This window comes from Ammodytes marinus (assembly GCF_949987685.1).
Source record: "Ammodytes marinus genome assembly, chromosome: 2".
Classification (NCBI taxonomy): Eukaryota; Metazoa; Chordata; class Actinopteri; order Uranoscopiformes; family Ammodytidae; genus Ammodytes; species Ammodytes marinus.
In genome coordinates, this window is record NC_137231.1 from 11,308,371 (window position 1) to 11,452,549 (window position 144,179).

At 42.0% G+C, this 144,179-nt stretch overlaps 2 protein-coding genes across 2 annotated transcripts; both read right to left on the minus strand.

The window, feature by feature from the left end:
• Positions 1-4,450: 4,450 nt before the first annotated feature.
• On the minus strand, positions 4,451-54,299 carry lmx1bb (LIM homeobox transcription factor 1, beta b; the record flags this gene model as incomplete). The annotated part of the gene is given in 10 exon segments (XM_080044109.1): positions 4,451-4,608; positions 5,771-5,932; positions 6,898-6,964; positions 7,461-7,538; positions 8,091-8,266; positions 10,813-11,045; positions 51,127-51,313; positions 51,850-51,972; positions 54,162-54,177; positions 54,180-54,299. Coding segments are annotated over 10 exon segments (1,239 nt in total). The 5' UTR covers positions 54,219-54,299.
• An 18,167-nt stretch (positions 54,300-72,466) lies between these two features.
• On the minus strand, positions 72,467-99,905 carry mvb12bb (multivesicular body subunit 12Bb; the record flags this gene model as incomplete). Its single annotated transcript, XM_080044729.1, has 8 exons — positions 72,467-72,604; positions 73,384-73,439; positions 84,517-84,578; positions 90,997-91,107; positions 91,271-91,400; positions 92,576-92,666; positions 94,553-94,648; positions 99,813-99,905. 8 exons carry the CDS (start codon positions 99,903-99,905, stop codon positions 72,467-72,469), a joined length of 777 nt encoding a protein of 258 aa, XP_079900855.1.
• Positions 99,906-144,179: the final 44,274 nt, after the last annotated feature.

A 144,179-nucleotide genomic window follows, 5' to 3' on the forward strand; every position in this document is an offset into this window, starting at 1 on the left:
ATTGATTGTGCCTGAACATTCCTTTTGAATTAATTTTTTTTTATTTGTATTTTTTATTTACATGTTTTATATGTTACCATTGCAAATCATTTTATAAGAAGTGTCAGAATGTCACTTGTGGCATTTCAGTGAAATTGTTTCCTACTGTGGGATCCATAAAGCAACAGTAAGCCACTGTTGCTACATCCATGTTGGACCTGTAGCATAAACAAGGCCTCATGCTGTGGCAGCGGTGTTGTGTGCTGCTGACTGACACAATAAAGCAGAGGCACTGCTGTGAGGACATGCGAAGGATGTTTGGCGGCGACCCCTTCTCTCTATGGTCAAAACCGCAGCATAGTCTGTCATTTGATTATGCACAAGCCCTCCAGGCTCAAAGAATATGTGTCAGACGCTGGTTAAAAAGTCTCCCTTAACAATTAACCGCACGCTATGGAAAATGCCCAACGAAAACACCCCAAAGTTCCCCCCTGCTCCCACTGGGGACGCGCCGTGAACTCCTGTGAACTCTGTGAAATCATGAGAAGAAATCTAAGACTGTACTAACTGCTCCCACAAACGTCTGCATGTCTTTGGCCCTGCAAAGCAACAGTTAATTGGGCCGAAAATGTTTAAAATCGGAACTGCTGTTAATGTGATGTTTAGAAATAACGATTGGGAATTACAAGCAGCCTACAATTAACTCAAAATATTCTAAAATTCTAAACTCAAAGTGTGCTTGGTTTGAATGAGTTACTCCCTGACTGATTTAGAGTGATGAAGTGATGTTGGGGTGTGTATCCCTTGATGCTGATATTCTTCACTTCAGCTCCTGTCTTCTTAGGTCATGCTGTGCTTTTATGGGGCAGCTGGTGAGAATGGTGCTTTAAATTACCCCGAATAACAAATGGAGCGCAGTATGTTTTTCATGGGCGTGGGCAAGGAGAACCCAACAGTTGAGCGAGAAAATGAATCACAAACCTCCAATTGTGTCTCAGGTGGAACATTTCAGGATTTTGGTTATCTAGTGAAAATATTGTCACTAGACTCATTTCCTATGTGGTGCCAGAACGGCAGAAGAGTAAATGTGTGAACAGTTCACTGAAGGCCCGACTCTTAACTCTCCGTGAGTTTGTGTGTGTGCGTGTGTGTGTGTGTGTGTGTGTGTCTTGGGCTCAGGTTTCAGCATGACTGTTTTCATATCGAGGCCACGCTTACCTCAACCTCTATGTGTCGTCTTAGGCCGATTCAGGTCCAAGCGCCAGAGAACAAGCAGTGACATAGGGTTATATTCACTCGTGGCCTTTCACCATTGGGCAAATTGGAAGCTTGAACTGAGGAAAGTGGCTACAGGGGGAAAGTATAAAGCACACTGACAAATAGTGTGTGGAGGTATAAATAAAATGGATCCTGGTCCAATCATATTTTGTAACTTGTACTATTTAGAAATTAACACTGGTTAATGTTGAACATACCAAAGTAGCATGACAGGTTTTGAAACTTTTGGTAAATAAATGGTTACTATGGAAAATAGGATCGTAAATCAGTTTTGTCTCTGTTTGTTTTGTTTTTGTTTGTTTTTCAACCCGTTGGCCAACTTCATGATCTGCCATCTAACCATTTCCCCCTGTCTTATGAGGCCACAATAGAGCTTTATGCTTCATTGATTCTATAACTCTAACAATTATGGAATTTAAAGTTTTGATCAGAAATGAGTTCATATTTCAGCAGGAGTATCACATTTCCACTAACATGTCAGCAGCAGGCAACCTTTACACCTAGACACCTCTCTGTAAGCTCACCTGGCCTGCCCTGAAAAGGGAGAGGTTCAAAGTAATTGTACTGTCTGTCCCGTGCAAACACAATGTGTGCGTAGCAGCCCCATCCATGTTTACTGTAAATGGAAGCCTTTGTTGTGTCTGTTTACTCAGTCTTTCATACTTTAAGCCACATATAGATCAGAAAGCAGACGCGGACCTGTTTCATTGTCCTCATGTGTCTTGCTTATAGTTGCACACATGCACACAGACAGACCGACGTACAGAGTGTTTCCTGTTCAACTTGCAATTTCGTCTTGTACCTCACACACATCAACCTCAGGTATTGAGGAAAAGAAGCAGAAAGATGCACACTCCCTTTTCATGTCAGTTTGGTTTGGCCCATGTATGCTTTATTTTGCATATACAAGCAATCCTCATCCAATCAGGTGAAAGCCGAAGATGACGTCACCGCGTGATGCTTCTGGGGATACTCGCCTACATGTGTGACAAGTAATGATAAATGGTACAGTGTAATCGTGCCATCAAGTCCAACACCTGGCTGTCAGATTGAAGACTTGATAGCGAAGATATACCACAGTGCTCTCATTCTTTAAAACCTCACAGATTTGGCAGGGAATGACCAGACACCACTGTAAATCCTATCTGCGAGTATGACATTGGGAATATGACGAGCCATAGTATCATGGAATACCATCGATGCACTGTTTATTTGCGTTGTCACGTGACTAAACAGACAGTGGGTGGAGGCTTGCCTGGCCACATTGAGGAGCTGTCAGAGAGATGAAGGAGTACCCAGATGGTACTTCCAAGCAGCCGCCCAACCAGCCCTGAGGTTATAGGTGGGGTTTGCTCTTGAGTCGTGCAGCTGTAGGCCTACTGGTATGTCACCTGCACTCCTCTCCGACCTCACCCTGACTATACATGTACATGTTTCTGCCTCGGTGCACTCATTCTCCTAGAGACGCATCATAAACTTGGAACACTTACAAATTAGGGATTAACCTAAGTGTCTGCGCTTGACGTCAAATAACAACCTGGATGGGTGAATAAACAGAATGGGCTCATAGTTTAGTTATTTTAGGAGTGTGAGTCTATAGCCACGGAAACGGTTCTGTGACGCCTTACGGGCAAAGCCAAATGCTCACAACCGCAATATTAACATTGCTCATGTTTAGCACGCATTGTTTCCCATTTTCACCATCTCAGTTTGTTAGCAACCGAACATTTGGTTGCTAACAAAACATTACTGGTGCACACAAAACGAATGTCATGATTTTTCCTGTTGTATGTCATAATAAACATAAGAATGTATGCTAGATGGGAAGTCAGGGGATCACCAATGTCATTTGGATTGAGAATTGTGTCTGTATAAAAAGTTTGAACCCAGTAGTAGTCAGTCATATGCCTTCCAACACATCAACCTTGTCATCCCTACAGAAACACTGCTACAGTAGCAATGCTAAAATATGTATATGGCATGATCTGTAACACTTTTATAATACAGAGTACTTCAATGTTCACTGAAGGAGTTGATGGTTGGGACTTGAAATGTTACCATGTGAATGACGACTGAAGGGCATTTATTTAATGTTATCAGGAGAAAGACATTGTTTATTCATCAAACCAGTCAACTTTGGTCAATTAGCAACTTTAACATTTTTTGAGAATGCACATATGACAATGACAACAAAAGGTTTATGGTCTGTACGAAATAAATAGCAACGTTGCTCATTTACAGCTTGGCTGAAGAAAAAAAAAAAAAAAAAAAGTGTTAATCTTCATATTAAAAAGGCATACAGATGAGTCGTGATACTCATGAACTCACTAATTGCTCGACAAAGAAAAAAATGCTCTCCTTTTTAAATAAAGCTTTTCAGTTTTAATATGCACCTTCAAGAGCCTGTTATAGTTAAATAAATAGAATGCTTTCCATTTTTAACATGCACATCCAATTTGCCTGGGGAAAGTATTTACACTTCACTGATCGTACTTGTCCACCAAAATCCTCCACTTTTTTTTCTCTCTCCTCTAAACAATTCTTTCTCACCACAAACTCTCATACATACACCAATGTACAGTCACTCTTGCAGACATGCTGCACCTATTCACTATTAACACAATATCTAGAACCTATTGAAAGTGATCAAAATGCTAACGGTGAACATGGAATACCATGGAGTGTAAAGAAGAAACAGTCCAAAACACCACATCTTAACCATGGCGAGGGGGGGGAGAGGGAGGGCTCACAAAAGGTTTTAGTTTACAATTGATCATGCACTGTATAAATTCACTGTGTTGTTTGGTTTTGGAGAGTGTGTTATAAGTGGCTTTTTCAATATCTACTTGTTTTTCTTTAAGTGAACAAAGAAAAAAAGAGTTACATCTCCCATGACAGTTAAGCAATCCTAGCGAATAATCTCTAAACAATATTTAAGTCCTTTTTCATCCGGGGATTCTTCACTGTCCTACAACAAGTGGTTTTTCACTATCTTTGAAGTAAGCTTCAGCACACAACCAGGAGCCACTGCAAGAAGGCATTTCTTCTGTCTGTCTGTCTGTCGGTCTGTCTTGTCCATGTCGGCGAAGATAGATACCCCCCCGGGCCATCGCGCTTAAGGTTGAGATGGGTAGTTTATTCTGTGCTGATGTTTTAATTTCTTTTTTTTCTCAACTTCTTCTCTCTCTCTCTTTCATGAGGCAAAGTAAGAGTTCTGCATGGAGTAGAGGCGGTCAATGGGGTTTCCCACGCGGGCCTGCATGGAGTTGACGTCCGACGATGCCATGAAGCAGTCACTGAGGCTGGTTAAAGACGTGTCGCTGTCTATGTCATGGAACGCCGAGTCGTTACCTGCAGGGAGAGACGATAGGGGAAAGATTAGGCGTCAGTATTCGGTGGCAGAGGCGTCAATCCAAAAAGCATGCGGCGACGCCCCCCATAGCTCCAACTATGAAATTGATGCAATCTCGTACATGAGATTTACAACAGCGTTGGGAAATTATAATTGCTAATAGTCGCTCTGAGAAATTGCGGTTGCGTGTCATCACAATTGGGAGAAAGTGTTTTGTTAGCTATCATCAAAGCTCACTCTTTGCAGCCCTCCCTGGGACCATTTGCGGGTGTACGAGGGAGCATGTAAACAAGGGGGCATCCTCCTAAAAGATCGGGCTAATAGCGACTGCTACGCCTCTCATAAAACCTCAATGTGTTATTTCTCTGGAGGGAATAGTTAACTTTATTACACTCTGGATCTTAATGATAGTGTTGCACAGAAAACGGGGACAGTGATTTGGAGACATATCTTTTAATGCCTTGCCAATATTGTTCTTTTCTCAGAGAGTGATGAGACCGGGGATTTGGGTTCTTGCTACAGGAGGAGAACTAAATGGAGGCAAATTATAAGGAAGTTATGAACTTGGGGAAATGGTCCCTCTGGGGCTTGTTGAGGACATCACTCAGAAATGTGTTATTCCAGTTACATCCTGTGGACTAACACTTGATTGACTGAATCCTCCCCCTCCTCTTCCCCCTCCTCTCCATCCCCCCCACTTTCTTGTTTTGCATTTTAATCTTTTCCCTGTATCACACAGAAATCAGAGACTTGTTGTTTTGCCATTCCGATTCATTAGCTCACACCAGCCCTCAATCATTTGTTTGGATTGTACTTAATCTGAGGCTGTCCACACTAGCCACATGTTTTTACCACACACTGGAAAACATCACCAGTAACCGGGCATGTCTCGGAGCTGGAGGGAGGCGGAGAGTAAAGAACCATATTAAACAGATTTTTTGAATAGGAACTTCAAAAAAAACCAATAGCATATGAGTGCATTCGCGTTATCTCGTGTGGGGAGAGGAGAAGCTGTGGCCAGAACACATGTCCCACACTGGGGAGCTAGCTATATGAGGTTGATCAAGGGACAGGCATGTGTGCGATTCTTTTTAGAGCAGGAGTGGGTGTGTGTGTGTGTGTGTGTGTTTCTGGTCCAGAGAGTTTGGTTAAGATGCTCACCATATGGGTTCATGTGGTCCCCGGGCATCTGTGGGGGGGTGAGCCCCTGTTGGAACGGGTCTGTGCTGTAGCCGTTCTGATCCATGGCCACCAGCTGCTGCTGCTGTGGAACCAGTGGTGTGAAGGAGTTCATCATCCCCTCCATACGATTGGACATTACCTCTGCAGGTGCCAAAGAAAGCAAAAAAATAAAGTTTTACAATAGGTGTAGAAAAAAAGCTTGAGATGAGTCTGCAGAATGTAAATGTGCCCTCCCCCCCCCCCACACACACACACACACACACAGAGGTGATGTCAACAGCGCAGTCTCGTAGTTTTCCCATTCACTCCTAGTGCCGTAAGAACTACTCAAGCTCACCTTAAATTCTGAGCTCCTGTTTTGAAATTTCCCTAAGACTGCCAGAGCAAAAAACTAATAGTGACATAATACTGATAAAAAAACTAAGGGAGTCTGGTGTTACACTGACCTCCAAATACCTGGAGCTGCTTTCCCGAGTCTGTTAGTATCTCCATGGAAACCTACGGTAGTTAATCCCGTGGCTTCCCCCACAATTCCCCCTTCACAAACACTGCTGCTCTTCAGCTAAACTGACTTGTGAGAGAGGGACACAAAAACTCTTGTGGCTTCATCGCTAGAGCCCCCCCTCCCCTCTACCCCACTCACTGCCCGGCCTTTTCCTTTTGCAGTGAATGACGTCTGACGTTCATTTTCTTTGGCTCCCAGACAATATTTTCTAACTTGCTTCTGATGTGAAGCGCTGCTGTGTGTACACAGTACAGTGACGTACTGGCAGCCTCTTGTTCAATGTAATTATTTAAGTTGTGAACCAATTTATCACATCACACTCGACAATTACTGCATCATAACGTAGAGAAGATTTTCATATACGGCTTATAACTAGCTAGTGAAGCCTAGTGAAGCTCGCACAACCAAATGAAATAGCAACTAGCAAAACAGTTGACGTGAAGACGGGCTTGAAAATTTTGAAAGTGTGAAATACGTCTACTTCTAAGAAATTTCCCAGAGAAAGAGCTGTAAGACATTGAGCTTCAACTGTGTGTGTGTGTGTGTGTGTGTGTGTGTGTGTGTGTGTGTGTGTGTGTGCGGGGTCTGTGCAGTATCGTACCTTGGCCCAGTCTCTGAGAATTCTGTTGTTCTTGTTGTTGCTGCTGTCTTCGTGCCAACTTCTTCATCTGAAACGAAAGGAGTCAAAGTTGTGAGGAGCCCCCAAAACTAACATGCGCTCTTTAATTTAAAAAGGATGCTCCTCGCTGTTCACCCTCGAATGAACCGCACAAAACTGGTGTGTGAGTGCACTTCGTTGTCAGGTATCAAAGGATTTTTAACAAGATAATAATCAGAACAGAGGAGGGCGTAGACATTTAATGCAATGGTGAGCTAGATTTGCAACTCCTTTGACTTTTTTTTCCTTCTTTTTTTACATTTGTGAAAGGAATGCAGTGATAAGTTTTACACACACACACACACACACACACACACACACACACACACACACACACACACACACACACACACACACACACACACACACACACACACACACACACACACACACACACACACACACACACACACACAGTGGTGGTGATTTATTAGCTGGACTCCAAGAAGGAACAAGGCTGTTGTAAATGTAACTCATCCTTGTGTGTGTGTGTGAGCGGCTCTCACCTTAGCTCTCTGGTTCTGAAACCACACCTGCACCACCCGAACACTGAGTCCCGTCTCCGCAGCCAGCGTCTCCCTAACCTGAAACCATCAAGAAAAAAAAAGAAAAGAAAAAAAGATATCAAGCATCCCACAAGAAAAAAAACAAACACTTCATAAGCAAACTGAAATACTTAGCCCTCCTCTAACATATCGAACACATTCTAACCAACAGGCACGTTTGCCTCTTTGATTTTGCTTTGATTTCAGTGAACGTTTGAATGAATGCAGTGGTCTTTTTTGGACCTCTTGGTTATTGCCTCTTCAAAGCCTTGGCCCGGGTTGCAGCAGCCTGTTTTAAGGGTCCGGGCTATGGAGGCAGTTGCTCCCTATCTCAGTATGACATGCACGGTGCAGGCGGACTGCGTTACACCAGCCTGCCTCGGTTAACACAGAACAGAATGCTGCTCGCCCACTTCAAAGCGCAGCTCTGAGGTGGGGGAGATTTTTTTTAATTTGAGAATTTTATTTGTGAAACTACTGTAGGGCTTCGTGGTCGGCATCTAAATAACCAGTACTCCAAATGCAAACCAGGGAATATATAAAAAAAAAAAAAAAAAAAAAGGTTCCTTGTTTAAGCTTTGTCCGGCTTACCTTTCTGCAGGGTTTCGAGGACACCTCAAAGGACGCCTTGAAGGCCCGCCTCTGTTGAGTGGTCAGGATGGTGCGTGGTCTTTTGGGCCTCCTGGGATCCTTGGCATCATCGCCCTTCCCCTGGCCTGCTATGCCTTTCTCCGGCTTGATGTCCAACTCCTCATCGTCACTCTTCTCTGCAGAAAAAGAGTAAAAACATTTTTATGTATCGTCAGCACACGCTTGAACTGGACTACACCCTAGTTATTCTGTGACATGTCTGCTGATGAATATATTCTCCTTCTTTCCCTATGCCGGGAGATTCACACACATACACAGCAAGCTCATAATCAAAGGAGACACATGTGTTTTTGATACTTTGTTATCAATTTGTTACAAAAGGAAGAGGCCACATGTACCATCAGACTTACAGAAGGCTGCGGCGCTGGCTCTCGGAGAGAACAGTGAAATATGCACATTTGTCATAGAGCCGGACACCGCGTCACGCGTTATTTATTGCACTCAGCTTTGTCTGATTTACACTAAATCAATCTCTGATAAGAATACTACATCAAGTGCAACATGAAAAAGGCAACAAGAGTACACATGGTAAAGGCATCTCCCATGACACAGCAAGAAAGACACATTTATTATTTTATATTTTTATTTTGTGCTCTTGCGTTTTGGACCTTAAAATAAAGACAACTTTCACATGGATTGCTAGAGTGTTACTGTCAGCAGCAGTTTATTACACTTTTGCGTAGTAAAGTCTGTGACATGTTTATGCTTCAACCCTACAACATGCCATTATATTAACCAAATAATAACTTGGCTTTATTAGATTTCTGTTACTAAGGAAATGCCTGATAGTTTATTTTTTTACATTAAAATCAGTGCGCTGTGAATGCAGCTATTAGACACAATGACTACGTAGTCAATATTCTTAAATATGAAGTCAAATTAAATGCAATGATCGTGAATTTATTGAAAAGAGCATGAAAACAATGGTAAACGTGAAAACTTCAAAGTTAATCCTCTATTAATGGTAAATGATGAATGCATAATGAATACATAATTACTTTGGCATCTGACTGTAAAATATGGAAAATGATTTGGGCTGAATCATTTTGGCAGAGCGTGGACATAATGTTATCTAAATTCAGCATCAGCAGTGTGGGAGAAACTCTGTAGTGACTCATGGCTTTCATTTTCACCTGCCACAAAGGCCACGGCGCTATGTAAACACAACATGAAAAATAAATGAACGAATAAAAACATAAATGATCCTTCTATGTTGGGTCTGAAAACAAGTGTTTCTGAAATCTAAACCAGCGGTGTTGTTAATGAATCCTCATGAGTCTGGGGGTTCAGTGGCTGTCTCCCGTTATCTGATACGTATCTCCATTTCTCCACTAAAAAGAAAAACTCCCCCCAAAAAAACCTACATTTCATCTGCCGCATGCCGAGGTTAACCTCTGTTCATGTCAACATTTTCCCCCATCTTTGAAATTTGGAGACGCGCAACAAAAGACAAGCCTGGCGCGATACGCTGAGACACAATGGAACGAGGGACGACGCAAAGCAAATATTCCCACAAGTTGACAAAAGTTGACACAGGCACAGATGTATTTGACAAATTCTCTCCCCCCCCCTCCACTTTTGTGCATGTCTAAATGTGAGCCAGATGGTAGTGAACAGTGAGGCTTGGCGAGATGCCTCATTGTGTGTGGAGGCTATAGGCGAGGAACACTCGAGCTGATAAGAGCGGAGGAGCAGGCTTCTCTGCAGCAAGGCCCCCAAATCCCTCTGTCACTCACCATGATACAGTGATTTAATTCTTTCCAGCACCAGACCCTGCCCACGCATGGAGGGCCATTTATACAGGGTGGCTAGGCTCCGTCCTGTTTCCACTTCCTACTGTATCATAAACCTACGCTCCCTGTTTGAATTAGAATGCTACAAAGTCGGCCATTGAAAGGCTGCAGATGGAGCCATGATAGATTTTTTTTTTTTTTTACTGCTTGGGCATTTCTGAAAAATCTCACATGTCCCAGCAAATGATATGGCAACTAGGTTAAAAGACTAATCCCCCCTATTTTAAATGTAATATTACTAACATACCTACTCCTAAGGTCACCTCTTAAGCAATATGTCCCCAGTGTGAATAGAGACACCCAATGTATCTGAAAAAACAACCCTCTCTCCTTCTCTCCACCTCCACCTTTCTAACAAACACGTTATCCAAAAGCCCAGTCAGATTGCTCACCCCTTATGACATCACAAGGGGCAAAGACACGCCCCCTCATTACCAAACTTACAAACTAACTCCACCTGTGATACCCCTCATTCTAACTGCCAGTTAGATTCAGTGGTATCTGGGGGTGTGTCAAACAGAACCGAATAGGCTTTTTAAAAAAAAACAGGCTTAAAGAGACGTGCGTTTCAGACATAGGCTGAAAAGAGTAGATTCAGCAATAGCACTATGAGAAATATAAAGGGCACTACACCATGCAAACAGCTTCTAGTAGAAAACCAAAGTACAATTTTGATCCTGAAAAAGAGCAAGGATATGTGACCTTTAAAAACCGGTATGATTCGGTTCAGCTCCATTGTGGTGGATCATGTCTATGTTGGCTACCAGTGTGATGGAACGGGGCGCACAGAATACAACACCCGGGTGCCATCTGATGATAGCACCACAGTGTTGTTCTCGGCGCGGTGTGAGAGGGTGCAGGGGGCTCACCTGAGTCTGAGTCATCGGGGCTGACTGAGCTGAGTAAGTCCTTCTCCCGCTCGTAGTCGATCTTGCACAGCAGCTGGCCTTCCTTCAGGACAAACTCGTCGCCCTTCCTCAGCTGCCGGTCGCACACGCAGCAGCAGAAGCAGTTGAGGTGGTAGACACACTCCAGGGCGCGCATCACAAATTCCGTGGGGGCGATTTTCTCCAGGCAGCCGCTGCACTTGGTCGCAAACAACCTACAGGACGAGAAAGAGAGGAGGGTTTGGGTTTAGTTGTTGGAAGCAAAATATGTTACGTCTAAAGTAAATATATAATTCAACCTCTGTAAACCAGGTTTAAAATAGAAAAAATCAATATGTGATATCAAAGTTGGGTGTGTATAAAACGTATAAAACCTAATTTAAAAACAGTTTTATAACCATAGCAACAGCCATTGTTTCCATAGAATGTTCGGGCATAGAACTGCCGTGATTGGTTCAAAATACTTATTGTGTAATAAGCACCGGAGCGATAGCCCGCCTCATCAAAACCAAATTTCTGTAAAGTTTATCAAACTTAAATGACAATATCTTTCATTTGGATTGATAAATATGCTCTAACTCTTTTCAGACAATTACTATCATGCAACTAACTCACCAATTAACATAGTTAGAAGGATTTTGTGGATTTGGGTTTACAGGGGCTTTAATTATTTTATGTGCAGTAGTTGCTTTATAGCAGAAGTTACATTGCGTCACTTCGAGTGCTTTTACAGGGTGTGTGGCTTTATTCTGTCCCTTTGCTTTTTCTTGAGCTGCCCATCAAGGTTTTTTTTATTAAGAGTCAAGTTGGCTGGCTGATCCTGTGGGCAGCCAAGGAAGTCACTCCTTTGGCAACAGCTCATCTGTTAAATTTTCTAGGGTGGGTCATTCCAAGTGAGCTCAGCCTTGGGCAACCCAAACCTCCTCCGCGCACACACACACACACACACACTCACTCACACACACACACACACACACACACACACACACACACACACACGCGCACACACATACAGAAAAAGAGGCTGAATCATGTCCTAGTGCAGTGCTCACCAAATCCTCATGAAACCAAATCAAGCCTTATGCTTACATTGTACACACATCTCATTCATATGCACGACCCTCTACCAAGCATCAGATACCATATCAGATTCATTGCGGACTACTGGGCCGCCCTCTAGTATGTTCATATTTCATCTCACTGTCTAATATCATACCTCTGTGGTGCAACACGGCCTCTATCACCATATCCTAGACAACGCCTCCATCTTCTTTGATATCCTTTCAGGAAGTTGTTTGCATTGTTTTATTGGTGACTGAGAGGCATTTAATTCCTCCTTCTGTTGTTCAGAAGAAGCCACATTAAATGGAGCAAGAAGGCAGCGAGTGCGGTTGATCTTGTCCAGCCGTGAAGCTGGATTTATTAGCGGCCTCTTTGTTTGCCCTGGTCTGGAAGACAGCTGGCAGCCGCCTATCTATTTGTGGTTAACATCTATTTCATTGTGCAAGGCGGGGAAGGCAGCAAAGAGGAGCAATTGACATCATCCGCTGGTTTCGGGACAAGGATGAGCGATAGCGATGAATATAATGTGTAAATATGAGCGCAGGCAAACCAAAGGATGGTTTTGTTATGGTAATGCTGTTATAGGTGCTGATTGAGTACTGATATGGTGTATGTGTGTGTGTGTGTTTGTGTGTATGTTTGTGCGTGTGCATGTGTGTTCACACGTGTATGAGCAGCTGTATGCACGCTGGAAACAAGATGGTGTGGTTCCTGCTGTTGTCTATGCGGCTGTCTAAAATAATTGCTTCACTTCGGCTCATCAGATCAGCATCAGGAGAGCAACATTTTATGCTATCTTAATTACATTGTATTAATTGATAGGTTATTGTACTAGTTTCATCCATTATGATCAAAATTACCACCTGCATCTGGTGAGGAATTTAAAAAAAAGCTGCCAGTTACAGCATCTTATTTTCTGTTCAAGCATCGCGCAGCAGCAAAACAACAGAGATATCAGAAACTGGCACCCACAGGGTTCATGAAATCCTTTAATCTTTCATTTATTACAATAAATTAAGCAGATTATTATTCAACTATGGAAAAACCTCAAGGATAATCCCTTGAAAAAGAAATGTTGGCATGTTTCTCAAACAAGCAGGGTTCTAGTTGGAGTGACCTGCCAACCCGGATCTGTCTTCTAAACAAACCTCCGAGTTTGAACGCTAAAAAACAAAAGGCAGGAAAAACACTGCTTATAAAAAAAAAATTAAGAAAATAGGATTTTTTTTATTTTATTACTCTCCCGTGCAGATGAAGTGAATATTCAGGGAGTTTGTTTCTGGTTTTTAGAGGGATTAGTGTGTTAACATGCTGGGATCAGGGGGAAAGAGGTGATGAATCTGTCAAGACAAGTTCCCAGCTCTAACTCTCATGTTTAGCCAATGATTGCCGGCTTAGACTAAAGAAAGAGAGCAAAAAAAAAAGTTGAGGAAATGACTTGTTAGCGCGGTTTTGATACGTCCAGGACTTCGCATTCACCTACGACCGCTCTCTCTCTCTCGCTCTCTCTCAAATCTTCTCATCTAGATGAAAACATTCTCATTCAGCCCTCTCTTCCTTTCTTCTTTCTCCCTCGCCGGGGTCTAATCTTGTAAGCCATTATTTTTCTATTTCCCCTCTCTGTCACTTTGCATTATTTTTGCTGCTGTAATTCCTATTCGTCCCTTCTGGAATCTTCCTGTCCTGCTTTTGTCCGCCGGGTCTAATCCGGACTTTCTGCCTGTTTTCAGTCGCCGGTCCCCATTCTCTTAAGATGGAATAGCCATGCGTGACGCCCCCTTCTATGGCAACCACACCTCCACAGGAAGGCAACGGCGACTTTTCGGATGGGCAGAGACGGCCTTTGAGAAGCTGGCAGCAGAAGTAAATCCTTCTCTAAGGAACAAGGAGAATTAGCAGGGAGCAGTGGACTAGGGATTTAACCCTACCCCTCTCCTTTGAAAAGGCACAGTCGGTCCCACTCCTGCGGCTAGCCACAATCAAACAGAGGAGGAGTGGGGAGGTGGCGGTGGGGCTGGAGCAGAGAACACAAACTCCCCTGAATGACACAAGCAGTGGATTGTGGAGGAGCCCTAATCCCACTTTAATACCTTTCCAAGTTCAGCTGCTAAAGAATGCTCTTTAAAACAACACCACTGTGTGAGCAGTGAAGGTTGACCAGGGGGGGAGGCACGCCATTCAACCTCCCCGACATTACCTGATTAGTGCTTTGAGGGCCAGGGCCAGTGGGCCAGCACGGCCAACAGCAGACAGAGGAGGTGATGTAAATGATGATTTTATATATATATAGAAAAACATATCAACGGGGGAATGTTGATAACGTTAGGAGACTTTACAGCTCTCTGTAAAGCTCTACTGGGATATTAAAAGATATGAAGGTAGGTGTGTGAGTGGAATCAGACTCAAAGTGATTTAGGTGATCATTTACACTGTGCTGTTTCTACTTGATCCCGCTGACCCATCGCACTAAGACTTGCATTCACCTTAAAATCCACTTTCGGGACCCTCCAGTTCGCTCGGGTAACATGACTCCCGGTGTTGCAGAGGCAAGGCCTGTTCAGCACCCTTTAGGTTTAAGCTAGCCTGTGCTTAAAAGACAACACTGAGAAGACCACCAGCATGACAAAAAAAAACCCCACGTCCCCTTCTCTGGCTTTCCTCCCTCCTCCCCCGCACCTGAGCGCGCAGATCAAGCGATGAGACCCTCCTGTGTGGATCAATGGCCCACATCTCAAGCACAGGGAACTATCAATATTTACCCAGGCCCTCCTTGCTCACAACTGGACTCATAATTGAAGAAAAAAAAGAGCCCATCTCAGCACACTGGCTCTCTCTCTCTCTCTCCCGGAGGAATCATTAGGTCCCTCTTTTTAATCCTGTGTCCACATCACCTGTAATCCCTTGTCTGCCCTTTCCTTCACGTTATCTATGCTTTTCTCCTCCTCTCCGTGACAGATTATGGCACTGCAAGGCTTGTATAACGCTACGAGCTGTGTTTTTAGCAAGCTCGAGAAAAAAAACATGGAAGGGAGAAAAAAAGAGAGCCTTCACAAAGTAGACAAAAACCAACGGGGACCGACAGTTATTTTGTCTGATGAACACTTCAGCCGCGCCAAGTGCAGCTGAGAGCCTCTCCGCTACTCTTCCTCTTCTTCTTCTTCTTCTTCTTCTTCTTCTTCTTCTTCTTCTTGTTCTTCTTCTTCCCCCTTTCTTTTTCCAGGCACTTTGGAGAACTATGCACTCTCCCTTTGAACAGATTATAGGCAACTTAAAGTGTGACAACATCTTAAGCTCTCACCACATGTTGCCAATGATTTCCCTTCTACAGACATTACATTTAATGCTTCTGCCGCAGTGATAAGCATCGGGAGGACTGGGGCGGGGATAAAAGAAAAAGACAGCAGAATAAGAGAGAGAGAGAGAAGGTCGGTGGTGGGTGGGGGGGGGGGGTGTTGGCCGCTATGGAGCTGCTCACGGCGCTTGCTCGATAATCATGCTACATTTAGCAACACGTGCAACGGTCTCACCTACTCCCCTTTTCTGCTATTAAACAACAAGCGAGAAACACCATAATAATTTAGGGGGGGAGGGGGGTGAAGAATAGCCAGGGCCATTATGTCACCGCTTCCCCTTCAAAGACAAGAGAGGGATGAGGATTATCCCAGGCAGCAGCTGTAAGCTATTACTTTGAAGATGCAGCTCTCTCTCTCTCTCTCTCTCTCTGGCGTTTTGGAGCAGGAAACCTGTGGCCATGCCAATCACTGCCGAGGTGAGAGACGAGGCCCGGGAGGCAGGTCAGATGAGGGAGCTTCAGGCCGCGGGTTCGACGGAGGGCGTGTGGAGCGAGCGGTCAAACGTTCATGCTTGATATTTCCTGATTTAGTGGCTGAATCTAGAATTAGTCTATTTTTTTTCTCTCTGCAGCTAAGCGTAGCTGACATATTGATATTTGAAGCTTCCAGAGCAGCCGGAGACATCATAGAATAGTTAGAGTTATTTTTACACTTCCGTTTTTTGTACAGATGGAGCAAATAAAATAAAAAACTTCTTAATGACAGAGCTCTAGAGGGCCTGAGCCAGGCTAGTTGATTCCCCTGTTCCATTTGTAATGCTAAGCTAAGCTATCCGACTGCTGGCCATAGTCCTTATAATTTACCAAACAGATGTAAGAGTGGTAATGATCTTCTAATCAAAACATGGCCCAAAAAGCATGTTTCGCAAAGAGCCAAACTATTGCTATACATATTCCAATTACATCATAGAAACACTTAACCAAATTGAATAAATAGCTAATTTCTCATCCAAATTTTCTAGCAGAATCTTGTTTAATTTGTTTATTGGAAAGACAACAAACAAAGTGAAAATTAAAGAGGTGGGCGAGGTCTCCTAACTGTTGAACAACCTCTTTTCTCGGACACGCCTTCGTATGTGAGAATTGGTTCTTAGCAACGGCATCAGGAGCTTAAGCTTAAAGAGGGAACACATTTGATGTCCAGATGTTGAAGGCAAACCTTTTCAACTTTGTCTCAACCTCAGGAAAATTACTTTGCCATGTACGGTCGGCCGTGTTGTCCTCTGGATGCGGCAGCCATTAGCTGTTGACCACATTGGGTTTAAAAATAGCAACACCGAATTCAGCTAATACAAGTGTTTGATTGCTTGCAGAGGGACACATTGTTAAAATTAGGCTCCAGAAGAAAGTTTCACCTTAATGCAACGAGCGTGCACGTGTAAATAAAAGCCGCTGAAGCATATCCTGATTCATTCTAGGTTGGAACAAACTTAAAGTCTGGTTAAGTAGCACCGCACAAAATAGGAAAGATAACACCGTTGTTGACCTTGTTATTTTATAGTATCAGCATTTCTCTTTGGAGCCTTGATTCATGGGGAGTAATGAAGCCAAATAAAAAGTGCCATCCTTCTGCTCCCAAGGGCCAGCTCCAGTCAGCTCTAAAAGCTGCTTAATCACCATCCCGTGCTTACTACATTAGCATAATAATGGCCTTTAAATTGAGGCTCTTTGTTTTTTAATTAAACTCCCAGCAGGTAAAAGTAAAACACATTAACGGGAGATGTGTACACCACTAATGGCCCAAAGGTGCCTTCTTCATCACACAGCTCTGGCCACAGGCTCTCTGCTTGTTCCCCGCGCTGAAGCTCAGCAAAGGCTGCCGGCGAGCACACAGGGGAGGGATGAGAGGAGCTGATTGCACTTGGCATAGCAAAGATAATAGTGCAGACGTGTTGGATGTGTTAGTGTACTATGCATATGCACCTGCCCCTGCATCTCTGAGGGGACCGCTGAACACAACCCTAGTGAATCTGTGAAAAAGACACCGCTTTACAGTGAGTCCGGAGCCAAGTGCCTCCAGGATCGTCTATCCCGCACCTCGGCTATTGTGAAAATAAATACGGCCACTTCATTTCTATGGCAGCATGAGCTGCTCTGTGCAGGAATGTGTGGCTCTACTCGGACGAGTCCCCGGCTAGACAGACATCCCAGGCATATCTGTACATACCGCTATATACCGCACAGCTGCACAAAGAAATCCTAACCCTTAAGTCGTTATTCAAATGATCTCATTCCAAGGGGCTGCGGGTTTCACAGATTACTCAACACATGCAGTACAGTTTGGAGAGGATGGGGTGTTTCTAACTGACTGCAAGAGCCCAAAAAACAACAACATGCAAATAGTGGGCATATATCAAGCTTTATGACTCGTCTACCTTTGTCAATGTCAGGCTATGAGAGATTTGAGGAAAAATATACGATAAGGCAAATACGTGTTCATGCAGAGCTCGGAAGGCAACAGCGGTATGCCGAGAATGGTCTTGCAGCATCAAGCGACCTGCTGCCTCTCCTTCGCATGTATCTGCTAATGAGTCACTAGGAAAACAGCATGGAAATAATCCTTCCCCTAGCCACACAGGTAGAACAAAGCACATGGAGTGAAAAGGACAGTGTATTGGGCAGCGGAGGAGGCTAAGTACACATCTAAATACAAGAGTAAGCAGCCAGGCACACATGATGCTGTTTGGACAGCTGGTGTTGCCGAGTATGTAAAATGAGTGCAACATCGCATTTAAGGCTCAGTTTTTTGGAGCTCGGGGCAAACAATGCTCTGAGAGGAAATGATGACTGTTAAAATGTATGTTTTTTTTTTGCATTTTGGCTTTAATTCCCTATATATTTTCTTTAACTGTAGGCCTACTCAAAGTGGACTTGATCCTTAAAGAAATAAATGAAAAAGACTGCGAATAAAAAGAAAGCAGTGCTCTGCCTTTTGTCACTCTAGTAAGTGAAGTTGTTTGTACTGTAAAAGGCCATCGCTGCCAGAGACTTGACATTTTTATAACACCGTCCCTCTAGGAGAAAGAACCGGGGAAAAATCTCTGGACAGCACCCATTAAAAGCACCTGTAAAATCAGCTGCACCCATTTCATATACACACACACACACACACACACACACACACACACACACACACACACACACACACATATATATATATATATATATATATATATATATATATATATATATATATATATATACTCCTTCCAAGCTAATCTGCGTGAGGTGGAGCAGAGCCCTGCCATTAAGAGCTTGGCCCTCTTGACGAGCTACCGCGAGTGGTTGCCGCTTCTGAAAGAGCTGGGAGAGCGGAGAGAGTGATGGCTACAATAAGTGTAATGGCTATCACATGTTATAGGGCTACGGCTGACTATAACTGCCCGCAGATACACAAGGTTTATTATTATTTTTTATTTGTATTTTTACTTTAATGAGAGGTTGACACAGAAGGTGACTGCAAGTCATGATCGTTTGGGAAAAAAATTAAAACATTTATGATTTTACGTCCAAAAAAGCTTCCCAAAGACTAGATTAAATCCTGAGGTGAAAACGTAAAACGCTAAGAAAACCTTTACTCTCTTCATTGTAGGAAAATAAATGGACTCAATTTACAGAATTCAGCGCCGCAACGGTTAAAAAACAACATTTGGATTGGAAGGGGCTTTATAATTACTATTGACCCAGAGGTTCTGGGTCTAAGAAATAAAACAAACAGTAATATGAGGTGTTCTAAAGCACAAGTCTGCAAATATGCAAAGACAGGCTCTGGTGGAGAGCATCACGCTTTTGCCTTCTTTTTCCTGCGCTCCTAATCTGTGGGCCTACACAATATTAAGACGGCTTTGGAGCCACTTGTGACCCAGCTGTGCACTAATGAAAAATTCCACAGCTCTGTGCAGAGGCCAGCGGAGCTTGACCCCTTTCCACCCTGAACCAAGCAATGTCCATCTTGAGGAGTTTACCCGGGCTGAAAGATAGTGGATTAATAGGTAGCGAAGGAGAAAAGAGAGACAATCTGGGAAAAGAGTGAAAAGCCCTTGTGTTTTCTGTGTGTGTTTCCTCTTCTCCAATCTTTAGTACATCGGTGTGAAAGTAAAGTGTTTGCCCAGGTTTTAATGGGCAGAGATGATCTGGACATCATTGTGATGGAGGCCGCTTGGATGAGGAGGCTCTGTTTACTTAACAGAGATTCAGTCTAAGCCCAAAATTAGTTTGGAGGGGTGTGTGTGTGTGTGTGTGTGTGTGTGTGTGTGAGAGAGAATGTGAGGCAACCAGGAATTAGACATTGTTCACAAGATCCGGATTCACGTGCTTGTGATCCCGCTGCCCCTTGATTCTCTGTCTGTGCGTCTTAACCCAGACAAAAGTCAGCGATTTGAGAAGGAGATATCAAAAGAAACGACGAGCAGCGATGAAGTCCGCCAAACTGGATGAGGATATACAGTCTGCAATTATAAACCAATGTACGCCATGTTAACTGCTCACATAAGACAATAAGCATTAGTAGTTATTGTAAGGATGTATATGTTTTGGTCTGGTCCGTCTTTCATTATCTTCCCCCCTTTTTTCTTTCCTTGGCATTTATTTATCAGAACTAAAACATAATTTAAAGAAAACCCCAAAAGCAGCCACCCACTGATCTCCACTGGTTGCTAACGATGAACCGCACGGATACATAATCACGCAGATAACATCTAAGAAAATAGACAAGGACTGTAATGAAAATGGTGCAGGATAAAAAAAGATAGAAAAAGGCATAGAATTTTGAAGAAGATCAGCAAAAGTTTATCAAATTAGACACAGCTGAGATTAGATTTTAAATCTGAATACGATGGTGTCTGTAAGGTTGGATGCATCAACAAAGCGGGGTCGATTCCAAGCATTTCACCAAGGGCAACCTCGACCGCAAACTTCAAATTCTCACCAAAACTAATGACAACAGTCCATTTCTATGGTAGCATCCAAATTGCTTTGAAATGGCCACATACTTTAAAAGATGAGTCCACCTTTATTATCCTTGAGGGAGTATAGACTACGGAGCTAAATAAGGGGTGGGAGGGCCGGCGCTGTGAGAAAATGAGAAAAAGGAACGGAGGAAAAGCAAATGAAAAATAAACATTGTTGTTGAAAGACAGGATGCTTTAAGGCTTTTAAAAAGGGGCCGGAGGGGGATTAACATTCAGATTAGCATTCAAATAATATATTTGAATTTGTGATCAGCCCGCCCCTTCAAAGAGCTAAATCCCGAGATTAGCAGGTGTTATGCTAAAAAGCTGTGTTTTTTTGTCAGGAGACGTAGCTACACTAGCCAAACAAATATGTCTTTTGAGTGCGAAAGGGGCTTGGCAGTGGCATGGATGTATGGCTGTAACCATGGCGACGGGCTGGTAGTTAGGAGCCCTTGGAGAGGGGTGCAAGTGTTGGAATGTGTCAAACAGACAGAGGGGCGCACAGACACCGCAGAACAAACCCCGAACCTTCTGTTTCACTAAAGAGCAGCAGCAGCGACATTATTGAGACCACCTACAAATGCCAGGGCTCTCTGGGTGCAGAGGGAATGAAAGGTCATTTTGCATCGTCACTATTTCATTTTTTTTTAATACATTCTCAACCCATTGGTTTGATTTAGGAGCGCCTGGCTGAGGGAGTCGAGCATTAAAGTGATGAATGTATATAAGAAGAATAAAGTAAATGATTTAAGGATCTGCTAAAACATCACAATGTGTTCCCTTCTTTCATCTACGGGTCACTCTCAGTTACTTCAGGAAAATTGAAATGAAGGTTGAGAGAGGTTTTAAAAATGTGACAAAGTAATGTTCAGATCAGGTCATGTTGTTCAAAGAAATCCAATTTAATGTACTGCAATTGACTCGCTAATCTATTTTATAGTGTGCTGTGTCTGGCTGTCAAGAGTTAATCTGCAACAATGCACTACTAATTATTTCTGATCAAAATTAGACTTTGATTTATGTTACTGGGAGCTAGGGCTTTTCAATTATTGCACAAATACGGCGTCAGTTTATATATTCACACAGACTCACACATACAAGACCATGCAAATGTTCTGAAATATGTGTTATCTTACCCTTTGTAAAATGTCCACAATGATGGAACAAATCTGAGGTATATACTGTGCTTCGTTAAATTTATTTTTCCTGAATATTAATGTTTATTGCCATTGTTTATGCTCCACCACAGATAAGAGGGGAAATTGCTCTCTTTTCTCCACTACGGCCCGTTACTACACAGATGAAAACTTTACATACAAAATATGTTATAAAATAGGATGCACTGTTGAAACTACCATACAGTTCCATACCATAAAAAATAGCACTGCCTTGACAGCAAGGCAAGTACAGCAAAATGCTACAAATCCAAAAATATAATATATAATTGTGTAACATTGACAGCAACCATTATTGAGTATTTATATATTTTTTAAACCTATTTAAAAAAAGAAACAATATATATTTCTTTATGTTATTATTCAAGGGGCACTTTCACCACAACTTCTACTTGGAGTGCAGTTTCATTATGTTATAGTCTAAATGATAATTGCATAATCAGTTTGAGTATATTGTTTTTTTTTATTTTATTTTATTTTTTTTTTATCGCTATGCATACTCATAGTAAAGCCAATCATTGCTTAATCTGAAGTAGGTAGAACAAGACTGAGTTGTTTTACTCTTCAGAAAAATCACCTGTAGCACATAACATTTCTCTTGATCATTTCATCATTATTATGTAGTTCACAGAAGACACAAATAACCCGAACAGGACAATAAATGAACTGTGTGGACTTGCTGCAACCTGCATTGTGTTGGTGTGTTTTATCTTGAAAGGGAATTTCTCTCTCCATCCTAGAGGCTAATGTTACAGTGAAGATATTTCTGCTCATGTCTTAAAGTATTCAAGCATGCGTTTTGCCCCCAGGAGGTCTAGCAGAAGAGTTGTTGTCTGATGCCCTTGCTGCTCTTTCTCTCTACCTTGCTCTTGTCTTTCCCACACACTTGCACACCAAGCTTTTTGTTGTCTGTCATGCGGTTGGCGGAGTGTAAAATCTCCTCTCTCTCTCCAGCTGGAAGGGAACAGGTTAGACAAAATTCCCTTTTCTCCACGTGGAGCCTCTAAGGCACAGAATGGAATGGTGAAAGCATGGCACGGCACGCCTGGCCTCCTACACACAACCAACCGACAATGTGTTTCTGCCTGGGCCCGCGGCGCTCACCTCCAGTCCACTCCCTTGGCCTTGGCGCCCCCCCGCCCCCTTTGAGTGACTGCATTATGACCCGTAACAGAGCGCGCACAGGGTTTGTTTTGCCCTTTTACTTTGGCTCAGGACTCAATCAAATTGACATTGTATTGTAGTGAAGCTCGCAGAGACACAGGTGCCTCCGCTCGGGGGATGAATCATGCATATAAGGCCCTGGTTAAACAGCCTGATATTATAAATCCTCAAGGGAGTGTGATGCGTGGCGGCAGCTGTAGTTATGCATATTTGACTTTGAACAAGGCCAATCTCAACCGGTGCCCCTCCTGCCCACTCATTGTACACATGATCGGTCCCGATATGGATCCTTATTTGTCTTCAGACGCGACGACAATGTCTCGCGCCGCAGTGACACCCCTCGGTCAGCCCCTCTCAGCCAGCAAAAAGGTTTGTATTCAGCCACCAATTTTACACTTCCTTTAGGTTCCAGGAGTGTCTTTGTGTGGCGGAGGAGCAGCCCCATTCTCTGTGGCCGTCTGAAAAAAGCAGCTGTTTCTATAGCGCCGTGGCAGCACTTTATGTTGCAGAATGATAAATGAAGGGGAAGAGGAGGCAGAGCTGAGGTGCAGCTGAAGAGCACACACACACACACACACACGCAGCAGATGAAACAATGGCATAGGAGGGTCTGCACACGACATGAATATGCTCTTTACGCCTCTCTCTTTCAGCCTCTCTGTTGTACACACATGTGCATGCACACACACATAAACACACACAAACACACACACACACACACACACACACACACACACACACACACACACACACACACACACACACACACACTCTCTCTCTCCCTCTGCAGGTTAGACTCCCGGAGCTCACCCCATAGCCAGAGGTTATGAGAGCGTGTTGAAGCGCGGGTGGTGGTGGGGGCTAACACACTGACACCAGTCCACCAGTCCACCAGCTCAGACCCAGGGGACTGAGAGGTTGTGGCCGCTGTCCCACCGGGACCTGTCGCACCTCTGTCCTCGGGGCAGTCATCTTCCTTTTCCACCAGCGACCCTAATGACAGAGCCCCGAGGCCTCATCACTCCACCACACACCCCCTCCTCTCCAGCTCCACGCCGTTGTCCTACCCAGGTGCCTGTCAGAGGGGTGTCTGTTCCGCGACTGGTGTAGCCGCACACATAAAGGCCCCCCACACACTCCCACCGTGCCTCCCTCCCTCCCTCCTCCATGGCCCCGGGCTCAGCCTTTCATTTTGAAGTGGTTTGCGAGGCCAGCTCTGCACCAGCCCGGGCCCTCTCTCTCGGCTTGCAGCCTGCTCCATTGTTTGGCCTCAGAGAAAGACTATTATTTCAACTCAATTTACTGTGAGTAAACACTGAGTGATAAGGCCCCCTGTCCTATCCCTCACACACACACACACACACACACACACACACACACACACACACACACACACACACACACACACACACACACACACACACACACACACACACGCTAGCGCTCCTCTGATCCCTCCTTCCCATGACCACCGTGGGGCTGTAATATACAATGCCAACAAATCACTGCTCTCAGCCCATTGCCATCACTGCCTTTAGAATGGGAGCTCACTAATTCACTTTCCAACACAGATCCGAGGACAGGCCTCATGTGTTTCAGAATATGGCTGCAGCATTTGGAGGGGCTTGTGGCCCTATGGTGGGCCGTTATAAATTTTAACCAACAGCATTCTCACATCTTCACGGCGCTATTCACATGCTAAACTCAGGCTAATCAGATGTGAATATGCAAAGTTTGAAACCGTGAAACATTGCTGTGTGTGCAGTTGATTAACTGCAGAATTTATAATCATTTTTGGCATCAGTAATATCAAGCCATATGATGAATGACATGGTCCTCTCTGAAAAGATCAGTGGAGATCATTATGGTAGCTTTTTGTGTTTCCTAGACAATGGACACAGAGTGACTTGTGACGCGCAGCTGCAGGAATGACACATTGTGGCCAAGTGTATCGTTCACAGAATTAGGTCTCGCATGCAGCAGCCAAAGCAGGGAGTAAAAATTCTTCTCAGACAAATGTGACGTTAGAGGGATTCTTTCAGTCTGCAGAACCTCTTCAGATTAAAAACATACAACCTGAATACAGAGCTTGTTTGTTCTGTTTTTCATTGTTTCACCTAAGAAAAAAAAGAAGCCCTCCATCCTGTGTGAGCAACTGTACTATGTCTTAATTATACGGAATTATCAGCCAGCTTTAAATAGCAGTCGTTTGCACTGTCTCCGCCTAACGTGGCTAATGTAATTATTTGGGAGCCCTACTTTATCTTAGGCAGAAAGAGGCTGACACAGTAGCACAAACTAATGTGATAAAAGCTTAGCATATCGCGGCGTTGATTCGAGGATTTTAAAGGTAAGTGTTTATGACAAGGTAATAATGCCTCATGCAAAAGGCTGGCCTGTAAATTGGTTAGTTAGGGCTATGATGGATGAGGGGGAGCCTAACCTTATTTTCAATAGAGCCTCTTGATTTCTATAGCTGAGGATAATGAATTTGATTTAATTTGACCGTCCCTCATCTAATTAAGAGTGGAAGAAATCTGACCCCGTGTGTAGTCTTAAAACGGGCACTACCTTTGAAAACATATGTACATGTGTGAATAAAGACGGCTAATTAGGCAATTCGAAAGAAAGGAACGCTACGCTCGCCATGATCACAATTTATCCGAGCCATCCGTCATGAAATAACGAACCAAAACGTAATCAATTACAATAAATATTATTGTGTGAAATGAAAACAAACGGCCAGCCCATTAAGAAAAGAGTTTAGAAAATGGCGATGGGGATTCAGGCAACAGCTATAAAGGTCCAATTGAAGTGATTCATCATCAGATTATTAATGAAGCTTTAGTGAGGGTGCTCTGCAGTATTGGTAATGGGCTACTTGGCCTATTTCCCCCTAAACCCTTCTGGGAAGAGCCGCTCCTTACACTGCCAAGGTAATCACTTTAAAGGCCGAGGAGATACCAGCCCACTAGGTTCCCCAAAGACACACACACCTCTGCAATGCTCCCACCACCGCCTGCTACACGCTCTGAGCTTCACCTCACAGGCTCTGACAACTCTCATTATGGCTACAACTTTTCTAGGCTTCACCTTGGAGGGAAAAAGAGAAAAAAACACAACTCTCTCAACTTGATCATTGTGACAGCCCCCGGGTGTTGTATTTGTCATCTTCTGACTAACTGGAGGAGCTCGCGAGAGCCGGGAGTTTCTGAGGAGAAATGATGGAAAGTCTGCCTCGTCCGGACCTACATATCTGAAGCCAGTTCTGATTTGTTTCGGGTTTTTTTAAGGTGTCTGTTGGTTGCGATAGGATAAAATATCTCTCAAATCAGCCATTAGAACTGCATATCCCAGAAAGCCTTTCAATGCTTATCATTGGCAGTCCAACAGAAACCAGCTCACAATACACAGCCCCCATATATGCTTAGGTATAGCCAACACACCACACAACACAGATCCAATTACCTGTAATACACACCTCAGTTTATCTCACTCCCAGTCATTATCTAAATTGCCAACATATTATTAGGCTACCTGCTTGAAAAGTGTGTGTGTGTGTATCTCCTTTGTCTCCTAATAGGGCCCAAAGGGAGGGTTGTTTTGTTGGCAACCCTCTGTAGGCCGCAAAGGAATGGGCTTTATAACCGTTTTCCAAAACAGAGGCATGCGGGGAAGCACAGAACACTTCCGCCATTATGCGCCAAACACAAACGTATCTGTCACAACACGGTGAGTGGTAGAATCAGGAGATTAATTATGTGATTGCAGAGAAAAAAGGAGCCCGGACCTTTAGTCGGAGTACTCCCTCATTAGATTACCTCAGACTCAAGAGGAACCCAATTGACTTCATAGCCACCACAGCTTTTCCACTGAAGAACTACACAGTGATTGAGGAGTGTGACAACCATTCTGGGTTTTAGTTTTGCATGGCCTCACTAGTAGTAGTACTCTAGTGCAACTCCACCAAGGGGTTAATGCTTCCTAATGCGGTGACATGGGAATCAGTTTCACACTCTACTACATCCCAGTAAAGAAGTCATTCAGAGAAGTTGATGAAAATAGTACGTAGATATTTCATTCAAATTTGTATCTCTTTATTGTAACAACTCAACATCTACCAACTCAACGCTCTCTTTCTTGACTCTAGATTTAGTTTTCCTGCAAATATCCAGTCTTGAGTGCGCTCCGAAAAAAAGGAAATTCCTCAAAAACCATGGATAATCCTGGTGCAATTTATTTGAAATCAAACTGCTTTTAAAAGCAGCAGAGTGCATTACTTTTGGCCGCAAACATTCCTCTTAAGATCATGGATATTAAGAAAAAATAATACTCTTAAGACCAGAGAACCTCAAGCTGCAATCCAATCATTTGAGCGGGTAGGACTGTTTTACCTTTGGCGTCTACAGTTGTTTTTTTGGAAAAATACCCTCCTTCTATATCGTATCGCTCTGTTTTGTTTGACGTTGGCACTTTAATTTAATGAGCGGACCAGGGCTGAGACTGTCACAAGCCCACAAAGGGACCAAACCGAAGGCTGATCGCAACCTCACGTCATTCAAATCAAATGTCCACGCAAGTGAGATGTTTACTCCTGACACTGGCCGCTCCTCGGAGAGCCCCTATATGCAATCGCTGGAATAAGCTGCGGCTGAAAATGTCTCATCCATAGGGACGCTCACAAGCAATAACACGGCGTGTGAGAGACAGACAGCTAGATTGAATAGAGAGACAGCTAGACAGGCAGAGATCAAGTCCAATCCCGCGCCCGTCATCTGGTGGGCTCCGCGTTCACAGGTCAGGCTTAGCTAATCTAATTCCTCGGGCTTTCCCACAAGAAGCCAAGTGCCACTCAGGAGAAGTGGCAGGGAAACGGGGAGAGAGAGAGAGGGGGAGAGAGAGAGAGAGAGAGAGGGGTTAGGAGAAGTGGATGTGGAGTGGAGTGAGCTGCTGCTGCTGCTGCTTGTGGTGCTGCTGGTAGTGGTGGTGGTGGTGGGCTTGAATAATTATGAATCAGGGAGCTTAACCTTCTGGGGAGTTAATTTGAAGAGCACTGGGGATAGGGGAGTGGGACTCTTTATTTCCCTGGGGTGCCCCTAATGCCATTGTGAGGGAATGGAGAGATCAGGATCACGCAGCAATATCGTGTCTGTTAGCCACCATATGACGAGCTGACCCCCGGAGCCGCGCTTCACAATCACACCTGCCGTCATCGGGGCTAATTTGTTAAACATATCAATAGCGCTCTGCTTGCCTTACTCCCCCCCCCCCATGCCACCACAACCGCGGACCATTGATTCAGCCATATACGCGCTGAGTGACAACACCCAACCCAACCCCCCCTCCACTCCAAATCCTCTCCAGCAAACAGACACTTGAGATCCCAAGCGATCTACGGGACTGGACTATTTTTGCAAAGAAATGCAAAAGAAAAAAAAGTTGGACGATAATTAAAGCAGAAAAACGTATAAATCAATGTCATATCTGTTGGCACTCCTTGACATTGTTTCAAATGCTTTCCACCTGCTTAAAGCTGCAAATGCATTCCACCTGCTAAAAAGCCTATTTACATCGCAAACTTACTCAAAGGACCAGGGGAAGACAAAGAGGTGATAGAGACACAAACCGAGGGTTACGATGGATCCCAGAATGCCAAAGAAATGATACTTTACAGCCCCCATTGGCTCTGTGAGGGCCACAAGCTGGAATTCTTTTATCTGGAGCGGTGGGCCTACAGTATGTGTCTCAGGCAGGAAAGTCAACTGTCATGTTTGCAAGCGTGGAGGTTTGAGAGATTGGCTGGCTGGCTGGCTGGCAGAAAGAGCCTGCTATGTGGCAGTGGCAGCAGAAGCAGCAGCAGCAGCAGCAGCCTATGGCATTGCTAGACCCTGACATCTGGATCCAGTTTGCATTGAGCACACTCAGACGGGCCTGCCTCTGCCAAGGAGAACCTCAGCCCTTTGATTCCTATACTCCCATGGTCCGCTCTAATTGTCATCCCTCATTATTTAGTCAAAAGGTGGACGGATGAATCATGAACTATTACAGGGAAATGACACATCCTGCTCCGAGAGAAAGCCTCCTCAGCCTTCGCTCGCCCCTATCATCCCAGCTGATAAGGATAATGAATTTCTATACAAGCGGCCGTAGTGCAAGCATCTCCCATCTCCGCTTATGTCATTAAAGAGGACCTATTATACTACTTTTCTGGTCTTAATTTCTTGTTTTACACTGCTATAGAGCAACCTGACACGAATCACATCACAAAAAACTATGTAGATTTTCGGGAAGCACTTTCTCTTATTTTGGCGATCCAGCACATCCTGTCAACACTTGAGTGTGTGTGCTTCGGCAATCTCCGCTCTCTCCGCCTGTGCATCGGCCATCTCCGCTACCCTCCCCCCCCTCCTGCAAACCCCACTCCGTTGTGATTGGTTACCTTCCTTCCGGAACACTTTCAGTGGCGGGAAGCGCGAGCATGGACCTATAAGGGCGCGAGGCAGACGCGAACAGGGAAGTGACAGCATTACCATACATGGAAACATCCGCGTGGTCACGTCACAAATTTTTATGCGACGTCACAAATTATGAAAGGGTAGACCGCTTTGAAGACGTGACTTCTCGACTGGCTAGAATAGTGTTTAGTGCTCTGCACAGACACCCCAGACGGTCAGCAGGGAATACGTCGAAATGCATGTAAGTCATTATTTGATAATTTAGTATGGTTAAGCATGACTATGAATCATCATAACAACGTTTATAGGTCATAAAAGTCAAAAAGCATCATAGGTCCTCTTTAAGATTTGGCAATGGGGTTTTTTCTGAAACCATGACGACGCATAGGGGGAAAGGCACAATTTGCAGGCAATTTGGTGACAGTCAGTCACAGTTAAGAGAGGGGATCTTGTTTGTCCAGAGAATCTGACTGTGTTCAAACTTGGCCTTTACAGGAGAAGCCATGGCATGGATTACTGCAAATAAAAGCAACATGTTTTGTCTAGCAAAGGCACATATGCTCATACTGTAGAGAGGTTCATGACGATCTTTTTCAAGTGAATCATGAGAAATGGTAATAGTCTGAATTAATATTCTCATAATGTATAGCTAATGGAGACAGGCTCTTCACCGGCCTTTATATTAAGGTATCTTACAGTATAGATGTAATCTTAACCTCAAACGTAACACAGGCTACGACTTTTCAAATACCAGTTTGATCACCTCATTAAGATCTTCCTCAATCAATAAATCATCATGTCTGTCACCTTATACATTCCGAGAATGTATTTGTATTGTAGATCATTTGGAAAAGCATCAGGGTAATTAGTTGACATACTGAAGGGTGATTACAAAAAAAATAAAAAACTCGGCCAAAAACAATAACAACAATGTCTGAATACGTATCTTTATGATGTCGGTCTACCATTAGATCAAGGCACAATGAATGTGATATTACCAACACACAGTAATTGAATTTGCGGTTGCTGCCGTCACAGCATCAGCCGAGTCTAGCCGACAATCTGGCCAGCAATGAAAGCTATGTGTCTGTGCACGGCCCCGGCACAGACACAGAGAACAGGTTTTTGTTGATCTTAAGTGGATCACGGAGGCAGCAGGGCTACAGTATCTCTGCCTTTGATATTTCCCTCTGTTTGTTTTGGAAACTCAACAATGCGTGAATATGTCCCGTGTTATGGTGCTTGAGTGTGAGATCAGCCCTGATCATTGGCCCTGAGGTGGAATGTGTCTTTTGCTTTCTGCAAATGACTCATGACGGTATGTGTCAGTCGCGGAACTTCAATCAAAGAACTGTAGTGATGACAGACCAATCAATCCTTTTTAAAGCACACCGTTTTTAAACAATCACTGTATTTTATTGTGAAAAGGACAGGAAGCAGTTTGGCTTGGACAAAAGCTTGCCACCGAGTTTCAGCGTCTCATAGCTCCTGCTGTACATTTGCTGGAACGCTGAACGAGAAAGATGAGTATCAGTCCCCTTTTCACTCTCTCTAACATTGCTTGTTGACGCTTCTTTTATAATGCCCATCATTCACTCACCACCAGCTAGATGAGCCATTTTTCCTGCCGAATGTTAGGCCTGCCATCAGATTAAGCAGTCTCTGATTTCGGCACTAATTGCGCACGTCCACTTAAGAAGCCTGACAGCCTGGCGAATGAGGAGACTTGCAGGCCTCGGCGGCACGACACTCATCCATCACGGCCTAACCGATTGCATCCCTCTGAAGGCTCAACACGCTAACACCATTAGCTCTACTGCTGGGCATCTAACTAGCACATCACTCACGCCGCTACATGCTAACAGCATTACGGTTAATGCTGCACCTTCTAACTAACACATCCGTCATAGGGGCTGGAAATCCTACGGCTCTACAGAAACACGCTGGAGCCTACGCTGTCTCTCTCTCCCCGAGACAATCACCCGCATTACTCTGCCTCTGTTACTTTTGTTGCTCCGTTGCTAATACCTTCATTTGTCTCCGAAGATGCTGCTGAATGCCACTGAAAGAAAAAGCTGTTTTTGGTTCTGCCAACGGATCTGGGCGTATAGGGTTCGAACACACATGCCTCGGTGAAGGGAGCCATTCAAATCGGATTATGATTTCATATTTCACAGAGACACAGTACAGCACCACTAGGATGATTTTTAATTAGAACCAGAATCAGTAAAAACAAAAGAAATGGGGCACGGAGACAATAAAATGAGGAATGCATTCATCCGCGCGATGATTCCTCTCGCTTTATTTAAGATCTGTGCCAATGTGCTAACAGCATTAATGAAGTTATAAAGAATTATGAGGGGAAATCAAATTTGCCTCGCCACTTGAGCGCCACTAAAATGCCAAACAATAAACTACCAGATTGCAAATTAGATCAGTAAAAATATCAAACACATTGCGGTGCAGAGAAAAATCCATAATTGCATTTAGTGCCTGGCCTCTCCTGGGGGAAGAGACACTAAAGATCATCAGCAGGCTACACGGGAGCCGCTATTGACAGAGCGGTAAAAATCGACAGGCTAACTAAATAAACACTCCAGGCTCCATTAAATATTCAACGGCTGAGATTTGACAGTCTAGCATGCCTGCCTCTCCCCATCGCCTCCATGGCTTCGCTCTCTCTCTGCAGCACATCTTCTCTCTCTCTCTGTCTCCCCCTCCTCCTCTACACCCCCCCCCCTTCCCTCCTTTCCCCCGTGACTCCTGACAGCAATAAATGATGCGGTGCCTGAGGGCGCTGCTCCAGTGGGAGACCTGGAAGGATAGAGCAGGAGAGCAAAAGAAATAAAGGGGAGACAGCCTATGACCAATGGCCATTAACCAAGGACTGAGACAGGGCCCTATGACATCTGCTGACACCCCCACCCCCTCAACACACTCTCATTCTCTCAGGCACACTCGCATACGGTTATAGACCGGATACACCGCAGCCTCCTCTCTCCATTTTGTTGTTTATGTTCTAATACCACAAAGACAGCTGAGCCAGAAATCTCTGTTTGTATAGAACAGTGGAAAGGTGGTGTCCCCTTTCATTCTGCAAACGTAATCGCAATCAAACAGCTTATCCCGCGTGTTTGAAACAAAACTGGCACCTGGAAGCAGGTGAAAAAAAAAAACTTCTACTCGTACTCCAGCCAAACTCCTGCAGCCCTCTTCTTGACAAGATCACATGCATTCATCTGCCGTGGCGAGCCAGGCGAGGTTATGCAAATGAGAGATGACAGTGTTATTGTGTGAGGAATATCAATGGAGTAATTACTGTTCCGTGTCGGGCTATTGGCCCTGTGTTTGCCGCGCCCCAGCCAGCGCGCTTCATTTCTCAGCCTCTCCTCTCGGGGGAGAGATGAGCAGCGTGCTCTGGAGAGCAGAGCTAATAATGGCAGCATGGATACAGGCAGGGCTTAGACGAGCCCCGGGGTCCTGAGCCGCAGACTGCTAAACGTTGCAGGGGTCTCAGGAGAGCCCCCCAGCAAAGATGAAATGATTAAAAAACCCACCCAACCTGACTGACAAGCTGACCGGCCACCTATAACTCTTTGTTGCAGGGCGGGTCAAACCACCAGTGCTCGCTTCAATCGTAACAGCGGGTGACCTTTTTGGACATTAGCTGCTTGTCTGACAATGTTTCTTAGTTGAGAGTTTAGGAGAAGGAAAAAGAGGATGAAAAAAATACTGACTGGCAGACGAGAGGAAATGTTCCAGGTAGCTAACCAGCAGAAAAGTGATGAAACCCAAGATTTAGAAATGAATTAAATGGATTGAAGGGATTTGTAGATCAAAAAAGTAATAGAGATAGGTAAATACCAAATGATCCTGTAAGTACTCTGCTTCACTTATACAGTAAGATCCTAATGATCTGGTCTTGTTTCTTTTTTAGCGTCTTGGCAGCCTTCCAATGCGCAAACTCTTTTGGCATGTGAGTGTCATCGAATGTAAAGCTCAAATTTGTTGGGGTGTTTCACATAGCACTCCCCTCAATGTGCCAAAGTGTCAACTGCCTGTAAAATGTCAACTTTATCATCTTACATGTGAGGGATTGTCTAATAAATAAAAATGCTACGAGGCCACAAGTTCACCTGATGGGTGCGAAGGCAACGCAAGGAGAAACTTCAAAGAATGACGGCTAGTACAGGCCCCGGAGCTGTGAATTAACATACCAAGCAGGAGGAATGTTTGTCTCCCACACACCTTGGCGAAGCAGCCACCTGATCAATTTTCTCTACTGAAGATTCCTTTATTGTGTTCATAAAATTATTGTTTGCAGTTTAGTTATAGATACTCAATGTTCAGATTTCACATTTTTATAAACTTAACAGAAGTTGCATTTAGGGACTGTACAAAAATGGCAGAGGAGAGGGGTTGACACATTTTTTGTCAATTATCTGGGGGGAGGAAAGGATCGTTCAAAATTCTCTCTTTCAAGATTTATATAATAATCAAATATGTTATGTTCCTTAGCAGATATTTTATAAATAAAAGGGTACAAAATCAACTTTCTATTTACATATTAGTTAGCGTTGTTTGGAATCAAGTTGTAAACATACTGCTGTATTATTTTGTGACATTTCTGGGATGATATTACAGTCAAAGTCAAGGAGAGGTTGAAAATAATAATTATTTTTTTTTAAAGTGAACCATCTTACCTTTTATTTTCAGACAGTCCCTTATAGATTCTAACGTCATTGCTACAGTACACAAAGTACAAATTTAAACCAGTTAAAATCTCATAATTACCACAATATACACATGTATCTACAAATGTGCACCCTCTAATATCTATGTCGTGATGTGTGGCGTTGAGCTCACAAGACCAAGACAGGTCCATGCCTTTCTTTATAGGTCCATGGTCCATGCACTGCACTCGCACCTTCATACCATTCATTTCCAGGTCAGGTCTCTTGAGTGTCCAGACACCTCATATATCTTACAGGCAAGGACCGGCTTATCTCCACACTTATCTCTCAAGCAATAATTCCCACTTAAAGCCGTAGCCTCAGGCAAATGACTGGACAGGACGGGAATGGCAGGCCCGGGTGGTACACCACTCCCACTCCTGCAGGACTCCTACAGGCTACACTGAAGAAAACATGTCCACTGTAGCTGTGGCAAGTGTTAATAATAGGGATGTCCATGGTTAACTGGTTAACCGTTAAGAAGATCTTTAACCGGTTAATACTAAAGGTTAAATGGTTAAAAAAAATGAAATAATCTTAATTTCTCTCAAATCCGGACTCTTATTGCTAAACCGGATGTAAGAATGCGAACTGTCGGCAAAGAATGAAACGAGTAGTGTAGGCTACGCTCAACTTTATAATAGGTCCATGGTACGCTCCCAGAAAGATAGCCAGTCACAACACTCCCCTGCCATGTGTTTGTATAATTTAATTAACAGCGTGGGCTCCCGCTATCTTAATATAGCGCTAGCATTAGCCTTCTTGAGGTGGATGCTGTCCTGCATCTATCACCGTCTCAGAGTGTGTGAGAGTGACAGACAGGCAGTGAGTGCCCGCCCCCTGCACAGACACAGAGAGGTCTACCATGCTTGCGTGCGAGGATCAATCCAATAGCGAAAATCCATCATAAAAAAAAAGCGTAAAGTAGGCTACCGTTATGAAGTACTGATAACGGCGGAGCTTATCAATACTACAGTCTTTAAAAATGTTGCCCCGTGCTAAGCAACACTTAGCACCGGGTTTCGGTAGGCTACCCATCCCCTAAGCCTGTGTGTGTGTGTGTGTGTAAAAGTCCCTTTTCAGTCACTTCTTGCACTTTCCGCTCCTACATTCACATACTAGACCTCTTCTCACAACCTACAAGGTGCCGTGTGAATGTCAAAATGTAGGCATTTAAATTGGCTACTGGTCCCTAAATTGTTTTTAAATGAATATGCCGGTCCTTTGAATAAAAAAAGGTCAGGAGCCCTGCTATAATGCTTCATGTATTTCACTATAAATAGGCTGCATTAAATCTTAATAACTTTTAATTCTTGTGGTTAACCGGTTAAAGACAAACATTCTAAATGGCCATCCCTAGAATAAAGCAAGCAAACTAATACAACTTGATTTGAACGTGAATAAAAGAAAACAAATCTAAATATATGATTTAACTTCAGTAAAGTCTATAAAGTGAAATGTATTTATTAACTTTGCCTCTGGGTGGAATGTGGTGCTCAAGAGTGGGTTGGGGTGGGGTATCAGGGGGACATTTGTGAATGTACCCATCTAAAACAGTCATCTCAATCAGTCATTCCTGGACGACAAGCAACAGGGAGAAACCAAGCTGAGCCGCAGATAGGGCTCCTGTCTGACGTTAAAATACTTTTTCTCAGGGCTTCAAACTCAAAAAATTCACTGAGATTGAAAAAGTCCAACACGATTTTCATCCAAAGACAAAATAACACAAGAACAATATAAAGCGCCCAAATAATCTTAAATGCTCCCCTGCCTTACTGGCTGCCATTGTTCTTCTTGCTTAACTGGCCTGTTATTAAGTACATGGGGGCTGTTTTGTACAGCAATAAAGTACAGCCCCGACAGAAATCCGCCTCTCCCCGACATGGTTTGCTACATGTCATAAATCTGATTGTATGACTAACTGGTCGTTTTGTTTATTATTCCTGTTTCTTCTCTTAATGTCCTTTCAACAGAGCTTTGATCCTGCTAACCTTACAGATCCTCACCGTAAACACTTACTTTCTGAAGACGTTTTTATCACCTGGAGGCTTGATGCCAGGCATCTGCGCGGAAGTGAAGCAAGAGATAAACTCGCCAGTTACCAGCAAGGGCAAAGAGGACAACCGACTCTCTCTGAGTGAATTGTTTTAAAAACTCCTCCAAACGCCCACCCTCTGGTAATGGTTTCAAAATGTTGTGGGCTGTAGATTTAGAGATATCATGGGGATATTTTTTTTTCTTTACTATTCTGCTATTTAGACATATGACTATCTTAGTATAGTTAAGAAAATCACCTCAAATCACCTATTTTCTAAGATCCTGGTTATTTAGATCATAAAAACACGCAACGGCACACACTCAAACCCTGCCCCATGTCTAAGCATACATAAACAACAAACACACACAAACCACCCGTGAACACTCGGTGGTTGCCAGTGATGTTTCTTGAGCAGGAGACCACAGGAATTGTTTATCACTCGCGGATCAGAGCGACTAATCAGAAGCAGACTGTTTTTTCTTGAACCTGTGCGAGGTCGAGATGTTTCCTCGTCCCACACTGTGTGCGCGTACATACAACATGACCTAGCCCTCTCCTCCTCCTCCTCCTCCTCCTCCGTCCCTCGCCCCATAATATCCAAAGGGGACACTTTGTGATGTTCTGCTGACTCCAAACAACCACGCTGCGGGCTAGCACAAACGCGGGGCAAACCGTGCTTTACTCGAGACAAATGTTCCCTTTCGTTCCGGTTTATCTATCCCACCTTTAATCTTAATAATTAGCAGATAATGCATATTCTTTCCACTCTTCTCTGTCTCGGGCCATGAGTCTATACTTAAGTATATCAAAGAGGAAAATGAATAATTACGGTAAACAAAAAATAAAAAACAGGGGGCAACTAGAAAAAATAAGGGAATGAAATGTGATTGCTCGGCGAAGTAAGAGTTTCCATTTGCGTTCGCCAAAGTACCATAAAATGTTACGGCCACATCAAGGCCCACGGAGCATGTTGGTCAGCACAGTGGGAGTATGACATCTTACACTGTGCAGGGCCTCATTCTGGACCATGCAGACAGCTTCAAAAGAACTTCACCGTCAGGCAAAAAAAAAACAGACTGTAGGCCTAAACCGCAAAGCAAAGAGCACCGCTTTCGCAACGAGATAGACGCTGAACCGACTTTCCCCTTGGGGAGAACGCATAGTGCTTGATGTATCAAAGTTACTGTAGTTACGCAACATTTCTTTGATATAAACAACAACAAGATGATCATAATATCCTAATGCTGTTAACAGAGAGAAACAGGCTGACTTGTTACAGGAATCATGATCCAGAGCCGAGGCACAGTGTGTGATAGGGGTGATGGAGCTCCGTCGCCCATGAGGGATGTCTCAAAGCCACTCCAAGGCTTGTCAGTACACTTTATTACTTCCTTGAAATATCTGTAAAAGAGGAACCAAAACTGCCTAAGAGCCGGGGGTGTAAATCTCTTTTAATGCCGCTGATCGCTGGGTAAGTGCCGCTTCCACAAAGCTCTCTCCCTCCCCACGGTTCACCTCATTACGCATCGTCTCGGAGAAATGGCCACCTTTTCACTGCGCCCGTCTCAAATATTGCAAACTATAAGCGGTTTTTCAAAGTTTCTAACTGCAGTGGGCTGTGTCTGCCAAGAGTCTGTCGCTTGTACTTAGTCCCCCCCCCCCCACCCCTCTTTTTATTTCTGTGGCTGTCGGTAAAGGGAGCAGCCAGTGTGTCACCAAGCCAAAGTTGTGACACACTGAGGCATGCCGTTGTAGTATAAAACTTGATATGGATATTTGTGATGCCGCAAGTACATCTTATATAGCGGGTACTGTGATGGCTACCGTAGGACTATAGCGTTTCCTAGACACACTGTTTTTGTTTCTGTGGATTTTTTCCCTTCCAGTAAGGAGGATAGATTTTGACAAGAGACTGTGGAAAGCCCTCCACTTGTGCCCCAGGTTAGGTTAGATCCTGGTGGGATGTTTTTGTGCGAAGAGGCCACTTCTCTTTCTTATCTTCCTGTCCTCTCTGTGGGACGGCAGGGCACGACTCCTTCTCTGGCTCCAGAACCACAGGCTTCTCCCATGGACACCAAAACCGCCGCTCCACACTGGCTGTACTCTCTGACAGTGGCTGGTTGTTTAGGGTGTGTCAAAGCTTATTAGCAGCAGAATGTGTGAAAAAAACAGAGCATGGGCGAATACAGCATTCGCAGAAATATGCTCTTATGGGTTGTTTGGCTTGTCTTTAAAGTGCCAGCAGCAGCCAGCCAGCACAGGGTTTACCACATGAGGCAGCCTGGCACACCGGAAAGATCTGGACAATAACAAGGAAGTATGGGAAGGTTCATTTTGGTGTTTTAGTGATGGACAGCTTTCACAAAATGCTGTATAATCTATTCTGATTTGGTAAACCACAGCCCACTGATATTTGGAGATGGATACAATGAACGACACCAAACCAAAGATCATACAATCCTATCCTACCATTAGTTTATGGGGGGAAGTTGGTGTTTGTTTACATAAATATCACATTTCTGATGAATGTCTGATGAATTCAAGAAGCCCTTTATTAGCATCATGTTCTAAATGTGGTCATTCGAGTTTATTTTAGACTCGATATCATTTAAATATTATTATAATATTGAATGTATTTTTTTTTAATATACAAAGAAGCTGTCAATGATTAGGTTTGTTTAGTTAAGTTTGCATTTGCACTACTGCTCGGAGTGGGAGACGAAAGGACAATTCAGCCATTACTTTTAGCTTGGTTTTTGAACAATTTACTCATACCTTTCAACTATAGTATTTCGGCCATTTATCCATTAGCGAATAAAAGAAATTGTATTCCTTACTTAGAGTCATTATTTTAATTGTTTATCCATTACTTAGCTATATATTTTTCTTTGTTTCAACTTCTATGCTGCTCGGTTTTTAAAGGAATTATAAAATGTGTTGTTCAAGTGTAACAGCTGATTCAATATGACAATAGATTTAAAAAAAAAGGAATCTAATTGTCATGTCTATTTTATCAAATGACTTGAGCTCCTCGACAATCCTTTCCCCGTACTCATGGTAACTGCAGAAGTACCCCCTGTGTGCAAGGACCACTAGGTGAAAATCACTGACCTAAATCACCATGACATGACCCTTAACACTGTTTACTGCCAGTAATGATGACTCTTTAGTTTGCCTCAACACATGATTACCACTAAAATACACACAGAAAGATGTAATAGGAGATTACACAATTTGAAAAAAGGGGGAGAGAGAGAGAGAGACAGAAATCATTACTCACAGCCATGCATAAGTTGTGGTGAGGCTGAAACCTATAATAAGATCATGAATGGCAGAATGTGTGTAGATAGTCCCTCACAGAGGCATACTTGTGGGCAATAAGAAAAACATATGCTGGGTATACTGTGGCACCGAAACCTGCATGCAGCTTGGAGCACGTTAATAAGGATTATGGTTAATGTGCTTTCGCAGAGGCCAAGCGTGTTTCGCCACTGTCTTTGAAGAGGCTCAGGGTTCTGCCAAGCAACACCAACCATTGTGTTTATATTGTGAACAAAATAGTCCCACTGTGTCAAGTTTAACTAAAAGAAAATGCGACTTCAAAATAAAAAAAAATGAAAAAAAGCCGGAACTCTCGGGAGGAAAGAAAGATCGAAATTCCTTCTCTGTCAGACAGAACGAGGCTGTAATAATTTCTCTAACATGTAAAGCCATAAAGAGATGCTGATGCCAGGGAGCGTGCTGTGACCCTGCCGACCCCCGCGCCTGCTGCCTGGCCTCTGCTTAGTGTAAGCAGCATCCAGCTGAAAGCTACCAGAGGCCTTCATGTGTATATGTGATGTTTCCAAGGAGAGATGGACCAATTAATCTGATTATAGTCGCAAATCCTCCGACATGTGTAGGCCTGTCCGGGAACCATGTGCACTACAGATGTGTGTGTCCATGTGTGTGTGTGTGTGTGTGTGTGTGTGTAAGCATGTATATACCTGTGTGTATGTATCAGATGATCCACAGGCAGAGTGAAAGCATGGCTCGGTCCGTGTATAATGCACAAATCTAAATCTTGGCAGTAAAACACATGACTATACTATATATAAAATAAAATTGTCTTGAGTGACATTTCGAAAAACATTTATCAATCAGATAAGTCAGATGAGTCTTTCCAGAAATCCGTTACTGTATGCAAATACCCCGCTGTGGGTGAGTGGTCGGTCCTCGGAAGTCGGGGCGAGCAACAGTTAAAAGTACCTGAAATGAAATACTGGGTGAAATAGTAAACCGTCTGTCAAAGCTTTCGCGGTCGGTTTAAAAACACAACACCCGAGCACTTAGAGGGTTTTTTAAACAGCCCCTTTTTCACTGGCACGGGCTATGAATATGCCTATTCTGAGGGACGCCGATCCTTTCATTTTCGAGCTCGGAGAGATCTGAGTCACTCACAGCTTCGGCGGCGTATGTTTGTGCCACTGGGGCTGCAGCCTGCTGCCGCTGAGGGGCGGGTTAGGAAGTGGAATGAGGAGCTGACAGACAGGGCCTGATACTGCACTTCCACCACAGGCCAATCCCCAGCTAACCCCTGTGCTGACAGCCAGGATGTAGCACTCATCCACAGGCCACAGCCCAGGCTCTGGGGCCCAGGGAGAGGGAGAGCAAGGAGAGCAAGGGAGAGGGGGCCGAGTCTCTGCCGATGATGGAGGGGGTGGTGGATGGTGGTTTGGGGTGGCACGCACCGCTTTCTCTGCCTCCAGCGCAGCACGACCGAGAGGAGAATCCACAGACTGTATCGCCTGCCAACTGCATGTCCAATGCTTGGCGGAGTGACAGACTCCCACTATTGCACACACACACACACACACACACACACACACACACACACGCACGCACGCGCGCGCACACACACACACACACACAAGTTGGCACGCTACACACACACACACAAGTTGGCACGCTACACACACACACACACACACACACACTCAAGTTGGCACACTACACACACACACACACACACACACACACATATGGCCGCCGCGCACGTGCAAGCACATTCACACAGGAATGCAAAAAAACACAAATAAATGCTAAGTGAAGCTGGAACCTATACAATAACACCAGAGGAACATGGCTGGCTGAAGCAAAACTTGCACAAACGCAGACATGAAGACACATTCGCCAACCGCAAACACTCTATAGTGGCATTTCTCCTCCAAACCAGATTTTCTGGTTACTTTACAGATTAAAGTGTAAAGAGTGAGAGACCGTCCAACATAGACATAACAGACGACGGGCCTCACTGTATTTTTTCACTGACAGAGTGCTATTACTGACAGTACGAGTCATGTGAAACATTCATCTCCAAAATTGCCTAGGCAGAACCAAACATTTCGTGTAGTTTAACCTTCCCCGGGCCAGATGTAATTGATAACATGACCTCATCAAAACTTCAGTTCTCTTGATATTTGTTGCGAGACACAGAGTCTTTAGAAGAAAAAAGCGAGGACTGCGCGGGGTCGATAAATAACGCGGTGCTAGACAGCGCTGCGCAGAAGCACAGTGGTAGTGATGAAGGTTGAGAGGCCACCGCTGACCCCGGCCGCACGCTGCGAGAGAGGGCCAGAGCTGTCTCTCCAGCTGGGATCACAACACAACTCTGGAGCTCTGGTTTCAGAGCACCAGTCCAGGACCTGAGGGGGCTGCTGGCTCTCCACTGTGAGGCCTGGGCCTGAAGGCAGACAGACACCCTGAGGGGTCAGTCAACCCACACACACTCAGGGGGGGAGCCAAGGGCCAGCGACAAGCATACTGGCTAAAGAATGATCACGCTTTGCCACAGACCGCAACTCTGCTTTTTCTTAAATGCTGATTTTGGGTTTGGGTCAAGCCTCAGTCTACTTCTACAGCTAGACTTCTGCTCAGTGGGGTTTCCATTGAACTCTAGGCCCAGAGGCAGAATCTGTGCATTACTAATGTGCTAGCCTACACGAGGCCACGGGATTGAATCAAACAGTACTATCGGCAACAGGAGGAAATTTAGACGAATAGAGGCAAAAACAAATCAGCCCTTCACCTGCAGCAAAACATTTTTCTTAGCGTGGCAATCCGATAGAAAATCTCTATCCAGAGAGCACTGTGAAATCACATGTGCCCCAACCTGAAAAAAAAGACACTTTGAAAAATCTTTTTTGTTTTACGCCCTTATCCATCCCCTTTCATAGACACCAGATCATTTTGCAGTCGCGGAATTTTTTCCCAAGAAGAAGACGTATTGTAGCAGCTTTCTGGGAAATATTAATATGGAGCCAGGCGGAGGGAAAGGCAAAGGGAGAGGAGGATAAGGGGGGATGTGGGGGTGTACTGTACAGCAGGGAGGAGGGGGCGGGGGGGGGGGGGGGTACAGACGATCGGTATCATGGCGTGGTACCTGGATGATAAAATGCCTGCTCTATTTGCAACTCTTCTCAACCCCCCTATGATGCACAGCCTCCCCTCTCTAACTGTTTGCCACCTTTTCGTTAATGCAGAACATGATGTCTGTGTTACAGTTGTCCTGGGAGACGCTGGTGGTGGTGGAGGAGGGTTTTTTCTGGGTAAGAAGAATCCATGATGGGCAGTCTTCTTCGTCTTCTGTGCACACACACGTTCCCCTGTCATCGCGGGCTGCACTGCAGATTGTCCACATCTGCCTTGCCTTACACCGCTTTACCCCTTTGCTCTTATACCAAAGGCCCCCCCACCATCTTCTCCTCCCACGTCTCCACTCCCCCATCAGGATCATCCAAATATTTCCCCTGGCTGCTTTTTGAAGCTTCCATGGGTCACGGGACCTCATGCACAAATCATGCTGGCTTGCCGTGGGGGGGCCCATTCAAGAGAGAGAGAGAGAGAGAGAGAGAGAGAGAGAGAGAGAGAGAGAGAGAGAGAGAGAGAGAGAGAGAGGATGGGAGTGAGTCAGACGCGCAGAGAGAAACCCAATCCGTACTGTTTTCGTACAAGGGTTATTTTTCTTGCCAAGACCAGCCATCACCAATCAGCAAGCTGGTTCTAAACAGCGACGTTTTTCGGGAGCTAGTGTAGAGTTTACATGCCGGTGCTGGCAGCAGCTGATTTGGACCATATTCCTCCCCATGCAGTAGCCACACCAGAGGGAAGAGACGGAGAGTAAATTCAGAGAGCCTGACAGCCTGCAACGCTTTAACACGGAGGGGGTTAGCCCTCAAATACATAGCTCTGGGTTTTTATGTTGATGGATGGATAACCAAATCCATCTCATTGTTTGCAATAAAACATAATTGTTGGTTTTCACACTTTCACACCACACGTGCTACGGTGCTGACCTAGGATCTACTCCAGAGAGAGACCTGACAAATGCCAACATGTAGTCAGTTGCCAGTTATGGAAAAATCCCAAATTCAAACACACTAGGATGATAAAAGAATCAAGCCTGCTCTACAGTGTGTGGGACACAGGAGGTTCATTCAGTACCATAATTCAAAATATTCCTAATAATTCAAAACCGGACAGGCCCCTAAAAGCGGGTTGGTAAACGGGACAGACAGCGAGGGATGAGGTGCCAGTGTGTGTGTGTGTGAGTGTGTGTCTGTGTGTGTGTGTGGACCTTATACCCTCCCACCTGCAGTGCACAGGGTGAGAGGAGGAGAATGCTGGGGCAGGAATCTGGAAGTGCTGGTTAAAGTAATCACATTGGTTTCACTGCATCTGATCTGCAGTCTAACAGACTTCCAAACAGTTGAATGAGTAAATAAAGTGCCCCGGGGGACTCCCGCTGGAGATGGATTACCACGAGGGGTGCACCACACAAAAGGAGCTTGAAGCCCCACAAACTCGGACAAAAGCCTGGCTTTGGACCTCGACCAGGGAACCGGCAAACTTTATTAATCTCATCCGAGGAGACCCCTGCTACACTGAAATCCATGCACTTCTATATGAACGCATGCGCTATACTGTGAGCAGGTACCCACTGACTGTACACACACTAGAAATGATTGTGCAGGTCAGCCTGTGATTTGGGGCGGAGAAGTGGGTGAACGTATGCATGTGTACACGATAGCGGCATACGTAACGACGAGTGTGCACTTGCTCAAGCGACATTTTAACATACTGTAGTGAAGATGGGTAAAATGTGTGCCCCTTACGTTCGCATGAGTGTGTGTATGCGTCTCCGCTCGAGTGCATAGACCACATAAGATGGTGAGTCTCATGCTCACTTGGCTGTGGAAGGCTTGGGTCTGGTAGGGGGCGGGGGGGTCTAAGGGCCGTGGCATTCTGCTGTGGCCCCATCCCACCCCGGGCCCCCCATTCTTCACCCCCTTTTTCTGGGCCCGACACAAATAAAAGGATTAGGAGCCCCCGTTTCCGTCAGGCCCTCCATTCAAGACAAAGCTGCGAACCGGCTTAGTGTCACACTTAATGATAAAAGTGCAAATCTCTGTCAGTCACTTTGGGGCAGGAATACCGGTATTTGGGGGGCTAATCTCATTTGATGAAGATTAAAAGGGGTGTAAAAAAAAAGAGGACAAAGAAATGTGTTTTTTTGCCTGTATCTGTACACAAAATCTATACTGCAGAAACATTTAGACAGGCAAAATTTGGCAAGCGGGCTATTGGGATTGAGGTGCTGAAATGTTTCTTGAGAATACAGAGAGTGGATGTGAGGCGATGGAAAGAGCTTAGATTAGAGACAAAGAAAGAGAGGAGAGGAAGCAAGTGCACACACACACACACACACACACACACGCACACACACACACACACACACACATACACAGACACACATACACGGGCGCCCACACCCTGACAAAAAGCTGGGGTATATGTAGGCAAACACACTGCTCTGCCCATTGCCATGTATAGCTAGAATGTGTGACGTGAGTGTGAGAGTAAGCCTTGGGCACACAACAGTCTGAATGCAGCACTTGCCACTATGATGCCAGTCCTCTCTAGTGTATCCGTGAAAAGCCTACGTGTTGGAAAAACATTCCAGAGTGGGATCACATATACACAGTTGGGGCCAGCAGCGATATAGCGAGCCAGCTAGCAGAGGCCATGTCTCAATTTCTCATGCACGTTCGACCGGGCTGCCTGGAGGAAAATAAAGAAGCGTGGGCTACTTCCAAAAGAACCCGTGGACACAAAATGAGACAAACAGACCTGAAATGCAATAAGTAAATACTCGGAATATGCCGGGAAAAAAATAATTTCAGAAAATGTTAAGCTGAGAACGCTCACCAACACGCAGTAAATGATTTTTGAAATGAGATCATTTCAAGCGAAGAAAAATCCAGCCACTTAAGAAATGTTTCATTCTCCTGGATTCAAACATGTAATCGGGCAAATTGAAATAGAAAACATTTGCTGAGTGCGTGGATTTCTTTGGGGCCGGGCTATACTTTTCAGAAGCCCTATTACGGTATTCTGCAGATTTAGCCAAAATCTAATTTGTAAATTGCATTTAATGGTTTGTGGTAGCTTTCCCTTTTTTGTTATGAAGAGTTGTCATGCTGTGAAAATAAACCTGAAGGCCTGTGAGGACTTGGGAGCCAGCAATGAAAATCAGTACGTTTGCCGTGGGCCGAGGGCTTTCTCTCTTCCACCGTCACTGATTAGCATTCCCCCCCCAATTGACTGACATGTCCCACTGGCTGCCTAACAGCCGGCTTTAGGAGATGAGGTTAAATTGTGGCTACCAACAAATTGCATGCTTGAGTTCCTCTGCACCCCTCTGCTATCATCCAATGTAATGTGAGCACACCATGGCAGATCCTCTCCGCGAGATCCTTCTCCTCCCCTGCACACTACGGCTCTCTCTCTCTCTCTCTCTCACACACACACACACACACACACACACACACACACACACACAAAGACCACATAGACCTCTTTTCCACATCCCTCGCCACCAGTCTGGCCTCTAAAGTGGTGATGGGCATTACCGTGGCTGAGCCTCTGTGGCTTCCCATAGCGTCCTGCAAAGTGCTTTGTGTTTTCAAACTGCTGCTGACACACACACACACACACACACACACACACACACACACACACACACACACACACACACACACACACACACACACGTTCTACTAAGGCATACAGCGGAAATGCCTTTAAAAAAATAAACCTTTGTGAATTCACCTGATTTAATGACATCATACTGTACTTTGCACTTCAGGATTTACTGAGAGCATCACACACAAAAATAACATTGAGTGAATACAAACAGCTATTGGACCTTTTATGGATGTGGCTGGTGTAAAATGTATAACAGCACTGTTCATATATACAAGGGATCGTGTAAAATGATATGTTTAAATCAAATATTTATCACTCCGAGAGCTATTTGTGGGAACCGGAAAGAACCAAAAAAAAGAAAACAGGGAAACAGAGATTTAACTAGTGATGCAAATAAATAGCACCCCAACAGGTCCTTTAATGGGTAAATATGTTAAAGAGGGGTGGGGGTGGGGGGGGGGGGGGGACAGTTAGCAAAAGCATGAGATGACAGATGACGCATCCTACTATGCTGCAGGGACAGGCCACGCCATGTTGACATAAAACCCAATACTTCCTTACAGAGGAACGGGGCCAGCTTCAGCTAGCTCCTCGGCCGAGCACTAAAAACTCCCAGCAAGCTGAAGCAATATTATGTGGCTTAGTGTTTCTAACATTAGATGTGTCTCTCCGTAGCGGTCCCTATTTTATTTACCCAAGAGCGGTGGCTAAAGAAACATTTTTATCCTTTTTTATTTTACGGAGAATGGAAAATAAAAAATAGATAAAAGAAAGTATAGCTTAAAGGTTGCTCCAAAATCTGCACCTACAGTTTGTGAAATACTTCAGCAGGATTGAGGACAGCCTTAAATTGACTAAAAGAACTGGGTTAACAACAATTAGATTTTGTATTATTTCTTGGTGTGCATATAAGTGCCAGGCCACGCGGGAGTGTCCTAGAGCGAGTAAAACACACACACACACACACACCTACACACACTCGGTGAGCTAACACAGAAACCCAGCCGTCAGCATCTCTCCGGCACACACACACACACACACACACACACACACACACACACACACACACACACACACACACACACACACACACACACTGCCGCAGCGTCCCAAGCACAGCTAATTAAAAAACAACAATTTCACAGGAGGGCACTCCAAACACTTTTCTAAAAAGCACCTCTCAGCACACCGGGGGATCGTCCAGCGTGCATGGGAGGTGAGACAGGTTTCTGGGAGCTCTGCTTTTCTTTTCTTTTTACGGCTTCATCACTGCTGCTGTGTTTTCCTACTACTCTACTATACCGTGACCTGATTTTCATTTTGCTAAAGGTACGTGAATTACGTGAAAAAAATAAAAATACTGCACACTGATGTATTTGGATATAGGTTACAAGTGAAACATTCTAAAATAACATTTTGCCAGACAGTAAAAACTTTATGGAGCATGAAAAAAAATCACAAAAATCCACTTTAGAATGTGTGGGTTTTTTTTATGCATCAGCCGGACCCAAAAATAAAAGTCAGACTGCCATGCGTGGTGTTAGTTAATGTTCTGTTTTTTCTAGATGGAGCCCGTGGCACTTTTTTCTAACGAGGCAGTCCATTATAAGGGTGTTGTCCGGGCGCTTTGGGTTCAAGTGATATAGGCCTTATTACACGGCTCCTTTTCAAAGCATCTGCACCGGTTAGAGGGAAAAGGTCTCCCCAGGGAAAAGATCTCCCCTCTTCCCTAATGACGTATAATTGACCCCCAAACACCAGGGCACAACAAACTCTCTCAGGGTGGTGTAATTCCACCCTACCTTTTACATACCGCCCGTCTCGTTGGAGCTTGTTCCCTTCTCTACGGCTATGGCTCCCGTCCAACCTGACAGCTCGGCCTATTTACCTTAAAAAAAATTCTCTTCTTTTAAATTTTTTTTCTTAATTCGCTTTGAAATATTATTGCAAAAATGCTGCACTATATTGAAGTATTTTTTACCCATTTGAAATTACAGTATTTCCCCCTTTTGAAAATATGTCTGGCATTTATTACACTTAATTGTTTTAGCCTACATTTTTAAGTCACCAAAAATGCTCCTCATTTACAAAAAAAAAAAAAACTTTTTTCACATCAAAAGCCTTCAGAATCAACACAGGTCAGCCGCAATGCACTGCGTAAAAAAAAAAAAGGAGGCAGACATAAGGGATGAAGCCCTAATAAAATCCGATCTTGTTACTATATAATTGCACTATATGGAGCGAGGCGTTTTTTGAACTGTGTTGGTGGGAGTTCTAATAACACAGTACACAATTGTTTTTTCCCCCCGTCCGCACTTAAACCTGTTCCAAAGGTGCCAAAAAAAGAACGCTTGCCAATTCCTTGATTTATTACGGCGAGTGTGAGCTGATTACGGGGGAATGAATCAGTTGCTGTAGGAATGTAATTAGGCTTGAAGACCTTTGTAACGCTGGAGGAGCGCTCGCCTCGCAGCCTAGAGCAGTTTGTGGGCTGACAAATGCACCTTAAATGGGTGTCATAAAAGTCAAAAAGGTGCCAATTACATCTTTAAGTATCCCATCAATGCAAACGGAATAAACAACCCCTCCCGTGAAAAAAAAGAGAAGAGAAAAAGAGATACTTTTGATGGGAGGGACTCGCCAGTTAGCTTTTAAATTGGGAGGGTGAGAAGAAATAAGTGTGAGTAGGAGGGAGGAGGATTAAAAAGACGTGATGAATAACAGTGTGTGAGAGAGCAGGACGTCGCCCAGCAGGTTGTTGTGATTGGCAACACACGCACACACACATGCACACACCCGCGCACGCACGCACGCACACACGCACACACATGCACGCACGCACGCACGCACATATAAACAAACACACACACACACACACATAGAGCTCTGAGCTTTCGAAGTAGAAATGTAGCAGAAGAAAAAGGAAAATGGTCAGATATGAAACCAATATGGTATTTCAAAAAACCATAACAGAAACAAAATGCCAGCGGGTGGAAAAAAGGTATTATTTGGAGGCAAAACACGTCTGGTGTGTCTCTGTGTGTTTATCCCTATCTTCTTAAACACACACACACGCACACGCACACATGCACACACACACACACACACACACACACACACACACACACACACACACACACACACACACAAAACACACACACACACACACACACATACACACACACACACAACCCAAAGTGAACCACCAGTCTTGACGGTGCCTTAAAAACAAGGCATGAGAAAGGAGATCCGTCTCCGTGCCGGACTCTCTCTCTCTCTCTGAGCTTCCAGCCACCTCTGAGCCGTGACGCCCGGACTCTGGTATCCCATAGTTACTGCTATGAATTTCCCATTGTTACCGGGCCGACTACACTGCCTGTCACAAAGCTGGATGAATGGCACGCATGGCAATAGATGTAACTCTTTGTCGCTTTGCAAGGTATCTAGCAGAGAGCCATAATGTCCCGGTTAATCGAAGTAGAATTGTTAAAAAGGCCGCACACAAAAAGCTGAAAATGCAGTGACAAGCATGAAAAGCGCTCATGCGAGGAGAAACACAGGGGCACCCCCATGGGCCCTCGCATAGGCCAAACAGCAAACTCCTCAGCATTGTGTTGCTATACTACTGTTCCTTATTGGCTCCAATGTTTGCTTCACTAGATCTGCCAAATCTGCTGATTTTATGTAATAATTTACTAATTAAATTCACTAATTCATCTTACTCCAGGGCCTATGGCTGTCAGGCTACTTCCTGTTATATAGGCCCAAATTAGAATTTAAAACTATATTGTAATTCACTGTAAACCAATAAGCACAATGGGACAATGTCTCCATTATTATAGGCTATTGATCAATAATTTATAAAATTATTGTTTTTCAGCAGCTTAAATGTTAAAAATTATGTTTTTTAATTTTTTATTATGTTGATATAAATTCATTAGAGCAAATTATTAAATGAACAAAATGCATTTAATCACAGTAGTCTGCTGCTGTAACCACACACACTACAGCACTACATTAATTTTTTTTTAAACTTGAAACTGTGAAACTTGCAATTTAATCTCGCAATTAATATCTGAATTATTAATGCTTTCAAATTGTGTGCGTGTGTGGGTGTGACTGCGTGAGTTGCGCGTGCGTAAATTCCTAAAGGTCTAATTAGCCTGCTAATAATTTTCTTCCACTAAATACACGTAAACGTGAGTAGCGTGCAGGTAGACATAGGCCTATATCGATAAAAAAGGAATTAAGTAAAACTTTAAATTATTATAATGTTTAAAAAAAAGGTCGAATAGTTTTCCATTCATAAATGGTTGCCATGTCTCCGTTAATTTCAAACACACTATATAAAATAAAATTTAATTCAACAAAAATGTACTAAAATAACCCTAAAATTAAATAAACAGTTATAGTAAAAACAGTACAATATTGTCAGAAGGCAAACAATGTAACTGTGCTATTTAAGGCAAAACGAGGCATAAGATTTTCAGAATGAGGGCATATGGACTGAACGGGAAATTACATCTAACCTGCGCTTTAAACAAACCTGCTCCAATTCAGTTTTCCATATTTTGAATAAATCTGTATTTGAAGCGGCTGTTGGTGATTGGGAAAGGCCAAATGATGCAATCATTCAGACAGACAGTCAAAGCGGAATAAAAAAAAAATCTGAGACTGTAGGATACGCCTGCACTTTCTCGGGCCCGAGTGGGATGTCATCTTTTTGTTATTAACGCACTCGTTCTCACAGAGACAAATGTGGAAACTATCGTGGGCCACTGTCACAACAAGGAGAGCCAAGCATATGACATTAATATATGGCCTCTAATGCGAGCGTCCTCCAGCCAGTGTCAGAAATCTGCTGCTGCTGCAGACATTTCCATTTCTCTGATTCACAGTTCAAAGTAAAAACAAAAAATAAGCCTCACATTTAATTCCACTTATTTCTCTTGCCTTTTTCATAGCTTTTTAATATTATCCAGGAAACAAAAGTCATTATGCCAATTAACGTCGGCAGAACAAGCAGCGACAACAGGTTATATTATATGCCATAGGCCTACCTATATGCCATACCTATGTTGGTAGACAGGCTACAATAAAGGCCTATAATTATTATTATTTTTTTTTTACACTTGATTCAATCTTGCAAAATTCAAATGAGCCTTCCCACACTAGCGGAATGGCTTTTCCGGCCATGTTTTTTTGCACTGTAGATGAGACACACACACTCTCACACACAGACACGCAAGGCCTGAAGGCCAGCCACAACCATCACAATGTTTTTTTTTTACACAACAACCAAAGCGACTGACGAAATTTAAAAAGGTACTGGTGCTTACTGTTGGTAGTCGTGTTTGCAGTAAAGTTTCCTTTCTCTGAAGTAACAGCTGGTGGTGAGAGGCTGTTGACACACGGTGCACTGCAAACACTCCTCGTGCCATGATGAGTCGTTGACCCTCATCAAGAAGCGGTCGGAGATGGGACGCTGGCATCCTTCACACACGGACGGATGGTGACAGTCGGACCCTAAGAAAAACGGCACAGGAGGTTTGGGTGCAGCGGTCAGAACAGAGAGAAGGCCTGAGTCTAGCTTATAGGACTGTCATGTCGGCTTGAAAAAGTCTAAAGCGACAAAGGTCTGCACAATGGCTGCTTAGATAAATCACTCGAGTTGGATGATATTTAATCAAAATATGATTATTATAAATATATCTTTAAAACAGGTGCTAATGGATTCATTTATCATCTTATCTCCTATGAGGCCTGCATATCACATCACTCATCCAGCCCTTTAGATGTCTGGATCGCTCTGGATGCGTTTCATATAGACAATAACGTGAAAATAAAACTACATTTCCATATGTTGTTTCACTAATTTGCATGCGTAAACGTGCACTTTTGACGCTTTTCCACGATCATGTGTCAGGGAACAAACTCACACAATAAAGAAAAGAAGCAGTGGATATGCATGCAAAGTAATGGCATCCAGACAGGAAATAACAATGGAGTGTAGGCTAGTGGTCCATACGAGTGATTTTGATAAAGGCAAAAAGAAGATTTACCGAGCATGACTCCCATCGTGGCTTGTCCCGATCGCAGGGGGTGATCTTCGATTTTAATGCCGTCCAGCATGATGCACGTCTCGGGCTGTTGTCCCGTGGAGAGCCGCTCCAGTGACACCAGACCTGTTGCAATATCCATAAGAATACGGTCAGACCTGGCAAGAGAATCCCGCGGCATAGGAGAGGCGCTACAGGAGGGTAAAAGAAGAGCGAGGGACGAAAAACCTGTTGAAAAACCGCTTGGAGTTCCGCGGGGGAAACACAACAAGCCTGGAGCTCGGAGGAGGAAAAAGAAAAATAGAAAATGAGCCTATATATATATATATAAGTAGATGAAATAAGTAGATGCAAAACTGGACTTTGGTGCTCGTAATAGTTAAGAGGCAGTCTAAAGCCGGCTATAGGCGAATCCCCGGCGTGTCAAAGAAGCGTGGAGAGACAGAAGGCAAACTATAAAAAGGTGCAAAAACTATCTGCACAGTCACCTGTTATGATAAGAGGAGCCGTGGAAGTGTTTATCTTCGCGTCCCGGAGCCGACGGGAGCAAAGCTGCAAAGGGAAATTCTCTTCACGGAATAACAGTTGTGTCAAGGATGAGGCACAGACACACAAAAAAGAAGAGAAACTTGACAACAAATCCCCCCTCCTTCAGAAGAAAAAAAATATATATCAGGAAAAGTATATAGCCTAGATGTATGTAGATGTCCCGGCACTAACTCTTTTGGAAGTAGCAGAGACGCTTGGTTGGTTGTGCCCCTGTCGCTTTGCAAAAGTCTGAGATCGAGATTGAAGCGAGTGGATCCTCCCACTCCTGCATGCATGGCTGGCTACACTTCTTTTTTTTTCTTCTCTTCTTCTCATTCCCCCATTCACCGCCGTTGGGATGCTATTGGAGCAGAGTACAGTGCCGCTCCACACAGTCCAATAACAACACACAGACACACACACACACACACACACACTGGAAGGCTGGAGAGAGAAAAATGATATTTTACAGAGGCCTGGCATGGACACTGAGGCAACAATGCGATGATATAATACGAATAATAACAACAACTAGTAAATAAGAATAGACTATTGACTACACAGTGTATATAATAACAGTAGTCTACTATCATTTCATTATTGTGCGCGGCACTGTAGCCTATATCACGCGCGTTATTGGAGAATAATGCATTTTGTGGAGACAAATTAGAGATTGGAAATTAAAGTTAACTTCTATAAAATAAAAATGCTCAATCTATGTTTTATATTCTATATTTCATGATGAATCACAGTGAAACACAGGGCAGCATCACATGCGTTCCTCGCTCTTTTGTGTATTGTTTCCACTGGAAGCTGCCGTCTCCTTTCAGCTGATGCACCTGGCGATCAGAGGTGATAACAGCCAGCGGCCTGTCTGTCCAGCACCGAGTCATGCCTATAATATCCATTATCTTGGGGTCAGGGAGAAAGCACCAACAATAATCACAATAATACTATAGTCATACTTACAGGCCTTTATTTTGATTTATTTTACATTTTTCAGGAAGAGACTGCAGCTATATATCTTTACGCTCTTGATAATGTAAGCTAATCTTGAATCTTGATGTATTTAATTAGTTTTTACTTTTTATTAAATGCAACTTCTAATGTCTCATCTTGATGTTTGCCCCCCTGTAAAGCACCTTAAATGGCCTTGCGTCTGAATTGTGCTGTATAAATAAACGTGCCTTATCTGCTTGATAGTTTACTTTTTGATATGAGGAATTATTCTGCAAAAAAGAAAACAAACACCCAAAATACGTTATATAGCTTATATATACGAATGATTACGTCATGTCTTTGTCAAGATGAGATATCAAGACGTTTGCAGAGGTGTTGCACTGAGGCCTGCGTGTGAAATTACAGGGCCGCTAATGGGATTGCGCGCTGCTTCCCATGTCACGCTGCATGAGAGCCTCATTGTTATCAACTTCTTCTTCTTCTACTACTACTTAAAAGCAACCATAGCTACAGGCGAGAAGGGACAGAACTGCCGAGGACTGGACACGATGGAAGGATCAGAGCTGCTGGTATCAGATAGGGCTTTATTTTTTATTTTCCAATAATACAAAATTATCATAATACAGAAACTAGATGCTGCTCAATTAAAGATAATGACCCCCAACAAGAGAGTATAGGGCAGACATCATCGGTCATAATAATTATAATAAGTTGCTGGAAATTGGGCTTAGGCTATATCAAGGAAAAAGTAGAGTTAAATAATACAAATATAAAAAAAAAAAACACTTTCTTCAGTATGATGCATTTAAGTGTGCGGATGAGTTTACCTTGAAGCCAAAGGCCTATAGAGCTGCGTTCTGTTTCTGATGTCCTTTGTGAAGCATCAAGGCGATGACCTGTAGCCCAGTTTAAGGGGGAAACAGAGGACAGACTGTTGGCGTTGCCCTCTGCCGTTCACAGAGAGAACAGCTCAGGTTAGGCTCTCTAAAGGAAGCGGGGGAGCCAAACACAAACTGCTTTTCACTATTTTTTCCATGCACATCGTGTCACATATTCAGGAAGATGTCACCATTACACACTCACACACACAACAATAGTCACAAAATATATCCCACGAACACCAAGTCTATCTTTCTATATATTTTTTTTTAATGGACACAGATGTGAGATCATTCCATACCTGCCACTCATGAAGTCATCCATCCCCGGCTTGGCCTTTTTTTCCTTCTTCTGTTTGCAGCACCTCCATCAGCATGGGGTCAATTACCTCCGCCTCACACTATATTGGATTATTTTACCACTAAGCGGCATTATGAAGCTGAGCACTATCAATACAATATAATCAATAGGCTACATACACAAAAACATAATAGGGCCCAATAATAATAAAACATAGCTTCCCCCATTCATTTTGCTTCAGTTATCGGCCGGGTCACTTGTGTGAATGAGAACACATCATGCGTTCATTCAATAAATCAATCCGCCATACTTTTTAGCCCGCGGTGTTTTAATGAGCCTTCGCATGACAGGCCCTCCCTCGTTTCTAGAAGAGGCGAAAAAAAAGAAAAGAAAAACACGTTTGCAGCAGGTGTGCAGCAACAGGGAAAAAGCAACGGTCTCCTACAGTTTTTAGCAATTTTCTTTAAAGCAACCAGAACTGTTGCATCCGTCGGAAAAAGGTAAGAGACCATTACAATGCTGCTGTGAGCTCGTTTACAGTTTACACGGCCAGAGCAATGATTTTGAATATGAAGGGGGAAAAATGGGACCGCAAAGTTAGAATAAATCATTTAGGGGAGAAAGGCCAACATTTGATTCTATATTTAAATTGTTTTACAAAAATTGGGAACATTCTTGCACAATGTGTTCCTGCTTTGAAATCCCAACCGTCAGATTTGACGTTTCAATTAACAGGAGCAAAAAAAAGTTTGAAGGAAAGTGCATTGGTGAGGAAACGAAAATCTAAATGATGGGTGCTTATTGTGTTTTATACAGGCTTTATACAACGTATAGGCCTATATATGCCATTTTGACCATATTTTGAAGAGGTGGGCTATGCATTTGTCACAGAGCAGAGTGGAACATATAGGCCATAGCTTTAAGAGCTTTAATAAATGAATAGCAATGCATGAATCAACTTATATTGTGACCTTAATTTAAATATCATGCAAACAAACGCATGCCTGTCAAGTTCAAACGTAATCGTATAGGCCTATAGACAATTTATCTACTTTAATTACATTTACTTGGTGCTGTTTATACGCCACGCAGGATCCATTCACTCTCTATACCAGAGAATAACTCACACTGCTCCAACTGTGGCAGCAGCAGCAGCAGGCCCTCAGCGCCCCGGGCCAGGGCTCTTATCGATGGATTGCAAAAAATAAAAATAAAAATAAAGAATAGGCCTACTAAAAAGAAAAAAACAAAATATATGCCTACTAAATTTAATATGCAGACTTAAATAAACGCATGAATTCGTTTCTTATTCTCTTTACACACTAGGCCTATCTACCACAGGTTTTGCATGAGCATGTTCACTGATACCTGAAACAAAAAGCAGTTTAAAGCATGCATTTAAAATAAAACACACCTTATACAGAGACTGGGGAAAACACTTCATCCTCAAAGGAGAGACTCAGCAGCAAAGCAAAGACATAATGGCTCCCTAATTTGCACGGCTATGGACTTTGATAGTTAACTGACTTTGATCTTTTTTAATGAGGGTTTCCAAGCTCTCCGTGATGCTTTTTTAAAATGTTTTATTAAAAGCTCATTGAAGGAAATACAAACAAGAATAAACAGGCTCACTCCAATGATTTGCTGCTGAGCTGCACAGGAGCATCTTTAAAGTGACACTGTGTGGCTGTGCAGTCAGTTGCTAAATACATTTAAATAATTATTGAGAGGGGAGGGAGGAGATGTGTGTTATTCGGACACGGACACGTCTTTAAAATCATTACCGCGGCTGTGATGCGTTCAAAGAACAGCCCGCTCCTGGCTGACCGACCGACCGTGGATCAGCAGCGGGGCTCACTGAAGGTTTGCACGTATAGGCCATACTACTGTCATTTTGATCGAGTTCTCAGTTGCCTTTCGTGAGTTAAAAAACCGAAGCTGGTTACACTGTGATTTCACACAGGAAGCACGCAGGGAAGCGCACTGCTGTAATAACAAATACAGGGCCCCACACAGGCCTAAGGGGCCCTCAATACTAAAGTAGCCTACAACAACTCGTTTTCGTTTTCAGTGCACGTTTTTAATTTAAATCGTAAATTGGCTCCATCTGATTTTTTTTTCTTACATTTCCTAAACCTACTATTAACACGAATTAGATGCTTTCAATGCACAATACATTAAGTCACAAACTTAAAAAAATTAAAAAATCTGCCTTTATTCGTCATATAGAACAACATGAGCCATCCTACTGAGACAGCAAAAAAAAAATATATATAATAAAAATTGATGCTGCTGCTGGATAATCCCAACCCCCCCGAGGATTAGGCCAAAGTATAATACAGCACTGTCAACCCCACGATAGATTTGTTTATGTTATGATTTATTGGATTCAGTTTTTTTTCTCTCCACCTTCCACTGACAAATGTATTGAGTTTCTGACAGATGGCCTGACAGGGCTCTGTGTGACATATACTGCTGTAGGTTAGACCTGTGAGTCTGAAAAAGGGTTTACCTGCTGCTGGCGTAGTTTGTTAGGACACAGAGCAAAAACTGAGCTCTAATTTCTTTAAAGAGATCTAATAATATGCCCAACAATCAATAGACTGCACAGTCCTGTTACAAATGCAAACACAGTTATACAAACCTGTAGTGCCATTACTGATGTAATATAAAATACAAACAAAACAAAAAACATACAAATCAATACATAAATAATCAAACCTGACCAAACAATATTGTTTAAGTTGAAAACCATATTGCATGTAATTATTTTAAGCTTACTAAAAGAAATGTAAAAGCAAATCCCTAAAACTTTTAAATGGTGATTTGGAAATAATTAAAAAAAGTTATATTATTTACAGTTTTGTTGTTTCAAAACAGTTAAATAAATAATCAAACTGCTATAATGTAGAGTTGATTTGAACCATTTACTTATAGGGGAATACCTCATAAATACCACAGTCACAGATGCAAAACGTTTAAGCCTGGCTCTATAAAGTCCTCTAATCTCCTTTAGTGTTTAACTTTACATTGATCTCAGCCTAATATGAATGACTTAGAATAACGATTAAAAAGAGAACCGAATTATGACAACTTCATCAAAATCTTGAAAAAAGTCAATCCTATATGAGGCATTCCTGTTTTTAAATGTAGGCCTATTATTGGCAAAGAAATCCTCGCTCTCCCGCATTATTTGGAATCTCAAACCTTCACGTTCTCCTCAGAAAAACACTGTGGTGTAGGTTTAGTGAATGACTGGCCCTTCTGATGACAGCGGTCCAGGATGCAGTCAGATTTATGCACCTGGTCTCCCTGACTCAATCCAAACACATTAAAACCTCTTCTGATATTACACCAAACTCCCTAAAACCATCCCACTATCTGAATAACAATATCACCCCCTGCTGGACAAAACTAGGCAGTACAACACACACTGCTCCAGCAATAACTTCTATCATATAGCTTAAAGTGTTACTTAACCCCAAAACCACTTTTCTCAGCTTGCAACCAGTTTATATGGGAATTTAGTAGTGTGTTGTTGACTGTCAAATTCTCCACATAGTACAAAGTATGTTTATTCAACATATTTTCATATCGATCTGCACATCAACAACCCAACTAAAGACATGCTCATAGAAAACATTGTGAAACAAATAAATAAAAGGAGGATTACGTGATTTTAATATATTAAATAAAAAACACTATAACATGAATCACAAATATGATGTTATAAGTGTTTCTCAAACTTTCAATGAACATTTTTTTTTAGTTTTGACTATATTAAAGTATAAAGGCCTATTTCAAAAATACTAAACATAATAATGTTTTTATCCTTATTAGGTGATTCACTGCTTAAACACTTACTGTGACATTTACATGTAAACTTTCACTTAATGTGTATTTACCTATGGTATTTACTTAACACATCTTTCTGTAACATCCTTCTGTCACTTCATTTTTGAAGAGAATAATATAATGATAAATAATGATATACTGTCTGCCGTTTTTTGCTGTTGAATTGTATATGCTGTTAATTAAAACATATCTGAATATATATAAGTCATCTTATATTGTCTTAAAACATCTAAATCAAATCCATTCGGAATGCAAGGATGCTCTTTCTAAATTATATGGAATTTTCTGGCACTGAAATGCCAAAAGATGCTAATTCAGCACAAAGAGTAACATTAATAATAGTAGTATTTTGTGTTGTACTGGAAAGGGTTTAAAATATGTTACATTTTCTTAATCATAGTATTTGTATCTCCAATATTGTCCTTTTTCCCTTGTTTTATATTTTGGAAGTTAGATAGGCTTGTTTCTTTTCTGTAACCAGTCTACCTTGATATCATCCTTCTTATGGTTTTTGCAATGCATATTTTGTTTTTGTGATAAAATATCATAGTTACATTAAAAACATAGCATAACATACACATATTTCTTCTCCCAGATAAGTTTGTAAATGAAAAACATCATGTTTTTACATTCAATAAATATTTTTGCAGCAGTATCATTTTACTGTTGAGTAATACTTGAGTAACGTAGTTAAAGTTACGATAAAATATTTCATAATTAGTTTTGGATAAACAAACCCAAATAATACCCACATATGTTTAATTCATACAACCTGACAAAAAATATATATTTTGACCGGTTAATATCGTTTAATTTTAGCCTTATGTAATGATTTTTAATATTTCCATTTAAATATACAAATGACAAAAACAATTTCCTTTTTCTCCATTGTATCATGAATAAATTGCTATGTGTTGCCGTGTATTAACCTCAATTGTTTCAATACAATTTTGTTTTCAAGTCATGAAAGCTAACATGTAAACTAAATTAGATCCTTTCAAATGTTTTGATAAAACCCAGTGAATGCTTTTCTTTTCCCAACGGATTTTCTTCAAAACAATGTAAAAGAAAAAGTTGGATCGCAGATGGTAACAGATGATAAATTATCAAACCCAGCAATAACAAAATCCCTTTTATTCTGTGATGTGGGGGATCTCCCTCCCTCCTCTCTGCTTTACTTTACACACAGGGCCATGGCCAAAACAAGTCTTCATGCGAGCCTAGGCCCTTCAGACACATGAGGAACAACTTACTGCACGGTCATTTTAAAACTAAATTAAACCATGGTCTCCAAATGTCCCAGTCACCCACAAGTATTTGTGACTTTCTCTAACTGTTGATGAGCGCCTAAAGAATCTTAAATCTTTTTCCAACAAGAACCATTCAATATCCCTCAGAGAGGTGCTGAGTGACGCAGCGACACAGAAACAAAACAACACTTTCCCCTTTGAGGAAAGGCCTTCACTCACAAAAACTTTTGGCTCATGTGCATATAAAAAAAGCAAGCGATAGGTTATCATATTGTCATGCTAAAGGCTGATACATGACATTTGTTGTTACGTGGTGGTTTTTACCATTAACAAAAAACCATCTCGGCTCAGGCTAGATTTGCAGCACCTTTCATCAGACGAACATGTCATTCAGTGGATTTTTCTCCGCAGAAATAATGCTTCTTCTGAGACACACACACACACACACACACACACACACACACACACACACACACACACACACACACACACACACACAAGAGGAGGGAGGCTGCACGAGGCCAAGAGCATGATTTTAGGATGTGTGCCATTAACAACAAGCGTGGGCCTTCGTACTCGCTCCTCATGTGGAATGTATAAATTCTGGGCCTGCTGAATACATTGCATGTGCTCGCAGACTTTGCGGCTGAAGTAGTGAAAGACATTCTAAATACATCCACATATATACTGGAATTGAATGGCTCTTTTTCTCACGACAAAACATATATGTGTGAAAATCTGTACAACCTGGCACTAGCATCAATCCATGCGGTAGATGAGGTAGGGACAGTAAAGAAAAAAAAAGATTTAAAAAAAAAGACAAATGAGAAATTAATTACTGCAATGGCAACAAAATATGCAGAAAATGTGTCTTCCTAGTCCAGGAGCAATAAAATCCTTATAATCAGACATCTGTGTACGTGTGATTCTTTTTCTCTGTCTCAACTGCATGTACTGAATGTGTGCGTGTGTGTGTGTGTGTGTGTTTGTGTGTGTGTGCGCGCACAAGCATGATGGTGGGTGTGTCATTAGTAGGCTGCACTTCAGAGAAAAAGGTAGAAATCCAGCCAGATGTTTTGCAGCTGGGTGGATCTGGTAGTGAAGATCTAGACAGCGTCTGTCACGGGCGAACATTTCTAATCTGTCCAAAACATTAGGCAGAGAGCACTAAAAACCCATCACTGGGCCGCATGTGCTGCTTGGCGAGCAACTTGCTAACCACAGCAGGCTCTGCAGTTTGGCCCCGCACAAAGTTCAAAATTAAACAAGTAAAACAGTAATATTCAAGCTGAGCAGTAAAGAGGCAATTGTAACTACACTATTGCTCTAGGATCTTTCTTAAACTCCTTTGTTTAAAGCAGCGTGGGGCTGGTAAACGTTTAGAAAGCAAATCAAGGGGCTAACGGGCTAACTGATGTTATTATGGCAGAGTGCCTGAGGCTAAAGACCAGCGCTTTGAACCAGAGGTCCAGCAGAGCTTAGTGAGGTCAAGATCTGTCGATCAGCGAGCAGAACTTTAACGTCACTATGTTCTAGACAGACATTTTGCCCAAAGAAATTCAGTTCTAGCCTACATTATAAATAAAGCTACAGCAGGCACTCCCATTTACATTTTAGCTTCATATCATCAATCGTTTTAAAATGTTTTAAAAAGCACAAATTCAAAAGTCATTCTGTGAAAAGAACTAGCTCACAGATAGAGTGAATCCTTTAAATCCACAATTTTTTAAATAGTTGTTGCTGCGTCAAAAGATATTTCCAGTAAATTACGAAAATAATTCCATTTCTACAGTGGGCTGCACGACTGGATTTCGTAGCCAAGTAGGGTGTGTTTGTCTAACGTTCTCAGTTTGGGAACTGTGGGAATAGCTCTAAGCTGACCTTGATGGTCTCTAGATATTTCCCTTAGCCGGGTTCATGTGCCTAGTTACCAGTTGGTCAACCTCGTGCCCCTGTGAACTGACCCTGTCCTCCCTGCGAGGTTTGAAAGCAAAAGAAACCCAATCCCTCGGGGAGCGCTCCGACTAACAAGAAAACTGCTGGCCCGAATCTCTCAGAAGTGCTGTGTTTTCCCACCGGACCACTTTCAGCTTAATAAACATCTTAACTAGCCAGAGGTCCCACGGGAGCTGCTGGGAAATCCTCTGGGCCAGCCAGAGCTCAGGAGCTGGCCCTTTATTGCATCCAGGTGGCTGTTAAAAAAAATGTCGGCCGGCCCTAAATGTCCAATAAAATGCAAGTGGCACCTTCAGGGGTGGACAGGGTCAGTGCACCTGTCTGTGGACTGTGGCTTACACTCGCTCCCCCTTCGTCCAATCAGTTTGATGTCACACACCTACGCTGTGCCACCACCGTGCCCTAGTGGAAGCATTACTGAACCAGGCCGACCGGACACAGGCCCAGGGGCCAGGATTAACATATTGTGACACATGGAACTACGATTAAAAACACACACAAAACCACTTAAGATGCAAAGAAACCACTAAGTGACACATGAATACTTCATACTTCAAAGTCAGAAAGTAACCACAAAGATAGACACAATGTCTTGAAAGACACAAAAGAGACAGGCACATCGCAGCTTTAGCACAGACGTCCCTCCAAAATATATGCAGTCCCAAAGTCCCTTTTCCTTTTGTTAAGATGTCCCCGAGCAGATTTCTGAAAACCTCCAACATCATCATCCTGTTGTATTAAAGGTGGAGTCAGCGATTCTGGAGAACACTTTTGTCAAAATCAGTGAATTTCTTCTTACACTTGTCTGCACTATGTGTGCGCTGAGAAAAAAAGTGTTCTTACACAACCTAGACACTGTAAACGGGTTTGTAAACAGAGGGTATGTAAACAAAAGGGGGCCCACCATAGCTAGCAACATCTATGTATTAACACTGGATTTCTTTATCAGTGCACACACAGTAATACAGACAGGTAGCGGATGGTGAGGAGATATTCAGTGATTTTCAGAACAAAAAGTAATTTTGACAACAAACATTCTCCACAATCGCTGACTTCACCTCTTAATGCACCAATACCTGGTCAATTAGTGGGGATGCTTGTGGGAATTACGTCTGATCACTTCCCGTTTGTTTACGACTTCTTCACACATATGTGAACAGTGGCAGCAGCCTCCCTCCCTTCATCTGTCCAGCCCTGGTCGCTGTCCGAAGGGGAGAGAGTTAATTGTCCTACAGGTTGTGGACAGACTTGGACGGTGTATTGGGCCTTTGATCTGACATGAAAGGAGTTAATTGATTTCTGTGTTACGGGGCACTGCCAGAGGAAAGAAAAAAAAAAGAAGAAAGATGCTTGCTGGTCATTTCACAACATGTGCTGAAATATCTGAGAGAGAGAGAGAGAGAGAGAGATAGAGGTACAGAGAGAGAGAGAGGGAGAGGGAGAGGGAGGGGATGAAGAGAGAGAGAGATCACCTCACACCCGACTCCATATTTGCTCAATTACAATAATTTGACTCACATGGGCTGGCGGCCGCGGCAGAGAGTGAGAGAGAGAGAGAGAGATAGATAGAGAGAGAGATAGAGAGAGAGAGAGAGAGCTGTGCGCTGTGTGGGGGAGGAGAAGGGGTATTCCTGCTCTGGGAGAATCACTCATCCTATACCTCTAGCTGAGGTACAGAGAGAGAGCGATGTGATGTGAGGCTCCCCTCTCAGAGTGCAGCCCGGCCCGGGGGCTTGTTATGGTGGGTGAGGAAGACCACACATCCAACCTTTAAATCTCAGCGGGGCACTCCAACATGTGATGACGTCAACATGGAAGAAAAAGATAAGAAACCATGGTTGGAAGTCACTGGTAGGTGATTGTATAGCCTGTGTGTGTGCTTCTTTAAATACATACACTTTAAAATATGAGTACTCACCTATTCCTATTTGTATACATACAGGTATATAAAAACGTGTATACTGATTATACTTATACAGTTTATATGTATATACACTTTTCCTGTTTTGAGGTCATGGAAGGTTCAGCCTGTCCCAGCATGCACTAGGATTGAAGGAATAACATTAGGGAGCACAGTCTTCTATACTACCAGTTTGTTCTTGTTACTAAAAGACAAATCCAGTGAACATTGAAAGTGACTTTACATCTTGTGTCAGTGTGTGATTTGTTGCATCACCTGCTGCTGCGTCTGTTCTACCAATGGGCCCAGGGTCTGGTCTGACAGGCTTCCTGCCTTCACTCCTTCACCTCTCTCTGTGTCTCTGGTCACCCCCCAGCTCAGAGGGGGGAAACAGGGCTGTCAGAGGGAGAGTGGCAGGCTAAGCTTGTCTTAACACAGCACCTCAAACCACCTCATAAATACAGGCTTCCTTTTCCAATTTTCCAAGCAGTCCATCCACCTCTGTCTACATGCTTACACACACTGCTCCATGTCATGTGCCGGGGTGTGAGTTTAAAAATGACCACGGGACATCTGGCCGACGCAGAGAGGGGTGGGGCTTTGATGTGCTGCTCTGAGGCTCCACTTCGGGCAGATCAAGCAACGCAACAGCCAGTGACTGAGGAGAAGAAAGTGGGCCTGATAGGTTAGAGATAGCAAGGGAATTGAGAAGATGTCTAGCAACGGATTCACCACATGTGAAATGCTTAGCGAACCACAACAGCCTTTAAAAGGTGGAGTCAGCGATTCTGGAGAATGCTTGATGTCAAAATCACTTTGTCAAACTCAGTGAATATCTCCTCACGATCCAATACCTGTCCGTACTGTGTGTGTGCTGAAAAGAAATCCAGGGTTAATACAGCCTAGGCTCTTTAAACGGACATGTTGCGAGCTACGGTAGGGCACCTTTGTTTACATACCATTTATTTACATGCTAGTCTACAGAGGCTGTGTATTAAAACGGTACGAACAGGTAGCGAATTGTTAGGAGACATTCGCTGATTTTGACAAAAAGTGATTTTGACAACAAGAGTTCTCCAAAATTGGCGACTGTGCCCATCTGGAGAGTTTAGCCACACCGCTTCATCTAAACACTCACATCTGACCTGCACAGCTAAAGTCAGTTTCTACCTGCTGTCCATCTCTGAAAACAGCAACAGTGAATGCTGCTTACATTGGCCCTCGCCCCTCGTTCACCAATATCATATGTACATACAAAGTTCTTACTCTGTGAACAAAATAAGTGCACATTAAAAAATGACAGTGCAGAATTGAAGACATATACACTGTTCAATTTCGCAACCACCACCGTGTGTATGAAAGTGAATCACTATAATTATTAACTGACAGAAGCGTGCTCACTATTTGCAATCAAGACTCTGACACGCCCCCAATTCTCTATATAAGGAAATGTGTGTACATGGAGATGTATCATGGAGAAAGCTGGGAAGTAGTAAGAGAGGAACATGGCCCCTAAAGCAACAAAGATATAGAATTTCATGACTAAAAAAAGTTAAACAATAATGTCCCAGGTGGAAGCCAGAAAAGGATAAAATTCTCTCTAATAAGTTTCCGTGGGAGTGACTATGAAAGTTTGACCGCAATAATAATGCAGTGAATGATGAGTTCCCCGAGATACGATGTGTGTGTGTGTGAACTGGGTCTCCTAGTTTTGAGAGTTTAATTATGAAAGTTGTTTCAATAATATCATTATTATTGTTTACATTTGGCCATTGGATTTGTAAATTGAAAGTTTTAAAGATCAGCACCTCTAAATCTGAGGCCATCAGGAAACCGATGGATTGTCTACTACAAGTAGGGAATGAGTCCTTACCCCAAGTAAAGGAGTTCAAGTACCTCGGGGTCTTGTTTGCGAGTGAGGGAACAATGGAACGTGAGATTGGCTGGGGAATCGGAGCAGCAGGGGCGGTTTTGCACTCGCTTTACCGCACTGTTGTGACGAAAAGAGAGCTGAGTCGGAAGGCAAAGCTTTCGATCTACTGGTCAATCTTCGTTCCTACCCTCACCTATGGTCATGAAGGCTGGGTAATGAAAGAACGAGATTGCGGGTACAAGCGGCCGAAATGGGCTTTCTCAGGAGGGTGGCTGGCGTCTCCCTTAGAGATAGGGTGAGAAGCTCAGTCATTCGTGAGGAACTCGGGGCAGAGCCGCTACTCCTTTGTGTTGAAAGGAGCCAGTTGAGGTGGTTCGGGCATCTGGTAAGGATGCCCCCGGGGCACCTCGGTGTTCCAGGAGCGTCCAGCTGGAAGGAGGCCTCGGGTAAGACCCAGGACTAGGTGGAGAGATGATATCTCCACGCTGGCCTGGGAACACCTTGGGATCCCCCAGTCAGAGCTGGTTGTGGCCCAGGAAAGAGAAGTTTGGGATTCCCTGCTCAAGCTGCTGCCCCCGCGACCCGATTTCGGAATAAGCGGTTGAAGATGATGATGATGAAGTTTTAAATATTGTCGTCCTTTCAGGCCCTTTTTAACTTATGTGGTTTTAATATGCTTTGCATTTATCTAAAAAGGTACGTGTTCACATTTTATGAGACAGCCAAGCCTTCATACTTTGTGTGTATACATGGTATGAGGCAGTTCTACATTTGTTCGCAGAGTACAAACAAATCCAGGATAGAAAGTATTAACAAAATCAAAGATTTGTAAGTGAGATGTTCGTATCCACAGTTTAAGCACATGTTTGTGCATATGCATTGTTTGTGAATGAGGCCCTATGAGCACTACGATATTACACTGTAGCTTCTGGAGAAAAAGCATATGGCTGGAATGGAATTTTCTGTGATTTCTGTGATGAAAAGACCAAAACCAACAATGCAGTAGTTTGCATCTCAATACTTTTCAACCCTAGGTTGCTGTAGCACTGATGCCCACTTGTCTGTACCGAAAATATAAATCTTCAAAAAATAAAAAGACTTAAGGATAAATGCGGTCATCAATAATAAATGCAAAATATTTTTAAAACAACTGGACACCGTAATGTTAAAGTACGGTGCTGTTTTTTGTAATGAAGGAACTTGTCAAACAATGCAACAGTGGACAAACAGAGCTCTGTGTCACAGAAAAATAAGCTACATCAGACTTTGGTAACATGGATAATACTTGTTTGTAAAGTCCCTCCAATTTTTGGTTTTGGTCTTTTCATTGTAATTGTGTATTATAGAAAAATATAGAATATTATTATCCTTTATGATGCCCTGTCTAAATACTGTTACACACCACTTGAAATAACATCTTTCACTACCTGCTCTAAATCCTAAAATACACTATTTAAAAAAAACTTTCAATGGATTCAGCGATAAGTATATTCCTGATATTTTTGTCGTTGAAAAGTTTTTCTCACAGATGAAAAGCAAACCTCCACCTTTTTACCTGTGCAGAGTGTGTGTGTATGTGTGTGAATCTGCGTACATATGGCACACACACTGTACATATGCACTTTATGCACAGCAGGGGAGGAGGGAGGGCTGTCGGAGAGCCTGTCACTGTGCTGTAGGGCATCACTGACATGAGTGTCACCTTCATTGAGGAGCGTGAAAGCTTTTTTTCCCAGCGCACACACAGCATTCTTCAGGCCGTCGCTCTGATTCCAGCGGCAGAACAGAGGAGTTAACGCCGACGTGCGCACCGGGGTTGTCATGTGTTGTACGCTTCATTACACACCTGTGAATAAACCAGAGGCTGCCGCGAGGTAACTTTTTGGTCAGGAAAAAAATAAAAATACCTGCACCTCGTAAAATACCTGCACTGTTGGCAGAATTCAGAATTCACGTAAGAAATTGAACAAACTTAGCAGGAGGAGAGCCTAATTAACAGCAGGGAACATTAATCCATTAATGAGTTTCTTTTACTAATTGCACTTGGAAAAAATTTGCAAAAAGGATCCTGACAATTTAATTAGTTGCAAATGACACATGTGAGCAGGAGTGAGAAGATGGCGACGATGTGTGTAATAAACTTTTGCTTCTGAATCTGGCAGCAAAATTGACAAGCGGGGTGTTGTTTTTTTTGTGTGATTTGTGAGTTTGTTAATATCAAGAAGAGGAAATGGTCAGATTGTCCGTACGTCTATAGATTGTTATAACTTATTTTTTAAAAGCTATGATGTTGTGTTCAAAGACTGTATTATGGTTGTGTTGCATTCTTAAAGACCTGCCTGGCTCAGTGGATGGGGTGTCACTCCTGATGTGGGCGGGCGTCTGGGGGTTAAAAAAAAGGCTCCCTGTGTCTGGAGGCTCTGCTCGCTGTTGCTTCACGCTGCTCATGAAGAACTCTGTGATGGAAAGACGCTTCAGCTGGAAAATGAACGTCGGTTAAAAGGCCTTGTTCTGTGTGTGATGAGGCGGCTTCACTTTTTCTGTTTTTTGGTCCTCCCTGACTGCTGCTCACTGTCAGCACGGCCTCCTGCTACTCTGACCATGCAAAACGGGAGTTACACGGCTAGGGATATTAACTACAACACCGTCTCTTGTGAGACTACCTGAGAAAGATGGAACACAAACACAACATAGAACAAGTCACTTTCAAAATTAATTAGTTAATAATTCAAAAATTAAAATAAAATTAAAATACAATTTAATGCGCACAGTTACAAGTACAACATCAACAATACTGAATCATTAAAATACAAAAATAAAAATGATAAAAAATTAAATACTTTATCATATCATTAATACTTTGTTTTAACACAATATACACTTGTGGTGTGTCCCAAAGTTTTTCTTCATTTCATTAGTTCATTATTTTCTTTTACAAAATGATTCCTTGATTCTCCATATAGTCTCATCTATGGTGTTTCAGCCTGAGGGGCTCTGTCTGTCCGCTGATGTAAGAAGGTTGTGTTAGACGCCAATGCTTCGCTCTGTGCTGAAGTTGTAGTGAAACTGCAAGAGAAGAAGGACAAAAAGAATAAGAGCACATTGATGAACACAATTACACTGGTAGATAAGGACACAAACACATCACACAACCGCATTTTCTTTATACTGGACACCAAAGCAAATCGACATGCATTTATTAAGAGGCTCCAGATTATCATAGACTGTGCCCCCAGAACAATTGTCTAAACGGATATATTTAACTACAGGTAAAGACTTTATTGATATTTTATTTCCTCACTTTGAAACTACAGCCCTACCATTGCCTGGCAGGAGAGCATGAGTTGGTCGTATTACTGACAAACACTCCCCTCTTCTGGCTCAACATGGACATTACTCTTTAAAGAGCATAGGGGTTCAAACTGTCTCAACTTTGTTGTGTTTCCGTGATTCTATAAATCATTATCGGAGTTATTTTTATTTTTAGGAATATCAACTTTTTGAACCTTAAAATACTTTGTGCCAAAGTCTATTTTGTGCTCTTTGGACACACACCTTGGTAAATAAATGGAATTAACAACACCAAAGAGGGTTAACGGTAATACCAGATAGTTTTTTGTCTTGATACACACAGATCCAAATGAATAATAATTTCATTGTTAATGTAATAACAAAATGAAATGCTTCAGTCAGTTTTTGGTTCCACACTGCATCATCTGGCCTCAAGTTAACTTCCATTGAAATGATTCCCCGAGTTCCACACAGTAGTGTATACAGATGTTCATTTTGGTTAAAAGAGAACTCTAGTCGATCTGATCTATCAGATTGGTATTCACTATTGGCATATCAAGAGTTGAAGTATTGGAATCATTATCAGAAGAGAACAAGTTGTATCAGTGCATCCACAAAACATAAGCAGTTCCCAGAAGTGCTCGGACCTATAATTTATTACAATCCATTTTCCCAAAAACAATTCAATAAATCCAAATTATTAAGAAATGATGAAAGGAAAGTGCTACAGAAAAGTGACTTCGGTATTTCAATAATCTAGCATAACAAACAGTACCGTTTTTCATTTGCTGATGGCCTTATTGTTTAAAAAAAAATAACACATTAATGATTTTATTCCACTGGCAAAACAGTGAACTTCAGTGACACAAAATAGTGCTCTCTTCACCAAGTTAGACAGTTGTATTACTGCAACGCGGCACTAGGTGTTGCTGTATGATCACTGAAAGAAGTTTCCAGATCTCCAACAGAAGCCGCGGAGGGAGCCACAGTGGCTCAACCGCCTTCTCTCCATCAAAACAGCACCTTCCCTGATTTTCATCGACTTTGGGGGGAGAAGCTGCAACTTCCCCAAAACCTGTCACTTATCACAACAAGCCTGTTAGTTGTGAAGAAATTCAGCCCCCCCACCACACAAAAAATCCCAGTCGCAACATATGGCATAGTAAATAAATAATCCTGTGTGTGTACGTACGTGTGTGTGTGTGTGTGTGTGTGTGTGTGTGTGTGTGTGGATGATGGATGGGGGAATGGGGTGTTATCAGGGAGAGCATGTATCAATGTCTGCCAGTTTTACACACAGGCTGACAGGACAGTGACACACTAGAACATGGGCGGCAGTCACCCAGACGAGCCCGGCTTCATTTCCTGTCCCTGCTCCACTGCCAAAAATATGTGACATGTTGTCTTCATTAATTCCACCTCTATTTGGAGCTCTCCCTCTCACACCTCTCACACAGCAGCCCTGATGTACACTACTGCCCCTCCATATACATTCACAAGGCAACACACACACACACACACACACACAGGTGGGCAGAGGAACACACACGCAGATAACTTCCGACAAACACTCAAAACCCATCATACACAGGTGCTAATGAAAATCTTGTCATGTGTGCATACACACTTCTCTCCACCCCTAGCATACTCCCTCTGAAAATCATTAAGCCAGCCGCCAACAACATTTTTCAGCAGAGCAAACTACATAAAGATGTCACTTTAAATCGCTTACTAATTAACACTTAAAAAGACACAAATTAGATATGCGTGGCTAAAAGCAATTATAATATCCGCAAGTTTTGCGAGTCATTTGGGAAATGAAAAAGAATGCCTAATTGCTGGAACCAACATCATCCGAGACACGGCTTAAGTGATGCCTGTTAGGAAATGGTCTTATCTACAAACTGTGGCTGTGATTACAACAGTTTTCCCTCAATTACATGTGCATATGTATAATTCCAGAAAGTACATCTATTCCATGAATCTATATCTTTTTTTAATGGGGTTTTAGAAATTAGGCAATTAGATTCTGTGCAGGAAGCGGCTGTTCTGTAGTTTTTGAAGAGCAGGGAAAAAAAGAGAAAGAGAAAAGCCTCATAGTCAAGAGCGGACAGTGACCTCTTCTGGACAAAAGGAAATGTAACAAAAACAATATGTAGAAAAACTGGGGTAGAGCTTCATTCAAAAGAAGAAGCATTTTCTGACAGTCAGTATTTTAACTTCTTAGTTTTATACCACCACATATGAAATGCCACTTCTGCCAAAGCCTTGAGCATAGAAAACAGAGTGGACTTTACATGTATTGTGTTACATTGATACATCTAGACAAAGGAAAGTAAAAAAAAAACACTACCGACATGCATCACTTTCTAAAAAGACACACTCCTGCTATCCAACATGCTTGCGAGCACATCACCGGCTATTTTTCCTCCCCTCTTGTTCTTCAGATATCACCGTGGTATAATAATACTCGGGCTAGAAGTAAAAATAACACAATGGTGAGGGATGTTTCCACTTGGAAACTAATTATCAAGCTAAGCTGTGACTTCATCCTCATCAGCCTGGCCCCTACCATTAATCTTGTGCTGTCGTCCACTTCACTAAATCCTGTGTGTTACACTATCTCACATTTACTTCATCAGCTCCGGCGCGGGCTGTAATTAATGATTTCTCATGCCCCCTTTCCCCATCCCCAGCTCAGCTCACCATGTGTCCTGCTGCTAATCACACCCTCTCTCAGAAGAAAAGGAAGGAGGAGAGGAGAGGAAGAATGGGAGGGAGTGGGTGGGGGGAGGACAAGAGCATATAGGATGAGCAGCCAGCCTGTCTCCACCCTGGAAACGCACGCACGCACACACACACACACACACACACACACACACACACACACACACACACACACACACACACACACACACACACACACACACACACACACACACACACACACACACACACACACACACACACACACACACACACACACACACACACGCCATTAATACCTTCGCTGACAATGAGCTTCATTCAGATGACCATTTGACAAGATGGCGACTCCGTGTGATTTGGATAGTATGTGACAGAAGACAGAGGCAGAGTGCAGAACAGACACCCGGGTTTTTGATGAGGGAGTGTTTGCTCTGTAACACATCTCAAAACCCAAACAGCACCTGTTCTTTTACAGTGGTCTGTCACTTCCTGGCAGTTCTGATACCGAGATACCGTGCTAATGAGAGAGAAGGGGGGTTGTCACTCTCTTTAAAAGAAAGCGCACACAGACACACACAAGAACGCACACACACACACACACACACACACACACACACACACACACACACACACACACACACACACACACACACACACACACACACACACACACACACACACACACAGACTGACTGACTGTCTGACTCCTCTTTCCCTTGCTCTCAGAAACACATGGGCCTAGAAGAAGGAGCTGCTCACAGATGATTTTCTTCCAACGAATGCCTGCAGGCTACAGTGTTTCATCAGAAATGGGGAGGACTTTGCGGCTCTTTTATTTGGCTCTACACGATCTGTAACTTTTTTAATTACTCAAAGATGAAGCTGATTGGGAAAAAGTTAAAAAAAAATCTGACCAGGGAAAAGCTCCTACAGATCTACAGCACTGTGCGAAGACGCTAGATTGAGCTGTTGGAGGGAAGAATTGGGGGGAATAAAAGTCAAGTGTTTTGGAACAGGAGACGAGGGCTTTTAGGAGAGAATGGCTTCCTAGCCTGGCCATGCTTTTATTCAATTGGGGCTTAGTGGAGCCAACAGGGCCTCGCTGTCTCAGACACTTAATTACAACCCCAAGACCGTTTGCTTTGCATTCTGGGCCAGCGGCGTCAGCGGCAGCCGAGCGTTGCAGCCTCTACTCACTTCCTCCTCGATCTCTGCCAGGGATTTGATCGTAATGCCCATTAAATTGACTTGCTGCATCTGAAATCAAAAGCCAGGGAGAGGAAGAGGGGAGGGGACGGGGGGTGGGAAGAGGAAGGAGAGAAAAAACACACACAAGAAACATGGCGGTCAGGCTCATGGCTAAGTAAGCATGCTTAAAATCTTTAATCCTCCCCTCTTGGTGTCAATACAAACGGGGCTATAGTGACAACCGCCGCCAGCCAGCCAAATGGACTGCATTGAGCCAGCTCTGCCTGACTGCACGCTTTCATCACTCAGTCTGGAGTAAGGGAGGAGAGGAAGGAGGAAGGAGGAAAGAAAGAAAGAAAGAAAGAAAGAAAGAAAGAAAGAAAGAAAGAAAGAAAGAAAGAAAGAAAGAATAGGAAATTTAAGGAAAGTAAAGGAATCAAGAGGAATCAAGGGGGAACAATGTCCCTACATTCCAAATCACATTCCTTATTTTTACTATTCTACACACTACAGCTGACCATAAAAAGTATGTAGTAAGCATGCCGTATGAACACATTTGGGACTTACTTTAATTATTTCTTTCATCATAACATTGCACCGTGAACTTGCCTCGTGCTTACACTGTGTATCCGTCAGAATCGCCAAAAAAGAATATTGATTTCCACGCTTAAAATCACAACCGGATGTCCAAAGGGGAATCCGAGTAATTCTAAGCATGCCGCATCTGATCACATGTATTGGAACATCCTAAATATTCTCTACCATACTACAGTAAATAGCAGGGAAGTGTGGGTAATGGAATGCTGTCTGTACCATGAACTTAATGTGGCTCAAATAATTTTTTTTACCTCTTTTGGTTTTTCACAAAACTTCTCAGAGATCACAAAGGGCACATCATCCAGAGCTGCAAAAAAGTAAGAAAAACAACGTTTAAGGTCGACTTTAATATAACAACAACAACAACAAAGAAGAAATATTACTCCCTATTCTTGATCCTGAGCATTTCAACAAGACTAAGCGTGGGTTTATAAAACAGCAAAGCCATCAACATCCCCAGCCCCCCCCCCCTTCCTCCCCCCACACACCTCCCCTCCTTCCGTCTATGGAGAGAAGATGAAAGGCTTTTTTATTCTGCGCTGTATATTCAGCACCTCCGCGCTCTCCTCCAGCCCAGCCCTTTCCCCAACCCTCTTCCACTTTAATTACTCTTGATTATTCCCGATTCCGTCTTGTCTGAGAGATGTTCACCTCCGAGACAAAGACACACTCACACTACGCACAGAAAAGCGGAAAGACGAGAGACAAAAACAGTCTCCAGATATCAAATTTGCATGAAAATAAGCCACACTGTTCGAGCCGGCAAAAAGTGGATTGAAATGAGGACTTGCCAAGAGCGTGGTGGTATAATTAGCATTTGACCAAACAAACGAGCTTCAACAGAGCTATAATTAAGCAGGCCTGTAATTAAGTGTATGCCCTTTATCATAATGATCGTGGTTAAAATGGTGTGATGGCTGCCAGTTGATTATTAATGGTGTAACCCCGTACTGCATGCATCCTGCACTGGAATCAAGGTGTCACGACTGTCAGGCTAGAGAGCAGCCCTTTGTTTATAAAATACATTAGGGCCCAAATTAACACAGGGTGACAAGGGACACAAAGCCCCTCGTTTCCAGAGTGAAGGGAAAACTGCAGCTGCTCGGCTTCATTATAAAACTCCCAAATCTGGAGGCACAAAACTTGCTGCTGTTGGTTTGGGAGGGAGCCTCAAATATCAAGAGGCCAAGCTTCCAACTGCTGTTTTTTTATTTTTATTTTTTTTTGCCCACAGTCCATCAGGCCGCTGGCACAGGAAAAGGAACTCGTAAACGTAACCCAAAGCTGCTCGTGAGTTATCGTTTTGGAGCTGACACTACTTTTCGGTCTTTCCTGTTCACAGCAATAAGTAAAAAGTAGAAACTCTTAAAATGTCCCTTACTCTGGCACTCATTTGAATTGCTTTCCTTTCTTGGTTATGACAAAGATCCAACATTTAGATCTTTCCACACATAAAGCAGGACCCTCACCCTCTGGACCACAGGGAAGCATAGTTAATTGTATTGACTTCCACTCATCTCCAACAGTAAGAATGCAGTAGTACTAGAGTCTACAGCCACGCTAGCAGCTCTGCGATGACGGACCTGCCAAAATGCTAATGTCAGCATGCTAGCTGGCTCACAATAACCATTCTAACAGGCTGATGTCAAGCAGGTTAAACATTTAGCATATCCCATGTTTGCTTAGGGCCTAGTTAAGTAATTAATAAATACAGCTGAGGCTGATGGGAATATAATTAGCTTTGCAAGTATTTACTTAAGTATGTAGGAAATTTACATTTTGACCTGAAAAATAAAGGGATGACAAAAATGATTATGATAAATCCTCAGTGGGACATAAGTGTTCAGTTTCAAAGTGGACTCCATACAATAGCAGGGGATCACCAAAGTGATAAGGCTTTCACCTTCTGGGAACCATGAAAGTGGCAAATTTTGTGTCAATCATGGTGACAACTTTGACCTGCTGTTGGTGCTGAAGGAGAAGGAAAAGGAAAGGGGTCATAGAAGTAAGCAGGATTCACCAATGGGTGACCACACACATCAAATGTAATGGAAATCCATCAAATTGCTGCCCAGATATTCTAATCTAGGTTAAAGTGGTGGACCGACCAATCCACGGACCCAAAGACTGACGATAGCATCCCTAGAGCCATGCCGTCAGCATGTCTGAGAGACTGAAAGGGGGGTTTAGACCCAGCTGCTTTTCCAATCACACAAGGGCTGGTCGAGCCTTGAAACCCACCTCCCTGTGGCTATCTGGAACAGCAAGCAAACCAGGGCGATTGGTGTAGGTGCAATGACTTGTTTAAGCTCATAAAAAACAAGTGAATAAACATGCACTGCTGTGTCGCCGGGAGCACCAACACCAGACAGAGATAGGCAGGCAGAATACATTTGAATCAATAGCCGGCAACGGGACGCCGAGATTGTAGCCGCTGATGGATCTGCGTGGCCCCGGACAGATGAATGCACAGAGCTGAAGGCCACAGAGCTTCTTTATTGCTCAAGGATTACATTTAAAATCAGATCTCACTTTGTATTCCTCCACCATCTATAGTGGAGAGCCTATCTCACATCCAGACAAATGGAAAAGGCGCGGGAGATGACTCGGTGGCAACAAAATGGGATACCATGGAGAAAAAAAAATACAAGGGTGCAAAGGGCAAAAATAATGTAAATCCAATCTTCTGACCAGGAATTCCCACTATGAAGCATGTTCTAGCCGCTCTAATGGCCAGTCCACAGTCCATTAACTCACGAGTGGATTGCAGTGTAGGGAATTGGGTAGTTACAGTATTTGGCGTTTGAAGTATGAGAGTGCCGTCAATATGGAAACATCTGGCAGGGGTTTTTGGTACAATGACTATGCTGATGATGATGATGATGAGGATGGCGGCGAGCGCAGAGGTACAGCGTTAAGTAAGGAGGACCCCGTGGCTTGAGTGATTGTAGTGTAAAGAACGGAGTCAGCACAGGGCCCGTGTGGATCATTGCCTTATTAATGGCTCCGTCAGGTGCGATGAGCAATGGCTGCATTGTCATCTCCAGCCCCTGGGCACAGATGAATGGCTGTTTCAGGGCGGGAAGGGCTCCCTCGTACGCCGGGCTGAGCACTAATCCCTCACTCTTCCATTGTTGGATGCACTGTCACACAGGACTTCGGCGGCGCCATACATTGCATTTCCAGGGTTCTTACAGAAATGGCAGTGCACACAGGCGTACGTACACACATACACGCGCACACACGCGGCACATAAACCACGGCGAGTTGTGCTGCCGACACTGACTGATGGAAAAATATGCGTGGGCGATCGAGCGTACCCCATATTACCTGAACCACAACTCCAGAGCCACACTTTAGGAATGTTGATGAACTTTTATTTTGCGCTTCACTAATTCAGCAGGATTGCATTGATCTCTGTCTCATACGATTACTTGGGTGGGATCTGTTTTTCGCACCTGATTTAAGTGGGAATGTCACAGTCAGGGCAATCACCTGCAACTACTAGGGAGAATCTATTACAGCGTTTTACTCATTATTGAGTTGATTTCTATTGTTAAGCACCACACAACAATACGAAACAATAAGTAAAGCTGCTCAGAAAACAAGTTTGAGCTTTTTTCCAGAAGCCCCTGTATTTTATATTCCAAACAATTGGATGTTGCCACTTCTCTTTGTGCAGCCAGGCTAGACACCGCAGTACCATTCCTGTCGGTGCGACTCTCAATTTGAGGCGGATTCCTTATGCAGACCACGGAAATGCTATTCTAGTTGCAGACCCCGCGCGCTCTGTCACCTCTGCAGATAATGGTGAGTAGATGAACAGAGAGCTGGAGGAGGACCCCCTATGCCCACTCACAGCCCTTAGCCCCACTCTGACATGAGAAATAGTGCCCAGGCCTGACAACATCTCGGAGACATATTGTAGTTTATTTTGTCGCCCGGGCATGCCATCTGTGCCATTCCAATAGAGGGTGTGTGTTCAGGCTGCTGCAAGAGAGAGAGGGCGCGAGGCTCCGGGTCCCTCAGTAGCTCTGCAGCCACGGCAGGTCATTAGTCAAATTGCCTAATGAGAGAGAATACAAATGGCCCCCTACCCTGACAGGAGGAATTTTGGAGGTGTCAGAGCTCCTGACCCGTGCTATGAGAACAGATGATAGCGAGTTGCTATTTTCAGATTCTTTTAATGACTATGGCTCTATGAAACCCATTCTTTTTCTTTTATCTTTTTTTCCTGCTTTTTCAAGCCCTCTAGACAGACGAGTGGAAGGGGGGAAAAAAACTTTTCAATGTATTAAAAATCTCACTTGCAAAAGTGGAAGTGTAACTTTTGAATTATTTAAATGTTTACTGGGGAGTCAATTAAGATTATAAAAAGCATAACATTGATATCAAAATAGATCATGTAGTGAAATGATGAGGATGTTTTCTGAAAATTCTTTTTTGTTTCTGCTGGCTGTGTGCAGCTTGTTTCCCCGATCTTACTGCAATGAGTGCAAGCTTATGTTGACAGAAAGTCAGTAAGTTTATATTAAAATATGAATATCATCTTATCCAAATGTTCAAAAATGTAAACAAATGTAAATGTTTCTTAATGTTAAGAGTGGTATGAAAGACATTCAGAGGATTAATATGCTAAGAACTACATACTAATAGCCGGGACTGCTACACACAGAGACTGTGAAGTGAAAAATGAAGAGAAGACTAAGGAAAATGTAAAGAGCTGATTTGGGGTATGTCCAATTGATGAATATTTTCATATGAAATTTTTGCCATTGAGCTTACAAGGGTTGTGTGTGCATTTCCTATATGTGTCAAATTCACAATTTAACATATCTTAAAGCAATAACTATTAGTACCTTTATAGTCTACTTTTCACTATTGTTTAAGAGATGTATATGACCAATAACAAAACTAAAACATTCTCTCTTAGAAAATCAAAAACTAAATTAAAAGTTTTGAAATAGATACAAGGTTTACCTGCAAATAACAATATATTAATTTTTCCTTTGTTACTAGAGTGATACGTAATGGCAAGCTTATGTAAAATGACCCAATTTCTTTTCCATCTGTGACAAGCACTCCTTGAAATCTGGTTGTAGGTAGGGAGCCAGAAGGCAATCCCAGTCGGGCGCTGGTCCATCAGTCTTCCAGAAAGTGGGCAGAGCCAGCAACACCTACAGTGAGTTGGCAACAACCACTGACTACTCTGAGGAGATGTGTGGTTCTACAATACTGGCACTGTTAATGTTAGGTATATATGTTAAATATTTTTAATATAAAGTAAGTACCGAAATACTTCAGTGATTTGGTGCAATAACAAAATCAGTTTTTTAAAGCAATAAGTACTAGAAAAGAACTAGGAGATCCTTTTTAACTGGCTAGCTATTGAGCGCTCTCATGAAATTAAATGGACAATCAGACTTTAATCAGCAGCACAGTGTCTTTTAAGACACTGCCATGGCACTAGCATTGATCCCCAGCTGTGGCTGCTGGTAAATGTGCAGCAGAATGTGTGTATAAATGGGGAACGCCTCTCTGGACAAGTGTAAAAGCTGGCAGAGGGCTGACAGTAAATTGCATGTGCCGGATGGGACACAGCAGAAGGCACAATTACACAAATCCCCTCTTAATTAGCGGTTCTGTGGGCAAACTAACCCGTAATGATGCGAGGGATGTGGCGAGCCCCAGAAATCCTAACAAGAAACACTCACCAGCACTGGAGACTGGGTCATATGGCCCTGCTTCCCCTCAAGTAGTGAGTGACGCGTGATCTGTTTGGATCAGTGCAGCTGCATGAGATGGTTCCCGTGTCGCCCTGCGCCCCACCACCCCTAGCCCCTCGCTGAGCTACTTGCCCTCTGGACTGTGGGTAAAGGCAGCAGGCCCTGTGTGGGTATGGGTGGCATTATTAAGTCCTCCATGCTCACAGTACCAGGCAATGTAAAGTGGCATCTCACACGGTGAGTAATGAACTGTGCCAGAGTGGAAGCAGGAGGGATGACAGCCAAAGAGGCCTCCTTGGCAGCCACTAACCTGGGCATCCACCAATTTATCATCCCCTAGAACCAATCCACCAATGCTGCGCTGCCATTTGTCATTAATTATGCTAATAAGGACACCATTACTCTCCTGATGAAACAGGCGACTGTTATTAGTATAATGCATTTACAGTTTGATACATATGCATTTTCTCATTAATTTTACTGTGTGTGGATTTGCGGACTCAGAAAAAGAGAGATTTTCCATTACTTCAATAAAACTGCAATGCACTTTAAAAAATGTACCAGTATAGTGGAGCCCAGGGCTTTTCTGTACACACTAATTGACTATTATGAAATGACAAAGGAACTGTTTCATATTCCTTGCACCCTAACAAAAAAAATGGCCTCATCTACGTAAAGACGCTGCTGATGTGTTTGAACTTTTTCCACAGCAGACTTCATGGCTCTAAGCAAAGCAGTCTGAGCAGAACCATTTAATATAGCTTCTGGGAGCCCCAGATGCCCTTTTCCAAAACGACTTCATTCCCAGAATCTCATTGTGCTTTCTAAATCACACCACAGTATGTATTAGAAGATCATTAATTACAAACTTAACAAGTCAGCAGAGCCATTAAAAGATCTTTAAGGCATATTTGACCATAAATCTCCTTAAACTATATTTAATGACTGGATTTTTGTGAAATATTTTTTATCAAGTTCTAATTAGATGTGTGATAACAAACCCTGCTGTACATGGGGCAAATGAGGGAGCCGTGACAGGCCCATCCATTGAGGCTGTCCACGTCTGGACACTGAAACTAATGGAGCACTGCTTCTATCTCAGGGATGGAGAGAAAGCAATGAGGGATGAGACTCCAGAGTCCAGTCTGGTCTGCAAATGCAAAGCCATTTGAAGTCTCTTATTTGACTGTAATAAAGGTTCAAAAAAATGCCTGAGGGGCCTCAAGGCTCCTGTCAGAAATTCCATTACGATCCATTCAGGATTGATCCCCCAAAAACCTAATGGCACCGTCACACTAGGATCGATCATATTTTGGAAATAACCTGGATAGTCCAACAGGATTTTTTTTCTAAATATCAGTAGTCCAAACGTTGATAGGACTTTATTAAAAGAGTGTTTTACCCCTAAAATCAAAAAGTGCTTTTGGACTGAGGAGATGTACAAAGTCTGCATTAAATGAAAACCACAGATTTTTTATATTGTTTTTGGCTTGGTCACAGTGTTTCAAATTCAAACGTTTGCCATGATCTCTAAATCAAAACTGTCCAAACGAGTTTCTCCACAAGGAAACAAACATTGTGTTTCGATCAGATTTTTCTTTTGCTGGTCCAGAGAAAATCAAATAGTAAAAAGAAGTACATGCATGTTCTCAGCAACATCTGACTGAATGCATATTTATGACAATAACTCAACTAACATCCCTCCCACAATCTTGTTTTTGTCTTCGTAGATTGTTGTTGGGGTGATTTTTGGCCAGCTGCTTAATTAAGTTCAACATTATTCACCCCAAAATATTGAACCTACGATGCTATTTAGACATGGACCATTTGCAACTCAAATATGTATTAGGGAAATTGTACACTGTTTAAATTACAACATTCAAATTACTAAGAAGACATTTAACACAAAAATACTACTAACAATATCAATAGTTGCTGGGAGTAGCAAACAGTGTGTGTGTGTGTGTGTGTGTGTGTGTGTGTGTGTGTTTGTGAGAGAGCGAGAAAGAGAAATAGAAAGAGAGAGAGCGAGAGTATTCATTAGAGGTAAATCCTGATGAATCTGCTGAAGTCCCCCCTCTCTGTTTTGCCTTTTGCTGACCAGGGGAATTAAGAAGCAAAACGTGCTTTTAAAAAGTGTTCCTTTCATGTCCTGATGTAAGCTTTGGCATTACTTCAGACATCAAGATCGGTTTCATAGAAATCCCATTCCATCTAAAGCAAAAGCCCGGCAGTAAATCTGCCCTATACTCCCCCCCATAACACTTCCATAAATGATTCATTCAGACCAGTTTAGCTGATGCAAAACAGAATGTTAGTGAGTTGTGGATGGAGCCAGAGAGCTGCAAGTTGGAGGAACCAACCCCGCTGCTTAGTAATTTCATCAATCTCTGAGAGAGAGAGAGAGAGAGAGAGAGAGAGAGAGAGAGAGAGAGAGAGAGAGAGACAGAGAGAGAGAGAGAGAGAGAGAGAAAGAGGGGAGAATAGGGAAAGAAGAGAACGGCGTACACTAATAATAACTTTTTTGTGTCGCTATCCAGAGGTTGTGTTTTTTAATCCCTCAGCCTAAAGAATTGTGTTATTCTAAAGTATAACCCCGGCGGTGCAGAAGGAGTTGAGATCCATCACGTTTTGAGATAAGAGCGCGGCTGATCTCCTCCCTGCGCACACACACACACACACACACACACACACACACACACACAGCCTCGCACAGAACTACACGGGGAGATAAGATGGAACTTTTGTTTGAAACCTGATGAGAACCCTCTTAATGAAAGTGCCGCCCCAAAAATAATCTTTTTTCTCCATGTTAGTCAATCAAGAAATGGTGTAGTTGGGGGGAAAAAGAGGAGAAAGAAAGTCATTCTGCATAATCAGCGAGCACCATCTGGAACAATTAACCAAATTCCACAGAACTCAGAGGATCAGTCATATTGGCTTATTAAAGATCCAGAATTATACAAGTAATAAATCCTTGGAAAAACCAAGCGTACCCCTGCCTGTCACGACTATTTTAACTTCAAATACAGTGGAATACTTGATAAGGCTGAAAAGAGGAGATTAATATATGCAAATTATGGCGAGCATTTCAAAAGCCCCCCAACAACTGTCTCCTTTTTTTTCGGTCTCTTATTACAGGGCTTTATGTTTTATTCATACACCAACTCACCTGTCATATCATAAGCTATAATATTATGAGGGTATTATTAAACAGCATAAAGTGGGCCTTTAATTGGAAAGCTCCATTGCATTTTTCCAATTATTTGCGGGCAAATTAATAGCAGATGCACATAGTTTAATAAGAATTCCAATATTGTTTCCTGAAAATCAAAAATCACTGTCATCCTGCCAAGATATTTTGCAAACCCAAGTTAATTTTGAGCCTCCTATTTTATCCCTCCCTCCTCCTCCCCCTCCCCCTCCTCCTCCTCTGAAGGATGAACTGTCTCGTGTCTGTTAATTGAAGTTCCTCTAATGGATAGGGAAATAATTGCTCTCCATATTACGTTAGATCAGGGCCAATGTCAGGATTTATTTTTGATTAATGCGGTAGATATGTAAATGTATTACTTTTTATTACGTTTACCTTTTCATCAGGTAGATGTCTGCTGAATATTATAAGTTGTTCTGTAGGTAATGAAGGCAGACTGCAATGCAAACGGACCGGATGTCACATACTGTAGGTTTATATTAAGAGGTTTTAGAATTTCTTTCCAACACCTTTTTTATCAAGCATATGCTTTTTTTAGACAGATTTCAGGCATGCAAGTTTAATTACCATTAAAATGCCCTGCTTTTCTGTCAATGTAAGAATAACAGACCTAATTGGCAAAGGGACTTGGCGTGGATCAAAGCAACGTGGTGAAGAAAAAAGCAAAAGGTTGGCGCTGCGATGAAAACTTGATAACTTTTCAAATGAGCTTGAACTGTCAAGTGGGAGAGGGCTGCAAAAAAAAAAAAAAAAAATGTGAATTAGTTTTTAATATTCTGGTAATAAATGTCAAAGCGCCTGCACATCACGTCTGTACATGATGTGACTTGAGATGACAGATTTCCCAGACATGTTACCTCTCTCCCTCCCCTCAACTCGCTCTTTTTTTGTGTGTTGGGCTTTTTGTTTTGTTGGGAAAGTGACGGAGGGTTTAATCAAGAAAGCAGGCAATTCATCAATCCTAAAGAAGGCGCCTGTACAACCCTGACAGAGCGCACATGGTTTTAGACCAACTCGAACCTGGCCAGCTGTCAGCCCACACACATGCGGGCACACACGCACCCCCACCCCACACACACACACACCCGAGCTACCACCACTAACAATTAACACAAATGGGCTGTCGGCTACGACCTCACACTTGGTCTGCAGGCTATCACGTTGTTAATGAAGGGATGTTGCGCTCTCTCACTTTCACAGTGTGGTGCTGGAAGGCTGACGAGTTACACAGTCTCAAGAAATAAAGCTAAGAGAACCATCTCAGGCTAATATGGACAGCACTTGAAAAGATACATTAAGGCAGAAGAGAGAGAGAGAGGAAGGGCTGTGCAGCTGCAAAGGACAATTTTCCTGGAGGTAACTGATGACTGTTGGCAGCGTACTGTACAGTATGTGCATGTTCTTCACTGTCACTCAAACACCGTCCCAGTGGAGGAATGGCACAGCCAATGCCACATAGCCATCAGCTGTGTGTAAATGTGTGCTCCTTCAGGGCCACACTTTGCAACATTGTCTTCAATAACTTCTAATATGACTGTCACAACAACACAACCATGTATCAATCACTTTTTTTGTCGATTACATCCCTTTTTTAGATGGCAGTGAACAACAAAAAGACATATTTTAATTAATTAGATCATTCTAATAATTGTTTCTTTGTATTTAAATATTTGCAAATGCAGTTCTATCACTTGCCCATTAGTAATTGTTTTACAGCTTGACTAGATAAGATTAGACTACAGTATTAAAAAAGGCAAGGTGTAACATAGCCATACAGCCTGGGTGTGCCTGTGCTTGGAGCAGCAGGAGGAATCCTCACCACATGGTGTCTCTCTCCAGCTGGATAAAAAGCAGCCTCTCTCATTCTCCATCGTGTGGATCACACACACTCTTTAAAGCCATAGAGCGCCTCAGCCAGCTCTGAGGCTGTCATGGCCAAACTCTAACGAATTAGCCTTTCTGCTGCTTTTAGTCCTGGAGCGTTGTACAGTTAAAGTTCCTCCCTGACAAAGAAGAAGGCAATTCGTCCAGTGCATTGCACGGTACATATGTAAGTATAGCGTGAGATGGATCATCTGCGGCAGCTGTTAAATGTTCTCTTGAGTGTAATACGAGGCTCCTCTGGGGAGTCACGTTCGCTCAGATAAGCAAAAGCTCTGTACAGTATCCATCAGTGTGGGGATCTAGACATTAAGAGCGTTTGTAGATCAAGTGCCAGAGGGGGGCTGCCTTTATGTACAGGTGAAGGCCAAGCAAGACAGGAGAACTGAATCTTTTCTCCAAAATCATATAAGCACTTATAATATTAGCTTGTTTTTAAGTAATAGATCTACAGTTTAACCACCTAATGCATCTTGAGACAAACATTCACACCTGTACTTTTGTATAGTGATTGTGGTATCTGGTGCCGCCTTGATTACATTTAAAGTGTGAGACCATTTTACCTGTCATGGTGTAGTTGCCACTGTTCTGGTGCTCATAGTCAGGCCTGCTGGTGGTGGTCCTCCTGCTGGCACAAAGAAAGCAACAATGTTACCTCAGCTGAATACTAGCTGTTTTTTATAGGCCATCACGTTATAACCCTACAAACTGCACGTCAACTTTGCATTTGACAAGGACAATTATGTTCCAGGGGCCACAATTTATTTAAGCATGGAAAGCATAGAAAACTCCCTCTTTACAGAAAGGCATTTTTTTAAAGGCAAAACAGTGCACTGAAATAACAGGACAAATGTGAAGGGCAGAAATATGGTAAAAGTTAAACCGTGCCTCAGCTGCCCAAGGGCCTAAACAGACCTTTTTTGGGGGGCAGGATCTTGTTAATTCTGGAGGAACCAAGAGATTTCCATTATTCAAGAGAAGTTCGCTTCTTTCTATTTTTTTCGCTCTGCCCGTTTCATGGCCTTGTATTACAGAAAACAGCACAGAATGCACTTTGTGAGCAGTTGAAGTTAACAAACCATATAAGATTGAAATCCTCATCAATCAAGCTATCATGAATCACACCCTGTGACTCACCCCTACGGATCGATAAATCCACAGCAAGCAGGAAAAAAAAAAAGAAAAAACACACACAGCTTGGAGAGAGAGAGCTGCATAACATGACATGCTCTGAAGGTAAAATGAGCTCCAGGATGGCATTAGAAAACAAATGATCTTATAACGATAATGCAAATGGCCTGGCGATATCATTAAAAAAGAAAGGAATTGCTTTTGATTGGACGACACGTGGGCGTAACAGTTTTTATTTTTTGTTGTTGTGAGGAGACAATGAACAGGGTAGATAGAATAATGAGACAGTGCTGAATTATACAGAAGACAAGACAGATTTTTTGGGGGTGAGCAGGTGTGAAGCTGCAAATAACAAAGTGTGTTTTTCTGCATCTTGTTCTGGTATTTGGTCTGTTTATGGATAATCATTCTTCACTTGCTGGGTGGGTGGGGGGGGGGGTGTAAAAATCTAAATCTCTTAAAATTTAAGACTAAAGGAAGATCTGCATATTCCATGGATGCTGCTGCGCCGTGAGTTGTGCCTTATCTCTGGCATGAGATAAATAAATGCAATAATTCCCATCAAGAGCAATAAAACAAGACTTCTGACAGGCGGTGGTATTTATGAGCTGAAGCCTGCAACTCAGATTTATTTGCAATGAAAGGGTCGACTTTTTCTCCTCCTCATTTACATCGGCATTTGGCCATGTTAAATCCAGGCCAATGGTGAATTTTTAAAAGGTTGGCATCAATCTTGTGGGGGGGAGACGATTGCCATATCCAACGCGGGCTTCTTTTACCTTTCAAAGGTTGATTCCACTGCTGAGGAAGAAAGGTACACATCTTTCAAAGCACAGAGACATCCCATCATGGAACTGATAGAGTGGAGGTGGGGGGGGGGGAATGGTTTAAATGTCTTTTTAGGGCGTCTGTGTTTGCCTTGTCAAATGAGTACTCGGAAGAAATAAAGAGAACGAAGAAAGTATTAACGCGTTGTATTTATCTACGCATCTGAAAATGTGCAAGTGGTACTTAAAAATCCCAAAGACTCGGCAAGAAACCGGGGGAAAAGTGCTCGTGAAATGCTTTTGTGTGCGGGAAACCTCCTCCAAGGTTGCTTTTCTCCCATCTGTTTGAAACACAAAACTGTCTCAATCCAAATTGGTGATTTCTAAATACAATTTAAGGTGCATTGGAGAGGGTAGCATATGGCAAATCAATTAGACATCTAATTCTTAAAACAAAAAACATGGCAAGTGCATTTGCTAATCAACAGCAGTGGTGGTGGTGGTGGTGGGGGCTCCTATTATGTCGGCCACTGGAGTTTTGACAACAATTAATCCTCATTCCGGGCGAGGAGAGCCATATTGACACATATTCCCTAATTTGAATATTCAATTACAGTGTAGTTCCTCATCAAATTAAGAGTAAAACTGGGAACACGGCCTGAAAGATTTTACACAATTACAACGTGGATCGAGAGTCTTGTGTTCCCCGTGAAATCTGCCAAAGTTGAAATCATATTAGTACGGCAAAGCAACTCACAAAGCCGAGGATCACTTGACAATATGAATTACAGTTCAACTGACTTTTCTTCTATGGTGTCCTTTAAGTTTTTCCAGGTGGAATAAGGGAAAGAGTTGTCTGTGAAGGAGAAGTGAAAGTGGGAGAGACAGTGGGGACAGACAAGCGCTAGTCAGTGGAGAGAGGTATAAGACGAGGATGAGAGCAATATCGCTGAAGAGCCCCGGAGCTGCGATATACAGAGCGCTGGAAGCTCTTGTTTTGACACACATCCTGCCTTCCGCCGTGACAACATCTCCACACCTTCCTCTCTATGCGCCGACAGTGCTGCCTTTTGTGGGAGCTGCTTTTCTCACCCATCATTATCCTCCTTTAAGCTCGGTGTGTCAGCTATTGAAAAAAAAAGAAAGAAGAGGATCTCTCTCTAAGTATGGCGGCAAATCAACCCAACAGTCTGAGCCCATCAGATCTTAGCTGATCATTCCATCATTCCTGGTATCCTTCTCTAACTTGATCACCGCTACTTTCTGTGCAACTTTTTTTCTCTCCGAAAAAGCAGACAAAAGTAATGAGCAAGATTGAGCCGGGAGCCATTGTTCTCCAGCACTTCAGATGGGGAGATCTGTCAGGAACACACACACACACACACACACACACACACACACACACACACACACACACACACTGACAGTCATGGTGTCGCTTCCTCTCAAGAGTGGATGTGCAGTGGGGAAGTCTTGGTTAACCAGTGAGCAATGAAAGCCCATACAATACTCCTGGAAGCAATGTGTGTGCAGTGTCACAGGTGGAAGACAGCGCCATCCAAAACGTATTGATACGCATGCCATATTCTGACACTGATGACTCTTCTAGGCTTCGGGGGAAATGCCAACTACAGTATGCAATGGTGAGAGGGGGGAAAAAAATAACTTGGCCTTGACACTTTTATCGCAGGTACAGTTTGATTTAAAAAGTGTCCGTGTGTACAATAGCCTATTATTCTAAGAGAAATGTCAAAAACCTTGATTCTGAGTGAAGCCAAAGAAATTGCAATATTAGGAGCAGGACTAATTTATGCCAGCAGTCACTGTAGAGGTCAGATATCAGCCTCAGCAATGACAGTTTTATCAGGAGGACAAATGGCAGCGTTGGCCAGGAGGGAGGAAAGGAGGGAGGATACTTTACTGGACACACTAAAAAAGGGCCGGCCGGATGGGGCAGGTTTTTCCCATTATAAAGTCCAGGGAGCGGCTGATACGGTCGGGTCTTGACAGAGAACAAGCCAAAGTGGTTGACATCAAGCTGCGGCTATGAATCAAAACAGGAGAACACTGTCGCCAGGTTGAATCGCATCAGACAAACTCGATAAAGAGACATTAAACACACAAGGTTCAAAAATGCATTTGCACGGAATACTGCTCAAGAGGCATGTACCCAAACAGTTTCAGTGGCTCTATATATATGTGTGTGTGTGTGTGTGTGACAGCCGGAGCCGATGAGAAAATAACAATTTTAATTCTATCCTAGGGTTAGTTTAGTTTATTTATAGTTTAGTAGTTTATCCTTAATCCTGCCTGAATGGATGAAATGAATTTAACTTAAAATAATTATTACTTGATTTAAGTGTCACCTTTTACAGGGTTTCTGCCCGGTTCACCGAGTTAACTTGAAGACTTTGTGAAACTTTTTAAATACCACATAGAATGCAGTTTAAGAACTGTTTCACAACAGTCCCTTAATCCAGAAGGGACGATATGGCCTAGAATGTTGTGTTATTATATAACTTCTTTCCCTTGACTTCCCAGCACTATATCACAAGAATTCTTTCATTATTTTATAATCAATGAGGCCTGGTCCTGGATAAGTGGCAGAAAATGGATGGATGGATTACCCAATTAAAAAACATTCAATCTTTTATGAGGTGTTAATCAATTAGCAGATCCAAAGAAAATTAGTTGTGACATTTGAAAATTGGATGATTATAACCTATGAAAAGTATGAATTAAGATAGTAAACTAAATATGTATATGAATGTTGGACTGTTGGACGGACAAAGCGTTTTAAAGACATTAACCTCTGCTGTTTTTGACTCGCTTACAAGGATTGAACAGCCTCCTATGTGCAACAAGCCACTTTCAAATTCAAAACTTTTTTTCAAGGAAACTGAATTCAAAGCTTTTAAAACACTTTTCTAGGCGTGCAGATACCTAGTTGTTTTTAGCTGACAAAATAAATACAAAAACAATTCAAACACAACACCTAAGCCTTGATGCAATAACAGTGTGCATCCCTTAATGATGCAACACCCCGCAGGTACTGTGTACTGCGGCTCTGTGCACACTGGAAAAAAACAAACTGATTTGCGGTTTCCGTTTGTACACAACTCTAACAAGCTCTTGCTGCCTGAGGCAACTTTACATTTGAGAGGGATCACTGCAGCTTTCAAAATTATAAGGGTCATTAAAAATGTACACAATATTGACTGTATTTAAAACATCTTTTCCACTGACTGTAAAGAGCACTTAAATTTAAGAGGTGCTATTCTCCAAAGGCCATAAAGTTGTTATAGATAGCCTGAAGGAGGCATGGAGGAGAGAATGTTCTCTTGCTGAATATGAATAAAGTCTAGCAGGGTGATACTACGCAGACAGTGACGCTAGAGCACTGTACTTACTTTAGCAATCAGGGAGTGTTCAAGAGCCGTTTATAAATCACTGTGTCAAACTATCTAATCTGTGACTTTAAAGAAACTACAGAAATATTTATAGCGGTATGTATGGTTGACTAAAGTGCGTGTAACTACGCAGGGAGGATGCCAGATAAATAGTCAAAAGAACTGCTGCTGTCTAAATTGCCCACGGTGCCGTCCTTATGTGTCAGTGCATTATGGATGGAAATACTCTCAAAAGAAGACTCTCTGACTGTGGAATGAATTTTAATGTTCATACAAAAACAGCAGCCTGTGATCTCAGCAGGCATCGGGATGGGGGGGCTGTGTGAGTCGCTTGGAGGTGCAATTTATTCCAACCTCTGAGCCTTACCCACTTGAAAGTGGGGCTTCAAAAGAACGGAGGATTACCGGTAAGAGCTGCGAAGGCGTACACACACTGGCCTGGGCGCCCAGCCATCAGTTCAACCCATCAAATGTTATTGACCATCCACTTCCTAAATATGGACAATTCCCCCATAACCCTTCCCAGTCTGAACTTGAGGTTTTGAAGCCACAGACGTCCAATTTTATTGTTCTCATCCCGACTGAGTGGCCACGTGAACAGAAGATCTGTGTTGAATAGGCCTGCTGCTGGCATCCACCACACTGGCCTGTTGCAGCTTTTTAAGTGGCTTTTACTCAGCAGCCCAGCGCAGGATGGCAAAGCACCCGCACTCCAAGCTTGGCAAACCCCTGCCAGCCAGCGGCCCCGTGCCAAGCCAACCCCTCTCTCCACAGGACCCCGCACCGAACGGAGTCTCAATTGTTTATTTACAATTTGCTGTGGAAATCCCCCCAGTTCTTGGTTACGATAAATAATTGAGCTGTTTGATCTGGACACAGTACAAAGGGCCTGCTATGGTACACTCTGAAAGGCCTGAGGCAGGAGGAAGCTTGAGCAGAATGAGCAGACGAGGGCATGAACACACTCCAGATTCTCAGAGCTCTCTCCTCCCTTCCTCTGCAGCTGTCTCTCCCTCACTCTCACTCTCTCTCTCTATCTCTCTCTCTCTCTCCAGTGGCTACATCTCCTCCTCTTTGTCTGCACAGCACAACACTGCCTGTCACACAGCAGTCAAGAGGAGAGACCTGCCTCGGCCCCTTGCGGGACACAAACCACAAATAGCAGGAGTTTAGCCTCATTTCACTCCTGTTCTTGTTGAGGGGATCCTGTCTAGTTAGCCCTATGTCTTTCTCCGGTTAAACCTCAGCTAGCTTGTTGTCCAGCCACAACCTTTTTACAGCAGATTTCACCGGGAGTGATCAATTGCTCGTGTCTTCATTGTTGTACATATGGTAGAGAGGTACAGAGGCGTAACTACAAGCTCCAGAGTAAACTGGGCGCACAAAAAAAAGAAAGAAGAAAAGTTAAAGCTATAGTGGCTAACTTTTTCATATAAGAGAATGTCGGTTACATTCAAGCCATTGCCAAATTAGTTGACACAAAGTTGAGTAAGCCTATCAGCCCCGCAAATATTGCTCTGTATTTATCAGCCCCACAAATATTGCTCTGTATTTCTGAGCAGAAGGCATAAAATCCATGCAAGATCACTGAAGGCTTACCTTCATGTAGATGCTCCGACTGTGTTGTTGTAATTACTCAGAATTACTTATGGGGGCAACATAAGTTACTTACAACATAAGTCACTTTAGCTTTAAAATTCAAGCGGCACTGCTGAATATTGTGGCGTGATGTTACCTCGCTATGTTGAGGGGAGCGTGACTGTTCGTTGCACTGGACGTTTCCTGGGACAACTGCTGTCGAGGGACATCACCCATTCGGTACCATACACCCATATTGTTTATCTCACTGAGTAAAGAGAAACACACAGGGTTTAAGTTCACTTGGCTTTAAACAGCTACGTTAGCAATCCTTCATGCCAATTAGAACATGTTTCATAATAGTATGGTATGATGATTGATAGAGGATACAAAACATCGCAAATTCATTTATTGAGTGCCAGACAGCTCACCCTACGCAGGTGTAGTTAACAAGCTGGTACTTGGACTTTGCAGTGATCTGGATGTCAAACACAGCCGTCTGGGCAGTGGCACGAGGGCACATTTTCACACAGAGCCTCCTCTTCCTCATGGCACTTTCCTCTGATGAGTCAGGTACACACACACACACACACACACACACACACACACACACACACACACACACACACACACACACACACACACACACACACACACACACACACACACACACAAGAGGGGTTTCAGACAGGAATTGGCGGTCGCATATCTAATTCTGTCATCTCTGAGATTCAAGCTTTAAAATAAAAATAACTAAAGGCATGTTTAACCTCCAGGAGAAATATATTTCCACAAGCCTCCCACTTATGCTTTGCTATTCAGTCATTACCAGCCTCAGAATAAGAGATGAGCTTATATCAGTTTCTGGGCGACTTGCTGTGCTCAAAGGGAAATCAGTGGACAGCGGAAAGCCACAAAATCCACATGCGTTATTATCATTTTTATCATTTTGGTAGGTAGAATGACAGAAGCAAGTGAATCTTCCATCAGCTTTAGTGCACAACAGGGATTTAAAGAGGATATTCTAGATAGGGAACTCATACATAATGCCACATGTATACATTAAACATGGATTCACATACAGTAATAAAACATTAAATTACACCAAAGCCAAACAAAACATAATCTCTTTTCTTCATTCTGGCAAAAAAGAAAAGCATTGCCATGCTTCCCTATATTGCATCCGTGCCTCGCTCATTTATTTCCCCTGCAACACTAGAAAGTGCAGTGTAAATGCAATGATAATAAAAATAATAAACAAGCTGTCCTCACTCCCCACACCAAAAATATTATTACATTTCCGAGGCATGGATAGTGAGGGGGGGAAATACATAGCACTCAAAAAGCACTAAAGCATTGGGGAATGCATTTCATTAATATTAGATAACCCCCATCCACTCGTCCTCTCCCCAAATAAATACATAAATAAATAAGCCCCTCATAAAGAAAAGCACAGCTCCAGCTGAGATAAACAATGACTCATGATTCCCCTTCTCTAGTACCTCCAGGGCAAAATGTTTATTTTATTCCCACAGTCTGCCATAAATTAAGCTAACCTACACCCATAAAACATTCACTATCTCAAGCAAAGCTGCCCCTGAGGACCTGCGCATAAGCTGGTCGGAGAGTGAGAGAAAAAGAAAAAGAGGGAGAGGAGGAGGAGGAGGAGGAGGAGGAGGAGGAGGAGGAGGAGGGGAGCGTGCCTGTGTGGTCTGTGGTATCGACTGTTTACTTACTTGTGTCCAATGTTTCCTCCACAGGTGTGAAGCCCTCTGGCAACACGTCCTTAATGTCAATCAGCTTCATGTCCACAACAACGTCAGGCCCCTGAAAGATAAGAGAAAGCGCTGGCAGGATATTTAAAAATATGGATGCAAATTTAATTTCTAAAAAGGACAGAGAGCGAGAAGAAGAAAAAGGTTAGTCATTTTTTTGGAGGACTCGGGAAAAGAGAATGTAGAGTCAATGATTTACTAAAAGCTCAGGAAGTCTCTAAAGAGAAGGCTTGACAAAATAGCTGAAGTAATTACGCTCTAATAGCGTCTTCTTTTCTTTTTTTTTACGACGAGAGAATGCATCTGTGAACTTGTAATCATCCTCAACCTTTTGGGCGAGAAGCTGTGGGGCAATGGGAGATAGAGTACAGGCAGCCTAATCAACAGAATGGGACTGGTTAAAAACAATCAGGGACAGTGTAGTTGACATTTTCAAGCATGACTCTTCCCCTGCCTGCTATTACATTTTCATTTTTTGCCATAATAAATTGCAATAATACACAGCGGCGGCAGAGAGTGGGGCGAGCCAGGCGTGACTTGATGCGTCCAAAAAAAAAAAGGCTGAATTTCACTGCTACTGTTGCCCGACAGTCATTACCATTAGAGACATTTTTTATTCATAGTTTTTATACTGACTTAAGGAGGAATATGGATGGATGTTATTACTATGCATGAAACCCCTTTTTGTGTGTCTTTTCCCCCTTTTGCAGCAGAGATTTCTTCCATCAGGGCCTGACAAAGGGGGCTTTCTACCTCCAGCCCAGAGTATGATAAATCACAAACTATTTACTTCCACCCACGTAATCCAGGGGCTAATTTTACAGAATCTGTTTTTGTCATAGGCAATTACAGTGGGGGCTCCATTGACTGGCAGACAAAATAGCCTTTGTTGATGGCTCTGTCATGTTTTATTTGTGTCAAAGTCTTTAAAACAATGTGGACACACGTTTTAAGATAATATACGTGAAATACGGGGAAGGCTATTTGTATGCTATCTACTAAACTGAGGACCAGATTGAGCTGGGGCACAAGGCAGCCACTGCCAGGTTAACTGGCTTTTAGAGGACATACTGTAAAAAAGAAATAAAAAAAATAATAAAAAGAGACCTGATTAAGTCCTGAAATTGAGCTGATGTGGAATAATAATACAAATGCAGGTTTTGCTTATAATACTGTCTGCATTATCTACCTGCAGCCCATGGAAACAAACAGAATAGACAGGTAAAGTGCATGAGCTGAGGTTAGACAGGTTGATAATGCTAGAGATGCACGCAGGTGTATTTATGGCCACACAACAACTGACAGCCAATGCAACAACACCTCAGCTGTAGGCTGCAGTCAGGGGATGAGTACATAAATGACCTAAAAACATTATGAGAAACATTCAAAGATCATCTCAGCCACAGAAAAGAGTCAATGCTACTCAAATTGGGAGATCTATGTATAGGGACAACCATACTGTAAGTTATGTTGGTGGATGGATGTCTTAAATAAAAAGAAGTAGTACATTCATATTCACAATTACATTTGCTTCATCTTTGAACAATCACTGGCTGGTGGTAAACATTAATTCTATAGGGACGCTGTTTATTGAATAAATTGGAATAGCTAAAATACATCTCATTGTTATATCATGAATAAACATAAATAATATCCTCGGGAGGACGTACACCATGAAACATATCCCACCAAGGTATTATTCATCTGGAATATGCATGCAAATTCATTATATGTAAAAGTTCAAAACGGCACTGCCAGCGTTGGCCTTTTCTAAAATGGGACTTTCGCTGATCAAAGGGCAAAGTGCATAAAGATATTCTGGCGGCATGGAAACTGTGCTGAGAGCCGCTGGCAAAACACAGAAAAAAGGTGCTTGCAGATGAGGTTTTTGAGTGCAGAAAGCATAGGGACAAGGGAGAAGTTTACATTGGCACTCACAGGTTTTCTAGTGAAGCAGAGGTAGCGGGTGACCTTGGATTTGAATAAGCCGTCCTTCCACAGGTCGGCGTCAGAGCCATCTGTTGTTTGTGCAACCTACGTGAAGAAAAGAAGAAAAAAAACAAAGACAGAAGAAAAAAACAAGGAGATGAAAAAAACATGCAGGAGGTGGGATAAAGTTAATGTATGTATGCCATGAGCGTGTTGCTTTTGCCTCTTCCCTTGCATACTAGCCTTAATTAAGGCTTGCCAGCACTAGCGCTCCATCTCATTAGTGCTCTGCGTGGGTAAAGGAGTCTTAGCCTCCAAAAAAGGTGGCTAAAAATATCATCCCTCGGGACCAGGCTGATTAAAGATGCCCTGACAAGGATCTGCTCTAATAAGGGAAACCAAACTTCAATGTGCTTATGTGGGAAAGAAGGGATTATATTTGGGGTAAATGTAAAAATGCATCTTTTTCTTTTAAGCCCTCTGTGGTATCCCTTGAGCAAAGACCCAGCTAAACTGAGAACGCTGCACATGCACAGTAAATACTTGTACTGCTCTGCTCCCTGTGTGGATTCATACTCATATTTAATGAAACTAGTCTTCAAAAAAACAAATTACTCCAGATTTAAAGCAATTTAATATGTATGCCTAAATATATTTAAATCCTAAGACCTATCCTGTTGATCCTTGTATGTGCAATAGGCTCATTTATATAGTTGTAAACGATCAGTGGAGTCAGTAAAAAAATAACAGATTGCATTATATTGACAGCGTGTAGGCACCACTCAAGTCAAGCTCAAGGTCCTACACTACATTGCTATGTAAATGTAGGTGTGCGGGACAGAATGATAAAGCAAATTACAGCCCCCGCAGACAGCATCGCAGAGATTTTTTTCCCCGTCGTTCCGGTAAATGTGCTCGGCTCCGGAGCGTCATGTTCCATTGGCTATCATGTGAGAATCACCTAAATAACTGCCAGGGTTATTTTCTAAAGGGATCCTTTACAAAGAAGAGTCAATCTAATGAGGTTCATTCAAATGAAGAAGTCATAGATCTCTGCACCCACACACACACACACACATTACCCCTCCCCTTGACAATAATGATGAATGACCTCGGTGACTGGGGTGGGGGGGATACATGGCATGGGGGGGGGGGGGGGAGATTCATGAAAAACCACCACTGACTAGATGGGATGAGAGCACAGACTAGACTGGGGAACAGAGATGGATAGCGGGATGAGAGAGAGAGAGAGAGAGAGAAAGAAGCAGAAGATGAGCGGAGAGAGAAGGATGGCGGGGCGTCTCCAACAGCAGTTCCGTGAAAGGTCCCAGAAGGAGCCCTATACATCACAGGCCTTTCCTTCTTTCCTTTACAAGACAACCCGTCTCGGCCACCTTTTCCAGGTCAGTAGCCAGCGCGTCCTGTCAGCGTAAACAAAGGGCTCGCTTTGTGAAACCCAAAGTCAAGTTGAGGAGTAACGAGGGCACGGTCCTCCCAGGGACCCACCTCAGGCATCATCCTGCCACAGGCCGCCGCCGCCGGCAGCAGCAGCAGCAAGGATGCCACGCGGCTTGAATGTGAAAACGGCAACGGCAGAAAAAAAAGGCTTGTGTAAAAAGTTGCGATTGCTCTTCTCTCAATACTTTCAAGTCTGCCAACGCAACGGCTCCGTCATTACACAGACTTCAATGAGACGAATGCCACATGTCATGATAGAAGAGACGTCACGGCTCTGATATTGAAATATGGCTGTATTGTATATCATTTGATTTTTTTCAAATGCAATGACAGATTCATTTTGCCACTTCCTAAAATCTAAAGCTTACACACACTGATCCAAAGAAGCCCACCTGTGAAACAAGTCTTTAGGGGGCTGTTGAATACTCCTATTGAAGGATCTCTGGAGACAGACACCACCAGACAGTTGCTATGAAGCGCCGAGACGCACAGCTGTGAATAAAAAGATATAAAAGGAACACAATCAAAAGCCTCTGGGGAGAGAAGCCAGGTGGAGGAGACATGAGAGAGCTACAGGGAAACAAACCAAGCCCCTTCAAAACGGAACAGAAAAACTGAAAAGAGCTAAGCTAATCCTTCTGGCCTAAGCTTCAGAATTTAGCACACAGTCATGCAAAAGTGGTAACTGATTTCTCTACTTACTCCTGGCAAAATAATCCTAGTTCCTAAAGTTCTTTTAGATGTTTAAACGCTAGTTAGCTAGTTAATGTACAAGTAGCTATTGGGTCTGTAAATCCAGCTAAGCTTAGCTATAGACTTCTTCAAATAAACTTAAATATCATTAATGAGTATTATGAGCGTAAAATGTCAAGATTCTCAGGTGAATCTAAAAGCACATGCATATGGCATTTTGCAACCCTTGCACAGAGCGTGAGTGTGCGAGAGTCTTCTCGTTTGATGTTGGGTGGCTGCTGGGGCTCCAGCAAAGCTCAGGATCCCAGCGGAACAGTGTTTGATCTGGGCCTGTGCTCTCTTGTGTTGGAACAACCTGCTCAAGTTCAGAGATGTGAGCGCATCGTATCAGAGAGCAAAAGAGTTAATCAGCCCTTTGATCTGCTGTATAAAAAGTATGCTAAGTATGGTATGCAGGCAGTATTAAGGAAGAATTCTAAAGAGAGTCTAGTATGAAGGGGGGGGGGATCAATACACTGGAATATCCTGAGACTTCCCCTTCTCAGTGCAGCATTAGTGCACGAACGTCGAGCATTGATATTCTTGCTTGTTTTTTTCAGGTCTACAGATGAAAGACCACATAGTGATGTTCAAACCACATTCTTGAAGATGGAATAAGTGCATTTGAATAGGGCTTTAGAGTCTGAAAGGCCTTGAATATTTACTCAGAGGCTAACTTTACTAGACTTTTTATTCACAGGTAGGAATTTGGTATTTTATTACCTTCTATTTTATAAAGGAATGACAAACGAAGACTGAAATATATCACAAGATATGAGTATGAGTATTGAAGATGGTCTCACAGCTATCTGGAGTATGACCCTGTTTTCATATACATACATACTGTATCTATCTTATCAGGGACTAATACGTCACACAGAAAAGGGGCAATGCCACATTCACATCGATTAAGATTATGAGGTTGATGCTCATGATAGCAGCTCTGTGAGGTTGTACACAGGCGGGACAGTGCTTGTTGTTGAATGCTAGTGTAAAAATTACATCTGGTAGGTTTAATGTTGACATTGTTGAACATCTTATTTCATTCAGTGTGTTACCATGCTAACACTTGCTATTTAGCACTAACACAAGATGGATGGGAACATTAGCATTAATTCATGGTAATTTCATGGTAATTCTTCCAATGTTGTTTTCATTTCACCATTAAACCCAAAATGTTAAAAGTGGCAGTAGAGGGAAAGTCACAAGTTTAATTTGGCATAAGTCTGTTGAGATATTCACATTTCAGTCTGGACAAATGTGGTGGACTGACCGAGTGACTGAGAGGCTTTGACAAACCTAGAGCCACGCAACTAACATGGCTGGAAAAGAAAATCCCCATTATAAGCTATTGGTTTGAAATAATGCCAAATGCATTTTTAATTTTTAATTGTTTAAAACCAACAAGAGTAGGGGTATTTTCATTCGAAGGGCTTTAGTGATTATCAGATTTGTGTATACTTGTTCCCACTATGCCCAGTCATCTTTGTTTTTGCTGCAGCTTGAATTTATCATTTAAATCCTGATCCAAAAACCCCACATAAACTAATGTAGTGCAATGACAGGTTTGACAACATTTGTTTAATTATATTAATTTTCTTGCAGTGACTTTCTGCATTCATATGTAGGTATATATAATATGTAGGTATACATTTGCAAGCCTAAACTATTTCCAAATTTCAAACTGCTCCTCTACTGCCTGTGGGTTAACACAAAAGTATTAACTGAGACTGTATAACTGAGATGAACCAGTGACACTGCTAGCTTTCAGCCCTACAGAAAACGCACAGTATATTTGCACATCATATGAAATGTATTATTGGCGCAATGGAGCAGCAGAGGAGGAAGTCTAATGGGGCTTCTCTCTGTTTGTCACTACCGTGTGGTGTGTACACTGTTTCCCTGCCAGTGGCTCCGTTCTGATGCCAACCCACCATCGTCTGCCAGGGATTAGAACTAGCTGGGTGGGTAGGGTGGAGCAGGAAGACATACAGAAAAAAAGAGAGGGACCAGGGGAGGTTTGGGGGCATAGGGTGAAAGCACAGAAGAAGAAGAAGTATGTATAGGAAGAGAGAGAGAGGAAGAGAGAGGAAGAGAGTTACTGCCCTTGAGCTTGTGCTGTGCTTTGTACAACTCAAACAATCTCTTTTCTTTTTTACCCTCACAACGCCAATACTGCACTACATCCTTACACATTCTTCTTATTATAGAATGTGTTGGTATTTGAGTATAAGGGAAACACATGGGGGTAAAAACGTTGGTGGGCATCGACCAAACATCATTAAACCATTGCCCTTGGTGTGTCTGTGAGACTGGTGGCAAGCAACCAATAACAATGTCAGGAAGGGAATATTCATAATCATCAAAGTAAACTTGATGAATTAGTCATCGGCTCTAACAAAAGAAACCGGTTGGAAAGCTGCCAACATCCTGGCTCTAAGTTATGCTATACAAGCAGCTACACGTACATACAGCTGAAAGCAAAAGCACAAACATACCAAATTAAAAAGAATATATTTCCAATAAGAAATTCACTTAGTGACATTAAAGCTGTAGTGCGTAACTTTTTCATATCAATGAATCTCTGTGACATTACCCAACCAAGTCGGTTAAGTCCATCAGCTCCAAAAAACTCTCCCTGTATTTCTCAGTATGGCATCGTTTACAAATTGGTGTCAACCCCGACACTGGCGCAGGATTTCAGAAAAATCCCAAGAATACAAGAAATAATTCAGTTATTGATTCTACTGTCAAGAAAAAACCTGGAAGTACAGCAGAAGGAATCAGATTTGTGCGCAATCACCGTAGGCTTACCTTGTGTAGATGTGCAGACAGTGTTGTTGTAATTATTCAAAATTCCTCATGAGGGTGACAGATGTTACGCACTATAGCTTTAAAGCCCCACGTATAAGACTGGGAAAAGCATTTTAAAGTACCTCAAAATAAAATACTCTTTTGTTTTCACCTGAAGCTTTTATAGTTAAGCAAATAGAGATAACTGTGTGGATCAATCTAGGTTTATTAGACTCAACTGTGTTTTAAGCCAAATGGTCCCCTACAGTTCAAAATGAATACTCACAATATAGTAGTCATCTGGCGCCTTGTTGAGGGCAGTGACTACTCCAACCACAGAGATGGGATCTGAGGGCAGCTCGCTGCTCACTGTAGACATGTTGAAGCTGCATTGGAAAGACAGAGGAGCCTCGTCACACATTTGGCATTTCACCAAAGAGAAACCGCGCCATGACCCACAGTTTTTTATATTCTGAAAATTAACTTTGGAAATATTTGTATGTACATTTTACAGTTAAAATTGTACTTGCACTACAAAAAACAGAGCAGTTAATAAAGGGATCAGGAGGTTAAGAAAGGGGGAAGGTTGCACCCTTCAGGGCTCATTACATGGAGAATGGACAAGGTTTGTCTTGGCTAAAATGACCACATTATTGACTTCTTGATGAGGCTTATTAGGATCGAGAAGAAAAAGCGGCCACCTAATCCAGGCTCCAATGACAAGTGAGACCACCGACAAAACAGCCTTTGGAGACCACCCATTGACATCACCAAATCACAAATTAGGGGGAGTGATCACATATTTTCAAGGAAGTCCCAATCAATTGCTATCTATTCCTGTCTAAGGGAATTTTTCCCTAATGGGTATGCAAGCCTTTTACAGGGTAAGTGGCTTTTGCAATGGTTCCCTTACGCAATTCTATTAGATTAGGTTTAAGGCATCCTTGGACTAACTGACAAACTTGCTGCATTCAATCTTGATGTTTACAAAAATCTTTTGCAATTAAGCTGATCAAATTAGGGGATTTGCTCCAGAAACAGCTGTCTCTTTAACAAATGTTAGATAGCTGTACTTATTCAAATGAAACAGGATGGCAAATTAGCTAATAGAATGAAGGATCTGGTTGTAACATTAATTTGTTCAAAATTAGTTTTGTTTTCCAAAACAACATCAAGGCTTAGCGGTTGATCCAGTCAGACCAAAGACAAATCCATCCAAATGTATTTTCAACAAACATGACTGTATATTCCTACACAGGATACAAACTTGTATGTCTGTGATGTTCAGAACTGAGTTTAAGAGGACTACAGTTAACGTGAAGTTCTATCTCCATAACGATACAGGCAGGACCCACATTAACATAGGCTACTATATAGTATATTTTGAGGACTTTGCTACGATGGTAACTGTGAGGATTATATAGGATAATGCTCAGTTGGTCTAAATTCTCATTGTGCACAGCGGAGTGCTTGTGAAAGAAAAGGGGTGAATATGTTATTTGAGAGTGTTTGATACACCTTGTCACAATATGTATATCCTAGTTTACTAATTAGCAAGCTTATATCTACAATGGCTATGTAATACACAGTACATATGGACAAGATGTTATTGTAAGTTGCTCGGGTTATGACTTCACTAATTTGTTATTGTTTTGTCATTCATTAACTGAATACTGATACAGTCTCAGTCAATCAAAACATAGACATGTAATTAGAAAATAACTGGGGCCACAAACATTTTTTACACATGTGCAACTACCGGTATAATAATAGACCTATAATAAAAAAGTATACAATGTAGCCTTACAGGAGTAGGTAGGCCAATATCCTGTGCTTATTAGCAGGTGATTCAATGCTAAACAGTAACTAACCACTGTGCTCAGAACATTATTTTTCTAAACTGTTAGGAACTGTTTAGCTAACTCAAGCAAAGTTAAATAATTTCTGACTTGTTTCTTGATAACTAAATGGGGTTATGGACCTTAGCTTGAAGTGGTAACATACCATTCTCACTGCATTACACACGTCATCTTCCATTATCTCTGTGTCGAGAGGTTGGCTTTGTGAAACTGCTCAGAAAACTACATCATTAGCTAACTAACTTAAGCTAGGAATGTGACATCATGGCTGTGTGAACCATAGACTGTATAACGGTGGGAACACACAAGCTGTGCAATTTATACACTGCCAACCCGCCGCTGCATACGGTATGAGTAGGTCTTACTACTGTTAGCTCCACAGTGTGAGTAGAAATTCACAATAGTAGTCGTTTGGTTGTTGTTTACCTTGTTTCAACGCGCCGTGCTGTCACCTGTTCACCTGCGGACTTCACCCCGCGCGAGCCTGCAGGAAGTAAGTGCTTCCGGTTGCCAGTGATGGTCAATGATTCACCAAAAGGGTATAGTGGGGTCGTATAAGGCTCAGTCATTTCAAATTCGTGTTAAAGTTTGGTTTTCACTTCCAAGTTGAAGTTTAGGGTCTACAGAAAAATTTGAGTCCGAGTGTCAAACACACAGATGAAAAATGGCCTCTAGGGGGCGCCGCAAAATATGTAAACTGCTACAACTTTTGATTAGATTATCCAATATTAACATATGAGGTATGTATGGATTCAGAATTAAAAGGAGAAACAGGTATACCAAGCATTTGGTGACCAGATAAAAATAAATACACTTTTATCCCAAAATATTACATGGACACAAGCGAAATTATGCTTTTTTTGGAGATAATGTCTGGAAATGTCCTCAAAGTTGCTATGAAACATGATTTTTAAAGTTATTGTAAATAAAGGCTGTTATGTGTAATGACTCGACTGGATTTAAGATTGGTGTTCAGAATATCCCTATAGCACAACTCATGGTCACAACCCTGCAGAAGCTTCTTCCTCTGTTCTTTGCTCTCGACCATCATAACTATGCCCGGTGGCTTCCAGTCTTTATAAAGGACATGGACTGTCTCCCAGATAGTATCCGGGCAGAGTTCGAAAAGGGACATTGGACGGTAACTCGCAGCAATCAACGCTTTTCAGCTATGCCGATTGACCAAGCACCCGGACAAGCCAACAAAAGGGTGAAAGGAGTGGGTGGCATAATTGGCCTCACAGAGAACCCGGACATGTTGGAACGCTGGATTGTGACAGGCCCGGAAATCAGCCGTGTCCTGGAAGAGTTTACCACTGTAAATGACAGTGATGACTCCGAATGGCGTCCTCATCACGAGGAAGGATCAGCATCACAGCAGCGTTTTCAACGTCACACCAAAGACCTGATGGAGCTGTTGCTCAGCAATGGGAATCCCTTTGAGGAGAGCAGTAAAGACCTGGTTACTTTAGATAACAAGGTGTGCGAGTCTGCAGCCGCTGCAGCATCGGTCCTTAAAGTTGAGTCAATGGGACAAGAGCAGTACAACAACTTCAAAAAGAATGTGCTGGACTCACATGACACACCACTGACAGCTCCGATCAAGCGAAACAACTTGATGTTGTTCCATGAGAAGAAAACACGCAAGAAGACAGCAGCTAAACTGAGGATGCAGCACTTCAAACGTCATGCAGAGCTTTATGGGAAAGCTTTCATTGTGCTGGAAAGCCGGAGTGGGAATTTGGAAGATTTTTTCTGCCACGAGTCTTCTCCATACCCACCTGCATTGTCATGCGAAGGATCCCTCAACTCCTGTACGAAATCAGATTTGTTGTTTTACATCCTGGGGAATCCTAAGAGTGGAGGAATATCTGACAGTGAGGAGATAGTTGCACCAGATCTTTATGATTTCATTGTCATTGATGGTGGAGCACTTATCCATTCACTGCCTGGCACGACTGTCCAAGGGAAGACCTTTGAGTCCTACTTCGACAAGGTGTTCTGCCCAAGAGTTCAACGTGACCTGAAAAGATCAACACGAGTGGACATCGTCTGGGACCAGTATCGTGCTTTGACAATCAAAGGAGGAACAAGAGAAAAGCGAGGATCAGGCACCCGACAACGCATCTCTGGCACTGCCAAAGTCCCAAGAGATTGGCAGGCATTTCTGGCAAATGAGGATAATAAGACAGAACTGTTTTCATTCCTGTCAACTGCGCTTGTAACAAATGGACAGTTCCCAGATGACAAAGATGTCTACATAACAGCAGATGATTGCGTCCACCATGTTGGAAACAGTCCTCCAATGGATCGCTGCAACCACGAGGAAGCTGACACTCGTGTCCTAGTGCATCTTCTCCATGCCCTCCAAACAGCATCAGTTGGGATGGTCTATACTGGAGACACAGATGTTGTCGTAATCCTGCTGAGTAATTTCCATCATATCAAGGCTTTGAATGCAACTGCAGAAATCTGGATCTGCTTCAAAACTGGAAAGACATCAAGAATGATCTCCCTGAACACTCTCGCCACAAAACTGGGCACAGAAACATGTAAAGCCATGGCTCTCTTCCACGCATTCACGGGATCAGACAGCACATCTTCTTTCAAGTTCAGGGGTAAGCGATCCTGCTGCAAATTGATGCACGAAGTTCCACACTTGACAGAGGAGTTCGCAACCATCATTGAGACTCCATTCCAAACCTCTCCAAGGCTGAAAGAAGTTGCAGTAAACTTTGTCTGTAGGCTGTACTCCAGTGAATCAAATGAGGAAAATGATGTTGATCTTCTTCGAATGAGGCTATTCTCACAGAAGACGAGGGATGTTGAAAGAATCCCCCCAACAATGGATGCTTTGGATCTACATCTCAAAAGGAGTGTCTTCCAAGCAAGCATCTGGACAACAGCCCACATGTAAGTATGCACCTGTATGGATTTGAGTACTATATAATCACAAAAAAAACATGCATTTATGTATTCATTCATTTAGGTCTATAATGCCTGACAACAACCCCACTGACCATGGGTGGAAAGAAGAGGACAGCAAACTTCTTCCCATTTGGACTACGCTACCACTTGCCAAAGACGTATTCCAACTACATGTGAAGTGTGGTTGTACAAGTACTTGTATAAGTCAACCTGCCAGTTCTCGGTGCAAGTGCATGAAGGCGAAGTTAAAGTGCACACGTCTGTGCAAGTGCACATGTCAGAACTTCTAAGACTGACATAGAATAAATCAAAGAAGTAAATTATAGTTATCATTGTAGAGTGAAGTTCTCAGAATAAATGTTAGCCCTATGGTCCTCTGTTCATTTTTTGAATGCCAGAAAAACTATTGTTTATCTTCTTATTGTTATTGATTTACTTTCTTCCAGATATAAAGTTATTTTGTGAAAATTTTTTGTGAATAAAATGATGGCTTGTTGGCTTGTTGGCTTGATTGATTGATTGATTGATTGATTGATTGATTGATTGATTGATTGACTGACTGAAAAAAGTTGAGACACCTGATCCTAAATCAATACATAGAAAGTTCATGGCTGTTACTACATTTTGCGGCGCCTCCTAGGGCATAGAATAGAAGAGTGAGGAGCATTTCAATTTCAGTTTAATCACCACACAGTCTTGACTTGTGAAATAACATTAAAAAGTAAAATTCCTTAGCAACTGTGAGGATATTTTCAGACTTTATCTTTAAAAAAGCATAATTTCGCTTGTGTCCATGTAATATTTTGGGCTAAAAGTGTATTTATTCTGGTCACCAAATGCTTGGCATACCAGTTTCTCCTTTTAATTCTGAATCCATACATACCTCATTTGTTAAATTTGGTTAATCTAATCAAAAGTTGTAGCAGTTTACATATTTTGCGGCGCCCCCTAGAGGCCATTTTTTATCTGTGTGTTTGACACTCGGACTCAAATTTTTCTATAGACCCTAAACTTCAACTTAGAAGTGAAAACCAAACTTTAACACCAATTTGAAATGACTGAGAAAAATTACACATGCATCCGACCCCACTATAGTTTCCCATTGGAATTATGACAATAACAATCTCCTCCTCGATATAATCTCCATTTCTGTTATATAAAATGAATTAACAAAATAAATATTGATAAGAAACAAATGAAAATCATAGGTATTTTAAATTGTGTTTATTTATTTCACTGGATAACTTTTATGCTAACTGTCATTTCACTGTCTTTGATAGTTATTTAGTTTTTGGGGTATTGTTGTAAGCTGCCACAAACAATCCCCCATGTGGAAAGTAGGCTAGTTATAATTTACTCTAACTGCGGGTCCAGCATGCCCTGAAACGTAGCCTACTCACTGTGTTTCGCTTATTAAAACAATTATTGTATCAGGCTGGTAGCTATCATGAGTGGCTGGTTCAAAAATCATATGCTGCTGGGTCTGTGAATGCAGCACAGAAGTACTGGATTCTTGACAATCGTATGTAGTTCAACAGAAGGGAACGTCTTATTAAATCACCCTCAGAAGACTATAAGGATGGTAAATGTGCCAATTTAGTTTGTCAGTGTGAATTGTGTATACGTAGAGAATAAAGGCCTGGGCCAACAATACCACATTGACTCGTGGGTGTATTTCTTTGCAATAACTTTTGAGATCCAATTTGGCTTTGGTAACTAAATTAAGGTTGTGGTTCACTAAACGACTCTCATCATGGATGTATCTACGGGTCACGCCTTATGACAGTTGGTTGTCCCTCCAATCATCACATGTCATTACAGTAATCAAATAAAAGTAAGACAAAGAGCAATGTAATAGCTTAGCAGCGACATTATGGTGTGCATCTCCTGGAGTACACGACCAAGGGGAACGACAGATGGCTTCCCATTGCCGAGTTTATTGTTTTTCTACTCCCATCATACCAATCAAATAAATGATTTCAGTCTGCAACGATTATCCTAATTCATTCAAATCAAAAACTTGTTGCTCTGTTTGGTGACATGGTGCCATATGCCAGCATGGCGTCTTCATTGGGGGCCACACACTGTGAAACATATTTATGGGCTTACATGGCTGCACATGATGTGATCACTTTCCCCTTTGTGTATTATTTATTTATGTATTCTTAATTTTTTTTTTACTTTCTACATTTAGAACGAAGATGTTCAGAGGAAAACTGCCACTAGCAACTTTCACCACCTCCACACCTATTGTTGATGCAGAAGTGACTTAATCTGGCATGTGTGTGAAGACACGTTTTTGGGTTGGTTTCTAAATTTCATTTCTGAAATTCTCATCAGGCATAAACAGCACATCTTATTTATTGGCCCTTCTATCTATTTTGCTTGTATGTTTCTCACCACTGCAAAACATTTAAATGCAATTTAAACAACAGGCTTGCACAAAACCAACCTCGCCAGTAGCTTGCCTGCTAGCTGTGTACCATGGATTATGAATCTGATTATACTTTGAAAAACCACATTTCACTTTCTTGCACTCCTTATTCTAAGGAATTGTAGGACATATTGGCAAATAAGCCCATTTGCTTTCTTGCCGAGGGTGAGATGAGTAGATAAATCTCAATCTTGTGGCTTTACTTAAATATAAAGCTTTTGCTGTTAAGCGTAGCTTTGCACTGGAAAAGCGGAGTGTCATGTGTTCTGTACAAACATTAGAGTTGTGTCAGTTCTTTCATCTACTCTCAGCAAGAAAGTGAATGAGTTTTCACAACAGCCATTTTATTGTTACCTAATATACTTTTCAATATTTGTACATTTCATATACCAATCAATCAATCAATCAATCAATCAATCAATCAATCAATCAATCAATCAATCAATCAATCAATCAATCAATCAATCAATCAATCAATCAATCAATCAATCAATCAATCAATCAATCAATCAACTTGATTTTGTCATTGCACATGTTTCAGAGCAACGAAATTCTGTTTACAGTTACACCCCGCCAAGAAACATAAAAAGACAGTGAGCAAACATGGGAGACAGAAGGGATGAACTGAATAATAGTAACCATAATAGTCGATCAGTGAAGTTTTATCTTATTGTGTGTTGATATCAGCAAGAGATTAGTTTACATTTCCTTTTACAATAGTCTGATTTACTAACACCTCCCCATCATCACCATATCCCACCTCGCACACACACACCCACCCAGCCACACACACAAACACACACACACACACACACACACACACACACACACACACACACACACACACACACACACACACACACACACACACACACACACACACACACACTCCTACCACACAAGCTTCCACATCAAGGTGTTGACAACCCACTGAAAAAGGCATGCTGATTTTATGTAGGATGTATGGCAGTGTTGAAAAGTTGATAAGATAAAATCTCAGGTGTCAGTGAGTGAAAAAAAAACCCAACAACAACACATGCTCCGGTTGAGAAGAGGTACTGAAGTAATGCTCTAATTGTGGAATAGGTGATGAAACGCTCGTTGGGAGTCTGGAGATCTCAGCAACACATGCTAACTGTGAAAGCCATCAGCTATTACAGTGTTTTAATGTGCGGCACATCGCACACTGAGGACTGTGGGGTGGGATGAGTGATGGCTGTGGCAGATTTCTTTCTGTGGGGGAGCAGCCAGTGTATAGGACGCATAGCATTACAGCTGGCATTCTGCAAAGGTTCATTAAAACTGTGATTTCTATTGTTCACGCTTTGTTTCATGTGTACTTTACGACATATCTCCGCTAAAGTCGACCCCATAAACACTGGATCATCCTACCCTTTCGCTACATATTATGCACACATATCCCGGTGAGCCTTAACAATGTTGTAGTTGTGAGTGGTAATCAGTGGGTGACAGAAGAGCCCCTGGACCAATATTATCCCTCAGTGAATGACATTGCACCCAAATGATAAAAAACAGCAAAGGTTTCCTTTTCATGTGTAAAGGTCATTCACTGTGTTCTGTAATTTGCTGACACTAGTCTGGGGACCGAAGATGGAGATTTCTGTGTTGCCACCCCGAGAGTAATAATATCCCTATCTCAACCTGGGAAATCTACTGCGCCCCAATGTCCCCGTCACCCGCGTGAACCCATTATGGGCTGTGTAGAAATCTGCAGCTCCCATTTCATATATGAACCTCACTCCCCCCCTCCCCCCTCCTCCTCCTCCCCTTTCTGTCTACACATAAAAGAAAATCCCTGTGTCTCCTGAATAGCTTATAATAACAAGCTTTACCCTTAGTGGCCCCCCATAGGATATAGCCTTGCAAGGCTCTATAATATCATGCTTTTTTTCTAATTATAGGTCAGTTTGGTCCAGGCTCATTCGTGCATTGGCTGACAAATCTCCCGAAACATTATGGTTTTGCCAACTGTGATTTAATTTTTCCATTTTATGCCATCTGTTTTCCTGGCTGAAGCACAAGTTGGAAATGTTGGAACTGCCGATTCATTTCGTTATTCTTCACATTTATAGTTTAAAATATAGCACGTCCAAAAAATAGGAGATTTCTCGAAGACTTACGGGGGGTCTTCACTTGACCTGTATGCCCCATCTTTGAGAATGCATTCCTACGTTATGCATCTGGAGAGGGTCAGTGTAGCTTAAGCAATTTCTTTCAGATTTTTTTTTTTTAATTTTTTTTTACATGCACTCATCTCTTACCAGCTTACCCTTTATCGCTCAACTTATCATCAAACACACCCATGCACTCTCATGCATCCGTGCGTGTGCACCACATACCCACACAAATGCAAGTACACACACATACACACACATATACTTTCCTCCGTCTGGTGGGGAGTCTGGACTGCTCCGACTGACTGCGCCTCACTGCCCTTGTGCAGTGGTGTGCCAGTTGTGCCTTCCCCCATCGCTGTGAATGCCACCATCTGGTGTGCCACGTGGACATCATAATCTCCCCTTAATTACATTAGCAGTGCAATCAGTTACTGCATTACAAGGCCGGGCGAAGAGCTTTTAAATCTTGGAGGAAATCATAAATAATTGCACTAAGTACCCAGCGCCAGATGTGCGTGCCAACTTGGCTGGCATGAGATAAATAGTAACCTCAACAACGGTGTTCAATATCGACTCTGCAAACATTTCTTGGGCAGTATGATCCCCTTGTCTTTTTTTTGCTCTGGTCCCTGTCCTTCGAACTATCCCCTTGGAGTCCTTGACTTTGTGTGTGTGAAAGCACACACAGAGTTTTCAGATCCACTTACTGTACAGTGGGCTACCTGTTGCTGCAGTGTTTCCCTCGCTGCAGTGTGTGACTGATGGCATCCAGCAAACAGTTTGTAACAAGGTGCTTCACAGCATCACCATTCAGTCCATTACATCAACCTTCAATCATTCTTCAGTCGTGTAATTACATGTTTCTCAAGGTATCTTGTGCTCGAAAATTGAAATTCTTAAGGGACTGGGTCAGGTGTGTGAGAGAGAGTGCGTGTGTGTGTGTGTGTGTGTGCGGGGTAACAAGACATTACGCATTATGAGCCACCGTCACGTCTCTTTCTCCTCGGAGGGGATGTTGCGTTGTGTTGCATGGTACTTTTCACTCATCTTGCTGTCATGTTCTCAGTTCCCAGGGCTGCTCATACTGACACACATCTCACTCAGTTTGTTGCCAGAGTAGAGCACTTCCTCTTACCCACAGGATAGAGAGGGCCACTAGCCAGTGTCAGCACACACCCAGTGCTCACTAACGTTTTGAACAGTATGCTTCAATTATTTACCAGTGGCATTAAAGGACACATTTTGATTCATCATAGCATGTGAAGCACAGATGTCACAACCCTAACCCTAACCCTAACCCTAACCCTCACAAATAATAAAGTGGATTGCTGCAATGCATGTACAATACCATTAGCAAAACAGAAAAAAACTAAACTGTGTAAAGCTTACTTGCTTGCTTTGAATACACCTGTGCTTTTCCTGTTATTGCATGTCAAAGTATAAATACAAATTGTATAAAAATTCTACTGTAGTTTACACTGCAGATTTATGTGAAACGAAAACAAGAACTTATTTGGACCAAAGTTGACACATGGTGTTTGGGGTGATATTAATGGCACACACAATGCTACGTAAGAATACAAAAAAGCTTGTCCAAGTCCCAAGGCTGGATGCTGCAATGCACTCGTGTTTGGGATCCCTGCCAAGTGTCTTTAGAAACTTCTATATTCAGTGCTGCTAGGATCCTTCAGAGAGTGTGGAAAGAGATCACCACATTACCATTATCCTTTACAAACTTCACAGACTACTGCTCCCCTTCTGTGCAGACTTTACGATCCTTCCCAATATATGTGAACTATAGTGTTCAGGATTTAAATTCATTTTATTCCCCTCAGAAGTGTAATTCCTTTGTGTTTCCATGAAGGTATGAGATCATCGCTTTCACTAAAACACATTTTGTTATAAAGGTAAAATAGAAAAATCTCAAAATATGGGATTGTGCGGTTTAATCTCTCTTTCTTCGGACAGGTGTGAAAATGCTGGTACATATAATTTCTAATATGTTTCATTAAAATATGTCTTATGTCATGGCATAGATGGACATACACATGTAGACACTGAATCTCATCCATAACCCCTTCTGGCCAAACTAACCAACCATTAACCAAGATAGTTCTGAAATTTGTGCATCGTAAACAAATGTTGTTATGCAAACATATATTTTACGATGGTGATATAATTTTTCTGTGTTGATCAATATAGTCAATATGGGCAAATGTATCTATTTTTTGTGGATGTGGTCAATATTTACATCAGACAACCTTGAGCCTTAAAAGTGTCTTACATCCACACTTGTGTTTTTCTTGAAAGCTGAGTCAAAAGAAACAGCTCGCAGTATTCGGCTCCTCCAGATACACTTCCCTCACTCGTAAATAAGATATACATTCATAAAAAGGCAGCGTGACAATCCATCTCCCCGATGGAGCTATTGATATTAACATGTACGTTGCCCATTTCAATTTGATCACAATCTGGCCTTCAAAGTGCTTTTTAAATGAACGGGTGTGTTTTCTGCTAAACAACGGGAGGATAAAAAAAAACAACAACAACAGAGTGAAGAAAGAGAATTACAGATATTGACTAAATACGTCTTATCATTTATCATAATTTCTCCATCCACTTTGTCACGGCTTCAACATTTTAAGGAAGACAGATGATACAAGATGTTGTCCTCTCTTTCATACTTTCCGTGCTCTGGGGAGTGTGTCCAATACGGACTTAGTTTACCTCTTTGCAATTCAGTTGGCATGCGTTTGTCACTATCTAGACACGCCGTGCATTTTTTCGCATGTTTTTCTTACGTGCTGTGCTATGGGACATCTGGCATTTGCACCTTTAACCTGTATGATGAAGGAGGCGATTCACCAGCAGCAATGCATCTCACTAATAACAAATATTTAGAGGGCAGCGTGTCAAATTACTACACGGCTGTTTTAGTTGACTAAGCGCTTGATATATGTTATTCAGGGAGTTTTTGAAGGCGCCACAATGTCAGCTGTGGTGTCATTAAGAAGCAAGGCTGTGAAAGGTGTGGCATTTTGCTAGTGTGTGTGTGTGTGCGTCCCGGTGGGCTTTATGCTGAGGTGGTCGGGCTCGGCAAGGGCGGCCATTAATATCGCAGAGGGAAATATTCCCATGGTGAGGTGACTGGTTGTAGAAGGTCCTGCTCCAGCGCAGACACCTACAACAAGAAAGTTCAAGAAAATTGCTGAGCGTGAGCTTAGTAGCAGCCATATGTTCCCCTGCTAACCGATGCAAAATATCCTTTGTTAAAGAAAACCTTCAGGAGAAAAGTGATCTACTGTCCAATTTTCCTTATCCTTCATCTGAAGTTACCCAAATCAGATAGATATCATAGAAGAAATACAGGGAATACGAGGAGTTATTCCTTTAATAAGATGTTGTGATAGGATTGAGCTGCTATCCCAACAGTTTTTTTTGTATTCCTTGTTCTTTACACAGCGATCTTCACATCTATTATACACACAGGACTTTGTCATTCAACTCTCTTATGTATTTGAATGTGTTGTTTGCCCTGGTGTGGTGTGATTTAGAGGGAACATTTTATCAGAGCTAGCCCAAGCAAGCCCGGTCCACCAGGGAGCCAGGCATTTTATACGGGTATAAATAATCAATGCCACTGCATCTGTAATGGCCTGTAATGCTGTTTGTTAACTCCTCCACTTCACCCCGCCCCCACCCAGAAAGGCTGGTTTGTTGCTCAAACAATAGAAACGGATTGCATATGGCTAATTGACAAGGCAGGGGCACCTCTCTTTAGCTGTCTTTTCTGTCTCTCCGTGATACCCCCACCACGGCCCATGGCTCCTCTTATATCACGCAACAAGACGCCTTTTTGTTTTGTTTTCCATCATCTAAGCGTTGGGCCACGTGTGTATTGCTTGCTGAATGTGCAATGTGTAGCAATAATTTATCTCTGCGTGAAGTGTACACTACACGCAGTGGACAAATGGAAAATAAAGGTAATTAAGCCCACATTATAATGGTCATGATAACTTGTGTGTGTGAATTGCAGCCAGATTGTGTCCATCTGATTTCTCGTGTGTCATTTCGGCTGTTGCTTATTATGAGCTCCATCCATTAACTTTTATTGATCATCTTTCTGCCAAACCAACAAGGGGCTTCAAACTTCTGCCAAAATGTTTAATTATTTGAAATGAAACACCAAAAGACTTGAACATATGTTAAGCTATTTTTAAATGATTGTGGTTAAAGCTATAGTGTGTAACTTCTGTTGCCCCCATGAGTAATTCTGAACACTGTCTGCGCATCTACAGTATATGAGGTAAGCCAATCGGTGATCGCCTATGGATTAAATACATGATGTTCGTCCAGGTTTTTTTCTTAGCAGACACCAGTTTGTAAACACTGCCATACTGAAACATACAGAGACAGTTTTGTTGAGCTGATAGGCTTAATCAACTTGGTGTCAACTCGTCTGGCATAGCTTGAATGTAACCAACATTCATTTATATGAAAAAGTTACGCACTATAGCTTTAATGGATTAAGTAAAAAAGGTGCACACTAGTTTTTGCTAGTGCTGCTCAGAGCCATCCCTGTTGCATCCACGTGTCATATTTTAAATATAACCAGCAAATAAAAAAACAAAAAAACAAAAAATACCAAAACCACCCCCCTTCGGCACACACATACACACAGCCTAACATGATACATATTTTAAGTCCCCCACACCCTCCTCCCCCATCTCACCCGTGAGCCTCTCATTTCCATTATTATTAATATCTGCCTGTTTAATTTTCAGCTCTGTCATAATGTGTCGACCTAAACTACAAGAGACAATCCCTTATTGATTACTTTCCCAGCAGCCCCGGCGCATGCCCCAGCTGATCACGCCTCTCATGCACAGACATCTCATGCATTTCAGATAATAAGCCGCTGCTCCGGAGTTGAAACAAATTGGATGTGCAGTCAGTCACTGTCCAAGTGAATCATGTTGCAGTCTGTCAGTGGACTAGGCTTGGATTATCATCTTACCCATGCGAGGCAAAAAAAAAAAAAAAAACACCTTCCATAATGGCAGGGTGGTATATGTTAGCTCCACTCCCACATTGTTGCAGAGTTATATATTGGGATTATTGATCACCCTGCATGCTGTTACATCCCATATACATTAAAATACACAAATATATGCAGGGACATGAAGGAACACGTCAACACGTTCTCTTCAAAACATTAACCAAATTATGACATAGGAAGACATACTATGACTGGCATGTTTGACATCTATGTCATTTGTATCAGTATAATTCATAAAAAAAAATCTCCCTCCTCAAATGTCACTGAGACAGACAGTTATTAAAAAAATCTATTTTGAGTGTTTCAATTCAAATGGAAATGCTCTTTTTATTTATTTTGACAGAGCTTGAAGTGTCAAACAAACACAATTTCAATCATCTCTCATGCTAGATGTACTGTATGCTTTAGGGTGTTGTCAGACCAAAGTGGTGGCTTTCACCATCAGAGCTCATGGCATTTAGAAAAGTTCCCATGAGAAAAAAATTGACAAGATATGAATTAACAAACCGCCAAACCTCTGAAATCATAAGGGGCAAAGTCCTTATAACAAGCAGGCTCTTGTTTACATGGCATTTTAACACATTAGGATAAAAAATTTGACACAACCAGGAGGCTGAGCTACTTGGATGACATTCCTTGTTTATGCACCTTATTTTCTGTCCTGTTAACAGCTATGTCTATAGCAGTACAGCAGTACAGCACTTACAATTGTAGATGCTCAACATACAATGCTCGCACATGTTGTACTATACATGGACAAGTCATACACTGAGCCAAAAACTACTTCCGTACAGCAAACAATGCCTCCATTGTATGAACTTGCTTTGGATTCTGCAACTGGGAGAGAAAAATAAAGCATCCTGTCACACTGGACCTGGCTCCGTTTCAAGTTGTTGCACTTTCACATTAAAAAATCAAAAAGGGAAGTTTGTTTGGAGTTGCACAGGAAGACATGATTAATAATACATGGGGATTACAGAGCACATACCGTGCTGCACTGACTTTAATAAGTCCACGGAGGGAAAACAAACCCGCACTATGAAAACAACCACACGCTGCCTGAAGAACATCTGCATTAAACACCAATAAATCAGCATTTTCCCCCTCAGTGTTAAGTATCAGTAAGTGCCTCATGTTGAATAAAACACACCAACGTATATATGATAGCCATCACATTTAGTTGCCAGTCTGAGATTTTTTAGCAAACTATATGACATGAAGGTTTGATTTGGGGAAGTACACCTGAGCTACTGTGGTTTGCTGCAGAAACCCTGAGAAGTAGAATAATTGGCACCCCAGTGTAAGGCTCCCTCTGTTTGGTGCCGGCTGTTTAAAATATGGATGATATTGTTTTCATCGCTGTGCTTTTATTGAGTTCTACTTGGTCCGTGCAGCATAATCCTCTGACTCTGACCTTTTTCTGGCATGTGGGAAAAGTAAATAAACAAGGCACTGATGTATCCCCTCTGTTACCAGAGGAGCCGCGTTCCAGTTGATCATATTCAGGTGTCTTGGATTCTGAAAGCTCGTCTGTGGGCGTCTAAGCAAAAATAGAGAGATGCCTTTTTCTGTGGAGAAGGCGGAAAACAATGGATGATGGGGAGAAAAAAATAAATGTATTGACAACTGTGATTGGTGGAGAGCATCTGTTCTCTATCGGCACTTTCCCCCTGCCAGTAAAGCCAGAGGCTGTTGACCATGAGATGTTTGAGTCTGAACGCTCAGTAAAAATGTAGCTCCTTGTGGAGGTCCCGATAAAACACAGAAAAACCCAAGTTAAAGACAAGGTTAAATGTACTTTAAAAACACGTCTTTGATCAACCGAATGTGTTTGCGGCGTACAGATGGTGGAACAAAGCAAGACGTTTCCTGCAAACAGCCCAGTCCTGGCACAAGTTGTCTGAGGCATTCTACATTATTCTCCAGTCTCAGCTATGACATGTTCTGCACAGCAGCCATAAACTACGTGGATATCACACTAATCCCAGTCTCATTGCATTATTCCACTCATGGCCATCCATTGTTAACGCTTGCATAAATACATAGATAAGACAATGATTAAATTTAAGTCAAGTCTTTCTCGTTCTACACTGTCGTCTTAAATCATGCATAAATGTGATAATTACCCGCAGTAGGCCAAAAGGGCCCATCACTGCCACTTTATATCCAATAAACGCCACGACCTGATCACTATAATTGACCATCTATCAGGGTCATTGAGGAGTCCAATGTTGTTAACCGTCGCTTATAATTCCTCTTGATCATTGCTAATTACAGAAAGTGGGAGAAACCAATATTCCATACACCCAGCGAGCAGCTACCAACCATATCCAAGTGGTAGGACGGCATGTTTTGATGTGTTGTCATTAAGCTATACATGTTTATAACTTTAAAGGCCCCGAACACTTATTTTTTCTCAATCAGTTTCTGAATAGGATTTTTGGACTTCTACATAAAATTAACATTTTCAGCCAAAGTTAAAATAGTTTTGGTCATTTAACGAGAGATTTCTCTTTTAATAGTTTTAATTGAGCCCTTCCAGCTGGTTTGAATGTTCAAGGCCACCCACTTGACCAATTCAGCCACATTGTCAATCAAATCTGATCAAACCAGAACCACAAAGAGATTAATTGAGTTTTTCAATATCTAACTCTTATTACGGATTACAAAGTACTACTGTACTCCTTTAATGCAATAGATAATTAAGGATTTGAAACCATGTTTCTTAGGGGCTTTAAAGGTATAGTGCGTAATATTGAAGTATTTAGCGGCATCTAGTGGTGAGATTCTAGATTGCAACGCTCCCTTGCTTACCCAAGCTATACTGGCCGCTAAATATGGGATCATCCACCATTTATAAGATAACTTCAATTAGTACAAAGTCTTTGGCACACAACAACAACCACTCTGTTTTCAGGTGCATTTCTGGTGGACACCAACTTTATATGAAAACACATAAGGCTGTTAAGTTTTGTCTATTCTGTGCTACTGTAGAAACATGGCGGTGCAACACGGCGGCCTCAGTGGAGGGCTCCCTGCTCCTATAGTTACAAAGGGCTCATCCTAATGTAATAAAAAAACAAGTTTTATTTTCAAGCGATTACTAATACACTAATGAAAACATGAATGTTATATTGTTATGTTATATTCCATTAAAACATGCCTATACATTCTACACACTGTACCTTTAAGGAGTATTACCTTGTTATCAACTAGTTTTCTGTGGTAGATGAGAGAATGTAGGCTACAAAACAATTATATTGTAACATAGTTAACTTGTTGTTTTATTTAAATACGTCTTATATAAGAAATGCTTTTGATTTTTCTCAAGAGAGATTGGCCTTCTGCTCATGAATTTCATTTAGCCTTGTAAAGTTCTGTTAATATAGCACGCAATCTGACACAGATGCCACCTATGTGGGCGACCTCTAATGACATTTTAAATAAGCTTGAATATGCACATACAATAAAGCATATTACTACCTATTTAACAGTTCACATTTTAAAATTAAATTTCCTCTGCCAACATTTGCACCCCATTTCATCCGGGCTAGTATGATGCACTGTTCACTGGGGCAACAAGTCATTGAGAAAATGCACAATTTATTGAAATTTTTATGGAAAGACCCTTACCCCCTTTCACCACCGCACAATTACGTAAAAGCCATCCAGCCCTTGAGTAACCCGTTTTATAGTAATTCATTTATGACTCTGGTCACAGAGGGGATGCCTCTCCTGCCTCAAACACCCTAAAACATGTGTGGATGGCATGAGGATGAAATCCACAGCGCAGTGAAGGGCACAGCTTTCATCAAGACGTTCCCCTTTTCTTCATAAGCACATCATAAAATATATTTCATTCTGCTTTTACTATCGACTTGTTTCATTACAAAGCTGTACATTTTATTTCCACGGAATAGGAGTGACATAACCAAGGCTCATTTGGGTACTTGGAAATGCATCCCCCTTGATGGAAAACATGCCGTTCAAATTGCTCTTTTTAGAGAGGGAGGGAGGGCATTAGAAGATGGACAAGCTTAAAGAAGCCGGCAAACGATGCTACAGACAGAGAAATAAAAGGAGAGTGAAACAAAGAGATTGAGTTAGTGGTTGAGAGCCCTGCTATAGTCTCTCCTGAGATGAGTATGATGATTGCACCCACATTCCACTGCAGAGCTAAAACCCCTTGGAGGCTTTTGGAATGTGAAAACCTACTTCTTCTCTCTTTATAGTACAACACTTAGGCAGCGTACCACTTCTTTTTTTTCTCTTCTCTTTTTTTTCTCCACCCTGAACATTGCTCACATCGCTGTTCCCTGAAGCTTGAAAGCACAACATTTCTCAGCCAGCAACTCCCACTGGGACCAAAGCCCAGAGATGGAAATGCAAAGGATATGTTTTATTGGACAGTTGCAGACAAATAAATCTAAATATGTATTTTGGTCATGTTTGTGTGCCGACCGCATCCTGAGGGAGTTGGAATGATTATATGACATAAATAACAGTGTGGTAGCATGATATTAGGTCACATGTTTACATACGTGGACCTAAGGGTCAGGGAGGGGAATAATTCAAACACTATTTCTCTTCTTTTGAAGTGAACATTGTTTTGGTATAACATACATGGTGCTAGGAGACATGCTAGGAGACAAGCCGGTATGTGCAGACTATTAATGAGAGATGGAACCATACAGTCAGGTAAAATATACATACTTAAGTGGATAAAAGTCTAAGCTGTGCTGAAGCCTGCCAGCGACGCACAAATCAACCTGTCCAGGGTGTGTGTGTGTGTGTGTGTGTGTGTGTTTGGTGTGTGTGTGTGTGTGTGTGTGTGTGTGTGTATGTGTGTTAGTGAGGGGAGGGGGGGGGGGGGCGGTGGTGGCTCACCCTGAATAAAATGGTTTGGGCTCACTGATCTGCGTGAAGGAAAGTCAATGGGAGGTGTCAATGAGAGGGCAGGCGGAGACTCTCGGCAATCACATGTCCTGTGATTGACATGGCCTAACCTAGGGGGCTGTGGGACATGTCAGCGTAGTGCAGCCCTCTAATATGGCCTCGGCCCACGTCGTCCTCATAGGAGCACAGTGAATTATGGCCCAAGACGGGAGGTTACCTGACCCAACCTGCATCCATTTTACTGTGTGGCTTTACAGGGCAATCGTAGACTTTCAATTTAATTGTTCGGGGTTTTTTTCTTTGTATGTTGCTTTACTCAAAAGTATGACATTTGTAAAACAAATAAATACAAATCTTAACATATGCTAAAATAAAAACTATCAAAAATACCTTTCATTGAGGTGGAAGAATGGTTGCATTTTTCATAGCCTGATATCCTATCACCTGTCTCTCAATGGGCTATAGCATCAGTGCTTATTAGTATTGACATATCCATAGCGATAGATCACCTATTTCGTCACACTTTTGGAATGGAAAATGTCATCTCAGTTGCTAAGAGCTCCCTGAGATACGCTCTGTGGATTTTCTACAGATCTATTATTGTACAGATATGAAACACTGTTTAAGCTATCTGCTTAACATTATTTTCCCTGTTTCATTTATTTAGTTTTTATTATACCTTATTTTGAAATAAAATAATGCCTTTAAAAAATATATTTCCTTGCTTTTCAAGACTCCACTTTAATAACAAAGAAGAAAAACCCATGTGCTTCAACTTCCCAAACCTTTGTCTTTGAAGGTAAAGCAAACTTGGGAAATAAAAGTGCCGGCCTATATGGCAAACTGCACTTCAGAGAATTCAGCCTCCATTCTTCTTTCTGCCACGCGTGACAAGTGAGCCACGCAGCTTTGCAGAATTATATATCTGCGTGTCTAATTATTTCTTTTCAAGTCCATACAATGAAAGACTGCATGCCTTTTTCTCTTGCCGGGGCTAGGACAGCGTGAGGAGTGCCCCCCAAAATATTCCCTCTCATGCCTCTGACATGCACATCTGTCTGCACGTCACCATCGCAACTTTCCAGACGTCTCTGCTTTTAATGAAAGAGATCTCCTAGCTACAAATGGCGGCGGCTGCTGTGATGACACATTTCAATTCCATTGTGCAAATAGAATCTCTCAGAATTTCTTTTAATCTTTATTATTCACCGCTTCATAGTTCAAAACCACAGTGAAGACGTCAGGCAATTGCCCCTTCACAACAATACATATACCACACATACTGTATTGTAATAAAGGTGTGTAACATAGAAATACTCCTGAATAATACAGAAAAACGAGCAGTATTGCAACAGGAACAATGATGACATCTTTCACATTATACAAGTCCTTTTTTGATATTTTACAAAAGTTAAAATGTTGGATGTTGATTGTTGTTTATGTCATTGAAGTGGACCGTTTCCCCCGGTTTTTCTTCCATTGAAAGATGGCTGTTAGGAAATGCTTCTGCTGCAGTGTGGTCACAAGGGGGTAGCATTGACACAGTTGTTTAAGCCCTTCAGCAGGCAGCCCAGCAGCAGCAGGACAAACTGCCTTTGATGTAATTGAGGTCTTAGACCTCTTAGAAAAGCATATATTGGTTTGTATGCGGAAATGTTCGAGGAACAATGGATTTCCATAAGTGGATGTAAAATCGTATTTGGAGCATCCCCGGCATGCTAACCACTCTCTAAACAATAAGAAAAAGGACTCCTTCAGGATGGGACGTGTAATTCCGAGGCACTTACAGGCTGGAAATGCAATGGAATGTAGCATTAGGATTAAATGTGCGGCTAAAAGATACAGACTTGACTAGTTTCGGGCCCTTTGCCGGGTGATTCATTCAAATACATTTGTAGATATTCTCAGCTGTGTACGGCAGGGCTATACATCCTAATAGAAGTCAGTGAGCAGCATAAGAGCACCTCCTTTTGTCTCTCTTTCAGTGCAAAGATTCAAAGTGGATTGATTTTTTTTGCGGTTGATTTAAATGACAAATATGTTTTTATAATATCATTAATATTTCTAGCATTGAAAAACAGAAACTCACGGAAAGCAGGAATCGAGAATCCGACATGTTTAGATTAAGCTGTTAATTATCAATCATTCCTTGCCTCACAGGTATTACCCTAACTAAAAATGTTTTTGGTCGATCCATCTTATCATCCAAAGTAATACTTAAGAGTACGACTCTGGCAGGGCCTCATAAATAAAGGTTGCATATTTACATATTCAGTTTATCATGAATATTGCATACTCTGTACATAAAAATTCAAATGCAGTGTTTATGAAATATGATCATGCAGCAAATGTGAGAAGACACAGAGCACAGCCCATTGGTACACAGGGGGGATTTAGAGCATCCCTCTGTGATTAATAAAGAATGAAATAGACATGAGACCTGCGGAAATTAACTCCTGCTGCAAGACTTTTTGTTTTTCCTTCATCTACTCATATAATTACAGTCATCGTATGGGCTCCCTTACTTTTGAATATATTTTTTAAAAGCCCAAACCAAATTTGATATTTGACAGTATATACATCAAGGTTATAGATTATTGTCCCATTAAGTCAGTGACATATTCAAACCCTTTACCTATCTGCAACCCACCCATCCAATAATTCAGCGCAAAAAATCACGACAGCTATAAAACAACTATGCTTTACTGACTTGTCCCTCAGTGGTCATCTCCTCTGCTGTGTGTGTGATTTAGCATGGACACTATAGTGTAAGTAAAAACAGATGTCGTGTATCTCTGGAGTCAAAGTCTCCGGGAATATCCACAGAGGATTGTCTGTGTGTTGACGTTTGGGAGTGAACACATTCACAGTATTTTGGTTTCATAAATGTGCTCTCTATTACATTTTAGAAAAGTAAGTGTGAATTTGTGTCAACCGATGCACCCAACTATAATACGCGTCTATTTAAAGTAACAATATCTGACCCTATTTGTTGATACTGTATGTGCATTCACCATCACACAAACACATACACACACACGCATACACGCACCACACATGCACACACACACACAAGCACGCAAACACGCACGCACGCACACACGCACGCACACACGCACGCACGCACACACACACACACACACACACACACACACCACATATACCTATGAGATGAGAATAGCTGTTTGCTTTGTAGTTAAACCGGCTGGGAGGAATAATGGCATAAAGGAGCAAAACACTGTGCAGCAAGTGTCTCATCTCCTTCTCATGAACTAGTTAACCTGAAAGAATACGATCTACAAATGTGTTTCAGGCAAAAGCAAATTACCTGGAGGTTTTGTGGAGGGGAACTAATCTCACCAAGCATGACACTGGACAGGAAAGGCCTCTTACTGTTATTATGATGTGTCGGCTTGTGTTAGATGGAGGGCCTTGATGGCCCGCATCACCAAGGAGCATTGAAGCCCCTCTACCATGACAGCCCTCTGATGGATGTACAGGTGGCGGAGGGGCAGGGGAAGATGGAGGTTAGAAAGCTGGGGATGAGGGAGAGGGAAGGAGGGCGATAGGAGGTGCGGTGTGGGGGTTATATACAACAGTAAATACCCGCAAATGCAACGCATTAGCAGTAGGTGCAGGACCCCAGATAACATTAGCATGCGCGATAAAGCATCCAATAGGACAGGCCCATCTCCCAAACAGAATAAAAGGCCCTGTGTGCTGAATTTTCAAAGCCTTACTCCTCGCGAGCTGTAATGATTTGTTCTCTATATATGAAACAGACTGGTGATAACAGCCCCCACTTGAAAGCAATTTAGAAAATCGAAATATCCGTACATCAAAAATTGTCACGTTATGCAATAACATAAAGATTCTTGACTTCGTAGGAAACAAAAAAATATTTTCTACAACTGTTGGCTCTGTTGGTGTGTAAAACCATACCAACGGTGGCGCCATCTTTGATTTCCTGTGGAAGCCATGTTTTTTTTCTGACAGTTTGTCAATCATCCTCTCTAATAATAATACAGTGTTTAAACGTCATTGACCAGGGGCAGTTTGCAGCAGCTAAAGCGCTTTGCCGTCCTGTTGCGGTAATACCATGTTGTCCAAACGTAAACTTCTCATCAGCTAAGAAAACTAGCCTTGTTTTCAGCTTTGTGAATTTTTTTTAAGCTAATCCATTGCGGTTTTTAATGGCTTATTTAGCTTCAGAAGAGGCACATTTTCTCAATTCATGAAGGAACACTTAAAGGTTGATCCGGCGATCTTGGAGAATGCTTGTTGTCAAAATCACTTTGTGTTAAAATCAGTGAATATCTCCTAACGATTAGCTACCTGTCCATAACTGTGTGCGCTAAAAGAAAATTTTAAATGGTCATGTTGCTAGCTATGGTGGGTCCCCTTAGTTCACAGAGGCTGATTTCTTTGCACACACATTATGTAGGACACAAGTCGTGAGGAAATATTTACTAATTTTGAAAAAGAATTATTTAGAAAACAAGCATTCTCCAGAATCGCTGACATCATCCATCTTTAATTCTTCAGTTTTTCTTAAAAAAAGTAAATCAACGTCACCAAATGTATAGAAACATGCCATTCTTCGGACAGTGACATAATGTATTACTATAGTCATGGCTTTCCCTCACACAGCATCGTCACTAGACGTAATCTGTCCACTACTGACTCCGATTGTGCATCATTAGTCTTGCTTGTTATTTTGCTACCACATCGGTAGCGTTGTTAAGATTTCGCCGGGTTTGTAGAAGTGCTGCAGACAGGCACTTGTTGGTGTTTATCACAATGTTTTTCTCCCTTCATCTGAGAACGCTCACAGCTTGGGGTGTCTTGCACACACAGTATCCATACTAAAATATTAATAGCCAGTTTTTTTCCTCCACGTCAGCAGGTTGTAATTTGATTTTCTGGTTCAAGAAATGCAGTTTTGGGCGGCAGATCTCCCAGTGTAACATTGGTCCCTAGGTTCCTTAGTTGTCGTGCTCTTGCGGGGTCTCAGGAGACAGTGGGTTAGGGGAAAATGTTATGGAGAGAGATGGTGCACCTCTTTGGCCTGGTAAAGATTGGGGTTTGCCGTCGCACAGCGGGACAGGTGTTCCGAGCGGCACACAGGGGAGTCTCACCATAGGCTGCAGTGCCTGGCCTACATCCATCTCTGTACCTGGGGAGATGAATGGGAAAATGTGACCCAAACAGTCCAACATCACAGCCACTGTTCCAACAATGGCGAGCGAGGGGAGGGGTTCCCCGTATCATTACTAAAAATGAGGCACCCTCTGCAATTAATTCCAAGCCCCTAAATGAATGTCTACTGCTTGCAGCGTTCCTTTTTGTGGCAACAGCAATAGATTAATAGTGCAGAATAGAGAAAGTAATCTCATTCCGTATCATGCATGCACTGATGTAAAATGGCCCTTAAATGCTTGGCTCATTTCTTGATCAACATTTTTTGTCATCTTGCAAACCCCACTTTTCATTCTTTCCAGACCTTTTATTGTAGAAAATGGTGTGATCTATCCACTGCCCTTTGTCTTGGAAGAAAAATTAATTCTCATTTGCATTACCACGTCTAAATGTCAGCCACCGATATTTTGTTAGACATTAGTAAAGCTGGCAGCGAGAGGTGCTGGATAATTGCACTCAGCCTAGCAGAGGGATTTACATAATTTCAGATAGCAATTAAAGAATCCTTGGGAATTTTTGTCCTGTCCTCTCTCTCTCTCTCTCTCTCTCTCTCTCTCTCTCTCTCTCTCTCTCTCTCTCTCTCTCCGGCTCCCTTCTGCAGCAGTACAAAAGAAGCATTCGTTTACATTAAGCTCCATGCTCCTTGCTGTTCATTTGCATGAAATTAAAGGTTTTCATGATCTTGAACAGCGGGGTAACATTTAAAATGCTGTTTTAAAGCCCTCACCTTGGAATAATGAAACACTTAATTTTTTTTTTAAGAAAGGCAGTGGGAGTTCATTGACTGCCTGTCCACAGCAAAAAAAAAAAGTTTCCTCTTTTTCCATGCCCTCATACAATGCAGTGCAACAATACTTTCAGATTAATTAAAAAGGAACCAAAACTTTTTACCCCACCCCCCTATTTCCAAGGTCTCTGAACTCTTTGATCCGACCATGCTCGCCGTCATCCAGCCTCACCTCTCGCAGAGACCTGACATGATGGAAGAAGAATTGTTTTACAATAACACAAATGCATCAACCTGAACATATATAGTGAAACCTACACTCTGCTTCTTCTTTTCCATGGATAAACTGATGCAGTGCTGCGAAGATAAACCTCTCATATGTACGGTATCTTTAATTAGGTCCCTGTGGGTCCCGGTGTTATCTGCCAGGCTGATTAGAATGAACATTAACTTGCCTTAGCCCTGAGTCTGATAATATGCTCTGGTGTGTGTGGCGACAGGAGTGCAAAAAAAAACAAAAAAAAAACAACTGGACATGTTTCTTGCAGACAACATATTCCACTGTTTTGGAGAATATGCTATTTATTTTGAGCCATGAAGAACATTACTTTCATGCTAGTAGAAGGCAACGCCACATGGCTTTAAATCCTTCATGCCTTCTTGGTCGTGGCCTGGATGGATGACACATTTGATATGGGCATGGATCATCGGGATTAGTTAAACCAAAGCCTTCTCTCGGGAGGTCTGTGGCTCAGTAGTCCAATGTGCATAATACTACTATATTTGAGAACACTGTGAGTTTGCCAGTTCTCACTTCTGTATTTAATCAGTGTACACAATCCAATAAAGCAGAAATACAGTCACTGTATTAAAATAAATAAATAAATACAATCCAAATGAAGAGTAGGGCTTTGTTAAGACAATAAAGCATTGTCACAGAGCTTTCAGACGTAAACACAACGCCTCATATTGAACAACACCCTTCACACCTCTTCCTTGATATACCCCCTTCCATCCTTAAAGGCATCACAGAACATTTTCACACTATAGTCCTTGCGCCGCTGTGAAATAAATTGTGACAGTAACTCAATATGAAGTGAAATAGCTGAGAAAGCCTTGAGTTTACTTGCGCTGACAGTGCGGTTTAATTCCATCCCATGCCTAGCCTGACATTTCTGCTGCCACTAAATATTAAACATGTGTACCCGTTTCATTTGCATCTGGTAATGAGGTGGGAGACAGCGCCCAACTGGTCAAGCCTCTCCCTCTCTCTCTCTCTCTCTCTCTCTCTCTCTCTCTTGGTAGTGCGTCTGTGTTAGCTCCAATACAGTCACATGGTCAAGGGTAAACCAACAGAAATATTTAGAGTGGGAGAGGGCTGAGACAGAATGGAATCGGAATCAAAGGGGTGGGGAGTGAAAGATGGAGCGCCCTTATTTGTGTGTGTGTGTGTGTGTGTGTGTGTGTGTGTGTGTGTGTGTGTGTGAGTGAGTGTTGTGTGTGCTCTCCAGAATTCAGAAACCCAGTCTGAAATGACCCCAGCTCTCAAGCAGTGTTGTCTGCTTTGCACTGACATTTCTCCCTGAATCTTTTAAGATGCATCCCTATGCTGCAGAAATGCATTAGTGGAGAGAGAGAGGACAGAAACAGAGGCACAAGAGGGAGAGGGTTAAATGTGATTGCCGCTAAATGTCATCACATCTTCATAATGCAATATATATTCATGATCTGGCAGTCCAGGAGGGCAGACATCCCAGTCGTGTGTTCTGTAATTCAAATGTTTTTATCCCAATTTAGATTTTTGCCATACGATTCAGGGCAGATGTTTTGAACCCAAGGAATGCACCTGTGTGTTTCTTGTGAGGTAGTTGGATGGATCGTTGGCTTCTGCGGTGAATGCTGTGTGATGTGGGTATTCTTGAAAGACACTGGGATGCTCACATATTAGGTCTACTATTATTAGCTTAGCATTTTTCTTGATCTGAGGTAGAGGAGTTTACAATTCAATTACTTACTGTATATATGATTGTTTAAATTACTACTTGAATGTAACAAGAGACACATTATTACTAGAGTTTGTCCACCTACATGCAAATTATTGTATTGTTTCTGGCCATCAAATAGTCTCAAGTAGCTAGCAGAGTAGGCCTATTACTCATCTGAAAGTGGCCTCAGAGCTAACAAGGGAGGAGATATTGGACTTAGGGTCATAAGGTGGCCAGAAACGTTACTCCAAATGAATGCTAATGCTGCTCCGTAACTGATGAACTGTTCGTCAAATTAACAAATAAGGGGATGATATGTTTGTGTGTTCACAGCCTGTTTCTGCTGCACACAATTGGCCAAAATAATCAAGGTAAGATATTCTCCTCATAGAAGGTTAATTATGTTACACAATTATCTGAATAAAATCCGATGCAGGGCTGGCGGTCGGCGCCGGGGGCCTTGTACTTTTAAAATCTCTGCGAGATTTTCTAGTTCACACTTGCAATGCGATTCTGTGTGTAAAATGTGTCTAAGTAATTTGGAACGCTAACAGATTAAAAAAAATGCTAGTGCTTATAAATGATACAACTATTCCCTCCTAATTTAGTGTGTAGTATAAAGTATGGAATACTCAAGTACAGTAAGTAGGCTACATTGAAGTATTGTACAGAACTTGAGTAAATTAAGAAAGTTATTTTCACATAATATGGAACATTGAATGCAATGCATTTACTCGCTCATTGATGACAATATGCCTTGTATTGATAACGCATTCTGTGCTACTTAATATAGGACTTTTATGAATTGTGTGTGATACTGATTCTGCATTGTACTCTTCAGTGTTTGCAAAAGAAGAAGCCAAGTCTTCTGATGTTCTTGAAATCTAAGAAACACAATTACCTTTCCTCTGTCAAACCCTCATGACAGGGTACAGCCATAACCACTTTGAAAGGAAATCAACGCCAGTGTGAGGAAACTTTACACATTCATTTTATTTGTATGACTTCTGAGGCAAGAATTTAGCTTTTGAGAAATATTTTTTCTTTTCTTTTTTTGCAGCCCGTGTGTAAAGAAAATCTACTTCTGTCATTGCCCTGTTAAAGTTTAGAGACACCCTGCCTCTCTATGAGGGCTTGTATTGCTTTCATAATATCTATCAGATATGTTGCAGGAAATCAAACCTTGATCAAAACCAAAGCTGACTGTCGAGGAGAAACAGGGGAACATCAAAGAGCTTACAGTAGAAAGGCATGGGTGGTTGAAGTTTGGTGTGTGGTGTGTTTGTAATGATTGGAGGGGGGGGGGGCTTCCCACTTCTTGTTAATTCTCTTCATAAGAGCTGTTAAGCGCTATATCAGCAGTCACCCAGAATTGTGTCCACTCGCAGGGGCCCTCCGGTGGGACTGCGTGTCCTGAGGTTTACTGTTGCTAGCTTGTCATGTCCGCGTCAACAGCACTTATCGCCTTCTGTCTGAGCGCCGAGACATTTCCCAGGCATTTAGCTGCCTGTTTGTCTTCTCTTGATTTTCCCCTGCAAATCTGTCACATATAGTCTTCACCTGACACCTCACAGAGTGTTCCCCCTCTCAAACACTGTCAAAACAGGGAGATCCAACAGGAACGAGATAGCAGCGGGGAACCACGCATTGCCAAATGCTATACACTGATCAGGCACCACAAATATAATGACCCGTGTAGGCAAAACAGTATGGGATCATTTACTTCATCAACACACTGTCTGCTATCCAAATAAGAAAAATGTGTAACTGTTTTGTATTTTTCATTTGTTTTGCAAGTTCATATGGATTCTGAATGATATGGTGCTGCTTTATTCTGCTCGCACATTGTAAAGCACGTCGATAACACACAGTCCGGAGTTTTCACATCACAGAGACTTTTCTATGTCCCTTTATCTTTCTCGGAGTAAAGGCGCTGGCATGAAAACAATGCACTTCACAGTGAAGGCCTGGCGTAGAATCAACTGCTTTCTCTTTGGCGCATTTTTCTTTCCCTGCCTTTCCTTCCCTGGTCGAAAAAAACAACAACCCTTCTATTATTTCAATAAGCTCTTGGTTTTAATACATTATTGATCTTAAGGTTGAACTACGGGCCATCGCATTACCAGGATTCTAAAGCCCATCATGGCATGACACTCATGTACTCGTGAAAAATTATACCAATTATGAAATCAACCAACAACTACCTCAAAAAGCAATCAATTGTCACATTGGAAAGCATTTTGTCCCACAATGCTATTGGCTTTGTGGTTACACAGAAGGAGTGGGCGTTGGATGTTTAATGACTTCCAAATACTGATTTCTTTCTTCTTCTTTTTTTTTCTTTTCAAACACTCATTACTATTCACTCCGAGATGGTTTTGCTTCAAAGCAAGCCTTCGATTATGTTTGATGCTCTATGTTGAGCGACCGTGTGCCGATAAGACAATAGCATTTGCCATTGATTAGGCTTAATGAGCGCAGCAGACGCAACACCACCGTGTGCACTTAAAAGCCGGCATTAGGGCTATGAATTATGTTAAGTGTACTATATACTGGCGCATTAGGAAAGGATGTATTCATTCTAATTTTGCATATACCACAAAGCTAGCTGAGAAGAGAAAGCCATTTTCTAGAGCGGCTAAAGTGGGTGGGGGCCAGGGGCTGAGTGCTTGCGGGGTCAAGTGCGAGCCATGTGTTTGACAGTGGCTGGCTGCCTGTGTTTCCATATCACAACGTTCAGTCATGCAGTGCCCTCATGCAGAAACCTTTAACTCAATGCTCATGAATGCACGGCAAGCAAAGCTCACTGTCTGCTTAAGCACAGGCAACCTCTGTTGTAGCATTTGTTGTGGTCAGTTGGTGTTTTTTGTATTGTTTTGTTTTTGTGCTTAAAGGTAGAGTAAGCGATTCTGAAGAATGCTTGTTGTCAAAATCACTTTTTGTCAAAATCAGTGAACACCTCCTCACAAACCGCTATACCTGTCCAGGCATGTTGCTAGTTAAAGCGGACCCCAATGGTTTACATACTCTTTATTTAAACACAAGTTTACAGAGTAGACGCACAACACAGTACATACAGATAGTCGATCGTGAGGAGATTTTCAGCGATTTTGACAAAAAGTGATATTGAAAACCAACATTTTCCAGAATCGCGACTCCACCTTTAATGCAAGAATATATAGTGTATTTTCTATCTGCTTATAAAAGATGCATATTGGGTCAATTCAGCCAACCAATGCTACCCACAGAGAACCAGATGGGGTATGAAAAACTACAATTAAGGTCACCTTTATTGTTTCCAATCCGAACTCGTCAGTGTGACATCTAAATGACATTTTAATGAAAATTCTAGACAGGTTATTTTGAATAGTTTCCTAAAAGATGCAGAAGGTTGAGCGGTGGCGAATTGCAAGTGTCTTTGGGGGGGAGAACGCGACTATGGCTTGACGGCTTGGCGTGCAAAATCTGAGCCAAATAAATGAAGTGGAGATGGTAATACAGTGTGTTATATAGCAGGAGAGTGACAAGCCCGTTCCTCCCATGAAGCAGCTGAGCTGGCATTAAACAGACAAGACATCCCGCTCAGTCAGTTATCAGCCCGGGAATAATGAAGGAACCGGCCGGCAGACCAGGACAAGTCACCCTATAGTCAGCCAAGTGGAGAATTTAATTTCGTGCAGGTTTCTCTCCGCAGCCAAGCATTTCCCCCATCGGAGGGTCCGCCGGTGCTCGGGTGAGCGTGGACAACTCAGTGCACCCGTATACTCCCAACTCTCTGCGGCACTGACAGAGATGTGTGGTGATGGATTTTAGAGTGGCTGTGGGAAGAGGGTGGACTTAAGTTTTGGGTACAGGCTGTTAAAGAGGAGAGAGAGAGAGAGCGATGACAAGCTAACTTCAGAGAAACGTAAAAAAGCGATCACTCGTGTTCCTCATTTTCCAGAGTATGGGTGCATTATTAAATCAAAGACAGTGAAATGAGAAATGGCTCCTGTCTGACCCCGAGATACGTCGGAAGGAAATAATATTGTATGTGCTTAACGTTGCCCCTGCCTGCTCCACCAAACACCCACTCTATAGCCAACATGGCCACTTGGCCTCTAGATTTAAACAGTATGACAGATGTCCTGTACTTTAGGCATTTATCTCCACAATTTAACATTTTAACATGTATTTTATTATCCAGTTGAATCATTCTTCCACTGGTGCCCTTAGTGAAAGGTAGGTGAATGCAATGAATGGGTTCCTTTAAGTAGGCTTTGGCTGCGTTCCAAATCGCATAATCTTTCTTTTTTCTAGTCTACATTCTGCATCTGACCATAAAAATAATCTAGTTAGCATGCAAAAGGCCAACAATTGGGACATTCTAGTACCTATTTATTTCATCATAACATTGTGCCTTGATCTTGCCTCTTGCTTTTATATCAGTCGCATCCCATTTTCATAGGAGGCTCCGTTGATGTGATGTCACTTCCTGTGCGCACTGGATTGTGGGTCCGAATCGCCCAAATAGCATGCTGATTTCAACACTAAAAATCTCGGCCTGATGTAGTAGACATCCGGGTATTTTTAAGTAGGGGAAGGTGGGGTGATTTGTGCAACTTTTTACTCAAAGTGATTTTAAAGTGAGGCCTTGACAGTTATGTCTCCAACTCAAATATGTACATATAGTTCAGGATGTTGTGCATCCCTGGCAATAAAAACTTTGGATCTGGAATAAACTGTTTAAGAAATATAGCTTTTGGAAAAAAAGTTGTCTTGACGCACAAATCACCCCACGTAGTGGGGTGATTTGTGCGTCATTGTGTCACAATGACAAAGTCACCATCATCATCTTTCTGGCCATCTGAACTCTCATCAGTGGTGTCGTTAAGTGGAATTGAGATGTCACTCTCTTCTGAGCTACTGTAGACAATCACTTTCTTTTGGTGACCAGCGTATACAGCCATGCCACTGGCACAACTCTCAGAAATGTACTTTGCACTAGTTGCTCCGTGCTTGTGGAACCAACTGCCACCTGACAAATGTGATTCCCCCTACATTTCTGCCTTTAAATCAAGGCTCAAAACCCATATGTACACCCTGGTGTTTCCTCCCCATTAACTATCTTACCACTGCACTACTATCTGTGTTTATGTGGATGTATGGGCTTTACGTCTTTTATTTTGGTTATTGTTATTGTACCTTCATTGTTTACCTACTGAATGCACTATGTACAGCACTTTGGACAGTGCAAACTGTCATAAATGTGCTTTTATAAATACATTTTACTTACTTACTTACTTATAACTCACCCAGGCCCTTGCGCACAAATCACCCCATCCCCAGAATTTTGGATAATAGGCATGATGCAGCAATTTAGGGTTGACATTGTGCTAACTATATAGACTCAAAGTGTAGCATACCAAAGCACTAAAACATGTGTCAAATGTTTTCAAACGTGTCTATAATTGTTCAGACACAATAATCAAAAAACCTTGATCATGGAAATTTTACTTTGAAAGGCAAAACACAGTTTTTTGAGCTTAAATGTGCTTATATCTTATTCCTTGTGTCTCCCTTCTTTACAGGATGAGTCAAATGGATGGCTCTTCTTAAATATGTGGTCACATTTCCAATTTCTTCCACGGTTTTCTAGAAACAAGGGGTTTTGCAACTTCCAAAACGCACAAATCACCCCACCTTCCCCTATACCAAATCTGACCACAAGAATTGGGAAATCCTAAATCTTTTTACTACCATATTAAATAGCAGACAATATTGGGTATTGGAACGCATGGCAAGTATTTTTTTCTCACTCAACATCATAAGTCCCTCCCAAGGTCTTAATCTTGCACATGTTTTTGTGGTCACATGATCCAATGTCAATTCTTAAAGATGAAGTAAGCGATTTATTTATGTTAGCCTAATATAAGTGTGAAATCGCTCTTTATTCGTACAGGGATCACTTATATAGTGTGCACGTTTCATAAAGCCGATCTCTCGCCATCTTGTGAGATTTTCACGTCGGGGGGAGGGAGATACGCCAATCGAGCTGACGTATACCTACCTCCGGGACTACGGGCGTCACACATTTTAACCTCGAAAAGAATGAAAAATAGCCTGCTAAAAAAATATTCACCCCCTTCAGTGTTGTCATGGAGGTATGACCTCAACACAGCCTAGAATGGTTTTTTGGACCAGGCTGTAAATAGGTTTATTAAGACTGTGAAAACGGCCTGTTTAACAAGTGAGTCAAAGAAAAATTGCTCAGTCTTGGTACCATCCCCAGTGGCCACCGGAAAGTACTGCAATGTGTGTCACTTCCTTATTAGATGCTGGTAACAATTGCTGATGTTGGGGCTTGTTTTTATCATGTTTTATCACACTTATGGATCTGAGATGATGCTAGAGATAACTCGCTGCTTGAAGACCGCATTGCATTAATGTGGTGACGTAGGGAGGAGGGAGGAGACCGCTAACTGCAGTAACTGACAGGAAGTTAGCTAAACCGACCATTCCGCTTACTGAACCTTTAAGCATATACTACAGTATCTAAAAATATTTAAAAAATTAAAAAAGGCTGACAACCGATGCCCGAAGCCTCTGCCCACCACCTTCACATTCCCATGCCCTGCAGCCATAGCACTGTGTGTGTCCCATATAGGCTATACTGTATTTGTATTTTTGCAGATCCCACTGGCCTTTAAGCCATGTTGCACTGGTCATCTCCCACCAAAGATGGCAGTTTTACTCTTCTGTACAGTGTTAAATCCGAAATGCTGATTCATTTACGTCAATCCCAGAGTTGCACAGAATAGGCTCCTGGTTTGGAACAATAGGCCAACTGGTGAACCAAAATATTAACAATTTATTTGAGAAGTGTGCCACATATAAATAAACTGTAGATGCTTTTTACTATGCAGCGAGCATGAAGTCAGATGTGAAATTATTGCTCTAGGTAGAGAACAATGCTTATTGCAGAGCAGACCATTGGAATGTGAAGCCAATTCATTCCCCTCCACATACCTGTGTTTCTTATCAACCTTGAGCCTGGTAACACTTGGTGGTGGTTGTGTGGTGGGACCACTTTGATGTAATGTTGAAAATAGTGAAATATGACTTATTTGGCTGTCTAAAAATTAGATTGCACAGGCAATACCTGAATTAAATGCATTGTACTGTAATTATGCCTTTGTGTGTATATGAAATAACTATTCAGAAAATGTCTTTAACTATACAACTATGTGTTCCAAATTATTGAATCAACATGTAAACACATGCATCTATAGTGGTTGTTGGGATAATAATCAGTAAACATTGTTGGGATTTCAATATAACTGTGGTTTCGGACAAAGGTAGGAAGCTATTTTTATCCACTCTCAACACTGAGGAAGGGTTAATGGATTTTTTTTTAAATAAGACAAATGAATGGAGAAAAAATTATTCCATTTCCAAAAAATTAAGTGAATTAGTTTCCAACTAGTGCTAGCTCAGTCAGTTGCTGCATAACACTCTGAAACTTAAAAGCACAAAAAAATACATTTAAACATCCCAGTGTTGAAGTGATATCACATGATAATACCATGTAAACATTTCAAAATTGCTGATAGATAAACCTTTAATATTTGGCTTTTTGAGGGCTTCCACCATGTTGAAGCTGTACAGTATAGCAGGAGTATTCTCTCAACATTATGCCTCTGATCAAAGCTAACAAAAAAAGGGAGTTTCAGAGACTTCTCACAGTAACAATAATATGTCCTCATTGCCTCTTTTATAAATCAGAATTTGAGAAAATGATTAGCGGCAACATTGCTGTAAATGACCCTTATACTGATAAGGACGAGCTCAATTTGATATGTTTTAAATTCGTCTTACGACAGCCTCTTTTCAAGCCAAGCACTGGATACAAATCTTGCCATTCACTCCTGTCCAATTTATTGTTCACAGTGGCTGTTATTTTTTTCTTTTTTTCTTTTGTGAAATGTGTGACTCAAGTGTCTTCGTTACACAACTGTTGTTTCAGTTAGTTCGATATTTTGGGTATTGGCAGCTGTACATTTCCAATAACCTAGCCAAGCCATTATAGCCACTATAGAAGACAATGTCAGGGTCTTGCTTACTCTCTTATTTCCAACCCCATCACATGGATGACTTTCAATAGTGTACATAGTAAAAGGTGATGTTTCAGCTGTTGATTCTACTGCCAAGGTAGATGTGGCGGCAGTGTTGTTGTTATTACTCAGAATTCCACATGGTGGCAACGTAAGTTACACACTATAGCTTTAACAGAGACAATGGAAAGAGATAAAGCACTGAAGCTTCCCTTGGTGTCTTTTTTCAATAGGAGATTTTATTTCCAAAGTCGTGTAAGCTTTCCATCTTTCTGATGCCAGGGACAACAGCAGAATCCTTCACGAATGATCCCCTGATCTGGGATCGTGCTTGGCTTTAGAAAGGACTGTGGCTAACATTATCACCTCATCATCATCTTTCATACATTCAATATTTCATCACGCTGTGCGGATAAGAGGACTGCTCTGGCAAATATTGATCCTATCAGTGGAAAATATCACAGGATTAAGGAAGTTACTCCAATTTCTGTTCTATTAGTAGTTATTAGGTTTCTTTTTTTTATACTTGCGAAAAAAAGGGATAAGACAGATATTATAGTCGAATGGTGCCTTCTGTGCTGTGAATTGGTTCAGCGGTGTTGCTGCCAGGTTTCAGTCGCAGCCAAGCATTTGTTGACAAAGTGTGCCCATAAATAATTGTGTACATTATGTGTGTATATATAAATCTTTACAGCCATGTGTCTTCTTATAGGTCTGATCTGCCTGTATGTCTCTGATGCAGATGAAAGGCCTGATTCACACCAACAGTGGCCACTCATTTGGAAGCGGACCAAACGCCCCGTGGCTGTAAAGACCTGCCCAGGGTTCAGGTTCTTAAAGCGGAAATAATTGCAGAGGTGCACGCTCCATTAAAAAGCAACTATTTAATACAATAATCATTCAATTAAAAACCCCTTGTAGCAGCTGCCATAGTTGATTTGGATCAAAGGAACATGTTATTTGTGGTATGGGGGGAAATTGTTTTACCAAGGGCCACGATCCAGTCTCTCTGCAGAGAGAGAGAGAGAGTAATGCATCGTTGTACCTGCAGACTGCTATGGCAAAAATATGCTCGAAACTACTCTTTGCTTTCATACTTCCCTAGCCTATGTATCTATTGTTTGCCATGCCACACATATTCTACAGGTTTTATATACTTGCGACTTGTGCCAATATCTGCGAACAAAGACAGACGAAAGACGCGGAGCACACATTTGTTTTACCTTTGTGCTTTTGTTTACATACCTGCCTACTGTATGGATTCGTTTTTTTTTTTACCTCACCGTGTCATGTAAGATTGAGAACACAGCTGGACACAGCTAGTGGCTGGTGTCCTGTATTCAATATTTGTCTAAAAAAAGAAAAAAAACATTACACACAGTAAATATAATTTTGTCATAGTAGTGTGCTAACTAACAGTTGATTTTTACAAACAATCCTTCAAATAGATTTAAAATCCCTCTGTAAAAGCCAGCCCCCATAGAGACACGGCTAAAACACAGCTGAAGCCAATACTCTGAGGCGTCTTTCGGTTCTATAACTGTTCAAATCCAGTGTCTTCTTTTCTCTCATTGATATAATGAAATTTTTTTCTATGGACTACAAACTAGCTTAGGAGAAGACGAGACAATACAAAGCAGAATATTCACAAACTTCACTATGTTCTTTGTCAAGTTTAACCCCAAACGTCCAACCTGTGCAACATTTTGTGTGTTAGAGTTTTAGCTTCAAAGTGTTGTTAATGTGCCCATAAAATATCATTATTGTGTGCATTTATTAATACATATTCATATTTGATTTTGTTTTTTACCCATAATTTGCTAAGATTCCAAAGTCATGTCCAAAGTCGTGCTGTTAATCACTACGTTCAAAGCACTCATAATCGTTAACTCTATTGTGCACTTGGTACAGTCAAGTGTAACAGGGGCAGTAGCTTTGGATTCTGGTGTCAAATGTGATTCCGAATTTGGTGACATACCAGTGAACAAACATGTTGTGAATAACCGCTAAGTCCTCACTCTGCCTCTGATTCCTCATTAACTAGTAAGATGTGTCAAGTTGCCTCTGGGCAGCTGCATTTTCAAACCGTATGAATTACGGAGAGATGGGCAAACCAACAGCCAAAACAATGACATTTGTTTTAAAAATATCCTTATGATCCGTATGCTTGAGTATTATCTGTATCTGATGCTCTATTTTATATGGGTTTACGGGGTAAACTGGGGGAAAGTATGTGAATTGTTTAAAAACTGGGAGATTAATACAAATTTTGAAGTTTCAGAAACCAAAGAATGTTGCATTCATTTTTTAGTTAGCACACCAAATGGCCTTTTTCAAATTGGAAACGTCAGACATTAGGCTGCTGTTTTTGCATGCGAGCCCATACCTCATTACAGAGCCATTGCTTTGTGTGTGTTTTTTATCTTGTTGGGAGCCTTTTGAGGAAAGGAGCACATTACGTTGGCTCTTTGTTTTATTGTGTTCAGCAAATTAATAAATGGGACGCACAGTGAGAAAAATAGATATGAAAATGTGTACTTTGCATTATTGAAAAGCCCAGCCACTAAAGGTTACCAGCAGCTATTGTAGTACAATCTGTGAAATGTAATTAGAATGTGTGTGAGAGAGAGAGAGAGAGAGAGAGAGAGAGAGAGAGAGAGAGAGAGAGAGAGAGCAGCACAGATAAAGCTGCCTCTGCCATTATGGACTCCCTCATAACATTTTGCTTCCCCCCCACCCTGAAACTTATTCTCTCTGAACGAATTTTGCACGACATATTGCATTTCTGCTTCAGCTATCATGAGGCCATACCTGTGAATTGAACTAGGTTTGCAATACAGCACATTTCCAGATTACATTTTGGACATGCAGATTAGGGGTGTAAATCGCTGCTTTCATCACGATACGATATTAAATCGATTCATTAGACAACGATATGATATTTGCCGATATCTAAAATCTGCTGCGATACGATTTCGATTCGATTCGATTCGATTCAGGGGCCTGCGATCGATATGAGACGATATTTTATGCCCATTTAACACAAGATGGCCTATCTCGTTATCTAACAATACATGTTGATAATAGAATAGCCTTCTTAATTGTTTGTATACTTTTAATCCATTGTATGCATTCTGAACACTAAAGATCTTGAAATTAACAGGATAAACAACAAATTTAAGCTGCTACCTTGGCTATTTCCCTCTTTTTGATGACATTTTATTTAATGTCAAGGGGACTTCCTTATAAAATACCTCTATCTATGTAAAATACAGCTAAAAAATATTAGCTTGAATTATTTGATTGAAAGATTAATATCTTTCATAAGCTTAATATCATTCATAAGATTAATATCTTTCATAAGATTAATATATTTCAATCCCTTACTATTATTCATATCTTAAGGTGTAGTGGCAGTAAACAATGCTTGGAGTGACATTTGAGTAGTTTTGGGCCGTGTAGGGTTTCAGGGCACAGGACTGAATTGGTGGATTCCTCGCTAGCTTAGCTCATTAGCCTAATAGAGCTATCCTCTTTAGCTGCGGTGGCTTGTAAATTCACCTCGGGGAGAGGGTGACCGCCCCGGGGAACGCAGGAGCTGGTAACACTTTACAATAAGGTACACAAAAAAAGAGTAGTTACCCTTTTAAAAAGGTTAGTTACCCTTTTGAAAAGAGTAGTTACCCTTTTCAAAAAGAGTAGTTACACTTTTCAAAAAGAGTAGTTACCCTTTTTGAAAAGAGTAGTTACCCTTTTCAAAAAGAGTAGTTACACTTTTCAAAAAGAGTAGTTACCCTTTTCAAAAAGAGTAGTTACACTTTTGAAAAGAGTAGTTACACTTTTGAAAAGAGTAGTTACCCTTTTCAAAAAGAGTAGTTACACTTTTCAAAAAGAGTAGTTACCCTTTTTGAAAAGAGTAGTTACCCTTTTTGAAAAGAGTAGTTACCCTTTTCAAAAAGAGTAGTTACACTTTTGAAAAGAGTAGTTACACTTTTGAAAAGAGTAGTTACCCTTTTGAAAAGAGTAGTTACCCTTTTCAAAAAGAGTAGTTACACTTTTCAAAAAGAGTAGTTACCCTTTTTGAAAAGAGTAGTTACCCTTTTCAAAAAGAGTAGTTACACTTTTGAAAAGAGTAGTTACCCTTTTCAAAAAGAGTAGTTACACTTTTGAAAAGAGTAGTTACCCTTTTCAAAAAGAGTAGTTACCCTTTTGAAAAGGTTAGTTACCCTTTTGAACTAAGTGAAATTTGCCTAAGTCGAGAGTTTGAGAATGCTTTTCCTCTAATAACTTTCAAAATGTTCAACTTTTTCAGGAGTTTGAAATTACCTCCTCTGGAATGGGCCCCAGGACCCCGAAAATATGAAAATATATGAAAATATGTATGTGGATCTGAAATGTTATTTTCCAAAAATGACTCCACAGCCCCATTCTAAGTGGATGGAGAAAATTCAAAAACATACCTTTTCAAAAGGGTAACTAACCTTTTCAAAAGGGTAACTACTCTTTTTCAAAAGGGTAACTAACCTTTTCAAAAGGGTAACTAACCTTTTTAAAAGGGTAACTACTCTTTTCAAAAAGGGTAACTACTCTTTTCAAAAGTGTAACTACTCTTTTTGAAAAGGGTAACTACTCTTTTCAAAAAGGGTAACTACTCTTTTCGAAAAGGGTAACTACTCTTTTCAAAAGGGTAACTACTCTTTTCAAAAGTGTAACTACTCTTTTTGAAAAGGGTAACTACTCTTTTCAAAAAGGGTAACTACTCTTTTTGAAAAGTGTAACTACTCTTTTTGAAAAGTGTAACTACTCTTTTTGAAAAGGGTAACTACTCTTTTCAAAAGGGTAACTACTCTTTTCAAAAGTGTAACTACTCTTTTTGAAAAGGGTAACTACTCTTTTCAAAAAGGGTAACTACTCTTTTCAAAAGGGTAACTACTCTTTTCAAAAGTGTAACTACTCTTTTCAAAAAGAGTAGTTACACTTTTCAAAAAGAGTAGTTACCCTTTTTGAAAAGTGTAACTACTCTTTTTGAAAAGGGTAACTACTCTTTTCAAAAGTGTAACTACTCTTTTTGAAAAGGGTAACTACTCTTTTCAAAAAGGGTAACTACTCTTTTTGAAAAGTGTAACTACTCTTTTTGAAAAGGGTAACTACTCTTTTCAAAAGGGTAACTACTCTTTTCAAAAGTGTAACTACTCTTTTCAAAAAGGGTAACTACTCTTTTCAAAAAGGGTAACTACTCTTTTTGAAAAGTGTAACTACTCTTTTTGAAAAGGGTAACTACTCTTTTCAAAAGTGTAACTACTCTTTTCAAAAGTGTAACTACTCTTTTTGAAAAGGGTAACTACTCTTTTCAAAAAGGGTAACTACTCTTTTCAAAAAGGGTAACTACTCTTTTTGAAAAGTGTAACTACTCTTTTTGAAAAGGGTAACTACTCTTTTCAAAAGGGTAACTAACCTTTTTAAAAGGGTAACTACTCTTTTTTTGTGTACCTTATTGTAAAGTGTTACCCAGGAGCTTCTCACCGCTGAGAGAGCAGCCGAGCCGCGCATTCTTGGAACTTTACACTGCGAGCCGGGCAGCGCTATGCTGGGCAGCGCTGTGCTGGACAGCCCGCGGGGATAACAGCCGAATGCCCCGCTAGCTCAGCTGCTAACCCCGCGAGCCTGTCGAGCGGCGCGCTGCCCCGGTAAGCGCCGGCTCGACTGCTCTGTCAGCGGGGATATATGATCCTCCCTCTGCCCATGGTGCAAACACCGACAGGTCTGTTACCGATGGTTTCAGTGTCCGAAATGAACTTTGATAATCATAACAAGCGTGAAAAGCCTGCTGCGGTCGGGCGGAAATGGTGTCACAAACATCCGGGCAAGGACATTGTCAAAATAAAAGCATATACAACATCGATTTGTATCGATGTTTGGACGTTGTATCGATTCAGTTGGATCGTTCGCAAATCAATCGATGGATCGATCTACATCGATGGATCGTTACACCCCTAATGCAGATATCAGATCAGATATTAATTCAAGCCAGAACAAAACTCACAGCATTACAACTGTTATTGCTGTAGGCCTGTTTGTGTTGATATGTACATAGGAGATGGACAGAGAAGTACTAAATGTGTTCGGATGATGGACGAAGATTGCCTTACAAGAGAATTTGGTAACAATTTAAAAATGATAAAATTCTAATAAAACAGAAATTAGTGTAACTTCATTTGCAACAATATACTGTAAATGCATGATCCTGCAGTATTTGATGCAGGCAAACATTATGTCACCATAATACATGAACATAACAGTATGCTCTGTAAAGCTAAACATACAGCATCATTACTGTTGGTGTTTGTGTCTCAACTTTGTCTGCGATAAAGCTTAAATTTGTGCTGGAATGGCAGGTTCTATAGATTGTAATTGCTTGTATGGGTGTCAAAGTGTCATTGCTGATGGCTTTCAACTATTGTGACAGCCAAGTAGTTCAATTTAAATGCACTAATCACACCCGTCTACTTAAAAGTATTTTAAAATCCAGACAACTGCAATAGAGAAGGCATAATGCTTCAAGAACAGCAAACGCCAAACACATACTGTAGATTATGTGTTAGTTAGCAGTATAGCAGAATAGCAGTACATCGCCAGTACATATCTGTGTTAATTAGTTTTAACTTGTGTCTTCTAATTTGTTTTGCCAGATGCTTTTTGATTGATTGATCGCTAACCGTTCCCTGGCAACGCATTTCCCATATAGCAGGAAGTCCTACATTTATGTAATGTAGAAAATCACGATGCATGATATAAGGTTCAGGTAACCAACACACTCTGGTTAAGGGCTAGGGACAGAGTGTGCCCTAGTTAAGTTTATCTTTTTCCATTTTAAACGAAAAAACCTAATAAGCTTTATCTTAAAGGTGCTGTAAGCGGAATGGTTATTTTAGCTAACTTCCTGTCAGTTACTGCAGTTAGCAGTCCCCTCGCTCGTCCCTACGTCACCACATTAATGCACTGCGGTCTTCAAGAAGCAAGTTATCTAGCATCATCTCAGATCCATAAGTGTGATAAAACATGATAAAAACCATCAAAACAGACATTGGGAAGGATTTTTACCTGCTCTGCCATTGAAGGGGCATACACATTCACCCATCTGTCGCTCTGGCGTGCACCGGCAGTGAGACCATGAGTGAGACGGGTGTCGGTTTGTAGCGTTCTCTCTTGTGATTGGATATTAATTTCGGGATCCCCTAAAAGTTTATTTTGCCGATTACATGCAGAGCAGCTGACTGAGAGATCGGCTTTACGAAATGTGCACATTATGTAAGTGATCACTGTATGAATAAAGAGCGATTTAACACTTATATTAACATAAATAAACCGCTTACTTCACCTTAAACCACTTGCTTTGTAAATATGAATATACACATACATAAGTTGTATCGTTCTTTCAATAATGTAAGTGGAAATTGTATTGCAAGAGCGGATGTCAATAAACAAAATATGTTGTCAGTAAGAAATTTGCAGATTTTGAAATTAAGGCGTATATGTTAATTGAACAGCATCTCATTATGTTAATAGAAAATAGAAGCCATGGCATGAATCATGTTTCTCTTTCTGAGGGATAGAGCTGTCAGTGCTGTTTTGACCAATGCCTGCTTTTGAAAGCCCAATTATCAAAATATTAATTTTGTGTCGCTAACAAACTGCTATTCAACCAGATGTCACTCATATTTATCACATTTGAGTTTTAGGTTGTGGTTGGTTTTGTGTACAATTGAATTATATGTGTATTAAAGTGGGTGTTTATTATGTTTTGAGACCGTATTTACGGACACAAAGACACATTGTTATGGTTTGCAGCGTTTTATTGTCAGGTAATAGACAAAATCATTGTTCATGATGCAAGTGTTCTATAATTGTACACGTTATGTCATTTTAGAATGACGTAACCATCCATGCACTTCCTGGTTTCCTTTCAGCATGTATTTTGTTTTTTACATGACATAACGCGTATATAGAACGCAGTATAACGTGGTAAATAAACAAGTCCCAACAAGCCACCAGGGGTGTTTAGTTATGTTGTAAAGTTTATATTCTGAACTGCTCCCTTTGACTACCAGTGTTTGAGCTAAGCTAACCTGAATGAGCGACCTTTGCCTATTTCTATATAAGCAATACATGCACAGTTACAGGAACAGTTTCTGTCCCCTTTCCCTGAGCCGGAGAGAGAGGCAAAAAACTAAAAATTTTGAACTATTCCTTTAAAATAAAATGCTGATCAAGGACTTCAAGACCAGCTCCTCATTCACACATATTTCTTGAACAGATTGAATAAGAAAACAATATGTGATCACATTTGCACATTAATGTCACATTAATGGGAGGTCTTGTGTAATTTCCATCACATAATGACCACATGAATTTCTTTTCCACGCTTTCCTGTTCCCAGATAAGCCGGGCTCTTCCTTTAATGGCCGCCCCTCCATGAAAAGAGTGATAATAGAAGGACGACCAGGCCAAAGTTGAGGCAAAAAAAGGGAGAAATGATTAAGGAACCTTATTAAAAGCAACCTTGTAGATTCAGACGCGTGATGGAGAGCACATTATGAGGCCTGATCCTTTTCAAATGACACCACGGTTTCCCGAACACGCCGACAAAAAAACCTGATTAGGGTGACAAGCACTGAGTGATACTGCAAACCTGTTAATAACATGAAAATTAGAAGGGGCTCATGCAAAAAAAAGGAGATTAATTTAGCTGGAGTCCATCTTGTGCAAATTGCGAAGTTGTGAATATGTTTTCAGATAATGAGCCTTCCTGCTTGTCAGCTCACTTGTCATCTTCTGTAATTAATGTTAAGGAAGACTCCTTCCTGATGGTTGGTATTACTCATGTACCAGGAGAAAAATTCCTCCCCAGAAATAATTTACATTTATTATCATCAGTCTGTTTGTGTGGTTTATTTCACAGTGGAGTAATTTATTGCAGCACACCATTTTTGCTCGCCTTGATTAGTCACTCGTCAGACTGAGAAGTAATTTTTTCTCTTCTTCGTACGTCTGGCTCGGTGGAAATTGAAAGTGTTTTTATTTTTTTGGGCTCAGCATGGTACCTTCACAGCTCTACCTTTTCACTACTTTTCCTTTTATTTTTGTGTTGCTGATTTACCTCCCCAGTCTTTTGGAAAGCTCTGCTCTTGCTTGTCACACATTTCTAAAGATGCTGCGCTCTCTATTTTCTCCAATAAACAAGATACAAAAGTTAATTTAACACTCACTAACGGCGGTGACTTTGCCATATAGATTTTTGAATAGAATTCTTCATTAAAGACTACACTTAGATAATA